General features: G+C 33.2%; 1 pseudogene; it reads right to left on the bottom strand.

The window, feature by feature from the left end:
• Positions 1-1,375: 1,375 nt before the first annotated feature.
• LOC113181721 (heterogeneous nuclear ribonucleoproteins A2/B1-like) lies at positions 1,376-2,402 on the bottom strand (annotated as a pseudogene).
• Positions 2,403-144,179: the final 141,777 nt, after the last annotated feature.

The following is a 144,179-nucleotide window of genomic DNA, read 5'->3' as shown; positions in this document are numbered from 1 at the left end:
GTAAATGGGGTAGTTATCTTCATTTCTCTTTCCAAGGATTTGTCACTGATTTTAAAATCAAGAACAATAAATAAGATGGACTCAAACTAAAATGCTTCTTGTCAACAAAACAAACAATCTGTGAGGTGAATACAGAGACTACATCTTGAGAGTAAATCTTTACCCCTTACACATCAGATAGAGCACTAATCACTATGGTATACAAAGAACTCAAAAAGCTAAACACCAAAAACAAACAAAACAAAACAAATAACCCAATCAATAAATGGGCCAAGGACCTGAAGAGACACTTCTCAGAAGATGATGTAGAATCAATCAATAAATACATGAAAAATGTTCATCATCACTAGCAATTAGAGAAATGCAAATTAAAACCACTCTAAGACTTCATCTCACTCCAGTCAGAATGGCAGCTATTATGCTCATAAGCAATGATAAGTGTTGGCAAGAATGTGGGGGAAAAGGTACACTCATACACTGCTGGTAGGTCTGCAAATTTGTTCAGGCAATATGAAAAGCAGTGTAGATATTTCTTGGAGAATTGGGAAAGGAACCACCATTTGACCCAGCTTTCCCTCTCCTCGGTCTATACCCAGAGGACTTAAAAACAGCACACTACAGGAACACAGCCACATCAATGTTCATAGCAACACAATTCACAATAGCTAAACTGTGGAACCAACCTAGATGCCCTTAAATAGATGAATGGAAAAAAAAATGTGGCATATATACACAATGAAATTTTACTCAGCAATAAAAGAGAATAAAATCATGGCATTTATAGGTAAATGGGTAAAGTTAGAGAAGATAATGCTAAGTGAAGTTAGCAAATCCCAAATGCTGAATGTTTTATTTGATATAAGGAGGCTGATTTACAGTGGGTTAGGGAGCAGGAGCATGGGAGAAATAGACAAACTTTAGATAGGGTAGAGAGGTTGGAGGGGAAGGGAGGGGGCATGGGGTAATTAATGATAATGGAATGTGATGATCATTACTATCCAAAGTACTATGTATACAACCAGAGATATGAAAAATTGTGCTGTATATATGTAATAAGAATTGTAATGCATTCTCCTGTCATATATAAATTTAAAAAATGCTTAAAAAAAGCTAAGAAACTCTTTCAAAGGCATTTTTTTTTAAACAATCCTTCTTCCTCAGTGAGGTAATGTTATTATCCAATCCATTCACAAAATGGCTCTCTGCATCTGCTCTGGTGTCTTCCGCCATATCACTGCATATTTATGCATGACTGAGATAAGAGTTTCCTTAACATTTTTATTTCCATAACCTCATAACCTGAAGCTGTTCTGTTACCTCTGAGAGTTCTTCTCTCCTATTTATACTGCAAAGCACAAGGCAAATAGGGTGAAGCTCAGTATAGGCTCCTCCCACCATAACCCAGACTTCCTTTAGTGACTTCTGAACCATAACTCCCTCCACTATATGGTCCCCCCATGTTCCTGCTACCACCAAAGTTTCCACTCTTCATAGTTAGAAGGTTGCTGATTATAATTTCCAAAATCATTATAATTTCCACTTCCATAATTTCCTCCTTTATAGTTGTCAAAAACACCTTTCTAGCCCCCACCCTAGTTGCCATATCTGAATCCTCAACCACCATATCTTTATTTTCCTCCATAACCAGAGCTACCTTTAAAATTGCCACTTCTAGGTCCTCTTCCATGCCCATTATAGCCACCCCCAAATCCAATTCCACTTTGATATTCATCAGATCCTCCTCTAAAGTTATTTTGTGGTCTTGGTCCAAAATTTCCACCACCACGTGCCACATGGTAATCTCCCAAACTAAAGTTGCCTCCTCTTCCACTCCTGGAAATTTGGACTTCTTGCATTTCTTGTCTAGACAAATCCTTTCTTACTTTTGCTTTATGACTATTAATGGTGTGGTATTTTTGCAATACAATTTTGTCCCCAGGATTAAGGTCATTAAAAGTAACAAAGTCAAAGCTTCTTTTCTTACCAGACTGTCTATCAAGAATTATCTCAATGATATCGATTTTTCTATATTCTTCAATGTAATGTCTAAGGTGATGTTCCTCCATGTCTTCTTTAATTCTGCTAACAGCTTCTTCACTGTCAAAGGAGTCCCTGATTTTCAGACTCCTCTCTTTCTACAGCTCCTCTGGTTGAACCACTCTTCCATCAATTGAGTGAGGTCTTCCAGCAATGGCAGCATCAACCTCAGCCACAGATGAGAAAGTCACAATACTAAATCCTCTTGATCTTTAGCTTGCAGGATCCCTCACAACCACATAGTCTGGTTGTGTTTTAAGTTTTCCCCATTGCTGGTAGTAGTTTCTTAAACTTTCTTCTGTGGTTTCAAAATGTAATAAGTCTCCAATAAAGAATTTACAGAACTGTTTCTGTTCTCTCTCCATTGCTGTCTCAGTTGTTTCATCTTGATTTCCAGCAGCCAAGCAAGATGAGAGAGATCTCTGTGGAAGAACACAAACTGGACTCATCCTGGAGCTGTAGTGAGAACTGCCTCTGCTCCAGAAACAATACCACTGACAGCACAGACTCAGTGCTCCTGCTACTGCCCTCCCTTTTCTTTTTGCAGGACACTATTCTAATCTGCTATTCCCCCATTTCTACTCCCTGAAGTTTCCATTACAAAGGAAACTCCCACAAACTTGGTGGTTTGAATTAACAAAAATGTATTAGCTAACCTTCAAGAGATCAAATGTAAAATTAATTCCATGGTGTTAAAAGTCAAGATTCAGCAATACAGGCTCCAGGCAGGAATTCATTTCCTAGCCTTTCCAGTTTCTTGGGGTTACCCACATTCATTGGCTCCTGGCTTACCGTTATTGTTATCAAATGCATTGCTCCATCCCCAACAGCCAGTTATCAGGTGTCATTCTCCGACTATAATTCTTCTGACTCCCTCTTATTAGAATCCCATGATTCTATTGGTCCTATCTTGGAAATATAGAATACTTAATCACCTCTGCAATGTCTCTTTTGCTATGTTCATAGATTCTGGAAGGAGGACATCTTGGTGGGCCATTATTCTCCCTGCCATATCCAGCAAAGTGACTTAGTCAATATCCTTAAAAAAAAATCAGATGTGTATTTATCTGTGTTTCTATATCTATGTCTTTGGCTACATCTGTTCACATATTCACATAGTGTGAGATTTATTTTAAGGAATTGAGTCATGTGACTGTGGAAGCTGGATAAACTGAAAATCTGCAGAAGAGTTATAAACACATTAAAGCCACTAGAATTTGTAAGATAAAAGCAGAGGGAAGACACAGTGAAGAGTCGCAGTGGAAATATTTGAATTCAGTCTTCTGGCAGAATTCATTCTTACTCAGGGAATTCAGGCTTTGTTTTATTCAATTTTCAACTAATTGAATGAAATCTATTCACATTATGGAGGATAATCTACTTTGTTCAAAGTCTACTGTCTTAAATGCTAATGTGTTGCAAAAATAGCCAGAGTAATGTCTGACTAATATCTGGGCACTAGCAGTCAGTAAGTTGACACATAAAAGTAGCCTTCATAAAGCATTTCCTTAATGAGAAAATGTGCTACCTTCCTATTCAAAGCAAGTCCCGTTGGCTGTTGCATGCAGGCGCACCGCCATTACTCTCCTGTTTTTTAGTAACAATTTGTAGGTTGCTTGTGGTTCACATGGGTAAACCACTGATTCTAGATAATACTGTGTCCCTTTGGATATGACTGCCAGAGTCTCTGAGGTGGTCTGAAGTAATGGTGTTCTGAGCATTTTCAGCATCATATCTACATTGCATTATTGACACAAGGAGGGACAAACTTTTATTCTGCCATTTAGAGACATGTATCAAAGGAGCCGATGTCACAGTGTCATACAAAGTGTTAATTGAAAAATAGCCCATTCCATTTTTTCCCTTGTGCCTCTCTTTCTCTAATAGGACTCAGACAGAAGTTCATGGGTGGTTAGGCTCAAAGACAAATATGAGTGATGAACATCATGCTGTACTCAGAATTGCTTCTGTTAGCTGATAATGAAAGCTTTTTTACTAAGCCAAGCTTGACTGCCCAACTCTTCCTTTATGATGAGCTCTCTCCCAGATGCTCCTCAGGGGTTTATTACAAGAGCCTTCTGAAGCACGCTACAAGACATACAGAGGTGTCTGAATCCGACATATGGACAAAGTAGGCTGCAGATTTGACACTTGTCCTTTCCTCGGGCCTCCCCCAAGCTTCTCAAAACTGATTTTGATCCCTGAAAACACTTGGTAAAATGTAAAAAAAAAAAGAACCCTGTTATGTTTCAATAATAGCTTCCCCGAAAAATTAAAAAGTGATTCTTGCCCTATCACTTGATAATACAGAAGAGTAAACAGATGCATGTTCTTAAAAATGAGAAAAGAAAGACAGTAGGTGCTGAAGTTCCTCTTTATTTAAAGCAAGGTAGCAATAAGAATGAGAGTCTGCAAATTTGACAATATTATGGCAGTTTAAAAATCTTTTATAATTTCAGTATTTATTTTGTACCCATCATTTAAAATTTTTCTATCATTTAATATTCAGTTCCTGGAAAATGGAAGTAGGGATGAAGACAGTGGTTTATCTTTATCCAATTTTAGGAAATGAGATCACTCAAAGAAGTTACTGACGACAAACATGAGACATAGTTTGAATTGCATGATCTTAAGGAATAAGTTTTATAAATATCTACTGTGAAGAAATGATACCTTTATCATCAAAAGACCTTAAGGGAGTTTCCTAATATTTGTTTCAGTGAAGGCACAAGTGTAGAATGTAATATATATCATCAATAATTGAAAATTTGTCAGTTGAATGTATTTGAATATATCTACAGGCATTTGGTAGAAAAACAATGGAGTGTTTATTACATATTCCTAGGCATATCTGAATTTACTTTTTTTGCGTTTTTATTAAACATGATCACTGCAAATAAGAAACATTTGAAAACTACTTAATGATTTTGCATTATTGGTAAATGGCCTCATTGATAAACTACTCTATTTCATTAATGTTGAATTGAGCAAATAAATTGTAGTTACTGTAAGACACTTTCATTTGCTAAAGTTTTCTCGAAGGCTGATATTTCCACATCTTGCGAAATATGTATCTTCTGAAATATATAACTCTTTCTTAACATGAGCAAATGAAGAATGTCAGTGGAATAAATTAATACCCACTGAAGCTCAAATAATTTTAATGAAAAATATTTGATAATATATTAAGAGCTTTTTGACCGGCTAATTGTAAATTGCATTACCAACATTAACTAGCTGGTTCATGATAAGTCTCACTGGTGTGTTTTTACAGAATTTAACAGATGACTAATGCTTACTATATTTAAAGAAAACCAAGTTACTTTCTGATTTATCTGATTTTTATATAATGACCAAAAATTATGTGAGAAAATTAAACTTTTATATATTAAAGTTGGCAAAGAAATTAAAAATATGCCACTGTACATATCTATCTGTATTAGGTTACAAAGCAAATAAAATCATAGTCCTGAGAATGAAGGGAATTGGCTTCAAGGCATGCCTTGCCATCTCTTGAATAGCCCATAGCAAAATTACTTCACTTCTCACAGGTTTACTTTCCTGGAGAGTAAAATGTGGGTAATAATAGCATCTGTTCCTGGTATTTGCATGAGTCAACTCATTAGGCCAAAATAGAGTACCAGGGACTGGGTGGCTTACACAATAGAAATCCATTTTTGCACTGCTGGAACTAGATGGCCAAAATCAAGGTGTTAGCAGGATTATATCAGCTGAGGCCTCTCTTCTGAATTGTAAAAGAAAAGGCTACCTTATCACTATACCCTCACATCGCTTTTCCATGCATGAATCCTGATGAGCTTTCTCTTTGTATGTGAACATCAGACCTATCAGATTAGAGCCCAAACTTCAGGCCTCATTTGACTTTAATTACCTTTAAGTCCTATCTTCTAATATAATCACACTAGGAATTAAGGCTTTAATAAGTAAATTTTGGAGGACAAATTAAGGTTATAATAATTTGTTGTGGTGATTAAGAGATTAACAGATACTCTGTTTTTATTATTTATTTAGTTTCCAGTACTGAGAATTGAACCCAGGGATGTTCTGCTACTGAGTTATATCCCCAGTCTTCTTCACTTTCTCTTTTGAGCCATGGTGTCCCTAAGTTGCTGAGGGTAGCTGGAATTTGTGATCCTCTTACCTCAGTCTCCCAGGTTACTGGGATTACAGGAAATCACCAATCCACGCAGCTACCAGCTTTTAATACATAGTAAAAACTCAAAGTTGTTAACTGTTGTGTTTTAATGTCATCACCTATGAATAAAATTTGGTCCAGCTGTTCTGGAAGCATAAGCAGGTAGATTATTCACTTAAATGAAGCAGCCACTGTGCATTTCACATCCTCATCTGATCTGGATCTCAAATACTACAGTTTATTACCAAGGAGGTGAACTGAAAATCACTATGTTCTCAAAGCTATATTCTAGTTTCTTCTCTTTGGTCATTTTTTTTTTCAGAATTTCCAAATTAGTTCACCAACATTTCACAAATCTCAAGATTTGGCAGAAATCAAGAGTAAAATTTCAAAAATAGAGCAAAATAGGAAAAAAAAAAGGAAAGTAAAGAAAATGATTTGCCATGGTGACTATGACACATACACACCACACATATATATATAAAGACAAACTCACTCATTTTTGGCCACTCTCTACAGATTTGATATATATTTTAAATAAAATTCAACTTGATATTATTGAATGATATTAATGCTTTATATCTGTTTCGGTTTATCTTTTATAGCCTCTCAACCCCATACATATATGCCTTTTTTGACTATTGAACTTTTTTATTATTCAGTAAGAATATCAATTAAAGATAGTTCTTGATTTTAAATTATGTTATGCAAATGTTGCCTACACATGTAGGTTTATTAATAAACAATATGTGTTTCATTTTCAGTTGCATTAATATTTTACACCTAAAATTGCTGTTATAGCAAGTTTAAGAAAAAGATTTTATGGCTAGAATTTAAATGAAAGAACAAAAAATACATTTAGCATATTGACTTTGGGAGGTTGCAAAATGGATGATATTTTTAGACTAGATATTGAAAATAAGAAAAATAAGTTTTGTATCTAAAACAATATGTCATAATAATATGTTTAAAACTTTAAAACTTTAAAACTCATGAAATGATGACTTTTGTATATTCATAAAAAGAAAGAAATTTTTGTCATGGGTCACAGGAATAAAATAATTTTACACAAAAATGATTTTATATAAAAATAAAATACTTTCCACAAAATTAGCATGATTCATTTAAGAAAATTCTGAATCAATATTTTAGATAAGATAAATAATATTTTATTCAATTTGAAAAACAGTGCACTTAAATTTTAAACATTCATGCTGATATAAATTTTCCAAATAACTATTTTTGAGAGTTGTCATCTATTTGGAAATATACTATGTCGATAATTTCCCATTGTACTTGTATAGTTTTTAAAAGTCTATTGTGTTTATACCTGATCTTTAATTATGTTCATTTAAAAAAAACATGGTTGAGCATCTATACACATGTGACAAGTTAATAAAAACGTTTCTGTCTTCTAGAAGTTTATCGCCAGTATTTCAGCTCATATATATCATTTGTTGATCCAATTCAGATCTCACTACTTCATCCCAGTTCCTGCCTCAGATCATGTTAACATTGTATTTGGCATCGGTGTGTTTCAGAATATAAAGTGTGTGGGAGGCAGAAATAAGTAATTATAAAAACAATTAGATAAGCTTTTGAAAATTCCAAGTAGTTTTATGATAATATTTCTTCATTGACACATGATATTTGATATTCAACTTCCATGAAAATGTCAATAAGCAGCAACACATAGATGAGAGATAATCTTTTATTGCATTAAGAAAAGTTCAGCTAACTCAAGACTTCAGAGCTGAGTGGAAATTAGATAGCATTTGTTAGACTGGTAAAATACAATGCATTATTGTGCTCTTCCTATGTGGTAGGCAGCAATTTATGTGCTTTAGATGTCCCCTTAACATTCCAGGAGTAGGAACTCTTCTTTTATCAAGGATACACAGCTATAGGACTAGATCTTGGGTTCACAATTTGATTTAGTCAGCTTTTTTGTGGCTGTGACCAACAGATTTGACAAGAACAATTTTAGTGGAGGAAAAGTTTATTTGGGGTTCATGGCTTCAGAGGTGTCAGTCCATGGATGGCTGACTCTATTGCTCCGAATCTGAGATAAGGCAGAACATCAGGGCTGAAGGGTGTCATGGAGGAAAGCTGCTCAGGAAATGAAAACCAGAAAACAAAGAGAGATAGCTGTGCTCACAAGGGACCAAATATAAACCTGAAAGGCACACTCCCACTGATACATCTCCTCTAGCCACACCCTACCTGCCCTGGGTTACCACTCAGTTAACCCATTCAAGTGGATTGATACACTGATTAAGTTAAACAATCATTTTTCCCTTTGGACTCTCCTGCATTGTCTCAGACAAGAGCTTTTGGGAAAAACCTCATATCCAAACCATAATACAGTGAGAGTGGGTTTCCATTACTAGAGCTGCTGATCATGGTATTATTGTTGTTGGTTGAATGGATGCCATGCATTGAAAAGGCTATTTTTATCTTCCACTGAAATTTAGAGGCTGTTGAATAATTTTCAAAAGAGGAATTTCATAATATATATTAGATTTAGTGTGTTTCCTTCTTTTTCTTTTTGGTGTTGTTGAGGGGAGGGGGGAGTTGGATGTCACTTAGCTTGACTTCCTTTTCAGGTAGAAGGACCTCTAATAGAATAACACTCCTGGACTCACTCCCTCCTCTACAGGAAGAACGGATTGTAGTCCTAATAATTTGGATGGATATAAGCAATGAGGCTCTTATTTGGCTCCTCCTTTCAAATCTGTTACAGCAGACTTTTTTTGCTAACATGTTTTATCTTCATTCTCTAGAATATAGGCAAAAGTGAGAAATAAGCCAGACAATCAGAATTCTTTTGGTAATCTTATTAAATCTACTTTGAGTAAAACGCTTAATGTTTGGGACCCTTTTGACATATTTCTTGTGGTTCTATGTTGCTACCAACAGTTTTGCTACTATACTGGGAAGGTCTACCTATGAAGTAAATCAAAAAAGAACAAAGTATAAAAGGGAAAAAGCTAATTTCATGTGTCTAGATTTATAACTGCAGGAAGCAAAACCCAGTGCTCAAAAGTTCATGTTAATTTATAAATTTTTTCTAAAAATATTTTTTTCCTATTTTTACTTGGGTTTTCAGCTGATTTGGTTTTTATTCCTTATAACTTACACTTGAAAGCATTAACATTGGTAAGTAAGATGAAGTAAATTGCTCAAATAGAAGGAAAGTGAGTGAATAAAGTAACAGTAAGGAACTAGAAGAGTCAATGGTAATTTATGGCGTATGGGAGAAAGAGAAGCATGAGAAAGTTAATGGTGATTTTGAAGTTTCTATTTTGTGGAGGATGGTGCCAGCATCAAGCTAAAATAGGAAATAAAAGAATGGGAGCAAGCTTTGTGGAGTTTTATGTTATCTGTCATAGATTTAAGGAATGAGCTAGACAGTTATGAGGTGATGACTAAAGGCCATTAAATTTTATGATTCTAGTTCAAATGAGAGGTTTACCACAGCAATACTTATTTACAAGTGATCAGCAGAGTCATGACACCTGATCACTGAAGACCTTATCCCCACAGAGGAGTATATAACTAAACTAGGGAAATGTAAGTAGGGATGAATTTGTAATTAGGGATGAATATAAGAAATATAAGAAATATACTGATGAAAACAGAGTGATGAATTTATAGAAATAAAAAAATAAATAAATAGAACCAAAGTAAAAAAAAATAGCAATCATTGAGGACTGAATATAATGTTTTGAGGCATTTTCCATGTCAACTCATTTATCCTCAGAACTCTATGAGAAAGACATTACTATCATCATTTTACCATTGAGTGAACTGGCATTGTTAAGAAAATTGGCCAAGATCCCCTTGGCCAGGAAGGGCAAAGCTGAAATTCAAACACAAGTCTGTCTGACTCCAAAACCCAGCAGCAACCACCTCCTGCTGCTGCCCTCAATAAAGGAGTGCACTGTTATCAGAGCCAACAAAAAATTAATTGCCAGAAAGTGTGCAAGAAGGCCAAGTGTTGGGGAAAGATTTAATAGGATGCAGACTTGTTTGAGATAAACTATGCAGTTAGGGAAATGGAAGTTAAATTAATTTCTGAATAATACTATGGTTGACCAACACTAGAGCCAAAATGAGTGCTCAGCTGTCCTGACAGCCACTACAGTGCCACTTTCATCACTCCATCACTCCATTCTGACTCCAACATATTTTCTTTTTTTTTTGTACTAGGTATGAACCCAGGCATGATTTACCACATAGCTACATTCCCAGGCCTTTTAATTTTTATTTTGAGACATGGTCTTGCCAAATTTCTTAGAGCCTTGCTAAGATGCCCAGGCTGACCTTTAACTTGTAATCCTCCAGCCTCCTCCAGCCTCCGCCTCCTAATTTCCTGTGGTTATGGGAATGCACCACTCTGCCCAGCTATAGTTTAAATATTTCAATAAGAGTATTTTAATAACAACTAGAGCCTTCAAGAAGAATATCTGGAGCATTTGGGCATATCTACATCATTTTGACTCCTAATCCACCTTGCCTGATACCTTAAACACTTTACCCCCCATCAGACTAAGAATATTGCACAGGAAGAATTAAGAATATGCAAGTGCAGGGGAAACATAAGTTCCACTGATGAGTTTTGTAAAATCTACTTCACTTCAATACTTCAGCTTCTGGTAATCTAACTGATAATTAAGACTTGCACACATGAGACTTGTTAATTAGTAATAATGAAGCAGGCTTTTCTAGCATTTCAATATCTATATATATTTGACCATATGTGGTATATCACAAGTATAATCACCCCATCAATGCTAATAACTGTGAATGAAATAAAATACAAAGTGGCAGTTGACTGTTTTGGTAGGGTGAGGTCAGAATTTCTTCTTTTAAATTGATTTATTTATTTTAATTAGGCACATATGACAGCAGAATGCATTTTGATTCATTGTACACAATTGCTTTATAGAAAGATCAAGGAAGGCAACTAGGAGTACAAGATAATGAAGAGTCAGCCATATGATTATCTCCAAGGAAATGAAACAACAGGGAGAGAAAAACAACAAATGAAACAACAACAAAAACTGATATGGAATTCCATTATTACAATGGAGAAATAGGAACATTGGTGATAAAGATGATAGCACTCTGGCTTGGGCAGAGATTACTAGGGATTTTGTTCACTAGCTTGTTTCTGCAGAAAAAGAGTTTCTGAGAGTCTTGAAGACCATATTGACATTAAATGAGTCTATATCTCCTTTTTTACCTTTATCAAGAAGATGGAAATAACTATTTCATGTGTTGCCAGGTGGCATTGTTCCAAAAATGTATTTTAAGTCTATTACAGTCCTCTGATATTTTAGGCTATGGCCCACATAACTAGAATCCACAGATTAGGACAATAAATTATGGCCCTTAGGATAATTAAGTCATAATATAAAGCTTAATTGTTTCTCTTTATTGGAAGATGAAGAAAGTGAAAGAAATGTTTAATCATTCTTGAAATATTCTTTTCCAGAATATGTTTAAATCCAAAGTCTTAATCTTTTGTGAGAACAGTAACCCTTATCCATATCACATTCCCTCCAGCACCTTTGTTAATAGGTCCGACAGGGATCTCACCACTTTCTAAAAAACATTTTCCAGGTTATTCGGATACTTATCAGTGGGTGGTAATTCCTAATTTATGGTAGGAAACATCATCAACTCTCTCTTTCATAAGTATGCTAAATAACAAAGCACCCAAGTCTTAGTGACATAAAGCAATAAGTTTTATTTCAATGCATAAATCTAAAGAAGGGTGATTTAGGCTGGGCTTAACTGGCTGGTTCTGATCTCCAGGCTCACTCATGAGTCTGGCTCTCATGTGAACTGTCTGGTAATGTGGTTGACTAGATCATGTGTCTTTCATTGGCCAATATCCTGGACAAGGAGTGAAGCCAGAGAAGCCAGAGGATAAGCAGAAACATAAAGGTCCTTTTTCAAGCCTCTGTTTGCATTGTTTGTCAATAGACCATTTGCTAAAGTAAGTGGTGAAGACAATATATGAGGTTCCAAGGTGTTGGAAGGATAAGAGACTTATTGGGACATTAATACAATTAAGCTCTAACATCATGCAAATTGACAGCTCTACCAAATGCAGAACATACTCACTTTAGGGTTTCCTCTGCCCCTGCCTTGCCCCAGCTTCTATCCTTTAGCTTTGCAGGCACAATGGGCTAGTGAGGGATTGAGGAGCAAAGGTAGATCTCCCATAGGCAGACAGGATAAGGGTCTTAGAGAAGGACAGGAGGGGAGGAGATCATCATGCTAACCCAAAAGGAGACAACAGGTCTGGAGAACAACCTATTGGATGCTTCTCCTGAGGACTTCAACCACAAGGGCTTCTAAACACCTGTTACTATTTCTACAGCTTCAACCACAACAGATCTCCCTGAGTAACCATTATCCTTACCCCTAGCAATGGCCCACCACTGAATCTACCCTTACCTCAAGTGCTTCTTCTCTCCTGTAGACATGCAAATCCACAAGGTTGAACTCATTCTCTTAATTATGTAAATTGAAATCATGTGCTTCTAATTGGCTTATTGAACTCAGATCTTGATTGAACTCAGAGCTTGATTGGTCCATGTTAGTTAGTATCCCTCATTACCATAGTCCCACTGATCACCTATGCTGGGACACTAGATAAGCCTTTTAGAACATCCAGGTAAAGAGCAGCCAGGGGGTTCCCCTCCCTTGGGACCCCACCTGTGCTATAAGAGTCTTTTTTGCTTTAAATAAATCTTATCACTCTACCCTCCACTTGACCATGGATCTCAATCTTTGAATTCTGGAGGATAGAACCTACCTGAGAGTGACACTCCATGTTACACTAGGCAGTTAACTGAGCTATCCCTCCATTTTCTAGTGAAGTAGATTCCACTTGGAGGATTTTTCTGTTTAAAGAGAAACAAGTGGTAAAATCATTGTGAACAAGGGGAAATATTTTCAATTTTTTTTAACCACTTTCCTTTTTGGGTTTTCAGGAATGAGCACTTTTGACCCCACATGCCTTCCTTGAACTCCCCTGAGTTTTTGATATCTGACCTGACAGACTCCTCTCCTGTTTATTATAATCTGATATTCTAGTCCTATTAAAATTATTCAAAATCTAAGTTCTAATTCTAAGTTTGGTGACACTTAATTCACTATGTCTCATTGTCCTATATATAGGATACCATCAAAAACTATAAAATCTTATAGAATAACTATGAAATTCCTCATCTTAAGTTGTTATGGGTGTCCTGTAGAGGTATAATAGGTTATCATAATTTAAATATACAATTATCTATGGATTCCAAAATTGTCTGTGTCTACATACCCTTATATGTTTGGAGAGGTTTTGACAAAGGCTCAGCACACCTTTTCACTTCATCTCAGACATTATTGAAATAAGACTACTGATGCCCAGCCATATATATATATTTCTTTCCAAAGTGGTACTTGCATGTTAAAGGTACAGGACTATATGCTGGGCTGTTATAAATAATTGTGTTCTGACAAGAATGATCAGATGTGTTTCTGCAAAGGGATGGTGGTGCAGTAAGAACAAAAGAGAAGTCGGGTGGCTGTACATGATGTTTTGTTTCTCAAGTTTCCTCTGTGGAACAAAGTTGATATGTTGATGCATAGAATTCATCATGTGTTTTAATAGAAAATTTATTTCACAGTCTCATAATGTTATGCAAGTCATTATTCTTAACGATTTAACCAGCTGCTGTGCTTAACTATATTTCTCGGTATGAAAACTTGATGATTAATGTGACTAATGTAATGATACAAGTACCACTTACCTACTTTTAAGTTAAGGAATTAAATTCTCTATTCAAACAGATTGAGATTACAATATTTTCACATCAGCTTGCAGTTCAGTGTTTCTATCCAGCAGATTTCTCTAGAGATCTCTGATTAACTGCATCACCCTCACAAAGCTTAAGCATTTTTTTATTAGCTATATTTTTTAACAGCACCCAGGAGTGTTGGAAATTATTTTTAAGGTTAAAAAAAATGAGTGTGTTTACACACCTGTTCATTAGAGACCTAATTAGCTAAGTAATTTAAATAGCAGAAGTTGAGAGTTTTATAAAATACACGAAGAGTGGCTACTTTGTAATCGTTTCCACAACAAAAACACTCTTGAAATGGTGCTTGATTTTATGAGTAAACCATTTCAGAATTGAGTTTAAAATGGAACTCCCAGACACTTTTTCTAGAATTGTGTAAAACTGACTTTGGAGGGGAGTGACAAATAACAGTCTATGACCTCTTAGAACATTGCTTATTTTATAATTCCATTTTCCATCTATGAGAAGATTTCTTTCATTTTGATCCTCTTACCTGTAACATGCTTGATGTTAGTCAAGCTAATTTCTTCTAGAAGGTATGCAAAGGAAAACAACATAATCTTTTAGAGCGAGAAACATCCAACCCAGGGCATCCTGTATACAATATTTTTAGCATCACCAATAGAGAAATGTAACTCTTGGTGTGATTACTCCTATCCTGGAGGAATAGTAAGTGCCCTGATTTGGACAATTTTGGGATGTCTTGTAATATGTTAGTGATTTCAAGCTGAGAATGGAGGCTCACGCTTTGGGCCCTTCAATGTCTCTCATTGCATAAATAAGGCTAAACCTTCAAAACTGGAAACTGACTCTTCTCCTCATGTAAAGATAAAAATAATTAGGTCCCCAAATCATAAAATTCCAGCATCATCTGCATTGAGGGCCACCCCATAAATATCCCTTGTCCACTTAAACAAGTAGAAACATTAAGATATACATGTGTCAGATAGACAGATCAAAATATCTTTTCTATCGACAAAGGTGTACGAAGGATATGGTGTAGAGGAAGTGAAATGGGCTTATGTATTTGTGCTAATTCAATTTCTCCCCCAAAACCTTCCCAACAAAGGCAGAGGATGTTATGCCACACTTACAACAATTTGCAGAGACAGAACAAAACCATATCTTCTCTGCTGGCTACAAGGGCTTGAGCACAGGCATAGAAGTTGCTGAACCATACCCTTCAATTGAATTCCCTGGGAGAAATGCAGTGGTCCTAAACCTTGGATGTCACCCCAGAGGTAGTTCCTTCACATGGAGACATGAAGAGGGAGAGTTGACTGACAGTTAATGCTTCTGAAAGCTGCTGATTATTTCTATGTAATTATAATGTGGAATCATACTTTTGGTTTTCAATATCATTATTTTTAATAAATATAACATGTTTAAGGAAAAGAAAAAAAATCAACTTCTGCCTGAAAAAAAAAAAGGTAGAATAAAGTAACTGATTATTTAACTGCTAGGTTTCTATTCTAGCACCATTTTGCTACCTTACATAATATGTCAGGTAGAGAAGGCGAAATTTAAGGGCAGGAGAGTTTCATTACCCTGATGCCCATTTCATCTTTGGCCTCTAAGGAGAAAGGCTGGAAAGTTATTCTTGTAAATTAAATAAGAGACATGACTTTTTATGGTGTCAATTGAGGCCATCATCTCATTCTACATAAAACACCAAACAGCCATTGAAATTTAATGAACTTTCTTTATTAGCATATTAGGAGCATTTAAACCAGTGATCTAGAGAAAAAGAGCTTTCAACCTGATCATAAATTTTGGTCCTCCCAATCACCTCGATTAATATTGTCTTCAAGATTTGGAAGAATGGTATTCAAATGTATGTGTACATTAGTGGGTTCAATTTTTGTGGCATGTTTCATTATTATTTTTGGAAATAAGCCAAATAATTTTATTAATTATTCTTATTAACATAAATTCCTTTTGGTTCTGTATACTACGTAATACTTTCTAAAATTTTGTGTACTGTACATTGCTTAAAATACAAATTAGAATGAATATGAATATGACTATATAATCTTCACACTTCATAAATATGGGTAAATATTTATTAAATAAACAAATATTTTAAAAATAAACATAAATTTGATTACATGATTACATCTCATATTGAAATATAATACATCCAGAAGATTCTTCAACTTCATTCTAATTAAACCACCACAAAATTAATATTATTTTGACTTCCATCTCTGTAGTCTACTTTTCTTCTTTTGAATGCTGTATAAATGAAATAATAGGGCAAATCTTATTCTATATATTGTTTCTTTTGCTCAATAACTTATCCATAAAACTTACTCATGCTGTTGTTTGTAATATTATTTTTCTTTTCTGTATGTTGCTTCATTGTGCTAACATTTAATTCTTCTATACTTGATGGAAGAATTAAATGTTAGCACAATGTTCTCCTTTCTTTATGCATTTTTAAATGCCTCAGTCAAATATACTGGTTTGCTTTTTTATTTATTTTATGAAAAGTCATCCATGTGAATAATTTGTCAGATAAATGTATTAAAACTATCATTTACACTGTAGCTTACATTTATTCTCCTGGGGATATCTATGATAAAGTATAAGGAACCAGGCTTTCCTTTATGATTAATGCTTTATATATCAATTTAAATAGTTTTTGTCTATTCAAAGTCATAAAAATATTTTTCTATAATACCTTCTAGAAGGTTGATTGTTAGTATCCGTACAAAATATGATTCTGTATGTGTATGGTGTGACATAGGGTGAAGTTTTAGTTTTTTACAAAAATCTACAAATACAAAGCAATCACTAAAATGCAATGTGTCTCAAAGGTTCAGTGAACCCCTTTTACTATAAATCATAAACCTTATATCTGAGGGTTTTCTTGATTATCTAATCTGTCCCACTCACTCATCAGTTTCCCCTCTGATTTAATTACTATAGCATTATAATAATTCTTGAAATGTGGTCATGAAGCCCTCAAGCTTTGTTCTTATTTAAAATCATCTCTGTGGTTATTGATTTTCAAATATATTTTAAATTAGCTTCACAATTTATGGACACATAAATACACATATATACACATATACACCCTGGTCAAGTTTTGAATGAAATTTCATTGTATCTATATATTAATGTGCAGTGAAAGACTCTCTCTATAATATTGCATAGATTTGGATTAGTCCTTTTGTTAAGATATATTTCTCTATATTTTAGTCACAGATTGCCCTAAAAACCACTTTGTTTTATATTCATGTAGTTATGCCATCTATTTTTTATTACTCTTCACATGCTTCTTTTTTTAATTGAAATTTTTCTAAGTTCTTATATTATAGTCACTAATTATTTAGTTTTAAAAATTCAGTCTAACAAATTTATAGAATAAATTTAGAAAATGTATGTAGCAGACATGTTCACTTCTAACAATAGCTATAGTAGATGTTGTTATAATAACAGATTAAAAATGTTTATACTTGAAAACAATTAAATTTATAGTTTTAGGAAGGGACTGGGAAGCACTTAATGTGTTTATTATATTTTCTAGGATATGAAACAAGTTGTTATTTTGAGCATATTTAATAAAAGAAGAAAACAATCATAATGTTATTCCAATTCTTTATACTGGTTTCTCCATATGTTCATTTTGAGTTGTCCACTCTTCATTCTTTTAAAATATTTTTTATCTCTACTTTTTCTTAAAATGTTTTTCCTTACATCTAATCTTGCCCCTTCCTTTAATAATTCCTGTCTTATGTAGGCCCACTTCATGAATAATAGCAGAAAAGTTGAAATAATGTGGCTTTTTTCCTCTCCCACAGTACCTTTAGGAAATAAATCAGCAAGAACATCATTTTTATTTATTCATTTATTCCAAAACTTTCATCTTTTTATATCCTTAAAGCCACTTATATTAAACAGAATCTAATCAATTCTTAGAAAGTTTCAATAGGCTACTTCCTTATTATTTTTATAGGCATTTAGGAATAAGTAGGAAATTTCCAGTCCTGAAGGAATAAAAATAAAACTCCTTATTTGACGTCAAGTATAAAATTGGATGATATATACAGAACATCTTTTTTGTGGCACTGGGCAGTAGAAGGCTAAATATTGTCAATCATAGGACATTAAGTAAACATGAACAAAGAAAATAAGTTGCATATTCACTTGATGAACTCTCTAAATCAGTATTGCATAACCCAAACAGAGTTCAAAGCATTCATAGGCAGAGGAAACTGAAACTGAAATTCAGTATCAATATTGTGCCGCAGTCTGGCCTGGGCACAAAATCACGAGCCACTCAAGCAGGAACAAACTTTATTTTTGAAACTGCCGCCAATGCCCCATATGCTCCCGGGAAATATGCCAACCGACACACGCTGTGTTCTCCCCGACACACCAACAGGAAATCCCTCCTCTGGAATTCCCTCCTACCGCACTTCCCTAACCAATGGGAACTCTCCAGGAGTGCCATAGCAGGCCGAGGTGGACAGCAGGGGTCTAATATCCATATGAATGCAGATCTTAACATAATCATATCATCTCAATGGCTTGTTGGCATCACCTTTCAACTGAAAATGCCATGCATCATACTACTTGGCTATGCCTCTTAGCAATATTGTGGAGCTTTAATTTATGAGGTAAAATGTCAAATAGCAGGGATTACACACAAAGGAATTTGTTATAGAATATTTGAGCAAATACTGTGTATATCGGAGTGAGATTTTGTCAAGGCCTAAAAGACAGCAGCTCTCAGAAAACCCAGTCTCAGTCCCCTTGGCTGCTATTAAAAAAATATCATAAGCCAAGTAGCCAATACACAAGATAAATTTGTTTCTCAAAGTTCAGAGATGGCGAAACTCAAAATCAAGACACAAACACATTTGATGTTTAGTGAGCACCTGCTTCTTTATAGGTAGATAGTGCTTTGTAGCTGTGTCCCATCTTAGTATAAGGCAATTGTATAGGGCCTTATTGAAAATAGCACTCATGAAGGTTTCACTTTCAAGATCTAATTAATTCCCAAGGGCTCCACCTCGTACTAGACATTTGTGACCAGATTTCAATATATAAATTTAAAGGGTGCACAAAATTTTAGACCAAGGATTCTGGAGGTTGTACAATATAGAGAAATGTTGACTGTGGTAAGCAAGAGTGAAGATACATTAAATAACGTGCCAGAAACACATCTTATCCAGTAATATCATCCAGTAATACTCTACACTCACCCCAATGAAGTCTAAAAGCAATACTGGATAAAACCAAGCTCATAAACCACCAACTGGTTGCCAAAAAACATTAATGATATTTCAAGGAAAAATCCATAAATTCAGAATTTATAACTTTTTAACTCATAATTGTCAACATAAAGTAAAAACTAATGAACATCTAAATAAAAGGGAAATATGGCATATAATTATTTTAAAATAGTTAATAAAAATATAATCAGTATTCACACAAATGATAGAATTGTCAGCCCAGAACTTTAGTGTAAATTTGATAGAATTTCTAGATGGCTCTTCTCCCTAATACAAATACTGATTTGTGTATCTAATATAATCATTTTCCTTAAGTATAGATAAGTCATATAAACATGATGAAAGTCACTATATAGGCTAGATTATGTTATATGGCAAAGATGAAGAAATTATGCAGATGCAATTAAATTTCTTAAATAATGTGACTTTGAGTTGATCAAATAATTTTATGTGTAGGTCTGACTTAATAAAATGTGTTATATAAATGTGTTCTAAAAGAACATATTATTCCACTTTATTAAGTCATTTAGAAGAACATATTAATATTTCTAGAATAATAAAATGTCAATATTTTAAACTGCTTATTGAGAAAAACATGTCATAGAACCATAGGCAATTTCACATAACTGAATATGACCTTCAATTGAAGACCAGTAAAAATTCAGGACCTTTATTCATATATGTCAGAGAAATTATTTTTTCCAACAACCTGAAGGATCTTGAAAGATAATACTTTCCCTGGTACACCCTCCAGATGTGAATATACTCTAGCAACTCCTTGATTGTAACTTTGTGGGCAGAAGACCCACTCTTGATAGATGACAATTGAAAGAACTTCTTTGTGGTTTTTTATTCTTTATAAATTTACAAAGAATTGTTTTCACTATGTGACACATAGTAAATCACTGAATTTTTTAATGCAAATGGGGACAAATATCTGCATAGATAGAAACAGAAAATATCAGGAAAGAATCAAATACATGATATATGAAATTTCAAAATTCATGGGATTGATATGTGAGCAAACATAAGAATAGAGAACTTGAAAAGAGAACAATAAATGTTTCAGAATGAAATATACAGAGAAATAAAAGCCTAAAAATAGTGATGAGACTCACTATCCTGGTGGGATATTAAGCAATGAAATTCAAGTGGAATTTAATCCAGAACAAGATAAGAACAAGACTGGAGAAAAGAAAAAATGTTACTACTATCTATGGTTCACACCCTCCAAAATTTGATTCCAAGCTAATGGTGTTGAGTGGTGATAGGGCCATTAAAAAGTGTTTGCATCAAGGGATTGATTCCTCCTCTTGCCCCTCTCTGAGAAATGGGATGAATTCTAATGGGAGCAAGTGATTTCTTGCTTTCTTGGAATTGAAGGAGTTACTGCAAGAGCAGATTATTGTTAAATAAAACAAGTGCATTGTATTTTCTCTCTTCCATACGCATTTACTTGCTTTTCCATTTCTTCACCATCTTAAGAAGCAATCCAAAGCCTTCATCAGATGTGGCTATGCAATCTTGGGCTTTGGGCTTCCAAAAGTGTAGAGGCTAAACTTTGTTGTCTTTATAAATTATCCAATGTCAGACATTTGTTATTGTAACATAAAATGGATTATATAAGGCCCAAAAGTCATTCTAAAATTTACTATAAAAAATTTCAAATGATAGAACACAGAAAATATACAAATTCTAAGCAGACTAAACAAATACAAAAGAATCATAGCTACATAGTCTTTAGTAAAATTATTGAAAACTAACAGAAAATGGAATTAAAGCTAAACACTAATGTAGGGAAAAGAAAAACCCTGAAACAAAGCTGTCTATAAAAGACATGAAAAAAGAGAAAATATTAAGAAAATAAGTGAATTAAGAGTCACTACTGACTTTTATTTAGAAATAATGCACGCCAGAAAACATGAGATGTTATAATCATATGACTGAAAAAATGACATCTCGTATTCTATGTTATAAAACAATTCAAAATTAAATTTGAATAAGGAAATAATTAGGTGAAGATATCTAGGAGGATTTATCTACCAAAAAATATCCAGAAAAATTTTAAACTTGTAGAATAAAGATAAAGAAGAAAACTCAAAACTACACAGAATACTATAGAACACTATTAATAAGAAGTGAGTGGATATAAAGATGATTTTTTATAAATTTTTGAGTTATTTAAATACAATTAATTACTCAAAATTTAAATAATTATAATTTATTTTGAAATTTATAAAATGTAGGAAAATATATAAACTAACTAGCACAAAGAACATAAGTAATAAATGAAATTGTATTGTTCAAGCAATTTTAAGTGGTTTAAGTGAATAGATTATAATTGAAATATTAATCAAAGAAAGTTGTGCTAAGGATACATATTTCCTAGAGCTTGCAACAGAAAAAGGCTTTGCTTTACAATAGAAAATGGCATTTTTTACTCATTTACAGTGAGTAAAAAGAAGAAGTTAGGAATCTGAAATAAAACTTAACTGATCAAAAGAAGGAAATAAAGAGAAAAAAAATTATGGGAAAAATCAAAACAGGTCTGAAGATGTAGGTCAATGTTAAAGTGCTCAGCTAGCATGTGTAAGAGTTCAGTACTAAGCACCACAAATAATAAATAAATGAAAGAACAAAGAAAGAAACAATTGGTGTAAAGTCAGTGATGGCATTTAAAATATTTAATGCTGTATTCTGCTACTTTTACAACAATTACTAATAGGGCATTATGTAAAATTGTGGATGTGTAACAGACGTGATTCTGCAATCTGCATTTGGGGTAAAATTGGGAGTTCATAACCCACTTCAATCTAATGTATGAAATATGATATGTCATGAGCTTTGAAATGTTGTGAACAACCAATAAAAAAAATTAAAAAAAAATAAAATAAAATATTTAATGCATTTTTAAAATAAAATTATTTAGGTTAAATATAAAAGGATAGAAAAATGACTAAAAACAAAAGCTAGAGTGAATGTATGACCTTAGTCATATGTGATGTCCTAAACATCTAGAAAGGAATATAGCTAAAGAAGACACAGCAGATTCAATGATGGAAAGATCAAGGCAGAGGAAGAGAAAAGCATCCACTGTGTTCGTAGTCAACCATATTAATTTGTTCTTTTAGTTTCTGAAGAACTAGTAGAAGAAAAAAACTATTAAGCATTAGGAAGAGTTCAACAACATTATCTATATTTTAATACTGTTTACAAAACCTGCATTGCAAAAATGTAGCAGAACTCATATTATTTTCAAGGACACATGACAATTTTCATAGACCTTATGCTCTACATTAAACAAGCTTCAAGCAATGTATAAATTAAAATAATAATACTAGGTTAATGTTCTTAGATTACAATAGAGACAAAATATAAATTTATTATTATATAAACATTCTCTAATATTTAAAAATTAAGCAATAAATTTTAAAGTACCTATGGGTAAAAAAAGTAAAAATTTTAAATTTGATAATAGAAGCACAACAAATTTTTCTAGGTGAAGATAAAGGAAATTTGTAACTTTAAGTATTTGTATCCGAAAACAACAATATTTGAAAATCAGTAATAAATAGTCCATCATAAGAACATTGAAAATAAAGAAAAATTAAAATGAAGTAATTGTAAGGAAAAATAATAATCAGGAGTAAAAACCTTGTCCTAGATGTTAGATAAATACTATAATGAAACAAATACTTGGTCTTTCAAAAAGCCTAAAAAATAGATAAATCTGTTTCTAGATTAATTAAGAATAAAAAGAGGAGACAGCACAAATTACCAGGTAGTACTGCCAAGATTTTAACCTGAATCACTTATCCAAATACAGATTTGTTGTGCTTTGTTTATTTGTATTATCCTGTTTTTCTCTATTGTTGCATTCCCAATACTATATTAAATCATTAATGCAATGTATGTTCTCTGAAAGCAAATTCAATGTCTTCAATATGTATTTGCCTTTTAGTAAGTTAACCAGCTACTTGTAAACAACATTTCAAGCTTATATTTCACATTATTCATGAAGTCATTCTTTACTATGACATCATAATCGGACCTTTCTCTCTTAAAGTTAACTAATACAATCTTTAATATATAATTTACCACTCATGATACACTGACATATATTTTTCTCAATCTGTTTTATTCACTATTTAAAATTAAATTCAATTAAATATTCAATTATTGTTGCAATTAAACACTTAGAAACACAAGAAATCAGTTTAAAACACAAAGTGACTTTAGGAAAATATAAGCAATTTCATGAAGTTTATGTGTTTCAGTAGACAATGATGGCCATGATATAAACATGGAGTTATAGAGAGTATTAAAAAAAAAAAAAAGAAAACTAACAAAAAAAAACCCACTTCATTATTTTAATACACCAATCAGGTACCGAATGTGAGAGCAACCAGAAATGTGATAAATAATTTAATCAATTCAAGAAACCCTAACTGGGGTTTATCTTCTATATTAATCACAATCAGAGTTAAAGATAGAGGCTTTTATAATATGTATTAGCTTGAAAGGCTATTCTAACAGTGTATCTCACACTTTCTCACAGTTCTGGTGACTCAAAGTCACAGCCAACAGGATTGATTTCTTCAGAGAACTCTTTGTGGCTTACAGAGGGCCTCCTGGTTTCTTCACATGGTCTTTCCCCTGTGTATCCACCCTGGGTGTCTCAATCTCTGCCTCATTGTAAGAACACCCATCCTTTACAATTAGGGTAAGCTCTACAAACCTTATTTGACATAAATTGCTCTTTAAAAATTTAATCTCCAAATACAATTACATTTTGAATGATGAAGTGTTAAGACATCAACCTGGGGAACTCATATCAACCCGTAATATACAATAATGTATGATTAAGCCAATGCAGTTTACTTAGGTAACTGTTTGGATGTGAGGTGTCCCCCAAAGTCTCATGTATGAGATAATGCAAGAAGGTTAAGAGGAGAAATAATTGGATTTTAATAGTCTTAACACAATCAGTAAACTCATCCCCTGACAGGGATTGACTGAGTGGTAACTGAAGTGGTAGGGTGTGGCAGGAGGGAGTGAAAATTAGTGCATGGATTTGGGGTATATATTTTTATATGGCAAGTGCAGTTCGCTCTGCTTTCTGATCATTGTGCATACTACTTCCCTCTGCCACACTCTTCTGCCATGTTGTTCTGACTCACCTCGAACTCTGAGAAATGGAGCCAACCTTCTATGAATTAAGACCTCTGAAACCGTGGGCCCTCAAATAAACTTTACCTTCAACCTTTCAATTCTTTTTTTTAATTTTATTTTTTTTATTGGTTGCTCACAACATTACAAAGCTCTTGACATATCATATTTCATACATTAGATTGAAGTGGGTTATGAACTCCCAATTTTTACCCCAAATGCAGATTGCAGAATCACGTCTGTTACACATCCACAATTTTACATAATGCCCTATTAGTAACTGTTGTATTCTGCTACCTTTCCTATCCCCTACTATCCCCCCTCCCCTTCCCTCACATCTTCTCTCTCTACCCCATCTACTGTAATTCATTTCTCTCCTTGTTTATTTTCCCATTCCCCTCACAACCTTTTATATGTAATTTTGTACAGCAATGAGGGTCTCCCTTCATTTCCATGCAATTTCCCTTTTCTCTCCCTTTCCCTCCCATCTCATGTCTCTGTTTAATGTTAATCTTTTCTTCCTGCTCTTCCTCCCTGCTCTGTTCATAGTTGCTCTCATTATATCAAAGAAGACATTTGGTATTTGTTTTTTAGGGATTGGCTAGCTTCACTAAGCATAATCTGCTCTAGTGCCATCCTTTTCCCTGCAAATTCTATGATTTTGTCATTTTTTATTGCTGCATAGTACTCCATTGTGTATAGATGCCACATTTTTTTTTATCCATTCATCTATTGAAGGGCATCTGGGTTGGTTCCACAATCTAGCTATTCTGAATTGTGCTGCTATGAACATCAATGTGGCAGTATCCCTGTAGTATGCTCTTTTAAGGTCTTCAGGGAATAGTCCGAGAAGGGCAATAGCTGGGCCAAATGGTGGTTCCATTCCCAGCTTTCCCAGGAATCTCCATACTGCTTTCCAAATTGGCTGCACCAATTTGCAGTCCCACCAGCAATGTACAAGTGTACCCTTTTCTCCACATCCTCTCCAGCACTTGTTGTTGTTTGACTTCATAGTGGCTGCCAATCTTACTGGAGTGAGATGGTATCTTAGGGTGGTTTTGATTTGCATTTCTCTGATTGCTAGAGATGGTGAGCATTTTTTCATGTACTTGTTGATTGATTGTATATCCTCCTCTGAGAAGTGTCTGTTCAGGTCCTTGGCCCATTTGTTGATTGGGTTATTTGTTATTTTATTGTCTAATTTTTTGAGTTCTTTGTATACTCTGGATATTAAGACTCTATCTGAAATGTTTTATTTGAATTTATTTATTTGAATTATTTCCTTTTTTAGGTCAAAGTTGGAATATATTTTTAAGATGTTGTTTTCTTTTCATCATAATTAAATATTTCATCTCAAGAATCCAAATTAACTTGGTCACTAAAATTTAAAATCTGCTGTGAAAAAATGTGTTTGAATCTAAATTTCAAGATTACATTTTTAATATTTTTATAGTTATAGAATCACCAGTGATATAATTTGCTTATGAAATGTATTTTTAAATTTTAATGATCTTAATTACCTAAAAATTATAAAGTCTCCCATTTCTTTCTTCATATTTTTAGAATAAAGGCTGAACCAAAAAGTTTTGTTTATATACATGGCTTAGGTATGTTATTTTTGCCCATTCTGTAGGACTTTGCATTTGGTCTTAAACTCTTCTTATAATGAAGTATGCTAGTACTATTTCTAATTGTAATTTATCCAATTGTCAATTAGAAACTGTGAATTTTAGAAGCTTTTATTTCTCTTTCATCAAATGTGTGGATTAATATGAAGAAATGGGAATATTAGAAGAGAAAAAAAGATTGTTTTCACATCAATGTCCTAAAACCAAATGAACTTGTATGAAGGAAATCGAACAGGTAATTATTAGAGTAAAGAAAGTCAAAACACTAGGACAATTTCTTTGTGAAAGAATTTGTCAGATGAATCAGAATGCATGTCATATTAAAAGTTATTTTTAAAGATTTGAAATACCACTGATTATTTTTATGTCATTGGTTCTATTCAAATGTTTTTATCCTTTGATTTTCATCTTAAAATGATTTGATGGGCGTCTTCATAAAGTTAGCAATTTTATCTCTTTTGTCTCCAGGAAGGCACGAGCCTTAGATCTCCCAGGATGCTATACAAAATCCCATAGACTGGGTGGGTTATAAATGGAAGAAATTTATTTCACACATTTCTGGAGGCTGGAAAGTCCAAGATCAAGGCAGATCTAGTGTTTGAAATGGATCCATTTCTTGGTTCATGGATGGAACCTTGTAACTGTATTATATTAATCCAATGAGTAAGTAAAAGCTGACCATAAAGTTGTCTTTTAACCACAATTTTCTCTAAAACAAATAAGCAAAAATAAAATTTAGGTTCAAGATATATTTTCTTATTTTGCACAAAGAGATGCTTAGAAGTGGAAGAATCATGGGGAGGTGGTGGAGTGAACGATGGTAATAACGATTTTATTTTATTATGGGCCAAACTATATGTTTCTTGACCAATCAAACTTCATTTTACCCTGAGACTCCATTTCATATAAGAAATACTTTTCCCATGTGAAATCCGACCTCTGTAACACACCTCCAGCTTAGCACACCCTGTTTGGCCATGCATGACAGCTAAAAAAATGTTTCTTCTATTCTTATACAGTGTATTATTAAGAACTTTTTTTAAGATGTTCTCTTTTTAGTTCTCATTTTTCCTGGGCAATATACCCTGACTGTGTGCTGAACTCGGTCGTTCTGACTCACTTTCTACATTGCTATGGCTTTAACATATTTCTCTTATGGTATTGGGGCTATAAAAAAATTGCGCTCTGACTCATGGTGGGGCTCAAGTGGTACAGAGGCAACTTTCTGGCTGCCTTTTCAACACGCAGGCGAATAAAGTTCCATGCCTTGCTTCAAGACTGACCAAGTGATTTATTTCAAATGCACCCCAATAATTTACAGAAAACTTTAATTTTCAGTATAATTTCCGGCAAAAAATCTTGTTTGGATTCTCAACAGCAGTTAAAGATGACATGTTGATTTTTGTGTACGATAATAGTCAAGGACCAGAGTTATTAAGTACTTTTGTGTAACAATGAGCACAAAGTTAGTGCGATTTGAACACACCACTCCTTTTACTCAGGTCTGGTTCTATTTCTTTTAGCATGCTATAGAATATAAGACAGAAAAATATTTAAAAATTACCTAAATAAACTACATTGGCTTACGCATACTTTGTGTTCTGGGTTGAACTGTATTATTCCTCTCAGAATCCTAATGTTGAAGTCTCAACTCCTCATACTTCTGAATGTAACTGTATTTAGAGATAAGATCTTCAAACAGCAGTTGAGTTCAAATAAGGTTTGTAGAGTGCACCCTAATTGTAAAGGGTGGGTGCTCTTCTTATGAGGAAGAGAGAGAGAGAGAGAGAGAGAGAGAGAGAGAGAGAGAGAGAGAGAGAGAGAGACAGACCAAGGGTGGGTACACAGTGAAGACCATGTGAAGAAACCAGAGTGGGAGGCCCTCTGTAAGCCACAGAGAGGTCTCAGAAGTAATCAACCCTGTTGGCTGTGACTTCCAGTCACCAGAATTGTGAGACAGTACATTTCTGTTGCTTGATTCCTCCAGTGTATGGTATATTGCTATGATAGCCTTTCAAACCAATACATATTATTAAAAACCTCTACCTTCATCTCTGATCATGATTAATATAGAAGATAACCCCAGTTAGGGTTTCCTGAATTGATTAAATTATTTCTCAAATTTCCAATTGCTCTTACTTTGGGCACTGGATCAATATATTAAAATTATAAAGTGTTTTTTTTTTCTTTTTTGCTTTTCTTATTTTTTAAAACTAACTCCCTATTAACTCCCTGTTTATATCATGGCCATCACAGTCTACTGAAACACATAAACTGCATGACATTGCTTATGATTTCCTAAAGTCACTGTGTGTTTTAAACTCTAATTTCTTGTGTTTCCTTTTAAATGTTTAGTGGTAAAAACACTTTTAATGCTGCTAGCCTATTTTGAAGGATCACTATAAGGATTGATAAAAGGATTGAATACATAGGAAAATAAAATCTCATTGCCATTGAATGCTCAAAACTTGACCTAAGAGATTTCTATCTTTTCTATTATTTGAAGAGTAAAACAGATCTGATTTACCCTAAGGAGACTCAGTGGCATAATATGGTAGAAACTAAGACCTTGTGTGTAGCTTCTATTTTACCAACTTTCTTACAGACATACTGTGTTAAACAGAATTTTTTTCTTCTGTGATTATAAGTTACACTGAAGTTGTTGGATCAAAATAATTAATTGGCTAATTTATATGTAAAGGTTGAAACTAGATTCTAATCACTCTCACAGCACAAAAATTAACCCAAAATGGGCATAACCCAAAATGGATAAAGACCTAGGAATAAGACTAGATTCATTGCAACTGCTGGAATACAACATAGGGGAAACAAACACTCCAACATACAGGCCTAGGCAGAAACTTCCTCACTAGGACATCTGTAACTCAAGAAATAATATCAATAATCACTTGTGTTAAACTACATTGCTTTTGCACAAGAAGGGAAATGACAGCACAAAGAGAAAAACTATAGAGTGTGAAAAATTCTTGTGCGCTACTCTTCCAAAAGAAAACTGACATTTAGTGTATTAAAAAAAAATTTACACTCCTTCCCAAATAATAATAACCATTAAAATAAATGGGAAAAATTTTAAGCAGACTTTAAATAATTCAAATGGCCAGCAATTATATGACAGAATCTTCAACATGTTAAACCATCAGGGAAATACCAATCAAAACTACATAGAAATTTCATCTCACTCCAACTAGAATTATAATCATCAAGAATACAGATAAAAATAAATGCTGGAGAGAATGTGGGAAAGGGAACTCTTGTACTTTTTGTGAGTATGTAAATTAGTACCAACACTAGGGAGATAACAGAACATTTTTAAAAATACTGGGAACACCAAATGGTGCAGTAATACCACTCCTTAGTATTTACCCCGAAGAATTCAGGTCATCATACTGTAGCAATACATGCACCCCTATGTATATAGCAACAACACTTAGGAACCAATTGTAGATTTAAAAAAAAAAAGAAAAAACAACAACAAACAAAAATAAAAAAACGCTTTTCTCATTAAACTAAGTAGATTGCCAAACTATGACTATTCTATTACCTGAAATAAATGAGTTTATATAAATAAGTCCTTGTTCCAGCTAGTTGCATTAAGTATGTCATTATCATCCCAAAATTCAGAATCTGGCTCATTTTTGTGAACTGGCTCCATTAGATAAAATTATTTGCTGAAAATTTTTTCTAAACACTTAAAGATAATAACAATTCCATTATTTATCCATTTCTATATTGACATTCAGTAGGCCTTTTGGAAGGCTATCTATGGAATACATAGAGCAAAAAGTGTTATCTTAATAAAGCATATGACTAGGGATTCAATAAGTAGAAACATACTAGGTGAGCTTCTTAGCTTCCCCTAGTTGTCAGCTGCCACAGTCTGGCTGGGCAAAATAACCGGGGGAAGACAAGCAACTTGTGAAGGTTGATACAGCAGGAGCCACTTTATTATGGGATAGTAGAGGTATATATACCCTTAACTGATTATACACAGATTATTTCAATTAACATCATCCAGATACAGCAATCCTCATTATCTTAACAATTATACAAAGCTTAACTCAATTCTAACATCATCTAGATACAGCAATTAGCCAATAAGGAATCTCTATCATCTTAATGGCTCACTGGTGTTACTTCATCTTAATAATTATACAGTTTAACTTAATTGACATCATCTTTTTTTTATTGGTTGTACAAAACATTACAAAGCTCATGACATTTCATCTTTCATACATTTAATTCAAGTGGGTTATGAACTCCCATTTTTACCCCAAATACAAATTGTAGAATCACATTGGTTACACATCCACATTTTTACATAATGCCATATTAGTGACTGTTGTATTCTGCTACCTTTCCTCTCCCCTACTATCCCCCCTCCCCTCCCCTCCCATCTTCCCTCTCTACCCCATCTGCTGTTGTTCAATTCTCTCCCTTGTTTTTTTCCCCCTTTCCCCTCACAACCTCTTATATGTAATTTTGTGTAACAATGAGGGTCTCCTTCCATTTCCATGCAATTTCCCTTTTCTCTCCCTTTCCCTCCCACCACTCCTCTCTGTTTAATGTTAATCTTTTCCTCATGCTCTTCCTCCCTGCTCTGTTCTTAGTTGCTCTCCTTATATCAAAGAAGATATTTGGCATTTGTTTTTTAAGGATTGGCTAGCTTCACTTAGCATAATCTGATCTAATTCTATCCATTTCCCTGCAAATTCCATGATTTTGTCATTTTTTAGTGCTGCATTATACTCCATTGTGTATAAATGCCACATTTTTTTTTTTTTATCCATTCGTCTATTGAAGGGCATCTAGGTTGGTTCCACAGTCTAGCTATGGTGAATTGTGCTGCTATGATCATTGATGTGGCAGTATCCCTATAGTACACTCTTTTAAGGTCCTCAGAGAATAGTCCGAGAAAGGCGATAGCTGGGTCAAATGGTGGTTCCATTCCCAGCTTTCCCAGGAATCTCCACACTGCTTTCCAAATTGGCCGCACCAATTTGCAGTCCCACCAGCAATGTACAAGTGTACCCTTTTCCCCACATCCTCACCAACACTTATTGTTCTTTGACTTCATAATGGCTCGATGGTGTTACTTCTCAAACCACTCCTTCTGGCAAACTGCCAGGCGCCATCTTGACTTGGTTATGGCTCTCAACAGTCAGCATTGTTTCTGTAGATTAATTCAGTCACCTCTTGCTGACTGGTTTGCAAGAGAAAGGCTTGTTCTATGAAAGGGAAATGTGAAGGGTTGTTCAAAGAGAAACTGTATTGTTGGCAGAGAAAAGGCTGTCCCCACCAAGTGGAGGTGATTCGTTCATCTACAAGAGGAACTAGTAAAGATCGAAAACAGTTTGAGGATTGAGACCCAGTATTAGAAGGAACCAGGAAACAGAAAACGCTAACCTGAAGGAAAGTAAAATAAAACAAATATATATATATATATATATATATATATATATATATATATATATATAGATAGAGAGAGAGAATGAATTTGCCATTTTTATAAAATTATTCAGAGATGCTTGAAGGTGTCTAGATATAGAAAATTTAAGCTTCACAAAATTTTCAATTTAGAATGTACTGTTTAAAATCTTGTAGCTCTATTCCTCCTGTTATATATGCGGACACTAAGGATCAAAGCAACAGAGGCTGGCTTAGAACCCAAACTCTGATATTCTTCCTCTCTTTTTTTCTGAGTTTCATTGACAATGATTACCTCATATGAAAGTTTAAAAGTGAAATTTAAACATGAGGTGATAAAAATAACTGGTTTTAGGTATTTGACATTCCTTTGGTCATAAGCTTTTATTAATAATATCACCCTTACATAACTCATGTGTCAGTTACATAAAATGTGATGACATTGTGTGCCTTTCCTGGCAAAATATCTTAGCATTCTGTGAAGTATTAATCACAGTAGACATTCATGGAATCAAAATAATACAAAATAAAAGTGGGACCTAGATAAACTTTAAAGTCATACTAGATAAAACTAAAAATAGCCTGGAGCAGCTCAGAGGTAGAGTCCATGCTTAGCATAAACAAAACTGTAGGTTCAATTCAATTCAGTTTATGAAAAAAACAAAAAACACATAATTTGTGCTCCTATCTAAAGATATATATATATATATATATATATATATAATATTTCTATTTCTATGACACAACAAAATTCATATTGTATTTGAACTTTGAAAAAGGAAAATACTTATATATTGCTTGTCTCTTGTGGAGAATCAATTTTGAAGCGGATGAATATTTGGTTATGTTTTTCCATCAATTTTCAAAAAAGGTTCTGAGCAGGATCTACAGACAGAGCAAGCCATGGAAATGTAACAGGCATGTTAGACTGCCTCAGTCTATATTATGAATTTGGTCATGAGTTATCAAAGACTAGTTCTTAAGTATAATGTTAAACAATAAAAATACAAAAAAAGAAGTACTTTGGAGGCAGGGGATCACAGACAAAATAACAAGTACAATAAGTATAATAACAATTCACTTTGAGGAGCCTTAAAATTCAAATATTGCTAATGCTAGTAATATGAGCTCTCATAGTTGGGAGAGCTTCAAAAAATTTGACAGTTGAGCTGGAGGGATTAGTTGTTGCTATTGTTATTCAATTGTTTTTCATAATGAATGTATACCAGAGAAAAAGGTTTTAGAGGTGGCATGAGAATTTGAGAAAAAAAAATAGATTTTTTTTAGGTAACCCAGAAGAGGGTTTTGATTTACCAGAGCTAAACATTTCTTGAAGGAACCAATTCCCTTCCTCTTCATTCTCTTTCTCCCCCGAATCCTTCTACTCCTCCTTCTTTATCAATTTTATAACATACCTTCAAAATTACTGGTGAATTAGGTCTTGATAGAAGATAATTAAAAGCAAAAGTCTTCATACTGAGTATGTACATTTCACAGCTTTTGAGGAAATTTTCAATTATTGCTCTGTCCACTCTATTAGTAATGTGTAAACATTCAGCAGATAATCTTGAGAATGATTTTGATTGAGATATAAAAACTATGATGTTTTCTAAAAACCTTTAACCACTTCAATTGAAATATAATTATTTTTTGGAGTGCAATAGCTAAGTAAAAATATCTATTTTATTATGTGCATAATATGAATTAAACAATATTAATTTTTTATTGCAATATAACAACTTACTATGAATTAAGCAGTTCAAAAATAATACATGTGTATTAAAGCCAGTTATGTGGGTTAAAAGTTATCCACTTATGACTGGCTTCTGGGCTCATAATATTAAAATGGCAGTGTGCCTTTCTGGAGCAGAGAGGTCCTCATAGAAGCTGACATGGGTATTAGTAGAATTCAAATCCTTGCTTCTGCAGAACTAAGACCAATGTTTACTTGCTGGATTTAGAATTGGGCCTATTGTCAGCTCCTAGAAGCAACTAGAAATTTCTTACACCATGGTCCATTTTCAGATACCTTCTCAAATGTGAATATCTCTGAATCTTTAAGAATCCTTCTGATTTTCAGACCTCAACTGATTTGCCTACCCAGATATATTCTGTAAGGGTTTGGAACTTAAAAATTTTCCCCAAAGCTTATATAGTGAAGCCTTGGGTTTTGTGAGGTGATTGAATTGTGAAGGCTCTAAACACTTTGGATTGATAGCTTAATGGGTTTTGAAACAGGGACTTTGTTTTTAAAATGAGCTCTCTCTGTGCTTGCTGGCCACTAGCTGAGTAGTTTTGCTCCACTATGTGCTCTCTGCCATAATGTTTTCCTTTGCCAAAAGTCTAAAAGCAAGGGAGCCAACAAACCATGGACTAAAACCTCTGAAACTAGGAGCCAAAATACATCTTTTGTCCTTAGAAGCTTATCACTAGACTTGTCCCCAACCTTGGACCAGAACTATGAGACAAACAAAATAAAACTCTTGGCTTTTCAACTTATTATGATAGTCAAAATACCTGAGAAAAACAACTTACTGGAGGAAAGATTTATTTTGGATCACTGTTCCAGAGGTTTTAATACTTAGTCACCTGGTCCTGTTGCTTTAGGCCTAGGGTAAGGCAGAACATGATAGCAGCCAGGAAACAGAGAGAGAGACACTGAGAGAAAGAATGGGGGACAAGTTATACCCTTTTAAGGCATGCTTCCTGAGATGTGCTTTCTCTGATTGGGGCCCAAATATAAATAGCCCATTTTTCTATGAACTAACTCATCAATGATTTAATCCATAAGTAGGTTTAATCATTCCTCAAAAGCCTCAACCCAGAACATAGGGACCAAGTGTTGCACATGAACTTATGGGGAATATTCTATATTTAAATAATAACACTTTACTTTATCAGTGGTATTGTATTAACAACATGAAAGTTACTAAGTGCTGAGAGCCACAGCCGAGTCGGAATGGCCCCTGGCATTTTGCCAATAGTATTGGTTGACAGGTGAGGCATTACCATCTGCTTCCACCACTACTTTGGAGTTCTCAGGCTACTTTGGAGCTCTCGTGGGGATTCCATGGGATTCCCAGAGAGTTCCCATTGGTTGGGGAAGTGCAGGAGGAGGATGTCCGGAGGAGATATTTCCAGTGGCGGGTTGCTGGATGAGCGGCATGGCATTAGGGTGAATTCCCCAGGAGCCTGTGTGAAGTGTTTTGGTGGAGTTCAAAAATAAAGTTTGTTCCTGCTTCAGTGGCTCCTGATTTGTGCCCAGCCAGACTGTGACAACTAAGACACTCAGCAATGAAAAACTACACAGTATACGAAAAGAAGTTCTAGGCATTATGGATTTTTTAAACATTTGGGTCCTTTTCAAAACCTTCATTGGGCTCTCGAAGAACAGCATATGGGTGTGCTCAGACACTATTTTTTTTTAACAACAAAACTATATTGTCTTGTTAAAATGCTTCAAGGAGCTGCACACTTAAACCCATCTGTTCAATAGCTGCAAGGTGAGACTTCCAACTGACACATTTGATTGGTCTCACGTACATTTTCCAAGATTTAAATAGGAGACTTCCTACACTTGGCTGGTTACCTGGAATTGAAGACCAGATTTGGTTTATTGGAGCTCCTGAATCATAATTGAGACTGGTTATCTTCAACTCTTAAGATAATATGAACAAAAATGATATTAACAATAATATTAAAATGGGGGAAAAGGATAGAACAGTAGTAGAACATTACATTCTGACACCATGAGTGGGAGGATTATTGATTTTAGGGGGTAAACAACTGAGTACAGAGGAAACATATAATCTGGAAATAATCTGGAAACAATGTTTATTTGCCACATAAATGGAATTGTTTTCACTTATTAAGCTTTTAGCCATTCCCACTAATACATATTTTAATATAATAATAATAATAATAATAATAATAAATTACTGAAACTGCATAATATATGGCTTTTGCAAATAATTGTTTTTTTGAAACTGTTTTTTTTTTCTTTTGAGAAAAGCCTATAACAAACAGATATTTTACTTCTCTTAAACAAAAGTATCTTAAAACAATAAAATTGGCCCTGATATCTGCATGCTGCCATTTTCTCCCTCAAATAAGATAGCAATTATAAAATATTTCCTTTTGTCGTTATATGCACATGCTGGTGAAAACAGGTATGTAGAAGTCATATGATCATGATTTCTAATTCACTTTTCCATTAAGGGAACATTACATTTTTTTATAGAACCTCAATAATGTTACTATTTCATGATTACATTATTCTGTTTCATCAATATTTCAAAAACAATGCCAAGACTATTTTCTACTCCTTATTAAACAGGTAATGAAATTTAAATCAATAAGCACTTTAGTCCTAACATGTGTCGCTTGGGATTAGGGAGAAATGTGGTATGAATTAGTATCCTCTCTTTTGATGAAAGTCTCATTCATTAAAGAAGAAATTCATATGCTAAGACACCGTAATCTATTGGAAACACTGTAATAAAAAGACAAGCACATACACTTTCATAGCAATGTCATGCTTGGGGAGCAAGGGTACAGAGTTTGAAAACCAGTTTTATCAAAATCATTAATAGTGAAAAATACTGATTTGATCATTTTCTATTTCAAATATGGGCACCTTGAACATGTTAATAAAAATTCCAAGGGCCAAAGAAACACTAAGATTGTAACATAATATTCTCTGTCATAAGAACATTCATAGCTATTATGGTTTTTGTTGTCTTTCTAATCCTTTCTGATTATCAACATGCAGCTATATCAATTTAAAATAAAATAAATATCCCTTATGTCTCATCAATTCCTCCAAACTTTATTGTAAATATGCAGCTCACAGTGGATGGACAGAACCACATATGAATTAGAACTCTTCATTTCTAGCTTCCAGTCATATCATGAAATGCCTAAGAAGACAATAGATGACATTTTTCTTGATTACCTGACAATCTGCTTCCCACATCTCAAGGTCTTCTCAGAGGAGATCTAAGATTCCACTGCATATTAAATGTGCAAGAACTTTAGGGACAGACACAAAAAAACAAATGGAACCTAGAAATAGAAATTGAGATACATAAATCCACATACATAATGAATACACTCTAGACCTTTAAAAATAGCAAGTAAAGTGTTTGAACACATGGGACAAAGACTTCAAAACTACACTTTGCATATTACTACTCTCGACACTACTGGAAATTTATGCTCATTTTCTAAATAGAATAGTGTATATTCAATTTTTGTACTGACTATGGTGTGTTTATATATTTATGAGAAGACTTAGGTAATTCTTGACTTCAGGTTTGTCAACATGAACTAAAATAACTTTGTTTAAGGCCCCCTGGGGTGGAACAGAACTTGGAAAAATAAGATCCATTATTACCCATTGTGTTTGCAATCTCCCTAGTGTTGTATTTGTGATAAAGTAAACAAAAGTGAATTTCTTCTCAATATCTGCTTTGAAATTTCCTTGATTCTGATATTTGGAACTCTCAATAAGTGGGTTATGTAGAGAATGAACTAATGAACTGTAAGTTTGAAACAAAGAGTTTTGGTTATTGAGTGGCACCACTGTATGTCCTAGGACATTTTTTTCACTTAAGCATTCAAGAAATAGAGGTAGACATTTAAACTGCTTCAATCATGACTAATGCTAAATTATCTATTCTGCATGATGTGACAGATCTCAGTACACATACTGTAAAAGAGGCATGGGGTACACACCTGTAATTCCAGAGACCCAGAAGCCCGAGGCAGGAGGATGATAAGTTCAAGGTCAGCCTGGGCAACTGGGAGAGGTCTTGCCTCAAAATCACCACCAACAACAACACCAACAACAACAACAAAAGGAATAAATTTATGCCATTTGCAGGTAAATGGATGGCGTTGGAGAATATCATGTTAAGCGAAGTAAGTCAATCCCAAAAAAACAAAAGCCAAATTTTTTTCTCTGGTAAGTGGATGCCCATCCATAATGGCAGCAGGTGGGGCATAGGAAGAATGAAGAAACTTTGAATTACACAGAGGAAAGTGAGGGAAGGGGAGGGGATATGAGGGTAGGAAAGATGGTGGAATAAGATGGGCATCGTTACCCTAGGTACATGTATGATTGCAAGAATAGTGTGACCCTACATAGTGTACAACCAGAGAAATGAAAAGTTGTACTCTGTGTAAAATGAATTGAAATGCGTTTTGCTGTCATGTATAACTAATTAGAACAAATTTTAAAAAATCAGATACTGTCTAACTTTAGCTTGGAAGTAGTGTCTTGTCTATATGCAGCTGGTTTTTCTGTACTCGCTTGTAGCTCCTGCTATGTATAACAGTTATGGCGAAGCTGTTCCTGTTTTGTGCAGATACAAGTTTTGCTAGGGATGTGCAGATGATGGAAGTGTTTCCTTGCTGCCTGTCCAAAAGCTTGAAGGATATGTTTAGTTTCATGGGGAGTTATGCTCCATTTCCTTAATGAGGAACTACCTACATAAATTTTGAGGAATTCTTTGGCATTGAAGATTTATTTTTTCTAAAAATTATTTGTGCATTTAATAATTTATACCAGTGTAAACACAGGAATATTTATTATATTTTAATCTAACTAAACATTTCTTAATATCATTGCACTATTTTTTTTTTTAAGATTTGGCCTTTAGGAGTTCTTTCAGTTACTTCCAATGGCATACTTATATTCAGGAATGATATGTTGTACAGCCCCTCATACAGTTAATATTACAATAAACAATACAAAATTTGGAAAAGAGCAGAAATATCTTATTTACTACCAGAATAGGCTTTTTTTTCATTTGCATTAAAAGATCTGCACAATTAGATCTAATAAAAATTATTTCAAACATTACACACACACACACCCCAAAAAGTCTTTCTAAAACTTATATTTGCTTCCATTATAATTAATGTTTAGTTTAATACTAATGAGTACATCAATTATCATAACTCACAGATAAATAAAAAGCAAGTATAAACAAGCCATAGGATCTGCTGTACAACATTGCCCCTATAGTAAAAAATACTGAAAAAACTGAATTCTGCACACAAAATTTATTAAGAAATCATACCACAGGCTGGGGTTGTAGTTCAGTATTAGAGCGCTTGCCTTGCATGGGTGAGGCCCTGGGTTCGGTCCCCAGCACCACATAAAAATAAACAAATAAAAATAAAGATATTGTGTCCATCTACAACTAAAAAATATTTAAAAAGAAGTCATATCTCATGTTCAGTGTTCATATTGCAAGAAAATAAAATCACTCACTTTTGTTTCAGTGCTGAGTTCAGAATGAGTTTTGACCTCTCTCCCATATTGCAATTGTCTTGAATAATGTCATTTATTTTGCTTTGATTTTACGAATTTTGCTTTGATAGTGTGATATCTCAGTAGTTTTACAATGTAATAATTTGTGACTCAACAATATAATGTGATCCTAGAATTGCACAGTAGATTTGAGAATATTTGGAACCAGAGGGTGGATTGAGTCAGAAAAAGGGGATAATCAACAATAAGAAGCTTAAAATCTAGTAGAAGGTAGATAATTTAAGACTTTTTATATTGTGATATGATTCAAAATAACAGCAACATGAGTCTTAGTGAAATTGCTTTGCCCAAATTTTATAATAGAACAAGTAGTGGTCAATGTGAAAACAAACTCTTTCAAGTAGGAATCTGCAGCATCATTGTTATTTAGGCTCTTTTAGAGAATGGACAGATCAGTGTTTTGTATTAACCACAAAAAAGAATCCTCTTACTTGTCCAAGCACCAAGTTTATTATAACCTCATTGAAAGTTAAAGCCCTAATTGACATTTGTATTTGTTTGATTTTTTTTTCAATAATAATCTCCATTCCAATTTGGCCCATTATCTAATTCTCTCTCTCTAGGTTCCTTATCCAAAATTTGGAGATAACATTACATGGGATTATTGCCAGAATTAAGTAAATTAGTGGGTATAAAGTGCTTACTTAGTACAGTGCTTAACATAGTTAAATCTTGTGTTAGACAGATTTTATCACTGAGATCAAATGCCTGACATTAACAACTTCGAAAAGGAAAATGTATTTGGGCTCATGGTTTCAGAGGTCAATTCATGGTCAACTGATTCCATTGCTCTGGGTCTGAGATAAGTCAGAACACCTTGATTAAAGAGAGCTTCAGAGGAAAGCTGCTCAGCTCACAACCAGGAAGCAGAGAGAGAACATGAGAAGCCAGGAACAAGATACATAATCCCCTATGGCACTTCCCTAGTGATCTACTTCCTTTGGCCACACTTACCTGCCTACAGTCATGACTCAGTAGAGAGTCTTTTCAAAGTAATAATCTGTCAAATGAATTAATCCACTGATTAGGTCACAGCTCTCGTAATCTAATCATTACAGCTCTGAGCATTCCTATATTTGCATGAGAATTTTTTGGGGGGGGACATCTCGTATCAAAACCATAACAATGCACTGTAATTATAAATCACAGGTATATCTTAGGGATGGGAAAGGAGAATTTCTTTACAGTTTTTTTTTTCTTGGCAACATAATAAACAGTAGGGTATGGAATTTTACACTTGCCCACATCTCATTTCTTCCATTTAAATTTTGTATAATATTTCTAAATCATCAGTCTTCTATAAAATTTTAATCACCTATTTAATGCTTAATCAAAAACAGCCTATCTCATTTGCAAACTGAAGAAAATTACTTATTCCATGTGCATAATATAGACATATATTTATGCTCTTTTTTTTCTTTTTTCAGTAAGAAACATTGAATGCAACTATAGAGCTTATAATTCTGAGAGCATGAAACTCTCAGGATGGCTGTTTGTATTCAAATAACAAAAAAAGCTAAATAAATCTTGGTGAATAATGATACTGAAAGATAGACTCTATTTACAAAAATGGGGCATCATTTTGTTTTGTTCTTAAATAAATTACAATAAGTTATGTTTGCTATAAGTTAATGTAGTCATTGTACTCCATCTCTGATTCATACAGCATTTTATATTAAATCAGAAAAACAGACAGATTTTTCTTTGATGTGTTGTTATTCTGTGTAATAAAAAAATCTAACAAAAATAATCCAACTAAAATATAGCTTTAATTTTGATTCACCTTACACTCATATTATTTCTAGAAATCTCTATGATCAAGAAAAACTATGCTACTTGAATTATTAAAGTTAAGTTGCTCTGGGCCTATGATCCATTTCTGTATGTCAAAAAATAATCAATTGTTTAAACATGAACAACCCAGTATCCCCAGTAGTGTCAGTAAATATATTTATTATTGAGATCATAAGAAAACTGTTTTTATAAATTCAGCATCATTGTATAAACAATATAAACTTACTAGTCTCTGAGGTAAGGTTGCAAAAACAAACAAAAAAATAATAAAATGATATTTCTAAAAATCTTCTGGGCTATTTCTTTCACGCATCATTTAAAGAGGCAGCATTTGCATGCTCTGAGTACGTTCCACTAACACTACAATTCTCTCAGCTACAATTAAGTTCTTACTTTGAGTTCTGACATCTTTCTTTTATGCCTTTTGTATTTATTAACTTTAAAAAAAATCCTTACAGGAAGAATCAGCACAAAGTATAAATTGCATTGTTCTTGGTTCTTGACTCAACTAAAGCAATCAGCAGGCACTGGGCATTTCAATTCAACAAAAAATGTGTGGATTACATGTGCATGTGTTAGGATACCATTGTAGCCTTATTTTTGGCATGCAATATGGATCACTTCATTTGAAATAGTCTGTAAAGCTATATTAAACAATAATTAAAACAAAGCTTTAGAAATGTGCTTGAGTAAACATATTGCCCAATTATTGATGAAGCACCAAATTATTAAAGTTGCAAATTAGTATATTTATTCTCAGATTTAAGGCCAAAAAGTGTTCCTCAACATGGGATTGCAGAAGTATTTTCCACTTTTGAATGTTTATGCTTTTCTTGATTTTTAATATTGTTATTTGTTTAGAATTTATTTTTTATTTTCTTACTGAAGAAAAAAATTAGGGAAAGGAGGGTAAACATAGTAGGTTGCTGAAATATGAGCATAACTCTTACTCTCATAGCCAGAAAAAAGATCTATCTATGCAATACTTGGGATCTGTTCAAGTCTTCCTATCACAGTACAGCATATGTACTGTGTTAGCATGTTCATCAAAAGAGATTTTACCTTCTTGAGTAAATGTGATTTATTTAAGATGTCTCTTCTATAATCACGTGATCCCTAAGAATCCAGCTGCTTTAGACTAACTTCCCTTGGGTAGTGACACAAACCCTTTGGGCTGACCATGTTCAGGAAGGGAACTTCTGCCAAAATCTTCGATAAAATCCTCTGCCTTATCCCTAGGCTTTTAGATTCTACTTTCAACTACTCTCCCAAATTGAAGAGGCCAAAACATCCTGGACATTATCAATCTATTGGGAAGACCTCAGCCTTTTGCCTTTTGGAAACATCTTCCTTCTGAGAAAGTTTTAATCACAGTCTCCCTCTTCCCATTCCTTTTTTTGTTTGTTTGTTTGATTTCTGTCGGGAGTTAGAGACATATAAGTTCACTCAATTGATTCTAATTTATTTCCTGAATTTTTCAGTTGCTTCCTTCATCTCAGCTTGGGCTGGTCCTATCCAGCTGAAAACAAGAGTCCAAAGCCCGAGTTTTCTCACTGTGGTGTATTAATATATGTACACAAGAAAATTATGTCAGATTCCCTCCACTGTCTTTCCTTTTCTAATCCCACCCCTTCCCTTCATTTCCTTTTGTCTAATCCACTGATTCCTTATCTATATTTTGTTCTACAGAGAACATAGTGCTCCAACAGAAACATAAGAAGAGCCATGTAAGTGCCAACTTCCTAGGTAGATCTGAACCCCAATATAGAATACTATGAGAGCATCTTTCTCTCTCTTTCTCTTTCTCTCTTTTTCCTATTGTGGTTGTTGACTTCTAGTTTTTCTTTCCAAGCACCAATACCTATTAAAATAGGCATGATAACATGCATGTATAAAACTAGATGATTTATTAGCACTGACCCAGAATGAAGAGGTGAGTCATACCTAATAGACTAGAAAAGTGAGGTCTCTTTCTTGAATAATCAAGCTCAAGTTCATTCTTAAAATACTAATAACTTTCCTCCTGTATGATGTTTGGCAGAAAAACCTCCCCAATTTTCCCATGACCATGCTCTAAGTAAGGAGCCTCCCATCTAGCTCTTACTGGCCATTTACCTAAATTACTTTTTTTTTTTAAATCAGGATGATATCACTAGCAAGTTGGTGGTTCTGTTGCCAAGGTAACCAAGATAACCAAGATGCTTAGCTGTTATTGGTGTAATCCCTGCATTCTTCTTGGTCTTATTTTTGTTTTTTGTTTTTCTTTTTCTTAAACAAATAATTAAACATGTTCCTTATTCATAGTACTTTCTTTGCTGAGTCTATCTTTGATAAGGTGTACTTCTCACTCCCATTTGAGTCTTAATACACTCTTTTTCATGCATGTACTATTTACTTACTTCTATTTATACTAGCTTATTTCGTGACTCTTATCTTCTTCCATGTCATAAATATATCCTTCAAATATTATTTATTACTCATAAAGATTCAGATATTATTTATATTTAAGAAATGGATAAAATAAAAGGAACAATAAATGTGGCCTGGGAAGGAGTTTCCAGAGTTTGGAAATGTAAATCAAGAAGACAATAGATCCCAAAAGCAAGGAACAGAATCAGGACAGAGGAATGATGAATTTTCTCAAATAACAGAAGCCTTTAAGAAGTGTGCTTGGGGGCTGGGGATGTGGCTCAAGCAGTAGCGCGCTCGCCTGGCATGCGTGCGACCCGGGTTCGATCCTTAGCACCACATACCAACAAAGATGTTGTGTCTGCCGAGAACTAAAAAATAAATATTTAAAAAAAAAAAAAAAAGAAGTGTGCTTGAGGACTGGGGATATAGCTCAGTTGGTAGAGTGCTTGCCTTGCATGCACAAGGCCCTGGGTTCAGTCCCCAGCAACACACACACACACACACACACACACACACACATACACACACACACAAAGTATGCTTGAAGAAGGAGGGCATTGTCATAGAACAATTTAAAATTTTAAGACCAAAATGCTATAATTTTCATATATCTGCTTCATAGTGATTATTCTCCCACGTTCAGTCAAGGCATAGCTGTTTTATTCTGACAGAAATTGAAGTGGTAACTGTATAATCTAAAAACTAATCCAAATCAAAGTGAACCAAACCAAACCAAAACCATCACTCCAGAATCAGTTTAGGTGTCTTATATTCCTTCACAACATTTACTAAAATATCAATTAATTTAAGATGAAGAAATAGTAAGGAAGGAGAAATTAACAGGAAGCAATGCCACTAAGAAATAGAGCTGAGGCTGAAAACATTTTGAGGCAGATATTGGCAAATTCGGGCAGATTAATTATTCAGGTAAATGTAATATTTCTTTTAAAGTAGTCAATAAACATTTTAAATGGTTTATAAATTTTCAAAATATGGAAGTTACTCTTTGAATATTCCAACTTGAGTCTTTTCTCACTTTAAAACTGGGCTAGACGGAGCAAACAAGACAATGCCATGCAGATAGATATTCAGTGCTTCTTAAATTGTGTCATGGAACCCTTGTGGCTTTGCCTGGATTACTTAGAATCTCAGTCCTGAGGCACAGTCTGCTGGAAGCTACCCACCATGTTCTGGGAAGCTCAGGCCACATAGAGATATGAGCAGACTTTCCAATTGGCAAATCCAGCTGAGCAGCATTTTCAAAGCCAGCATCAACTCTAAGCCACATGAGTGAACTTCTATGCTTGCAGCATGCCCAAGACATCACAACAAAGCTATCCTATCTATATGTTGTCAACTGCTTGAGAGACTCCAAGCAAATTCCATTCACATAATCACTAGAGGTAATAATGGTTTACTGGTGTAAGCTGCCAAATTTTGAGTATTCAGATTATGCAAAAAAACATAAACATAAAACATGCCCATTTATGCAATGATAACCAAAACAGAGTTCTTAATCAGAAGATGCACCTTGCACACTGCAGTTTCTCTCTGACATTCAATTCCACACCTCATTCCAAGAGAAAACAAAAGTACCAAAAGATCCATTTGGACTTGCATGAGACCTTTCAGGATTAAACTACATCAATGCATATATAAGTTGTCATTTTCTTGGAACTCAGTCAAATTCTTTTGACTTATGTGAGAGAGCATCTGGATGGATTGGAAGTCAAATGAACTAGGGTGAAGTTGCATACAGCTATGTTTAGTATTCTATTATAGTATAAGTTCCCAGTGTTTTTCCCAGAATAATAAAACAAACATTCTTTTATCTTGCTGTTGGATGTTGGATAAACTATGTCTGAGTAAATTTCCTTCAGGAATATTATGGGCACAAAGCTTTGAGTAGTTCTTTGTTTCTTTTTCTTTTTATATCTTTCTTTATTCTTTTTCATTTTTGGTGTATGTCTTTAAAAATCTAGTGTGTTGGGATTTTATTTTCTTTGTTGCTTTCATTCATATCATCACATGTGATATATCTTCATGGAAGAATGTACAGATACTCAATATTAGATAACAAAAATTCTAGAATGTGATTTTCTAGCATAAAATATTTAATTTCTGAGGGCATATACATTAGGTATCATACATTATTTAAACAAATTTTGGTTCTGCATTTCTGATTTTGATGCAAAGGAACTTTTTATATATATTAAAAACCATGAAGTTTTCTCTACATTAACTATGCTGTCATATCATAATTTTAGTGACTGCCCAATATTTCATTTTATGAACATAGGAAAATATATATCAGAGTTCCAACAGGATAATTTCACTATAATGAAATAGGTTAGAAGTGATCAAAATTTGCATTTCAAAAGAATTTCAAGCTGGGTGTGGTGACATGTGCCTGTATGTAATCCCAGTGGCTTGGAAGGCTGAGACAGGAGAATTCTGAGTGGTTCAAAGCCAACCTCAATAATGGCAAGGAACTAAGCAACTCAGTGAGTACCTGTCTCTAGATGAATTACAGAACAGAAAGGGCTGGGGATATGGCTCAATGATGAAGTACTCTTGAGCTCAATCCCTGGTACCCCCCCCCAAAAAAAAAGAATTTCAAGTACAAAATTAAATGATTAGCTGGAATATTATACTTCAGGAGTAATTATTTTATGACTAATCAGCTTTCTCTTTTCCTTTAAAAAAACAGAATATATACCTGTTAATTTAAAAATAAATGTGTTCATTCTCTTTTGTCTATTCTAAGAACACTCACTGCATAGATGAGTTCAGGAATTATAAAGGCATATTCTTTCTCACTTATTCAGTCAAAACACAAAAGAAATGTACTGCATTTATTCAATTGAAATAAAGAGCACAGAAGAGAAAACTAAGTGAGTTGGTCTGTTGCAGTCTTTTAAAACAAGAAATTAACATTGAACTGCATTCACATTTTACTTTTAGTGTGTGGAAGAAATACTGAATCAAAATTTATATCTCAGAAGGGCTATAGGAAGAAAAATCAAGTCATTTATTAAATTATTAAATTGTACTCTAAGTGTCATTAGCTTAAAAGTTTATTATTACATTAATCTGTGCTATCACAGGAGTCTTTACATATTTAATATTCTTTTCAGACTCTTTCCACACACAGCCTCTGACGTTTATAAAGAGCTTAAGAATGATCTCATGACAGGATATTTTCTTTCTTTCTTTCTTTCTTTCTTTCTTTCTTTCTTTCTTTCTTTCTTTCTTTCTTTCTTTCTTTCTTTCTTTCTTTCCCATTTATACTGACTGACCTTATTAGTACTTGGTATTCCTGATTTGCAATATCTTCTTCTGTAGGCATTTTAATTTTTTTTATTTTTACAAAAATAACTAGAGTTATAAATTACCAGTGTGAAAAGATGTAATATAGAATCCACAAGTAACCTTTAGACAATTTGATTGTTGGACAAGTCAAAAGAAATAATATGAAAAATGCCTTATTTAACATAAGAAAAGTAACTCTAAATATGAGAAATAACTAATATACATTTACTATAATAATAATTTCAATAACTGTGATTTAGTAAAAAGTAAATGGTAATAGGCCACCTTGAAAGTTAATTTACAACTGATTTTTGATGGAATAAAGTGGTATAATCAATGACTAAAATATTGTCATGAGATGGTCCCATGACTTTGGAGACCAAGGCATATTTATAAAACATTGTAAGCTTTCTCTTTATATATTCTAGACCAGAAGGACATGCAAATAATTGTCATTCTGATTAATTGCAAGCCCTTTAAACATGCAGGGTGAGGTGTGGACAGTGGTTTACACTGTCTCTGTTGATTATATAGGATCTACCACTTTATAAGTGTAGGATTCGAAGCATGTTTTTCAGTTCTCAGTATGTTAACCAGAATGACTCTAACTAGTTTGTACTAGTTATTATAGTTATTATATAAGTTATTATATAGTTATTATACCAGTTATTATATTACTATGTATATGTATATATATATGTATATACATATATAAGTATATATATATATATATATATATACTTCCAAGATTTTTTGCCATTTAGATATCCTTTATAAAAATAGTTGTCTATGCTATATATTCCTCTTTCTCCTGTACTACCCCTAACCCCAAATAATCATTCATTGTCATAGAATTTTGAGCAAATCCACTATGTGCAAATTTTTAATCAAAATTTACTCCAAATTTATATAATGATGTTAGGAATAATTTTCATGAAAATTTGACACAAATATTTCTAATTTGACATCTATTTCTACTAGCTATTATACAGAATACAATTACTGTGTAGAAAAATATCATACAATAACTCCAAGTTTTTAACCAGGACAAAACAAGTTAACCTCTGAAATTCAAAGGAATTTGCTTTCAATGAGATATAGCATTTGTCAAACAGCATATTATGCTTTTTCTGTACTGTCCATAGTTTGGGAATATTTCCTTTATCAAATTATCCTCATATTAACTTGGTTGTATTGTTTATTATCTGCTACAACTCTGATTGATAAAGAAATTGCTACCTGGAGAGGTTCCATGGTGCTCTTTTTTTTCTGAAAAAGTGAGTCTAGTTTGGTCTTCTCATATATTCAAGCAGCACAGGGATAATCCCATTGCTGGGGGAAATGTGACACATGTAATTCCTGGCATACAGTTGCATCATGATTATTCTAATCAATGCTGGCATAATATAGAATGGATTGCAGAAGGAGGGCAAGGTCATAAAATTTTAAATTGCTGTGACAATTAGGTGTCATGGTAACAAGGATAAATACAAAGGCAGCATCTTCTGACATTCCCAGAGTGCATACATAGGAAAAAAAAGAAAACATAGAAGTCATTAGGATGCAAGTTAACAACATGTGTGGGAATCAAACGACCCGAAGGCAGCTTTGAAGGGGTTTCTACTCACCTACTACTACCAGCAGAGTAGCTGAAGACAGGCAAATTTATTACCATTTCAGTTAAAGGATAAATCCTGCTAAATCTCAAATGCTAAAGCAGGGGTGGGCGAATTATGGCTCTTAGGCTACCAACTTATTCTTATAAATAAAATGTTATTGGGCCAGGCTCCCTGGCACGTACTTGTAATCCCAGTGGCTAGGTAGCCTGGGGCAGGAGGATCACAGTTCAAAGCCAGCCTTGGGAATTTAGTGAGGTCCTAAGCAACTCAGTGAGACAGAGTCTCTAAATAAAATATAAAAAGGTCTCGGAATGTGGTTCAGTGGTTGAGTGCCCCTGGGTTCAATCCCTGGTACAAAAAAAAAAAAAAAAAGTGTTACTGGAACGTAGGCAAGATTAGCTACAGGTTTGTTGAAACAAGATTAGCTTACATATTTGTGCCTCCTGCACTACCATGGCAGTGTTGACAGAGTTGAGTTGTAACAGGGTCCGTTGTTGAGAGCCACAGCCGAAGGGGCCCCAGCAAACTTCCAGCTGCCAGCAAACTTTCAGACTGCCAGCTGATGATTGGCTCACAGCGGCCCCAGCAACATCTAGCTGATTGGCTCCTCTGCGGTGATGCTCATTGGGGGACTTCTTTGGCTCCGCCCACGCGACCCAGCCAATTGGCCTCAAGAGCAGGAGGATTGTGGGAGGTGGTGAGGCTTGTGTTTGTGTGAGAGGCTTGTGGGAAGCTGGTGTGGCAGTTGGGCTCTGAGGGTTTTTCCTGAGGAGCTGTTTTGTTTGGCCTGTGTGGTTCTAAAAATAAAGTTTGTTTCTTTTGACAAGTGGCTCCTGAATTGTGTCCAGCCAGACTGTAGCATTCCATACTACTCACAATGCCAAAAATATTTTACTATCTTGCCTTTAAAGAAAATGTATGTTAATCTTGTGCAATGGAAAGGACACTTGAATAGAAAAAAATGTAATCCTGAGAGAGAGGATGTAAATATAAATATAAATTTCAGTAAATGTAAATTTGTCTGAGTAAAGCTAACTTCATGAACTATCATTGTCTTTGAAGGCAACAACACATGGGCTTTTTAGAAAACCATCCCATTTCTATATAAGAAGCTTGGGATAGGAAAGCAGTTGCCTTATTAAGAACTTCTGTTATCTGCCATGTAACAGGAGTTACATAACTGTGAAGGAATAGCACAAGGACACAATAATTTAAGTACTAAGAAAAAAAAGTTAAGAATATACCTATCACTATTCAGATCCTGTTGCTCACACACTGACAGAAGTTTGATAAAATTAAGATAAAGAGTTAAACTGGGAAAAATCAACTGTCATAGGTATACTTGCATATGTTTTGAGATTTCATTTATTGGTTAGGTCTATCAAGAGTCATATTAATAGTCTATTAGGCTAACTATGGAAGTCAGTGGTTACCAATAATCACTAAAGTGGTGGCCTATAAAGAATAAAGTAAAACATTTGGAATTTCTATTGCATACTATAGAAAGGAATTTCAAGATTTATGGAATGACAATGTGGGCATTCCTCTGTTTTAAGGCATTCCAAGGCATTAAGAAATGTATTGACTAAGGAAGTTTCAGGGAATTGATTTTTTTTTTTTTGATGAACTCTGTGGTATCTTTCCTGTAGAGTGGCATGGGAACTGCAAGGATTAATGCCATGAGAAAGAAAGAGTGAGTCCTATTCCATTCCTGTTTTTCTTTCTGGCTAATTAAACTGTGAAACTGAGGCACAGAAAATGAAGTAACTTTCCCAAATTTGTCCAGATGATTTAGAAGTAGACAAAGAGTATAATCCAGCTGGTCTGAAACCAGAATCCTGTTCACAGCAAATTCACAGTACTACCTTCAAACAGCTCTACAGATAGTCAATGGAAATGGAGTCTGTTGCCTCATAGGAAAGAACATTTTAGCCTATAAAAGGGTCAATTGGGCTAGTGGAAAAGGATGATGTGGTTTAATTGTAAAACAAGAATGAAATAAGAATGATAATTAGGAATTCAGACAGTTAACATGGTATTAGTTCAAAACATAAAAGTTGGTAAACTTGTAAGTCAATTTTCTTTTTCTGAGAGAGAGCAGAACAATTTTCTGAGTTTCACTTTTATATCAAGCTCCCAACTTTATTACTTGAGTGCTTTTAGCAAAATATCCTGAAATGTGTTGTTCCTTTGAATCATCAGTTCTTATGAAATGTCAGGTAAACTCTGCATATGTAATATTGTGAATACTGGTGATTATTCAAAATATAAGAAGTGAGATATTTTAGCATGAGAAAACTTCAGATACACTCTCTCATGAAATCTCAACAGGAAGTTTCTGAGTCATCATGTTTTATGCTTACAGTATTCATCTGTAGAAACTAAGGCTGACCAAAGTTTATTTATTCTGAAGGACAGAGCTGATCAGATACAAAAGATGACTTTCATGGCAATTTTCCCTGACTCAGAATGTGATTTCTCTGTATCTTACTACTACTTCATTTACATAATGTTCAAAACCAATTCTTGAATCCACTTCAGCATTTGGAAGGAGAGCACAAAACTTTGTTCCCAGATTCCTTTTAACCTTTAAACCAGATAGTGTTTCAGCATCTGGTTTGTATCTGACCACATTACCTAGAATGAATTTGATTCTTAATATTTTAAATCATGTGTTATTTGTAAGCACATTTTTAGGTAAAACCAATTGTGTCAGATGTGTAAGCCTCGAGAAAAAAAAAAACATATTGCTATTCAAAGAAAAAAAGTACATTTAGTTTAAAGAGATGATATTGAATTACCATGCCTATACAAACACCATACAGATGACTTGTATACAACTATTGCTGTCATATTTTTAGCATGTGAATCACAAAATAACCACTTTAAAAATGTGGGAATGAAGATATTCATTGTGGAGTCTGAAGCAATTTTTGCCACTTTAGTCATATATGCTGCATTGTATATTAAGCAATAATTTTACTGTCTTCTTAGCTACTTTACTGAAAATTTTCATAAACTTATTCTACAAAAATGCCCACATTTCCTTGCCATTATAACTGGATATATCATGCTAAATCATTATTCAGAATAATGTATTATTCATGGCATTTGGTTGCCTCTGTCGAAGAGCTTATACATCTCGCTGTGCATCTTCTTTGGCAGCAGAGGTTATTTAAAGGGGAACCTTTTTTATTTGCCATAAATAGGTTGATGAAAGGAGATACAGTATAATTGTGTTTTGATTTTTTTATGTAAAAATGATGAGAAACCATGATCAGGAAACTGATTCTCTATAAAATATGAAATGAGAAAAAATGAACCAAATATCAAGGTTGTTACTGATTTATTTTCATCTGCATTGAGAAGTCCAAGTCTAATTCTGGGCATTTTGACTATGGAAAAGGTGGCTGAGATTGAGAGGGAATTGGAGAAGATAAAAAATTAATGAAAACTTTAAATACCTGGAGGGGTTTTTCTCTTAAGAACTTCAATGTCAGAAGGAAAGAGGAAAAAAAAGAGTTAATTTTGTTATTAACAGTCTTACAGAGAATATTGAAGATTGAGCCTTGTTCATCTTCTGATATATCCTGTCATTACTATGTTGTGGTAAACTCAGAAATTCAGGAGTCACAAATTTGAAACTAAGCAAATATGCCATTATTTTTTGTTTATTTGTCCTATTGTTCTGAAAACAAATCCTCCATAAAACCCTGGGACACACATTAGCAGAACACAATGATTTCCCCCACCCCTTGTGAGGATTTGAAGTGGGAAGAATGATAATTTCAGATTATTTGAATGAAAACAGGGATTAAAAATTTCTTTGGGAAAAAATGTATTTACAAAGAAGAGGAGAATAAGGTAGAAGCAGACATGCACTCATTAAATAATTGAGTTTTCCCTTGAAAACAAATTTCCTGTGTCTTCAGGATCTTAGGGTTAATTTCACCCTACCTAACACTTGTATAAATTAGGAAAATGTATCTCTCCTGGATTAAAGCACCTCCACATGAACCCCATGAGAAGAGCAGGGAGAAGATACACACAGGTGGCCACTAGCTTTTCATGGACAACAACCTGCAACACTGTGGAAATGGCACATTGATACAAATTCTAAGATGCCAGATCAGCCTTCACCCAAGCACATTGTTCAATTGTTAGTAAGTTCATATTTGGTTTTGTTTTCTTTCATGAAGAAAGGAAGGAGGACTAACCGGCTGAAGTAAAAAGATGAAAGATGACCATCTTCCATAACATAGTAATTTGTTATTGTCAATTTAAAATATTTTCCAACAATACAAACAGAAAAACCTGATATAAATGATTTCAGATAATCAAATTAAATGCATCCCACAGACATCAAATCCCAGCTATACTACATAACGTAATTGTTTCTGCACATTTGATAACTAATACCATTGTCCAATGGGAGGCACTCACTTTACAATTTTCATCAGTGTGCTTGATGAAGATAATATATTCATTTAATATAGTAAGAAAATGAAAAGATTCTTTAATTGGATTTTGAATGTTGGCATTTGCCAGTTTCACTCTCAAGTCATTTATAAAATCTATATTTGTATCTGTGCTTATTTTAATGCAATATTGAACAACTTTTTTTTAGTCAATCTGATATGGTTTAAGAAGGCAGTGATATGTAGCTGGCTGAAAACAAACAAGCAGTTCAATGACACAATAAAATATTTAACCAATCTCAATGTGCCAATTTTCTAACTTTCTTAACAAACTAATTTAATTCAATATTGAGTTCCTACCATGTATCAAGAATCAGGTTTGACTTTTGATGTTCAGGGACTTTAAAAGTGAATAAAAGTTAACCTCTGACATTGAAGAATATACAATTGGCTCTTGACAATCTAACTTTTATCAAAATAAGTTCCTGAGAGGAGTAAGAATGATCTTTGCCCTAATGTTATCCTATAGAAAATTGGTTACACAGACTATGGCCCTATTCCAACAGCCCTTTTCAACAGTACCAAGAGCTAATTAAAGGACTATTTATATTGCTTTCTTGGCTTTCTTACAACTATAATATACACACTCTATTTTTTCCTTTATTTATCATGTATATAAATATACATGTATAATATATATATAATATATATGGATATTTATTTATAAATAACCAAAGAAACAAAATAATCAAACATAAAAACTTTTCTAACACCATTATTAAGAATGAAAGTGAAATGTATCAAGAGGAAATCATTACTGCCATTAACTATAAAAAAATGCATACTAACTTTAAAGAGCTTTTATTCAACACTAAGCTATCAAACCAAATAAGTATTATTCATGGAATTTTATTGCTCTAAATGTATAGTGTCATATACTATGTGATTTTTTGGGGAATACTTTACAATGATGAAAATACAATGATGAAAAGTTTATAAAAATAAATTAATAAATTTTAAAAGTCTACCTCATTTTTAACAATGAAAAGACATGTAGGGCAAGAAAATATGAATGTTGAGAGAATGATGAGGAATGAGAAAAAGCTGTTGACCTCTGCCTGTGGTTGCATGCCATGTTCTCAGTAGTAGCAGCTTTTACAGGCCTTGAGGGTGTTTCAGTGGATAAACTCCCAGGAACTCTTAAACCTAATGCTTTACACAAAGCCCCAAATAGTGATGGCAGTGATCCAGACCTTCCTTCAAAAACCTTAAATCTCAATGTAATTTTCAGGCTTCTGTCCCCAGAGACTGGGTAATTTTTGCTTAATCTCACCCTGAGGCTGTAATCTGGTTCGGGGGCCCCATAAAGTGATGACTCCAGAGTGATATTTTATTCTGATGTTGAATTGTCCTGAATGGATGTTCATAGTGTGAATTTTTTATATGATCCTACTCCTCTTTTCATAGTTTTATTCTGTAATCCAGGAGAAACCCTTATTGATATTTGCTATTTTTCTTTATTTTGGCAGTTTCAGCTAATAAAATATCATACTCTATTGAAGTTTTAATGTTGTTAGGATTTATGAACTTGAATTAATACCTTATGTGGAATTCAGGTATTGGCCAATAGTCTTTGCCATTCCACCTAGAAAATGCCTCCTACTTTTAAAACTGACCTCAATTCTTGGAAGGTTCTAGACACATGCAATATAAAAAGTGTGTCATTGTGTAGAAGATTAAAGTATATGATGAAACAAAAGAAGAATAAATTTCCTATCCAACCTCCTAAAAATACAGGGAAAAGCATATCTTTAAAAATACTCCTGTGGCTGATTTTAATATAATTAAAAATTATATTCTCATTTGAAAGACTCAAAAATGAGAACTCCATAAAATCACATTTAGTAAGGACTTAAAGAGAAATATAGATTTTTCTACTATGCAAATGTGAAATATCAAAAGCACCTTCTCCAAAATTATACTGAAGCTTTCCATCTTTGGGCAAATTATAATTGCCTGTTTTATTTTCTCTTACAGATCCAAGATTTTTTTCATTTATTTCCATGAATTGTCTGATACTTAATTTCTCTGACATTTGTTACAGATATCTAAAGTTGATTATTGTCTATCCCTATGAAATATGACCATTTTTATATTGCTTTTCTAAGTTTTTTATCATAAAGGATAACTTCTATGAAATTATGAAAAACTACCAGAACTATTTTTATTTTTATAAGTTTTAAGTGAAAGAATTGTGAATATTCCAGAGAGATTTTTTTTTTTGCTTTTTTCCTTCTAGTTTTGAATAAAGGAAGAATTATTACATCCCTGCTCCTAAATATGATTTCTATTTCTAATCACAAAACAGCTTATTCATTTCTGTTGCAACATTTGAGTTGCAGACCCATATGTAATTTGCCTTCTATAATCACCCTGGGTCTCTTTTGACATGGAACACAAGTTTTACCTGCCCCTAGAGGGTGCCAGATTTTTTCCCCTAGATCTTTTATGTGGCTTGAACTTTTACAAACTGACTCTGAGAATGTGCAAACTGTGCTGCAGCTGTATTATTTCTGCTTCCTTCACTCTGTTAACCTATATCAACTTAGAATAAACTAAAGTATACTCCTAGAATCCTAACAATAGTTTCTATCTTTTTTTTTCACATGCATAATGCAGAATAAAATTTTAAGTGCCTAGAAAAATAATCAAATTACAAGCATAATCTTTTAAAATGAGAACTGGATTTTAAAGTTATAGCCATATAATTATTTTGAATGTACTTTTTAAAACATTTTGTAATGTCTTCAAACATTGCATATTATGTAGTGAAACAATAAGCTGTAAATTGTAGTTCATAATGCTTTCTAACTAAATGAGGTCATTCTTTTTCTTGAATGTAGAAAAATATCATTGCCAGGTTAGAAAAATAAATGCTCTGCTAATTGTAATAGTTATACTAGCAGATTCTTTTTTAAAATTGTTTGTTCAGGACAATATTTAGGCAATATTTAGGCAATTTAAATCTATGACAATATCTTTTCATTTTGAAGCAGTTTTAAAGTTCTCTTCCCTTTTTACACCCAGATTCCTTAGGGGTTTCATTAGCCTCCTCTACATTATGAAATATTATTTCCATTGATACTTTGTAGCCATCTTTCTGCATTGCTTTGGTTTGTTGGTGAATGAAGGGATTTACTTGAAGAAAGACTTGTTGCAGTTATTTTTGACTCTATACCCAGTCCCCCTTCTCCATTTCTCTCTATTCTAGCTCATATTCCACATCTCCTGTGTAGTCTTAATTATCTTTTATTATCTCCTTGGCCTTAGAAATTGCAAGAGTTTGCGAGGGCTGCCATACATTAAGTAGCTTAAACAACATAAATTAATTTTCTTGTAATTCTGGAGGCTGGAAGTCCAATAACAAAAATATTTAAATCCTCTCTTCTTCCCTTGTGGATGACTGACTTCCCATTGTGTCTTCATATGATCATCCTTGGATTTCTGTGTTATTTGTGTCCTAACCTCTTTTCTTAAAATGTCACAAGTCATACTGGAATAGGGGCTATCTAAACGGTTTCATTTTACTTTAATTTTCTATGTTATGATTTTCCTCGACTTTGGTCATGGATTCTTAAAAAACATGAAGTCTATAAAAACAAAGAAACACAAACAAACAAACAACACAAAACAAAAGCTTGAGAATGCGCAACTTAAAAAGGAAAGAGATTTGTTTAGTTCAGGTAGCTGCAAACTCCAAAATAAGGCAACCACCCACATCTGAGGACCTCATGATGCTTTATAACATGGTGAGAGAAATAAGGGCCAAGCCACACCTGCAGAAGAGACAACACAAGAGACAATATTGCTTTATGACTCCTATCATAGCAATTAATCCATTCCCACAAGAAAGAGAATTAACCAAGTCCTTTAGGAAAGACATTAATCCCAACTAATGACCTCCTTGCCTCTTAAAGGTGATACCTCCTAACATGTTAAAAGTAGTCAAATCAGAATGAGTTTCAGAGGGGAAAAAATAAATTGCCAGTCCTAGCAGGGTCTCTCTGACAAACTGATGGGAAGTTTGAGTCATCACACAGCTCAATTAGAGTGTGGGGAGAAAGCTAGAGCTAGATACAGCTAGAGCCAGATCCAGAGAGAGAGAGAGAGAGAGAGAGAGAGAGAGAGAGAGAGAGGCCTTAGTTTTTTCTGTAAGGATTGTGGATTAGCTAGTTTAAAGAAAATATTTGCAAGGGAAGAAAGCATTTCTATGACTTGTGTTCATAATTAGATTATGGTGGTCAGTAAGTTTTGGCTGTGTTGAACTTGGGGGTGTGTAGAATGATAGAAAGTGGGATATATTGCAAATAACCAATATATCCCACTTTGGGTAAGTCTTACCTAGACAATGGTAATAAGGTAGGACTGGATTCTAAATAACTTATATCAGGCTTAAAATTAAATTCTGCAGCAGCAACTTATTAAGCAAATTTATGACAACTTTTATCTCACATATAACTATATTCAGATGTACTGGGCCTTAACACATCAACATGAATTTTGTGGAAACAAAGTTCAACCCATCAAAATGTCCAGTTATTTCCCAAAGCAGGTGACCTTTCCAATGTGACCATATGTGTCTTTGTATCCTCATCCTTGGACTGTTTACCCCAACCCATTCACTTATACCTGACCACAGTTCAGTGAAACTCTTTCTGCCTGAAATTGCTTTTGCCACTTTACCTAGAAAACATCTACTGTTCTGTAAATGCTTTCTCAAATGTTACCTCCAATACCACTGATGGTCTATACTAATGATGAATTTGTTACTCAGAGTGAAGTGAAGAGTCAAACATCATTAAAATCTTAAAAACTGGTCTCATTACCAACTTCACTTTATGTCTATATATTTTTTCTATTGTCCCCCTTTAGTTTGGTGCTATTTTTATATGTATCATTCAAAACTTAATTAAGTACTTATTCAAACATATACATTTGTACAAACATTTGTACATTCAAATATACAAATATTGCTGATATAAAGCACCTCTGCAGATATTGGGCTTTATACTGAGAAAGCAAAGAGTCTCAAGAAATTTATGCTTGAAATGAAAAAAAATGCATAATTATATTATAAAATTTTCCATGATATATAATTTACACTTATGTTAAGTATATTTATGTTTCTGGAGCTTGACAGTAATCCCAAACATGAAAAACATTGATTATCCATCTGCTCATCTGTTGGAATCAAGTGCAATGGCTATAATAATAAATATTTATTTTAACAAAAGGAAGTTATGATAAAAATGAGATACTTCCTTCCTCATTGGAAAGAACAGGGAAATAATTTAATCATTTACATAACTGCTCTCTGGCAGATCAGAATAAGAATATTTAATTAATTTAGAGTAAAACTTTTAAAATTATCAAATTTGAGCTCCTAGGGTCAGCATGCTCTACTTCTTAAAGGTATTGACATCTTTCCTTCATCTCTTTCAAGTTTTAGGAAAAGAAAGCTTTCTTATGTAGGCCATTCTACTGTAGACTCCTTCAAAGGTCACTCTACCCCTGTGTACAGTAAGTAATTGGATCAAGCATTTCAGTGTATGGTTGGTACTTAATCACTGTCATTTGGTCTCACAATATGTCAATTTATCTTGCTCATTCAATTTCACTGTGACAAGAGATAGTATGATTATCCAAGAGCCTGTTTTCTGCCATATTTTAGCAGTGTTAAAGCCAACAGGTATGATAAATGAGTTTCCTGGTACTGCTTCTTGCATTGGTGTCAGTCCTCTGGGTTCCAATTTAGTCTCTCTTTTCTACTTACTCTATGTATCTCTCTGAGCACCCACCTGCTCTCCTGAATTCCATTATATTCTGTAAACAGATTATCTGCAAATTGAAATCTGTAAGAAAGACCATTCATTTCAGATTCTAATCTGTTGATTCGATTTCTGATTTCATGTCACCCCACCCCCGCAATGTTCAATAGGGAAAATCTATGTCTCTAACATCAAGATCATCTTCTTTGGTGCTAGCAATATGCTTGTCTTCCTCATCCCTTGTTTCAAATAAATTTTACCACTATTCGTACTGTAATGACTGATTGATTATTCCCTCTTTTTACTCCCAGCTAACCTGCAGTTTTTTTTAATTTCTGGAACTGAGGAGATCTTCCTAAAGTACAAGGCCAAATGGTTAGTTTCTCTCTTTTAAACCCTTTGTAAGGCCTCATTGCTTTCAGAATAAAATCTCAAGTACTTTGCATAATATACTGTGCCTGTGAGTTTAGCCACTCTTGCGTAATTTCTGATCAGCATGCATATCACACACACACATGCATATGCATACAATCACACACACATACTATCTTCTTACTCTTGTGCCCACTGCAAACCTTGAAATTGTAAGGACCACTGTCAGTCAGTGAAAGAGTCATGCTGTCTTTTTCTCTGTATCTTCAGAAGTGCTAAGAATTTTGCACAAAACGTCAAACTTTCTATCCTCTACTTATTTTTGGATTTACCATTAAACATCACTTGTGGGAAGGGATTATTAAACTGCCTCTTCTAAATGAAATGACTCTTAATCATTTTACTATGTCTGACCTTCTATCAATGTCCACAAGCTTGTCTTTGTGCTGCCTTTCAATTTCTACTTGTCCTTGTTGCTGGAGTTATTTCTACTTGAGTCAGTATTGTATTTTAAACACTTAGCCTGGCATTGTTCATGTGATGAAGTAGATACTTACCATTCATCGGATGGATGTTAGTTGAATAAAGAAAACATCTCTAATACTTCTTGTTTAGGATGGACCTAGCTAAAAATGGCAGAACTTATTATGTTGAAATTAACAGTCACTCAAACTCATTGCTCTTAGGAAGAACAGCTAAATTTGTTTAAAATCACTAATCTCAATGCAAAACTCTAGCCATGCATCAAAATCTTCTTCATCTTTCCACATTTACTGATAGGTAGATTTGGCTACATGACTCAGTTGTATCTATTGAGACCCAGCAAATAGAATTTTTCTTTGAGAGACAATAATTGTCAACTTTTTTTCCTCAAATACAAGAGAATAATAGAAAAGAGCTCATTATTCTTTCCGCATTGTTTCTGATCTGAAAGCAAGCATTATTCTTGAAGATGTGGCATCCATAGTAGAAACCCAAGGTGATATTCACACAGGAGGAAAACTGAAGCTAAGCTGAGAAAAGGGAGAAGATTATTTGCAGTTTTTAAAGAAATCATTGAACTACCAGAACAAAACTATTAATTAGCCTTATGATTTCTACCACATGAACTCTAAATAACCTCAGTCATATAAATCACTGTCTATAGAATATTGTGTAATTTTATTTCATAATAGATAAACTAGTTATGTTAATCAGCTTGCCAGTACTATAACAACATAACTGAGTAAATCAAATTATAAAGAGAAAAGGTTTATTTTGATTCACAGGTTTACAGGTTTTAGTCCACAATCAATTGACCCCACAATTTTGGGGCCTGAAATAACTTTATAATGAGATTGTGTTGGAAGAAAACCTTTCTGCTTATAGCCTGGGAGAAAAAAGAGAGAGAGAAAGAGAAGAAGAGAACAGGGTCCCACAATTATTTTTGAGGGCACATCCCCAGTGACTTCAAGATTGTCAACTAAACTCCACTTCTTAAATGTTTCACTATCTTCTCATAGCACCAGACCTTTAACACATGAACCTTTAAGGGGACATTCAAAGTCAAAACTATAACATTAATCCTCTGTCTTATTTGATATAGGATATAGTTGAGTTCCTAGTCCGTGGTTAATATTAAATACAATGTCCTGAATAAAAAATATTTAGAAAGACATTTTTCATAGTTTTATACAATCTTTGAATAATCACATTCTTCCCCCAAAATTCAAAATGATGCAATTTAAATCATGACTATGTTTTTAAAAAATCTATAATGCATGATACAGACACATGATTCTAATCCAGTTATTTTATTGACAGTTCAATGATTTAGATACTTGCAAATAAGTAAATCAAATAAGCAGCTAGCTGATTCTGAATTACTGGGACAATTGAGTTCAGAGAAGGACAAAACCAATCCAACAGTGCTTTAAATAATTATATATTCACATTTATGATAATGATTGTACTTACATATAATTGCCTATTTTAGGTGCTATAATTTACATATAACAGTAATTATTTTTAAGCATAAAATACTGTATTTCTTCCCAGAAATTTGTTATGAAATCTAATGATAATGTAAATAGCACTTAATCTAAAGTTTGCAATAATAGCATTATGCATCTGCATGGTTCATAAAGGTGATTTGGTTTGCTTATAATTTATAATTTGGTAATTATAATTTGGTAATGATTTTAAATGATATCTTAGTTTTATAAACACTTATCTTCAAAATAAGATGAAGTCATTAGGAGCAAAAGCTATGATTTGCACTAAGAGCAGGAACTCTATGTGGCTGGATCTCTATTGCACAAATTGTTGCAAGTTTCTGAACACACAAAAAAGTTCTTTTACATACACTTACATATTTACATGCGATATTAGACCATATATAAAATAACTATCATAAATGCAAGCAAAATTCCTTAAAGTTGGAATTGGTTTTGGAAGAAATCATTTTGAAAAATCTGGTATCAATTGTTTTATGTTCTGTAGACTGTGAAGACTATAAAATTTTCTATCCTTGGTGGAAAAGACATACTCTCAATGTAGAACACATCCTTTCTGTTTCTAGAAACAAATATTTTCTCCTTTATTATTATTTTTTATCATCTCTAATTGAATTTAAAAGTGAGATGGAGTACATTTATTGCCATAGCTGAGAGTGATGAGTGAAATGAAAATGTGGAGACGAAAATGGAACAGCTGAATTGCTGATTTGGGTCAGCAGTCTTTTGTGACAGCATTTCATCTGTGCACACAACTAAGATTAGGAGGTGCTAGGTTAAATAGGCTTGTGTTCAAGAAGACTGTTAGACATTTATCAACATTCAAGAAGATTCTAGATGGTATCAACATTGATGCCTTTAAGAATGCAAAGGTGGGCATAATGTATGCACATATATATATATATATATATATATTAAAGAACACATGTCAAAAACAAGGTACTGCTATTTCTCTTTACATAATGATATCAAACTAGGGTACAATGTAACTGTTCTATGGAATAAAACCTACTTTCTGATATGGGCTTCCCTTCACTCTTTCCCCTCTTTCCAGGAACAACAAAGGAGAGAATAAGTTGTGCTCACATGCACACACACACACACACACACACACATTTTTTAAAAGGTCATAAATGTAAATTTAACCTATTTGTGTCCTTGAAGGTGAAACCTCAAAAGAGTGAACACCTAAGATCTACATATCACCTTGTGAAAGACACAGCACATTAGAAAACTAATGTATTGTTATAGGCACAAAGTTGCATCTTTTTTCACAACATTTTACTTTTAAGAAACTACAGCTACTCAGGCAATGGAAGTGTATTAATATGTATTTTCAACATATTAATGGGAAGAAGTAATCTTTCTTTCTCAAATTCGTTTATATTCCTTTGACTTTCAAATTTATTTCCCCTCATAATAGATGCTGATAATTCTACAGATTCTTTTTCCTGTCTTTATTCATTTTAATATTATTGCTCAGTGCCCATATTTGGTGATGATGAGGACAATGATAATGAGTAAGTTACAAATTTTAGCACTGTTCTTTGAAACACTGTATGAAGTGCTGCTGCTCTTCAGTGATGAATAAAGGGAGACACAGTTAACTATCTTAAGTTCACACAGCAAGAACATCAAAGTCCTTGATTCAAATCTGGGATTTCTGAATATGTTCCTGTCTACAACACAATTATGCCTCTTACTAGTATGTTATCCTACATTTAAAATTAGTTATAGTAAAATGAGAATAGACTTTGAAATCCAAAAATTTAGAAATGAATTGTATAGCAAATATCATAAATCTATAATTATTCAGAATTTCCATTACCTACTAGCTCCACTACATGGGCAATTTATTTTTTATTATCTCTAATCGAATTAGGAAATCCTGGAGTCTCAGTTATCTCAAGTTACTCAGGAATAATTTTTTTTCAGGATTCTCATGAGAATTATTAATAATGCATCTATTCTGCCTGTCAAATTATTTTTTATATATTTTTCTACATTTTCTAATTTTTCTGAAGTGACCATAATTGCAAATATACATAAATATTGTTAAACTAAACATAGCATTTGACATGTAGGAAAAGTAAAAAAAAAAAATTAATTACTGTTTAAAATAAAAATAAATATTCTAGGGCTTTCCTTTTCTGAATTAAGCCTTACATTATTAGCTAATTAATAACAATGACAAACCAGAGCCTTGTAAATGGCACAGGCAGACTATCATTAACTTGAAATTCGAAGTAAAAATTGGAGGTGTCTTGTCTTACTTCACAAGGCTATGCCCTCTAAACCATTACTGCACTTTAGACAGAAGGGTTATCTTCAAATTATTAGCTGTTTATCTTCTTCCAGATTTCTTTTCCCTTCATTAATAATGATTTTATACAGTTACTTCCTCATTTATTTTTCAATTTATGCTAAAAAACAACCTCTAGATGTTTGCAATAAGTTGTATTGCACACTGGGTTAATAATTAAAGTAATTGGAAGTTCCTGAGTCAAGAATCTGCTATCAAATTATGCATCAAAAAAATGCATACAAAGCCAGCTTCCGTAGCTAATGTCTGTAATCTCAGCACTCAGTAGGCTGAGGCAGGAGAATCCTGAGTTCAAAGCCAGCATCAGCAAATTAGCAAGGCCCAAAGCAACTCTGTAAGACCCTGTCTCTAAATTAAATACAAAAAAAGGGTTGTGATCTTGCTTAGTGGTTAAGTGCTCCTGTTCCAATCCCTGGTACAAAAAAAAAAAAATGCTATGGCAATTTTAAATTTTACCTCACTGAAAATAAATTAATATGTTAAATACCCATCAAACAGGTAAGTATTGTAAGAATATAATTTATTTGATATATAGTAACTAAATACATACACATTTAACTTAATTTTTATTAATTTTAATTTTTTAGTTGTTGATAGACCTTTATTTTTTATTTATATGTTGTTCTGAGAATCAAACCCAGTGCCTCACACATGGTAGATGAGTATGCTATTGCTGAGCCACTACCCTAACCCCCACATTTAACTTTTTATGCCCATACATTTAAACATATTTAGTAATCTTATGTATAAAACGTTTTCATACATGGTAGTCCACACATTAATTTTTGATGAAGTAAGGATATATTTAAAACTTTATCAGCTGAAACACCTTGAGTTGTCAACAATCCAAAAACCAAACTTCAAAGTTAGAGATTTGGAAAAAAATTCATAAACTTTTTAAAAATTTATGCCTTAAGCAGGAATTTACAATAGTAATTTCAACTTTCTTAAAAATTTAGAAACCAAAATAATGCATCATAAGTTGCTAAGAGTTTTTCAAGAGGACCCAAAACATGAAGAGCCTTTCTGAACTGCTTTTGACTCACGTTAACAAATGCCTTTGCCTACACTTAAAATTCATCAGCACATCTTTCTCAGTGATATGACTTTTTCTTCACTGAACATTATACATTACTTAATCTAAAAGATAAAGGGAAAGCATTGTTCTGTAAAAGACAAAATGAAGGAATTTCAATGCAAATGTCAAGTTCCCTGTGTTAGGATATAAGGATCTTATTATACCTACTTTTTTTTTTCTTTTCTTTCATGGATTCATTAATTTAAAAATAACATTTAATCTGTTATCAAAGTCACATCTGACTTTTTGAATGGTTCCATCAGAGACACCTAAAAGCCATACTTAACATTAAGTAGAAAGATAGAATCATTGATTATAAGGTCTTGAGATAGAGGGAATCTGTAAACTCAAAGGTGATTGTACAAACACAACTGTTACAACTTGGACAAATGCCAGAGTTAGAGTAGAATAGTTACAGGCATGCATGAATGGAAGTAGATGGACTAATCAGGAAACACTTGTATTTATTCTATTGTTTTAGAAAACATTGATGACATCCAATAACAGACAAATTTTTTGTCCATTTTTTTAAGATGGCTTTGAAGAGACAGATGCTTCCAATATTGAAATTTTAGTTGCAAGTACAGAAAACTTAGTATATTTAGTCAACATTTCACTTTCAGAAATTTTGAAGTGAAAAAGTTGTACGTATTCATAACAGAGAGCTGCTGTTTTCTTTATATTTACTGCTGAATTTAATGTCACATATTTTTCACCAATATTGAAATCTATTGTGCACTTATGATAGATAGGATAAATTAATATTGAAAATGAGCAAATCCTACAATGCAAAATATTATTGCTCTAATATATTAAAGTGCTGTTTATATTACTCATATTAATATCACACACAATTATATGTCTCTATTTTCCCTTTAAGAATAGCAGAGATGTTGTGCCACAGTACCATCTTGGGTGACCTAGCTACACTTTTTTGAGAGACTCAATACCCTAGACATGTTATTGACATTTTACTCTTCAAGACTCACTTGATATTCCTTCTCTCTCTCTTTCTCCCCCCCCCTTCCTCTCCCTCTCTGTTTTCCTCTCCCTCTCTCTCTGCCCTCCCTATTTCTCTCTCCCACTCAGTGATGAAAATCAGTCGGTGGAATATGGAATGGATTTGAAGGTAAGTCTTGGTGGTACAGGTATTTGTCTAAGACTTCACACATACTAGGCATGTGTTGTACCCTTGCATTACATTCCTGACCCATGGTATCAGTTTAATAGAATCTTTCAACTCAATTACCCTCTTTGATTGGAATTAAAAGCAAATCCTCATGTACTCTGTACAATATCTTTGAAAGGCACACATAATGTCATTAAAATGGAGAATGATGTCAATGTTCTTAGCAGATTGATATTTATCTCTTGACTCTGTGTTTACCAGTGCTTAATTTACAGATAGTCTCCATAACTTTATCTCAGAGCAGGAACAAAATCTTCTGTGTCAAACAGAATCAGGTGTATCCTCATTGTGCCTATTAAATTTGACAGATAATGAGATGATGTTTTCAGAATGAGGGGAGAGAAAAGTTCAGGGACACTGACTCCCAAAATGACCTGTGGAACCCATGTAAACAATATCATGTAATTTTATTTTTGTGCCTATTAAAATATATGGATCTTCTATGGTGTAATTGTTAATTTATTGCTTCTCTCATGAAAGAAATTAATCATTAGCATCTTTGGCTTAGATGACAAAAGGATTTTCTTTTTACCCACTGACTTCTAACACCTTGGTTTCTTGTTTCCATTGTATATCCACTTGGACTTTTAATAGTCATCACTACTTTAGTCTTAATAGTAACTCCCACTTTTATCTTTAAAAAAATTCCTGAGTCTGTAGGCTATCATCATAGATATGTTAATTATAATATTCTTTACTATGATTACTTTTTAATTACTAATACTTTTAGAAAAAAAATTTGACACTTGAAAATAGACAAAAGACTTCAGGGGTTACTTTGAGAGTCCAATCTTTAACTTGATTTTCTTGGAAAGGATATTTGACAATTTCATAGGGCATATAATTTACAGATTTTTGCACTGGCGTAAATACAAATAATGTTGGTTTAAAAAAGTAACCCATACATTAATGGTTTTGTAATTTATTAGAGGGTAATCAATGTTGTCCCTTACACAAAGGTTTGATCCTCCTTGTTTCTTGAAGAGTTTGTCAGTTAATTTTAATCTTTCTATATTCCTTTCATCAATTTAAAAATTGAATAAAACTGTGTAACCTGTGTTCATGCTATATTTGCATGACTGAATATCCTATAACTATACTGCTAAAATATATTTTACCAATTTATTAATTAAATTTTATGCTCTATAAAAATAAAAATTATGCTTTCCTCAATATTCAGCATTTAACATAGATACACATATTATTCAAGTGATAAGTATGTCATTATTAAGTATATATAAGTTACAGTAGGTATAATGTCAAATATAATAGGTATAATGTTAAATAGTTCCTTATAATGGATTGTCTATACTATACAAAAATACTATGATCAATTCTAGGTACTATAGCACTCATTTCATGATAAAAAGAAAGATAATCTATGAGAATATAAAAAACTTAATATGTTTAATTATGGCAATAAATACACAGAGCAAGAACATAAATGTTGATTTATTGATGCACATTTGAATGAAAATGTACAATCACAGGACACAGAATTTCTACTATTTCATATTCACACTGTGCAGTGTTAAACAATAGACAAATCCCATCTGAAAATTCACAAATTCTTTTTTATAAGTGTTTCAATAATTCAAACTTATTTACATTTTTTAAACATTAGTGCATAAAAAATTTTTGGAAATTTTATTGTATATCTTTCTATACAACACTCATTTATGACAAGAGGGAAAATAATCTATGATAAACTCAAAATTTAATATAGAGTGTAATAAAAAAGTTGTTACTTAATATTATCAAAGAGAAGATTACACATATTTTTCTGAAGTATAATTTTTAATTATATATATTAATGAAGAATAATGACTCATACCATCATGAAGTTTAGAAGTACAAAGCACTCTAGCTGTATTGTTAAAACACTGAGAATATCTATAGAAACCAAATATTAAGTCTTTCAATATATAAAACATTCTATACTACTGAAATTATTATTCTGGTGTTACAAATATTATAAAAGTATATGGCTTCAGATCACATTGTAACCTAGGCTGAAAAAATATTTGATAATATTGACTGGTAAATTCACGGCTGAATTAGTGATTAACTTAGACAGAAAACATAGATTCAGAGGTAGACATCTACATTGGAAATTGTGGTCAGTCTTGCACAAAAGAGGAAGGATGATATACAGCCAACACACATGCATTAGATCTACAAATTTGTTAGTCATTCAGAAAATATTGTTTAACACCAATTTCTTGATTCAGTTTTATACACATTCAAGTGGCAAAAACAAATAAATAGGTAGGTAAATAAATAAATATAAAATTTAATGATATTAAGCATTGGAAAGGATGAGAATTCATACACTGTCTTGAAGCACTAATTAGTATAGGTACATAGAAAACTAAAAAAAATAATTAAAATTTAATTAAAAATGAAAATTATAATATTCAAATGAGGAAACAAGTGTATAGCACTTCTTACACAAAAGGAAAACTAACCAACAAATGAAATAATTATTTTATTTCTGACTGAGCATGGTTTTTTTTTAATTGATATGTATTTTTTTTACATGTCTACACAATTTAAAGATTTTTTAATGATTATCAATAAAGGACTGTAAGGTATCTGATATCTGATAATCTTGGCTGTAATCATTGGACTGAGTTAATTTTTAATTGACATATCAAAATCATGTCAAAATCAATTGATTGATTTACTTCATTTATTTACTTGTCAAATGGTTCTTTTCAGGAGAAAGGCAGACAGATTCACATTTTCTTTCAATTTTTAGCCCTTTATTTTGAAATGAGAGAATCATGATACATATTGTTTCAAGTGTAAATCATTACAGAAAAGTGAAAGTTGTGCTCCATTTGTGAACCATGAGTTGAAATGCATTCTGCTGTCATGTATAACTAATTAGAACAACAACGACAAAGAAATTTTAATCCATCAAAAATATCTTGGAGATACATTATAAATAGTTTTTTGGGGGAGTGGGGACCTCCACAAATGTTATCTTTGCAATACAATATTTTACCATACCTTTAAGAATCTACCCCCATCTATATCTAATATTAAAATTGTTATGCAGTGTTTCTTATGAGTGAAGATTTATATATATCTCAAGGAGAAGTGATAGCAATGACACCATCCAAAGCAGCAAAACAAGGAAGCACCATGCAAATATGTATTTGTTTCACTATTTTTTATGTCCCCTTTTCCTAGGATATTTCTTTTTGAAGTTTTAATAAAATAATGTATTCTACATAAAAAGTCTGGACGCTGTTGACATCCAGTTCTTTCATGAAAGCAGAATTTTACTCTTAGCACACTGTAATGTCCTTCCCCTTGTATCTTTGTCTGTGCCCTTTGATCTGGGGACATCATTCCAGAGAAAATGTGGAGTATATAAAGAAATAGTTGACACCTTATTATACTAACATACATATATCTTGTCTTTGGGTCAAGGACACCAGAATAAATTTGAATCAGTTAAGCTGCCTATTAAAAAAAGTGATGTTTCTTGTTAACTAATAGCAGATTAAGAATCCCCAGAGTTTTCCTGTCATGACATGTTTTCAAGATATGAAGTTTGGAGTCAATTACCATACACATATTGTGATTAAAAAAAAAAAATATATATATATATATATATAAAATTTTATTACCCTTAATATGTGTATGTATAAATATATATATACTGGGCCCCTCCCCCAGTACCTGCAAGCTAGGCGAAACTGCAAGCCACGGGCGGGCGGGTCAGGCCCAGCAACCAGCCAAGTGACAGCAGCTACACGCGCCGGCGGGGAACGTGGACCGGACCCACTAGGACAGGTCCGGCTGACGGCTGAGGGCTAGGCCCGTCCACTCCCCCAGTGTCTGCAGATAGGCGGGACTGTGAACACCAGCAGAGCGTGCCCAAAGCCTGCTGAGGGGCGGAACCGGCCCCTCCCCCAGTGCCTGCAAGCTAGGCGAACCTGCAACCCATCAGGAGGTTAGGCCCAGCAACCTATGGAGTGACACAGGTGCCCCTGGTGCCTGCTGGGTAGGTGGACCTTTGACCGACCAGCAAAGCAGACCTAGGGCCTGCCAGCATGGTAGACGGATCACACTAATTGGAGGAGGATCACAGCCACTACCTGCCCTGCAAGGGTGATTTTTCAACTATACAAGAGCAATATAAATAAATAGAGGGGGAAAATATCAAAGACACAACAATTTCACCAAGCAGAAAGAAACGCCAGTAGTATGAAACGACAAGGAAAGAAAGGACCACAGGCAATGCAGGTCAACTCAACTTTAGAAGAGGTAATAGCTGCAACAGATGGAATGTCAGATAGAGAGCTCAGGACATACATGCTTCAGATGATCTGGAGTCTCAAGGAAGACATGAGACAGCAAAATCAGACAATGAAAAATCACATTGACAAACAAATCCAGGAAGTAAAAGATCAATTTCACAGGGAGATAGAGGTAATAAAAAACAAACAAATAGAAATACTAGAAATGCAGGAAACAATAAACCAACTTAAAAACTCAATTGAGAATACTACCAGCAGAGTGGATCACTTAGAAGATAGAACATCAGACAATGAAGACAGAGTATTTCAACTTGAAAAGAACATAGATAGCTCAGCAAGTCTACTAAGAAACCATGAGCAGAACATTCAAGAGCTATGGGATAATATCAAAAGACCAAACTTAAGAGTCATTGGGATACAGGAAGGCACAGAGCTCCAAACCAAAGGATTAAGCAGTCTATTCAGTGAAATAATACAAGAAAACTTCCCAGACTTGAAGAATGAGACAGAATCCCAAATCCTAGAAGCCTACAGGACGCCGAATGTGCAAAATCATAAGAGATCCACACCTAGACACATTATAATGAAGATGTCCAACATACAGAATAAGGAGAGAATTTTAAAAGCTACAAGGGAAAGGAAGCAGATTACATTTAGGGGTAAACCAATCAGAATAACAGCTGATCTCTCAACACAGACTTTAAAAGCTAGAAGATCCTGGAATAACATATTTCAAACGCTTAAAGAAAATGGATTCCAACCAAGAATCCTGTATCCGGCGAAATTAAGCTTCAGATTAGAAGATGAAATTAAAACCTTCCACGATAAACAAAAGTTAAAAGAATTCGCAGCTAGAAAACCATCTCTTCAAAAAATCCTTGGCAAAACATTACAGAAAGAGGAAATGGAAAATAACATTGATAACCAACAATGGGAGGTAGGACAGTAAAGGGGGGAAAGTAGTCAAAGAGGATAACAAATCAGGTTTAGTAACATCAATAAACAAATATGGATAGAAGAACAAACCATATCTCAATAATAACCCTAAATGTTAATGGCTTAAACTCACCAATTAAGAGACACAGGCTAGTAGAATGGATCACAAAACAAGACCCAACAATATGCTGTCTACAGGAGACGCATTTGATAGGAAAAGATGTACATAGACTGAAGGTGAAAGGTTGGGAAAAATCATATCACTCATATGGACCACGGAAACAAGCAGGAGTGTCCATACTCATATCTAATAAAATAGATTTCAAGCCAAAGCTAATCAAAAGGGATAAAGAAGGACACTTCATACTGCTCAAGGGAACCATACACCAACAAGACATAACAATCATAAATATATATGCCCCAAATAATGGTGCAGCCGTGTTTATCAAGCAAACTCTTCTCAAGTTCAAGAGTCTAATAGACCACCATACAGTAATCATGGGAGACTTCAACACACCTCTCTCACCACTGGACAGATCTTCCAAACAAAAGTTAAATAAGGAAACTATAGAACTCAATAACACAATTAACAACCTAGACTTAATTGACATATATAGACTATACCACCCAACATCAAGTAGCTACACTTTTTTCTCAGCAGCACATGGAACCTTCTCAAAAATAGACCATATACTATGTCACAGGGCAACTCTTAGACAATACAAAGAGGTAGAGATAATACCATGCATCTTGTCTGATCATAATGGAATGAAACTGAAAATCAATGATAAAAGAAGAAAGGAAAAATCAAACATCACCTGGAGAATGAACAATAGGTTGCTGAGTGATCAATGGGTTTTAGAAGACATCAAGGAGGAAATTTAAAAATTCCTAGAGTTAAATGAAAACACAGACACAACATATCGGAATCTATGGGACACATTGAAAGCAGTTCTAAGAGGAAAATTCATTGCTTGGAGTTCATTCCTCAAAAAAAGAAAAAAACAACAAATAAATGATCTCATACTTCATCTCAAAATCCTAGAAAAAGAAGAGCAAAACAACAGCAAAAGAAGTAGAAGGCAAGAAATAATTAAAATCAGAGCTGAAATTAATGAAATTGAAACAAAAGAAACAATTGAAAAAATTGACAAAACTAAAAGCTGGTTCTTTGAAAAAATAAATAAAATTGACAGACCCTTAGCCATGCTAACGAAGAGAAGAAGAGAGAGAACCCAAATTACTAGCATACGGGATGAAAAAGGCAATATCACAACAGACACTTCAGAAATACAGAAGATAATAAGAAAGTACTTTGAATCCTTATACTCCAATAAAATAGAAGATAGTGAAGGCATAGATAAATTCCTTGAGTCTTATGATCTGCCCAGATTGAGCCAGGAGGATATAGACAACCTAAACAGACCAATAACAATAGAGGAAATAGAAGAAACCATCAAAAGACTACCAACTAAGAAAAGCCCAGGACCGGATGGGTATACAGCAGAGTTTTACAAAACCTTTAAAGAGGAACTAACACCAATACTTTTCAAGCTATTTCAGGAAATAGAAAAAGAGGGAGAACTTCCAAATTCGTTCTACGAGGCCAACATCACCCTGATTCCAAAACCAGACAAAGACACTTCAAAGAAAGAAAACTACAGACCAATATCTCTAATGAACCTCGATGCAAAAATCCTCAATAAAATTCTGGCGAATCGGATTCAAATACATATCAAAAAAATTATACACCATGATCAAGTAGGATTCATCCCTGGTATGCAAGGTTGGTTCAATATACGGAAATCAATAAATGTTATCCACCACATCAATAGACTTAAAAATAAGAACCATATGATCATCTCGATAGATGCAGAAAAAGCTTTCGACAAAGTACAGCATCCCTTTATGTTCAAAACTCTAGAAAAATTAGGGATAACTGGATCATACCTCAACATTGTAAAAGCAATATATGATAAGCCACAGGCCAGCATCATTCTGAATGGAGAAAAATTGAAGGCATTCCCTCTAAGATCTGGTACAAGACAGGGATGCCCTCTCTCACCACTTCTGTTCAACATAGTCCTCGAAACACTGGCCAGAGCAATTAGGCAGAGGAAAGAAATTAAAGGCATAAAAATAGGAAAAGAAGAACTTAAATTATCACTATTTGCAGATGATATGATTCTATACCTAGCAGACCCAAAAGGGTCTACAAAGAAGCTATTAGAGCTAATAAATGAATTCAGCAAAGTGGCAGGATATAAGATCAACACGCATAAATCAAAGGCATTCCTGTATATCAGCGACAAATCCTCTGAAACGGAAATGAGGACAACTACTCCATTCACAATATCCCCCCAAAAAATAAAATACTTGGGAATCAACCTAACAAAAGAGGTGAAAGATTTATACAATGAAAATTACAAAACCCTAAAGAAAGACATAGAAGAAGACCTTAGAAGATGGAAAAATATACCCTGCTCATGGATAGGCAGAACTAACATCATCAAAATGGCGATATTACCAAAAGTCCTATATAAGTTCAATGCAATGCCAATCAAAATCCCAACAGCATATCTTGTAGAAATCGATAAAAGAATCATGAAATTCATATGGAATAATAAAAGACCCAGAATAGCAAAAACAATACTAAGCAGGAAGTGTGAATCAGGTGGTATAGCGATACCAGACTTCAAACTATACTACAGAGCAATAGTAACAAAAACAGCATGGTACTGGTACCAAAACAGGCGGGTGGACCAATGGTACAGAATAGAGGACACAGTAACCAATCCACAAAACTACAACTATCTTATATTTGATAAAGGGGCTAAAAGCATGCAATGGAGGAAGGATAGCATCTTCAACAAATGGTGCTGGGAAAACTGGAAATCCATTTGCACCAAAATGAATCTGAATCCCTATCTCTCGCCGTGCACAAAAGTTAACTCAAAATGGATCAAGGAGCTTGATATTAAATCAGAGACATGGCATCTGATAGAAGAAAAAGTTGGTTATGATCTACACGCTGTGGGATCGGGCTCCAAATTCCTCAATAGGACACCCATAGCACTAGAGTTAACAAATAGAATCAACAAATGGGACTTACTCAAACTAAAAAGTTTTTTCTCAGCAAAAGAAACAATAAGAGAGATAAACAGGGAGCCTACATCCTGGGAACAAATTTTTACTCCACACACTTCAGATAGAGCCCTAATAACCAGAATATACAAAGAACTCAAAAAATTAGACAATAAGATAACAAATAACCCAATCAATAAATGGGCCAAGGACCTGAACAGACACTTCTCAGAGGAGGACATACAATCAATCAACAAGTACATGAAAAAATGCTCACCATCGCTAGCAGTCAGAGAAATGCAAATCAAAACTACCCTAAGATACCATCTCTCTCCAGTAAGACTGGCAGCCATTAGGAAGTCAAACAACAATAAGTGCTGGAGAGGATGCGGGGAAAAGGGCACTCTTGTTCATTGCTGGTGGGACTGCAAATTGGTGCAGCCAATTTGGAAAGCAGTATGGAGATTTCTCGGAAAGCTGGGAATGGAACCACCATTTGACCCAGCTATTCCCCTTCTCGGTCTATTCCCTAAAGCCCTAACAAGAGCATGCTACAGGGACACTGCTACATCGATGTTCATAGCAGCTCAATTCATGATAGCAAGACTGTGGAACCAGCCTAGATGCCCTTCAATAGATGAATGGATAAAAAAAAATGTGGCATTTATACACTATGGAGTATTACTCTGCATTAAAAAATGACAAAATCATAGAATTTGGAGGGAAATGGATGGCATTAGAGCAGATTATGCTAAGTGAAGCTAGTCAATCTTTAAAAAACAAATACCAAATGACTCCTTTGATATAAGGGGAGTAAACAAGGACAGGGTAGGGACGAAGAGCTTGAGAAGAAGATTTACATTAAACAGGGATGAGAGGTGGGAGGGAAAGGGAGTGAGAAGGGAAATTGCATGGAAATGGAAGGCGATCCTCAGGGTTATACAAAATGTCATATAAGAGGAAAGGAGGGGCAAGACAAGATAATACAAATGGAAGAAATGATTTACAGTAGAAGGGGTAGAGAGAGAAAAGGGGAGGGGAGGGGAGGGGAGGGGATGGGAGGGGAGGGGGGATAGTAGAGAATAGGACAGACAGCAGAATACATCAGACACCAGAAAGACAATATGTCAATCAATGGAAGGGAAACTGATGTGATACAGCAATTTGTATTCGGGGTAAAAGCGGGAGTTCATAATCCACGTGAATCAACCGTGTAATATGATGTATTAAGAACTATGTAATGTTATGAACGACCAATAAAAAAAAAATAAAAAAAATATATATATATATACTAAAATTATATACATATATATGTATATAATTATACCTTTGCTCCTTTCTATTTGAAAGAACATAGATGAAAACGGAAACCTGGATAATTAGCAAGTTGATCACCAATCTTCCTTGCAATTTTCTGTAGTCAAATTTGGGAAGAACACTGTGGCGCTTTCCCCAGAGTCATGCCCTGCCTGAGTTTTGTGACTGAGTTCCATCTGGGTGAGCAGCCAGCTTATAACAATCTTGGAAAAGCTTTCAGCTTTCTCGAAAAACCCTCAGGTACTTTTTTTGCAAACCCCAGGGCTTTTCTGAGATTTGTTTTCTCAGGTTGGTTTGTCTCAAAACTCATTTTTTTTTTTTTGGAGCCTATTACAAGACTTATGGTGTGTCAGAGAATCAGAATTAAGTTTTTTTTTTTTTTTTTTTTTGGTCAGGTAACTTAACAAACATGATATCAATGAAAAAGTATTTATTTCTGGATAGCAATATACATTTTCAAAAAATTATGAGTATATTTGATTTTTTCACACTGAATGATTGTATTTGTATTTTCCTTTCTTTTTGTGAACTGATGATATTCAATAAAGAATAGACTGGACATAAGTCACTGAGTGTCATTTTACAATTAATATTGATGAATTTGGTATGTATTTTTGAAAACATGTAATAAGAAAATCATTAGTTTTGACTCAATTTCTAATTGCCAATAAATAAATTATTTTTTAAAAGTAAAGTGAGTAATGCTCCCATTAATGCAAAATATATTAAAGTAAACTAAATTGCAGTATTTCCTTGGTAATATTGGGGCAAAAGCTACATATATTTTTGTTAACTTCAAATAGTATTGTGTACTTCAAAGATGCAGTTTTTACTTTTGAAACACATATAGATCACTTGTTAAAGTCATGCTAACATTCCTAAATTTATGTATATAATCATGTCTATTCTTATGTTTCCTCTAACACTACAACCCAACACACACACACACACACACACACAAAGAGAAACGAAATAATGTCTTGAATGTTCTGCTCTTTGGTACATTGCTTACATCTAGCTTCCGTGGTCTTTGAGCACAAATAAAAAACCACAATCCCTGGGTTTAAATACTGGTTCTATATATTACTTGCTTTGCTTCTTTAACTTGCTTTTAAACTTTTTTTTTTTTTATCAGCTATTTTTTATAAGGTTTCTTTAACTGGCTTTGAATCATTTGGCATTCCTAGACTCATGTATGTAACATACAAAGTAGGTTATAATAAAACAAATTTTTATAAATACATAGACAAATGATATTATGAATTCATGTTAATGTACTTTGTTGACTGTATAACATGTCATGTATTTTTTAAATTGTGAAATATTTATCTAATGTGCTTAATATCCTGTTAAACTGAGTAACAGGAAAAGAAATTAAGAGTAATGCAAAATATAATAAATACTAAATTATTATAATTTAGTTGAAAGGGGAGAATTAACCACGTAAACTAGTCAAGTACTGACACGAATTAAGACAAACAACATATGATAATGCTTTCCATTATTAATGAATGTGGTAAAGTGTTACCAAAGTTCAAAGACCTGGTGTTCAATGTGTCATAAAACTCTATGGGAATATATTACAAAGGTGATAAACTGAAGTTGAACCTATAAAAATACCAGTACAGTTGGGGCAGAAGCATTTTAATAGCTGACAGTAGCACATGTTTTAGGTGAGTTGACAATATAAAGTCTTAGAAGATTAATAAACTGGACTTCTTTTCAGAAGGGAATGGAGTTGCAACATAGGCTTCTGAGAAGGAGGAAAAAGTCAAAATGCAACTAGGTCCGTATAAACAAATAAATTTATCATGAAAATGCAAGGTGACTTTATTAGGAAACGCAGGGAGAAATAGTGATAAGTCTATAATTCAATTACATTAGCTTTAAATCTTTAGCACAGATTTCATTACTCAAAATTAACATTTTTTTTCTTTTGTTGGTCTGTTTACATCAAATACATTAGATAAAATTTACCAAATCTGAAAATCATACACATCCTGAAAAAGTAACATTTGACTAGGGAGTAAGCAACAAAGAATTTTGTGCATATATATTTCAATGATTTATGACTAATACATTCATACTAATTAACATGGCATTTTATTACTCTAATTTCATGTAATTCTTCCAGAATAAATTATTCTATTCAAATGCAAACACTCTAGAAACTATTATGATTTTTATATTGGAACAGAGACTATGTAGTCATTATTCTGGTGAATGAAAGATTGTTCTAGATTAAGGAGGCAGGCTCATGCTTTTCTCAATGATTCACTATGAGAAAAGGAATTATATAACTGAGTAAATAAATTTTGAGTGGAATTCGAATAAAGTCCTCTTTTTAAACATAGGAGTGGTGGGAAAGGAAACAATGGTGTTATGGTTTGGATCTGAAGTATCCCCCAAAAAGCTCACTTGCGGGACAATGCTGGAATATTCAGTGGTAAAATGATTAGCTTCTGTGAGCTATAACTTCACCAATGGAATAATCAATGGATAATTTGAAAGAATTACTGTATTGTGTGGTAACTATAGACAGATGGATCATAGCTAGAGGATGTGGGTTACTGGGGGCATGCCTTTAGGAATTATAACTTGAACCCTATCCCCTCCCCTGGCCTCTCACTTCCTCTTTCTGCTTTCTGGCTGCCAGGAGCTAAGCATCTTTCTTTTGTTTTGCCCTTTCTTTTGTTCTGCCTCACTTCCAGCCCAGAGCAATGCAGTTAGCTGACCATGAACTGAGCCCACTAAAACCATTAGCTAAAATAAACTTTTTCTCTTATAAGTTGTTATTATCAGGTATTTTATTTACATGAATGAAAATATGCCCAACACAGAAGTTAAATCCACCAGTGTGGGTTATTGACTAACGTGAGAATGTGCACGGTGGTTCAGGAGCATTTGGAGCTGATTTGCAGGAGAAATTTGGAAATGTTTAGACATGCAGGACATGTCAGAACATTATAAACAGAGCATAATGTACGATTCTTGTGGGAATTCATAGCACTAGAATATCAATAAGAACAGAGACAGTAAATACTGCACTCCTGATGTTTCAGAGGATAATGATAATTCCATTGGAAATTGGACTAGAAGCTTCTAGGATACAGTTTGGTAAAGAACTTTTCTACATTTTGTCCTTGTCCTAAGTCTTTGTGTGAGGCTAAATTTAAAGTTGATGGACTAACTAAACTGGTGGAGGAAATTTCAAGGCAACACAGTATTCAGGTGGAGGGTCTGATATTGCTGACACTGATATTGTACCTAGGTTTGCTACCATAATCAGGAGCAGAAAGCAGAGAAGAAAGATATCAAAACTTGCAGTTGGACCACAAAAAGTACATGGAAAACAGGGGACAAGGAAGAAGTGATTGCTGAAGAGATTATTGCCATGAAAGAGAACTAAGTGCTTTGCACATAAAAAAAAAAAAATAGGAAATGTGCCTTGAGGCTACCTCAAGTATAAGCCACATACAAGGCTCAAGGGGTTAAAAATAAAACCATTTTTGAAAGATGTTGTTTTGAGAAGGCAGCACACAAACTGCCTTGAAAGAGGTTTCCCCAGGATCCATTTCATTTGCTCAGGTGCCCATGTTCTCAAAGTTCATTGCAGTTGTGTTCCAAGTGTGTTCTGCTGAGAGTAGAAATGGTATCCCTTACAGGTGCTGGTCCTACAGAAATGTAGAATTCTGCAGTTAAGGGATCATGGAGTTTTCCACCAATATATTAAAAAATGGTCTGGGTTGCTAGGCTAAGTGCAGCAGGTTATACTTTGCAAGCCCTGAGACAGATGTTGAAGGAAGCCAAAGCTATGGTTGAGACACCCAGAATTAAGAGATGACAGAAACAGTAAAAGGAAAATTGTGGGTTAGGGGCACACATTCTAAGAAAGAGGTCAGGTGAACTTCAACCAGCAATGTCATGAGTATTGGACTGCCCAAGTCCTTTGGGGATCAGATCTCCTTACTATGTCCCCTGAATGCTGGATCTGGAACTACAGGACCTAATATTTACCTGGTTGTGCTTCTGTCTTGCTTTGGTACCATCCATTCTTTCCATGCCCATGTACCTCCATCTTGGAATGGAAATGTTTATATGGTGCCACTGTGTACTGAATACATGTAAGTGTCTTTTGTTCTTCACAAGGACTCACACCTAAGACTTTGGCTTGAGTTTCAGATGAGATTTTGGTTTTGTCTTTTAGTCAATTTTGGAACTGTTAAGAGTCTAGTGATGTTTGGAGATGGACTAAATGCAGTTTACATTGTGAGATTGACATGAGCTTCTGGGGGTCGGGGGTGGGGGGGGCGGGGATTTTATGTTTTGCATATGAGATAACCCTGAAAGTCCATGTAAGAGACAACAAAAGAATGTTCAGAAGTGAAATGATTAGACAATGAGAGCTGTATCCTAATAATTTGAAAGGACTACTGCACTGAGTGTAACTATAGGCAGGTAAGGTATGGCTAAAGAAATTGGTCACTGGGAACATGCCCATGGGAATTATGTTTTGTGGCCCTTGTTCCTTGTGTGCCTCTCTCTTTTGCGCTCTCTGCCATGAGATGAGAAACCTTTTTCTGCCATACCTTCCACCATGATATTCTGCTTCACCTTTGTCTCAGAGCATTGGAGTTGGTTAACCATGAACTGAGCCTCTGAATTATGAACCCCAAATAAACTTCTCCTCCTTTAATTTATTCTTGTCAGATATTGAGGTTGAGACAGAAAGCTGACATACACAGATGAGATAAAGAAAACAATTTGTGAAAGAAATATTAGCCATAGTGATCTAATCATTTTATACTTCATTTATTGAGCCATTTCATTAGAGAGGTCAAAATACAGTACACTGAAATCTGTATTATCGAGTAGCTTGTCAAATGCATCAGATTTGTTTAAAAACTTCTTATATAAAGCATTCTAATGATATTTCATTTAACAGAATATTCACAGACAGAATATAACAAAGAGTTTAGAATCTTCTGGACAATCCCATTTTAGTTACAAACATAGATAAATAGATAGAATTCAAGTTTTATTTATTATAGTTTTATGCTATTTCATTGAGAAAAAAATCAGTGCTTTTCCCTTTCTTGCCTTAATTAGATTTGGGAAAGAAGGAATTATGGTCAAAGAAAATTCTGACTAAATATTTTTTTAATTTCATCTTTAGTTAGAAAATTATAGAGTGACTAATCATAACTATATGACATAATATAGTATAATTCAAGGTCTATTTCATCTGTTTTCAAACTGCAATAAAGAAAGGAATCGATTGAACAAAATTTTAGAACGCAGATTCTGATTTAATTAGCCTGTTATGGAGATCTCTGACATTCTTCATTTCTATCAAGCTTCAAGATGACCAACTTTGTTCTGGAAGGCTATTATTGTAACTTTGAATATATTCTCACTTGTTGGAAGAAATAATTTTCTTAGTGGCAATTTTCAAAACAAAATAAAAACTTTTTGAAAGCCAGAATTTGATATATTTATATGTCTCTAATCTTAACTTGGAGGTGTTCAATATATATCTATCCTAAATAGTGGTGATAATAAATTGTGTACATAGATTGCTTTGGCTTTTAAGCTCAAAAATTCTTGTACTAATTGCTAGATTTCAATCTTTAAAACATTTTTAAATTATATCTATGTGTTATACTTTGATTCTGAGAGTTGGAATCTGAATCCTGGCTTGGTCACATTTGGGTTGTGTCACCTTGGGTAGGTGGTCCAAATTCTTTGCATTTTTTTAATGTTGAGTTTAATTTTTTAATGTTTATTTAATTAAGTCATGTTTTTATGTGGTGCTGAGGATTGAACCCAGTACCTCACATGTGCTAGGTAAGTACTGTACTATTGAGGTCTACCTCAGGCCCTGCATTTGATTTTATTTTGTTTTCAGATAAACTGAAGATAAAATTGGCCTTTTTTTGAGGATTACATGAAATAATATTTATTACATGCCACAAAATATATGCTTGGAGTATTAGGACCTCAGTGAATGCTAGCTATATTGATTCCTCTTATCATTTTGTATGTGATCTGCACATATACATGATATATACATAAAGCTATCACTAATTTTAAAAGTATATAACAGATTGCTCTCTATTAGGTTTAAAATCTGGTAATATAAATCTATACTAATTTCTGTGACTTAACAGGATCAAATAATGTTTCAACATTAGACTCTTGTTTAAGAATATATAACACTTACAAAAATACAATGTGTTATAATACTTAAGCAATAATTCAGCACTTGACATGCTATTCATGAGCAGCACTACTGACATTTCATTGTTCATAATATCAGTCGAACATTTCCAAGAGTTACACCCTTCACTTAGCAGAACAGCATGTGCCACTATAAGCAATAGAATATAGCTTACTCAAGATTAACTTTATATATAGTATAGCACTCATGTCCTCACAATCATGATTCTTTATATAATTATAACTATTAAGTTGTATATAAATAAGATTACTGTTATATTAGTCCTATGAAGAAAAATATCAGTTTAAAGCCCTTTAGAATTTAAAACAGAAAGAACAGGAAGAAATTTCTTTCCAGGTTTCCTTTATTCTTTTCTTTTACAATATGCACTTAAAGTAACAATGAAGCACATCAATAAATAGTAAAGCTGAAAAAATCTTCCTTAAAAAATCTAGAATTGAAAAGTTTATGAAATTTAACTTTTGAATTTTCCATAACCTGTTAACCCAAGGCATCTATTCTTCTAAAATATATCTAGTCATTCACTCAACAAATAATTATTTAGTACCTATTATATTCTAGGAGTTGAATGTGAAGCAAACCACAGGCATGAAAAGAATAAAAATCTGCAAAGTATGCTCTGAAAGCACATATCTATGTCTCTTAATCTAGGCTGAAAATTTGTGAAGAGCTCATAAAATCAGCAAGTTCAGACAGCATTCATACAAGATGATAAAACCCCCAAATACCCTCTTCCACACTATGTTTTTCTAGCATTTAAATGCATAGCAAATTGAGTGTTTTGCTTATTCTTTTTTTTTTTTTTTTAAAGGATTAAAACAAAGGCTATTATCTTTTAATATTTCCTTTTTTTTTTTTTGTTGGTCGTTCATAACATTACATAGTTCTTAATACATCATATTACACGGTTTGATTCACGTGGATTATGAACTCCCCCTTTTACCCCGTATACAAATTGCTGTATCACATCAGTTTCCCTTCCATTGATTGACATATTGCCTTTCTAGTGTCTGATGTATTCTGATGTCTGTCCTATTCTCTACTATCCCCCCTCCCCTCCCCTCCCCTCCCCTCCCCTCCCCTTTTCTCTCTCTACCCCTTCTACTGTAAATCATTTCTTCCATTTGTATTATCTTGTCTTACCCCTCCTTTCCTCTTGTATGACATTTTGTATATCCCTGAGGATCGCCTTCCATTTCCATGCAATTTCCCTTCTCACTCCCTTTGCTTATTCTTTTAAATACATTAAATTTAATCTTCACTCAGTACTTATATCATTCTTCCTCTGTATGTTGTTAATGAAATACATAACAAAGATATATTTACCCATTATAATCAACTAAAATGAAAAAAATTGCACCAAACACTCCTATATATCGGTTAATAAACAAGTATGGTAAATATTTTAGTATAAGAAGATCAAAATTTTGGTTGTTAGTATCATGTGGTTATATATATACATATTTTATTTTTCATGGCTGAGATGTTTTAGTTTTTCATTTTTTATTTACTCATTGGTGCTTGAATAAATTGTTTCAAACTGTTCTTTCTTTTTATAATTTATTGACATTTTTCCATGAAAAAGCCAAATAAAGTCCTGCAACTTCATATTTTTATTGATAAAATATTAATTATGCTTCAAATGTTAAGAGTGCATACACAACTCCATTCATCTGCCTTTCCCCTACTATGAATGATAATAATAAGGCTAAACTTAGTATATTTCTTCCTTCTACTCAGAAGTTTATACTGAGGAAACTGTGTTTCCTTGGGGTCAGTCTCAAATGCTGCCTTATAAAAGCTAACTGCCATTTCACAATGCACTTCTCTCTGAGGAGTTATGGAAGAAGACCTCAGGATTCAATCTGTCCTTTCTTCATGCCCCACCCTGTGAAAGTTATGGTGCCAACCTGATAAAGACTGTGTACCTCTGTGTGGGTAGCTTTCTTTGTAGAGGTCCTGTCATGGTTCCATGGCCAATTGATGCTGTGGTGAAATGTGAGTAAAGACTGATCAGGTGGGTCTTTGTTTCTGTAACTCATAGTTTGAGCAGCCTTCTACATGTTGAACATGGTGACATACTCTTATTTTTTCCATCACTTGTGAGACCCTGTGTAGAGCTTCTAGTCAGTAATAGAATGAGATTCAGGATCCTGAAGCCCTGAATGGTGGGTTTGGAGAAGAATATTCTAAGTTGGGCATGGGTTGTCCTCTCGAGGTAGGTACTGGCATGTTTTTCCAGAGAAATCTACTTGGCTCTAATTGACGATAAGATTTTTGGTAGATTACAAAACACATGCTAGCAGTGTCTAGATCAAAGTGCTACCTCATCTTGATCACACGTATGGGTTCGCACAGGAGCAGTGGTGTTTCTTGATCTACCAGCTATAGTCTTGCTTGTGAAATTTACTTATTTGGAATGTAGGGAACCTTCCCATGTTTAAGACTAAAAATAGGGAATGTAGGGAACCTTCCCATATTTAAGACTAAACTTGTCTTTTAAATACCTCTTCATTTTAGGATTATAAGAACTTTGAGAAATAGCAAAGTTTCCTTTTCAAATTTTGTTCAGATTTTTACCCCTTCTGATGAATTAGGATGATCATCTACAAATTTTCTGTATATTCAGGTAAATCAACTTTTCCAAAAACCTCAACTATGTATAAAATATTCAGTTAATTATGTAGGTATTATTTTATTGTTCATAAACAACCACTAAGTAACTTAGTGTTTGCACATGCTGACTATGGAGTCAGGTAACTGAAATTCAAATCACACCTAGTTAGCCAACTTCCATACTCTTTTAAAATTCAAATAAGTATCTAATATTTCTTTTTTTTTCTTTCACTTGAGTGTTCTTAACTCTTTGTGTAATACTTTTGTATGCAAACATTTAAGAATCTTTCAAAAAATATATTTTCAAAATTATTTCCCTAGTAAATTTTGCTGCATTTTATATTTATGACAAGTTGCTGCATAATTTTGAGCAATGTGTTACTATCTTCAATGACACTATTTTCTTTACCTTTTTTTGTAAACTTTTAAATAGAGTTTTAATTGAAGTATAGCAAACACAGTAAAGTGTATTGATCTTCAGTGTATAGCTGTTGAGTTGTTTTATACACCCATGTAATCATGTTTATCTTGTTAAATTAATATACATTTAAACTTCAGGGGGCTGGTAACATGTCAATGCATGAAGGACACAGGAAAATTTCATTCATTCTAAATTTCACGTGAATACTCAACTGTATTTGAAAATGAATTGTGAGATATTAACAAAATGAACATAAATCTTCTGTTTATTGTGGACATTATTTTACTGATAGCATATGATGTCAACCTACATAATTATGGGATCAAGTATACTACAAAGTCTGTTTAAATATTTTTCTTTACTTTTATCTGAATTATCCTACACAAATATATTGATATATTTTAAAATATAGCTATAAATTTTATTGCCCTATCAAATCACCCAATAGCTTATCTCTCAAAAAGAAAACATACAAAGGGTTGACTTTATTCAACCTTTTCCACAAGAAACCAGGACAAGGGCAAAGATCTCAATTTCACAAATTAATAACATCAGTCCTTGGACAAAACAGGATACTGGTAAATACAAATCAGCTAGGATATTAACATCCATTTTGCTTTTCATTTGGTTATCATAAAAGAAACAGCTAAAGCTCATTTCAGAGTTAATAGGCAACAATATTTCTCAGGAGCATGTGTTACAAATATAAAGTGTCGAAAACATTACCTTCTTTCAGGACTTGTTTTCTTTCTTACTGAGAAAACTTCCTGTTTGAAATTATTTATGCATTCTCTGATGCTCTTCCTTTATTTATATAGACCCCAGTTTCTTACCTCTATCATCTTCTCTCCCTCTCAACTTCTTTTAACATTTCTTAGAAAGTAGTTGTACTGCCAACAGAGTCCCTCAATTTTTGATTATCTGAGAAAGTCTTTATTTCTCTTCCAAGTTCAAGTGATACCTATACAGCATACAACATTATAATTTGTGGTGATTTTATTGTGCTTGCTGTTTTTCTTTCAATATTAAATATTTCACTTTACTCTCTTCTTGCTCAAGTGGTTTTTGAAGAGAAGTTAGATACAATTCCCATTTTTTATCCTCTGTACATAAGGTGTTCTCTACCCTAGCTTCTTTCAAGTTTTTTCTTTATTTTTTTTTTAAAGTTTTGGACACGATAAGATTAGGCATATGAAATTAGGGTGTTTGGATGTTTGTTTTATTTTATTTTGTTTTGTTTAATTTATCCTGCTTGGTGTTCTCCAGTGTTCAGGGAACTCTGGTTTGCCATCTGACATTAATTGGGAAATGTTCAGTCATTATTGCCTCTAATTTTGCCTTTATTTCTTTCCATTTTTCTTTTCTTTCTGGTATTCCCCATATGCATATGCAAACATTTTGTTGTACCATGGCTCTTGGATATTCTATTCTGATTACTTTTTATTCTTTTTTTTTTTTCTCTTCGCACTTCAGTTCTGGAATTTTATATTGTCATATCTTCAAGCTCAGAGATTCTTTCCAGACCATGTGCAGTCTATCACCAAACCCGTCAATGACATTCTTTAATTCTATTAAAGCACATTTTTTTTAATCTCTAGCATTTCTTGTTGACACTTTTTTTGTGATTTCCATCTGTCTGCTTACATTATCCATCTGTTTCTGCATGCTGCTTACTTTTTTCAATCAAAGACATTAGTATATTAATCATAGTATTTTTTAAAAAGACCTCATTTTATAATTCCAGTGTCTTGCCTTATCTAAGTCTGGTTTTAATGCTGGCTCTTCCTCTTTAACCTGTTCTTTGTTTTTTAGTATGCCTTTTATTTTTTGCTGAAAAATGAACATGATGAACTCAAAAAATGTAATGGAAAAAAAATAAATCTTTTGCAATGTAATTGAAAGTATGGGGAAGTAAAATCTTCTATGGACCTGTAATTACATTTCAGTCTTTCATGTTCCAGGATTGTAAATGTCATAGATGCTTCTCAGAACTCCTAGCTCCTACTTTATGTGGGTCAGGATGAGAATATTAGGGACATGACCAAAGAGCACTGGAGTTTGGGTATTTCTCTTCTCTAGTTAGTTTAGACTTTGATAAAGCACCATCACATCATGTCTTAGTAAAATATTTTCTCATGAGATCAGACCTCGTTAAGAAGAGTGTGCTCTGTAATCCTAGTGGCTCAGGAGGCTGAGGCAGGAGGATCAGGAGTTCAAAATCAGCCTCAGTAACAGTGAGGCCCCAAGCAACTCAGTGAGACCCTGTCTCTAAATAAAATATAAAATAGGGCTGGGCATGTGGCTCAGTGTATGATTGCCCCTGAGTTTCTTTGCCAGTACCAAAAAAAAAAAAAAAAGAAAGAAAAAAAGAAAAGAAAAAGAATAAAAAGAACATGCTCTGATATATTTAAAAATTACTCATTCCTCCGTGCCCCCAGACACCCTGTTGGAAGTAGGAGGGGATTTGTCCCTGATATTACCATGTAAATGTTTCAGAGATCCCAGAAGTAAACCTCACAAAGTTTGGGGAATTATTTGACTGGATCCTCTGGAGTTTTAAACTTTCAGATTTGTTCATTCTGAGCTTACAGTAATTCCTCAAACACAATTTAGATTACACTACCTTGAGCTTGATTCCCAAGGAGATCTGTGTTCATGAGTTCCTGCTACAGTAAGATGTGATGTTCTGTATCCGCCTGCCTATTTGTCTTTCCACTTTGGGGGCTCACAGTCTTCCCTGTGACCTCATTTTCCTGGTGGATCTAAGAGATATTGATTTTTCAGTTTATTCAGTTTTTATTTTTTTTTTGTTGGGCTGGAGTGGTGACTTCCAAGTTTCTTATATGCTTGGAGAATTGACTTTTGTCAAAAAAAAAATCACGCTGTACAAGTTAAACAGACAAGAAAGACAATGGAGCTGAATAAACACCATTGCAAAAGGAGAGAGAGTTTAAATTCAACTATGCTAGAAAAAGGCACTGGAAGCACTGAACAAGGTACTGGAAAAATAATGGAGGACACCGTGTGGAGGGTGATCAATGCTATCAGCCCATGCATGTTTGCTCTTGTAGCTTATTAAACTTTGATTGCTGTCAACCTACAGGGACCAGGAGATAGGGACCACTATTTGCTTATATGATTACATTTAGAAGGGATGAATTCTAGATCCTAGAGAAAGGCATTTCTGGGTCATAGTAGATGATACATATTTGAAAAAGACAAACAGAATTTACAATTCTAAATTTTCTCAAGTAAGGGATTTGATAAAAGGGAGGTGAGATAAAAGGGTGCTCAGAGGCAGGAAGAAGTCAGTCTAAAGTTTAGTCAAATTTAAGAAAACTAAAAAGTGACCTTGATCACTTTTCAGATTAATTATATACAGTTAAGTAATACAGTTAGTATTAGCAGATCAGATGGGGAGTCAGTACTTCATATTGGTTAAAATTGAACATTAGAGAGTGGCACCCTTGGTTTTGATTCCAGAAACTTCTTTTGTCCCATTGGCTATTAAGACTAAAAGAGTTAAAGAAATTGCTCTATTTTTTTTTTTATAAATTTCCTTCTTTTTTTTTTTTTTGTTAGGGCTTTGACAAAATTTAAGGAACACTGAATCCTGTTGGGGATACAAAACAAGTCAAGATGGTGGCTGGCAGCTTGCCAGGAGGAGTGGTTTTTGAAGCAACCCCAGGGAGCCATTAAGATGATGAGGATTCCTTATTGGCTGACTGCTGTATCTAGATGGTGTTAATTGAGTTAAGCTGTGTGTAATTAGTTAAGTATATATACCTCTGCTGTCCAGCAGAGAAGCGGCTCCTGCTATCTTGGGTGCCCTCTACTTTGAGTTCTCACTCAATTCCTGCTGAGTTCACTTGCAAGAAAGTAGTTCCCAATTCAACCTTCAAGTGCTTGTCACCTCTTGGTTATTTAACCCATCCAGACTATGGCAGGCAGAATCCTTTAAAAAAAGATATATCAAGCTGCAAAAGTTTTATCTACATAGTTGCTTGTGAATGTTGAAAGATTATTATCCACATTTTATACTCATTCATATACCTTTCTAATCTAATAATACATATTTTTACATGAAAGTTGCAAAGAATTTTAAAATGTATTTATATTAATTCAATAAATGGCAAAATATGACTGGAGATAGTAACATGGAAGATAAGCACAAAATAAAAGCTACATAGTGAACAAGTACCATTTGGTAATCACATCTACAAACTTCGTTCCAAAAGAAAATAATAAAACCAACATAAGCTGAAAAAGAGCCACGTGATCATAATTGTTTTACCATTTTAATTTAAAATACCAAATACAAGATTATTTAAAGTATATGTGTGCAATTTATAATATTGATATGACCAAAATCAAATATTTGTCTACTACTTACATCCTAAGATGTTCATCCCAAATACACCTTCATCATTTCTTGTCAAATACATCTTCATCACTTCTTGTCTAATATTTTTACTGACATTTGTATACATACAAATTTTGCAACACATATACATTTAGAATTTATTTCTCTTTCTCAATATATTTTTCTGTCATTGCATACATGTTGACATATGAAAATTAATTCTTTCATTCTTAGTATGTCTAATATAGTGTTAAGTCTATTATACATGTTATAAATATATTCAAACATATTTTTGAGTTCTATTGGTTTGTTTTAACATTCAAAAAATATTCATTTAATGTTAATTTTGATAAATAGTTCTTGATCTTAATTCAGTTAAAACAAATTGGCTTTTCTTTTGTTTAAATGTTTGTAATTCATATTTGTAAGTCATTTATAAGAAATCTATCAATATTCTAAGGACAAAAGATAATTTTCTTTATTATTTTCTGAAACTTTAATTTTTTTCTTTTACCAAGTATCTTTTAACACAAATGGAATCAATGTTGGGCATACTGTGTAAAGTATTTTAGTTGTAGTAATCTATAATGACACACAGTCATTTCCAGACTATTTGTTTTAAAGACCATCTTTCTTCTCTAAATTGCCCTGATTGTTCAGTCAATTTAGAAATCCAATATGCATGGCTTTGTTTCTTGGTTTTCTGTTATACAAGGTTTATCAATATTCAAATTCCATGTTGATATCTTAATGTCTTAACAAATATATTAGGTAAGTTTAGTTTCTTTTGCCTTGTTGTCAAGATTTAGGAATGTCTTAGTCATATTTTACCATTTGTTCTGTTATGTAAATTTTACAATAAATAGAAACAAAAAATCCTAATAATTTCTATTATTTAGGAGAAAATAAAAGGCAGTTTTACATATGATCTTTCAGAATATGAAAGGAATATGTTGCAAACCATTTTTATAGGTTAAAGTTATCTAGTAATAATTTGTTATGGAATGTGCAAGAAGACACAAGAAGAAAAGTAGTGACTAATATTCTTCCCTGGAATCAAAAAAATCTTTACAAAATATTAGGAAAGAAGTGAGGTTTATTCTGAACTTCAAAAATATTCTCAAATAATCTACTATAAGTTACCATGTTAAAACCCTATGATTATCAATATGAACCCTGATGAGTAGCTTTATATAAAGCACTTGACAAGATTTAATATCAAATTCTTGATTTCAAAAATATTAAAAGCTTCAGAAAACTGAAAATAAAAGAGATCTTGTTTCACCAAATAAAGGGTGTCTATGGAACACCTACTCATTACATTATAATTAATAGTAAAAGACTGAATACTTTTGCTTGAGAATAAAAAATACAAAGATGTTCATGTTTATCTTTATTATTCAACATAATATTAGGATTACTAGCCAAGTGACAGTAAAAATATAAAAAGCATACAAATTGGAGAAAATGAAACTATCTTTCTTATTAGACAACATGTAATACAGAAGGAAAATATCTGCAATGTATATACTTGATTTAAAGTGAAATGACATGATCATGAGAACAGCATCATCCCATAGAAAATAACTGCATTTGTGTATATTAGTAACTAACATAAATAGAAATAGAAATAAAATTATCAAGCTTTCACATCAAACCATGATGAAGGAGCAATGATTAAATAACTCTGTTGACTTAAAAACTAAATATAGATAAAAACAACATATTGTAAGCAAGATAGAGTACAATAGGCGGCCATAAGTCAGTTATACCTGAGAAAGTGAATTAAATGAGTAAAACCCTATGACTGTCTCAGTTTGCTTTCTAGAAACATTTCCTAGATCATTGTTTGAGGGGAAAGGGAAGAAGATCAAAAAGGACCCAGCAGTCATCATGTGTTAATGGAACCAAATTTATATACACCATAATATTTAGTATTTTCCAGGCAGATCCACAGAAAGGAGAGATATAGAATGAAAAACCTCTGTTATTCCAGAATTTTCCCCTTGGGCCTTTCCCTGATTAGTGCTAGTACAGGAGGAAAGTACCTGAGACCAGGAAGAGAGCCACTGAATGCAGATAAAGCATTCTCTGGAGCCTATCCAAGCTGAGATACTTTGTATTCCATCATAGAGCATGAAAAAAAAAAAAAACCCTTTTAATATTTTGGGCATTGAATGGAGTACTCAGAAAATATTTGCCTCACTGGGGTACAAAATTAGCTCTAATCTAACAACTGCTGTTGTGCAAACTAATAAAGTTTAAATGCATGTGTGGAGAAACCAAACTGTCTATAAGACATCAAACTATAAACCCAAAGTATACTAAGAAAAGTACAAAAATGTTCAATATAAAACAATTATTAAAAATAATAAAAATAAATTATTATTATTTTATTTTTGCACAGTGACCCACATCTGCAATCTCAGCTATGTGGGTGGTGGAGGTATGAAGATCACAAGATCCAGTCCAGCTTGGGCAACTTATTGAGATCCCATGGCACAATAAATAAATAAAGAGCTAGAGATACAGCTCAAAAGTAGTATGCTCCTGAGTTTAATCCCTAGTTCAGCAAATAATACTAATCATAAAATAATAGTAATAATTGAATAATAATAGCTGAATTTGTATCAATATAAAACATTATAACATTAACAATCCCAGCATCAAATTGAAATTATCAGCAATGCCAAAATATCAGGCAAATATTATGCATAACGAACAGTAAAATAAATCCACAAAACTGACACAGAAAAGAAATAGATGATAGAACTAATAGATAAGGATATTAAGCAATTACTAAAATATAAATTTCATATAGTCAAGAAACTAGAAGATGTAGTGGCCTTGTTATGGAGAAAAATCAAACAAAAAATTAACTTCAGAAAACAAAAAAATACACTGTGTGTACAATGTGTCATTAAAGCTAATTAGACATCAGAGAAAGAAAATTTAGCTTGAAATGGAGGGGAAAATGATGTGAGTAGACAAAACATTTTTATATACAATGAAAGAAAGATAAATTATAAAATGACTACTTTTAAAATAAAAGTTTCTGAGATTTAAAGACATTCTAAAAGGAATGAAAACACAGCTACTCAGAAAGAATATATTTACAAACAATATATTTACTAATGATAGATGAGGAACCTTCAAAGCTCAATAAGGAATCAACAACGTATAGTTTTTAATGGGCAAAATATTGGCACAGGCAAATCAGAGATAAAAAATAGAAAATAAAAATTTAAAAAGATATTCAATGTTTTTAGACACTAGAGAACTGCAAATTAGAAATAAAATGCTATACCACTACAAAACTATTATAATTAGTGCAAAATTTTTAGAAAAATTAATGGAAAAATGTAGAATAATCTAAATACACAGTCTTTGTAGAACTGCAAAATGAAACTTTTAACCTAAAAGTATTATTGGATAAAGCCTAAAATTTATCCTATTTCCCATGCAATATAGATATCACCATTGTTGATTTGTGCACTATATGTTTAAAAATGCCTGAAACAAACCAGGATAATATAATAACAGAACCCATAGATAGCAAAATGGATGAAATGTCAGAGAAAGAGTTCAGAAAGTTCATAATTAAAATGATCTGTGAATTAAAGAATGACCTAAATGAGCAAATACAAGCAAAAATTGATCACTACAACAAAAAAATAAGAGAGCAAATTCAGGTAGTAAAAGATTACTTCAAGAAAGAGACTCTGGAAAAAAAAACAGTCAGAAGTGCCTGAAATAAAGGGAACAATAAACCAATAAAAAGCTTAATAGGAAGCAAAACCAACAGACAAGATCACTTGGAAGAATGAACGTCAAATAATGAAGACAAAGTATACAATATGGAAAATAAATTTGACCACACAGTAAAGATAGTAAGAAACTTTGAACAGAACATCCAACAATTATGGGAAAGCATCAAAAGACTAAATCTAAGAGTTATTGGGATAGAGGAAGGTACAGAGTTTCAAACCAAAGGAATGCACAATCTCTTCAATGAGATAATATCAGAAAACTTCCCAAGCATGAAGAATGAATTGGAAAACCATATACAAGAAGTTTACAGGACACCAAACGTCCAAAATTACAACAGATCTACACCAAAGCACATTATAATGAAAATGATTAGAATACAGAATTAGGATAGAATCTTAAAAGCAGCAAGAGAGAGGAATCATCCAATATAGGAGGAGACCAATATGTATCTCAGGAGATTATTCAACCCAGACCCTCAAAGCCAGGAGATCATGGAAAAACATATACCAAGCTCTGAAAGAAAATGGATGCCAACCAAGAATCTTATATCCAACAAAACTAAGCTTTAGATTTGATGATGAAATAAAAACCTTCCATGATAAACAAAAGTTAAAAGAATTTACAACTAGAAAGCCTGCACTACCAAACATCCTCAGCAAAATATTCCATGAAGAGGAAATGAAAAACAATGATGAAAATCAGCAGAGGAAGGTATTACACTGGGGAAAAAAATCAGAGGAGAAACCAAGACAAGTTAAATAGCAAAAAATAAACTATAATGGCTGGGAATACAAATCATGTCTCAGTAATAACCCTCAACATTATTGGCCTAAACTCAACAATCAAAAGACATAGACTAGCAGATTGGATCCTCCCGCCTCCCCCACCCCCCAAAAAAGACCCAACAATATGCTGTCTCCAAAAGACTCATTTAATAGGAAAATTCATCCACAGACTAAAGGTAAAAGGTAGGAAAAAATCATATCTCTCCCATGGACTGTGGAAGCATGCAGGGGTTTCCATCCTCATATCAAATAAAGTAGACTTCAAGCTAAAGACAATCAAAAAGGATAAAGAACGACACTACACACTGCTCAAGGGAACCGTACACCAACAAGACTTAAAAATCATAAATATATAAGCTCCAAACTATGGAGCATCTACATTCAACCATCAAACTTTTCTCAAGTTGGGGGGGGGTCGGGTGGAGCATGGGAGGAATAGATGAATTCTAGATAGGGAAGAGGAGTGGAAGGGAAAGTGAGAGGGCACGGGGTGAGCAAGGATGGTGGAATGTGGTAGACATCATTATCCAAAACACATGTATGAAGACACGAATTGGGTGTCAAAATACTTTATATAGAGAGATATGAAAAATTGTGGTATATATGTGTAGTAAGAATTGTAATGCATTCCACTGCCATTTGTTTATTTATTTATTTTGTAAAAGAAAATCAATAAAAAAGGGTCAAATCCACCACAAAACAGTAATTTTGTGTGACTTTAACACATCTCTTTCATCACTAGATAGAACCTCCAAACAAAACACGAACAAAGAAACTAGGAACTCAATAATAAAAACAATAACATAGACTTCAATTATCTATATCTATCTATCTATCTATCTATATATAATATTTCATCCTTCAACAAGCATATATACTTTCTTCTCAGCAGCAAGTGGGTTCTTCTGTAAAATAGACCATATATATGTCACAGAGCAACTCTTAGCAAATATAAAAAAGCAGAGATACTACCCTGAATTTTATCAGATCATAATGGAATGAAATTGGAAATTAATGATAAAATAAGAAAAGATACTCCAACACCTGGAGACTCAATAATATACTACTGAATGAACAAGGGGTTGCACAAGACATCAAGGAGGAGATTAAAAATTTTTAAAGGTGAGTTAGAAAACAGATACAACATATGGGAAACTCTGGGACACTATGAAAGCAGTTCTAAGAGGAAAGTTCATTGCATGGAGTTTGTTCCTTAAAAGAAGAAAAAGTCAACAAATAAATAACATTACATCTCAAAGCCCTAGAAAAAGAAGAACAAATCTACACCAAAAGCAGTAGAAGAGAGTAAAAAATTAAAATCAGAGCTGAAATCAATTAAGTTGAAAAATTGACAAATCATCTGCCATGTTAATGAAGAGAAGGAGAGAAAAACTCAAATTATGAACATACCTGATGAGAATGAAAAATCACAACAGACAGTACAGAAATATAGAAGATAATTAGAAATTATTTTGAAAATTTCACTCCAATAAAGTAGAAAATATCGAAGGCATTGACAAATTTCTAGAGTCATATGATTTTTCCCATATTGAATCAGGATGATATACACAATTTAAACAAATCAATTTCAACTATGAAATAGAAGACGTCATCAGAAGCCTAAACACCAAGAGGAGCTCAGGATCTGATAGATACACAGCCAAGTTTATAAGATCTTTAAAGAAGAACTAATACCAATACTCTTCAATTTATTTCTGGAAATAGAAAAAATAAAGAGTACTTCCAAACTTGTTATATGAGGCCAATACCACCCTGATTCCAAAACCATGCAAAGACACATCAAAAAAAGAAAACTTCAGACCAATATATCTAATGAACATAGATGAAAAATTCTGAATAAAATTCTGGCAAATTTGAAAACAAAAACATATCAAAAAGATGGTGCACCATGATCAAGTGGGATTCATCCCAGGGATGCCAGGTTGGTTCAACATACAGAAATCAATAAATGTAATTCATTACATCAATAGACTTCAAGATAAGAACCAAATGATCATCTCAATAGATGCAGAAAAAGTATTCAACAAAATACAGCACATTTACATGTTAAAAACACTAGAAAAACTAGGAATAACAGTAACATATCTCAACATTATTGAAGCTATCTATGCTAAGCCCCAGGTCAGCATCTTTCCAAATGGAGAATAATTGAGAACATTCCCTCTAAAAACTGGAACAAGACAGGGATGCCCTCTTTCACCACTTCTATTTAACATTGTTCTTGAAACTCTGGCCAGAGAAATTAGACAGATGAAAGAAATTAAAGAGATACACATAAGAAAAGAAGAACTCAAACTGGCACTATTTGCTGATAATATGACAGACAAAAGAAATTAAAGGGATATAGAGAAGTAAAGAAGAACTTGAAAGCACTATTTGCTGACAATATGATTCTGTACCTAGAAGACCCAAAAAACTCCACCAGAAAACTTCTAGAACTAGTGAATCAATTCAGTATAGTAACAATACAAAATCAATGCCCACAAATCAAAGGCATTTCTGCATATCAGTGAGAAATCCTCTGAAAGGGAAATAGGAAAAACTACCCCATTTACAAAAGCATAAAAAATACTTGGGAATCAACTTAATAAAAGAAGTGAAAACCTCTACAACAAAAACTACAGAATGCTAAATAAAGAAATTAAAAAGGACCTTAAGATGGAAAGATCTACCTTGTTCTTGGATAGGCAGAATTAATATAGTAAAATTGACCATACTACCAAAAGCACTATACAGATTTAATGCAATTCCAATCAAGATCCCTATTACATTCCTCATAGAAATATAAAAAGCAGTCATGAAATTTATCTGGGAAAATAAAAGATCCAGAATAGCTTAAGTAATCCTTAGCAAGAAGAGTAAAGCAGGTGGTATCCCTATTCAGAACTTAAACTAAACTATAATACAGAGCAATAGTAAAAAAAAAAAAAAAAAAAAAAAAAAAAAAAAACAGCATGGTATTTATACCAAAATAGACTTGTAGACCAATGGTAGAGAATAGAGGACCCAGAGAATAACTCACATAATTACAGTTATCTTTACTTGACAAAGGTGCCAAAAATGTACATTGGAGAAAAGATAGCCTCTTCAACAAATGGTGCTAAGAAAATTTGAAATCCATATACAACAAAACGAAATTAAACCCCTATCTCTCACTATGCACAAAACTCAGTGGATCAAGAACCTTGGAGTTAAATTAGAGACCCTGTTTCTATTAGGAGAAAAATTAGGTCCCAATCTTCATCATGTTGGATTAGGCCCCAAATTTCCTTAATAAGATGCCTATAGCATAAGAATTAATATCAAGAATCAATAAATGGGATGGATTCAAACTAAAAAGCTTCATCTCAGCAAAAGAAACTATCAGTGAGGTGAATAGAGAGCCTAATAATTGGGAACAAATTCTTACCACACACATGTCAGAGCACTACTCTCTAGAATATAAAAAGAATTCAAAAATCTTAACACCAAAATAAACAAGTAACCTAACCAATAAATGGGCCAAGTACCTAAGAAACCACTTCTCAGAAGATAGACAATCAAAGGCATTTGCTTACATTTGGTTTTGTGTCCTAGAATAAATTTAATGCTATTGAATGATTCTAATTTATTGCATTTGGGATTTTCCAACAACATTTATATTAAGATAAAATTTGTATATTTCCTGTCTAAAACCAGATGTCTATAATTATTCATAATTAAGATCAGAAAATGTCATAAATATGGCCATAGAAGAATATCAATTTCAAAATACTTTTGAAAGTAGTATTATAAGGATTTTTATGTGAGAAGCTAAAGAAAATGTTATATCTGAACTAACCAATTCTCTTAAATCAACCTTAAAAGGAACCTTGGGTACAGTTATAGAATTCAACTGCTCTCAGAAAAGGGGTGTATTGTGAGGCAGCTCTTTTCAGCTCAGGACACTTTTGAAGCAGGATGGTCAAAGAACATTTGGGAGCATTTGGAAGAATCAGGCATTCCATTCTGAAGGGGTTTGGGGGTCCTTAGAGAGTCTTTCACACAATCTGACACCTAGTTTGTGCTCTGCTCTCTCACTGCACTATGTTTAACATATATATTTCATTTTTATCCTCGAGTCATCTCTGAGTCCACATCTGAGGTTCATAAAATTCCAGCAAAAGTGTTAGTATACTTAGCTTTTGCAATTTCTGATAAGAGTGGACACTTAACTACTTTGCAACTGTGCTCCTATCAATAAGTTCAGAAAAGATTTTTTTTTCATGAGTTTTTAATTTATATTGTTTTTATCTTCAGGAGTATGGATAAGAACTATTTCATGGATTATAAAGCAGAAAGCAGAATTTTTTTTTTGCAAAGTTGAAAGAATTCCATTATACTTACATTATAAATATTTATAATATATACATAAACTTCAATGTATTATTCATATAATACATAAAATGTATCATAATTCCTCTAAGATTATAAGTTACTCAGGAAAAATAAATTAATACAATACAATAAAATAAACTGAGACTTCCTCTCTCTTTTCTCCATTTCATTCTTTTCACATCAGCTTGCAGTTTCATTGCAGCAAGTGGGTTCATATTTTATGGCTGATTCTGACAACATTAAGATATTCCATACAATTTGAAGATGGTCTTTAATGTGTTATGCATATTTTTGCTTTTTTTTATTCTCACTGTGGGTGTTTCTGCTTAAAACACTTTTTGCACAATTGCATATTCTTTGATATCTTCTGATAACACATTTGCTCCACATATTAAATATTTCTATACCAATGTGCTACACAGCCTGTTAATAAAAGTATATCTCTTTATTGGCATTATATTATCAATGAGGGCTAAAGTTTAAGTAGTGATGGAAGATTTTCAGTTTTGTGGTGTTTTTTTTTTGTTTGTTTTTATGTTACCAAATCAGTAGATATTTGTAAAATCCTGAATCTAAATAAAAGGGTGTTTTTATATAATAAAATGTGTGTGACTAAGGTAATCTAACACCCTTTATTTGAATCCCATGTCTGAATTTTACCAAGTCACTTTGGTTTATAAAATTTACTTTACTGTATACCAGGAAACATTATTTTATTTCAGCCCTCATATGTTTCCTTCAAAATAAAAATAATAATAATATAAGTAATAGTATAAAGAAACTGTAAAAGATTAAAAATAATAAAATAAAATAAACAAATTATTATTAAAATTATTTTAGTTCAAGTTTATTTTCTTTTTTTAAATAATTCCTTAATCTTTTCTCAACACTGACGAGGTCACAGAAACTCAAGTTACTGCTCCCCTCTGCATGAGCTTTTCCTTACCAGGTCAGCTTGGTCTCTGTCACTCACCTGACCATCTCTCACACTGCTACCTGTCTGTTCTCTATGGGAATTTGTGTTTAAAATTTCTGCTTTAGCTTTAATAACTCTACCAAATTATATTACAGATTTCAAAAAAATAAATATTTACTCAAGATTATGCAAAATTCATAAAAAATCAAATTCACAAACAATAATTTAAAATGTTGCTTCTAATTTTTATACTAAATTTATATGATCCATGTCTTCAGCATTTATTAAAAATTCAAATGTTGGCAATTGATGTTTTTCAATCTTTCTTTCATTATTCTTAAACTTTATATGAAGAACTAGTTTAGTTGTTGAAAAGAAAAATAGCAATTGGCACATGATTATTTGAAATTCTTTCTTTTAGTAATGGAAGTTGTATAATTTACAAAACCACTACTCTTGCTTTTGGTACTCTCTTTAGGAGAGGTTTTGAACAAAATGTTCTGTAAGATTTTCCCTGGCACATGATTCCCTACTCAATTATCTGTAGTTAAGTTTGTTCTCATATATGTTTTAAAATTCTTATTACTTTAAATTATTCAATTTAGATGAAGAGAATGAGGATGGAGAAAGAAAGAGAGGGGCAAAAGAGAAGAAGGAGGAAGGAAAAGGAGAAAGGAAGAGAGGAAAGGAAGAAGAGAAGAAGGATGGGAGATTCACATCCTTCGCTCTAATGTGAGGAATATGGCTGTTTGGGGTACTATAATTAACCATCTTTAAAAAAAAACTCACGGTGTGTGCTTAATTCAGACTTCAAAATCTCATAAGAATAAAATAATTATTAGTTTAGTAAGGAAAATGAAAGATTTTGTTTATCAACCCCTAAATTTTACCAGAGAAGCTTTAATAATTTGTCAGCTGTTGGCATAGCTGACTACTGTATTCAAGTAATGTTCTGCTAAATCTTTTGTCCTTAAATTCCTAGGTTACTTTTCTTTCTGCTTTTCAATTTCATGGTCTAAAAATGAACACAATTTCGATCATGAAACTTTGAGGTTTAATGCTTAAACTCACTGTCATATTTACCTTTATCGAGTGAAAAGGTAAAATCAAATTGCTAAGTTTTTACTTGGCCACTTACACAAGGAGGTGACAAAGCACTTTGCTATCATCTTTGTAATATTCTCATTTGCTTGCGAGTCATGTTTCTGTGTGTAAAGGCATAAAATTTATCCCGAAGTTGCATCTTTTCCAGTAAATGCACAGATGTTAATTATCTGTGACATATAAATTAGTGATTAGTGATCATTAGCAATAACCTTAAATATCTAATATGTAATGATGTCGTTCAAGTCATTTTGATGACTATGTTGGTAAAACAGAATTCATCCGTAACATTTAACTGGCTCTAAAACATATATTATATGTAAAGTGTTTTTTTTTTTGTATAGAGGCTTCCAGAATTTATTATTGAGTTAGACATATGTATAAAAATACCATTCATTTCAGGGTGTAAGACATACCTATATTATAGCAAAAATGGCAAAAAAAAATACAAAATATTTCTTTCTCTTCAACACTTTCTCATCATTTTTTATCTTACCACTGTTTGAGCTCATAGACTCTTCTAAATATTTGCTAAAGGAGACAGCAACAGACTTGCTCCCAGCTAAAATATAATCTTTCAGTATATCATAAGTTAAATATATTTTTATTTTTATTTATCTTACATCATTTTTTAACTTACAAATGTTTGAGCTCATAGACTCTTCTAAATATTTGTTAAAGGAGAAAGCTACAGATTTGCTCCCAGCTAAAATATAATCTTTCAGTATATCATATGTTAAATATATTTGTGAATATTATGCAGTCTTATGTGCACAGGACATAGATGTCTTATATCTAGTTAATTAATAACATTTATTGAGGGCTGGGGATGTGGCTCAAGCGGTAGCGCGCTCGTCTGGCATGCGTGCGGCCCGGGTTCGATCCTCAGCACCACATACCAACAAAGATGTTGTGTCCGCCGAGAACTAAAAAATAAATATTAAAAAAAAAATTCTCTCTCTCTCTCTCCTCTCTCACTCTCTCTTAAAAAAAATAACATTTATTGAAAAAAAGATGAGATACATGTAACTACAGAAAAATATGTTGACTTAATCACATATTCAATGAATGAATACAAGAAAATTTATATTACAATGTGAATCAAATAATGCAATAAAGAACTAGCAAACTATTATAGAATCACAGAAAACAAAGTCACTAATTTTGCCAAAATTAATGGGATGAACCTTGCTGACCACATATTTATTTGAATGTCACCTGAATGGGTGAGTAAGGTAGGTACTGGAAAGGCATAAATCTATGCAAAGAAAAAAAGAAATAAACAAAAAATAAAAACAAAATCATTAAACTAAGCTGAAATTCCTAATATAAAAAAATCCTTTTCTAAACTTAAAAGTTGTTTGTATGTGATACATAGAATAATAACTCCCAAAGATGTTTATAACATAACCCAATAACTCATGAATATGCAGATGTGATTAAAAGGAGTATACTCTGAGTTGTAGAAATTAACCTATCTTATCTAGATGGGATCAATTTAATTATATGCATCTTTGGATGGCTTCTTGCTGGCAGTCTCAAAGTGGCACAGGGCATCCCATGACAAGAAACTGGGAGCCAGTATATGTACCCCATAAGGTTTCAATCATGGGGGACCCATTATAACAGCCTTGTCTGAACCTAATCACTTCTCAAAAATCCCTTTTCTAACATCCATAATCAGATTAAGTTTCCACACTCTCACCATCTTAAAGATGGGGGTAATTTTAACATATGGAGCCTCAAGCAAAACACTCAAACTTTACCCAAACCACAGCAGTGGCTTATACTTTGTAATAATGATGCCAGCTGCTACTTACTGAGTTCCTGCTACATTTCAGATAATTTGCTATCAATGCTGAGCATTATCATGAGCTACTGATTCCCAGTTTAACATACAGGATACCCTGGAAAGGTCTTTATCTATCATAGAGTAAGCACTAACTCATTTTTTTCAGGAATTCAGTAGCATTTATTGAGATAATGAATACTGTTAATAGGAAAACATGAATAGACAGTGTAGCCTAGTTTAAAGGGAGTATTCTGAACAGTAAATACATAAATCAGTATGTTAATTTACATATTATGGATGATTTATATCAGTGATTACTTGGTATATTATACTTTCTTCTTTGGCCCTATTCTAAAGCTAGCCATGCTCAGAACTAACTTCTCTCAGGAAAAGTAACAGAAGCATGATACGGAATAGAAACAAAAGGCTGATAATGTGACCTTCTCGAATTTGGCCTGACAAAGTTGATTTTTATTTCATGAGCACTCAGCATGTGTTGATCTGCATCAATGATGAATACCAATTTTGCTTTTCAAATGTATCATGAATTAGGTTTAAGGGCATTATTCATAATTACTGGATAGCATTAGCTTCCAAAATAAATACCAGAATTGTACAACTTCTATATAACAATTCATGGGAAGACAGAAACAGCAGGAACTTGCAAGATCAACCCCTTCTTTCTACAAAGTTCCTCCAGTACTCATTGTATTGCTCTCGCTTTAAAGAATGTATTGAAGGGTGACTTTGAAGCTGAGATGCAATATATAGATAATGGAACAACAATGATGGTGAAAAATAAATCAATCCACATCTAATTCCAAGAATACCATGTTTAGGTGATCAGTCTGGACTATCTGTTCCAGTTCCAAATAACACAAACATATTTGTGTAATCTCTGTTAATTAATGTAACAAGCCTATATAATGAGCTTTTTCACTGCTGTGACTAAAAGACACAACCAGCACAATTGTAGAGGAGGAAAAGTTTATTTGGGGGTTCTGTGCTTTCAGAGTCCACAGACAGCTAGCTCCATTTCTAAGGGCTATAGATGAGGCAGAACATCATGGAGGAAGAGTATGGGGGAGGGAATCAGCTCATATGATGATCAGGAAGCAGGGAGAGAGGAACTCCACTTGCTAGATACAAATATATACCCCAAAGCCACACCCCCAATGCCCCAACTTCTCCACCCACCTCTTAAAGGCCTTCAATCACCACCCAATTATTCCCATCATGTGATAATTCACTGATTGGGTTAAGGTTGTCACAACCCCTCTTAACCCTCACCTTGTCTCACACATGAGCTTTTGAGAGACACCTCACATCCAAACTATAACAATTTTACTTTTGAGAATCAAATGGTATTTAAAGACATCAAAAACTTTTCTATGTACTCACAAATATTAAGATGATGAAGGAAAAATTTGGAACTTTCTCTGTGTGACTCAAGTGTTTGACCTTAAGCACAATGATACCACACCTTTTTAGGATAATGTATTCTGGATTTACTTTAGTGTCTTTAATACACTACTTTCTCTTATTATTGAGAGAATCCTTTGGTTTAAATATTCAACTTCATTTTCTTAAAACAAATTAAAAATATGGCAAACAATAACCCTTCTGACTCAAGTATTGCTGAAGTATGAACATTTCAGTGCAGTAAATTTACCACTGGACATTAGCCATGGTGCATATGTATAAATATTTCTCTATGTATACAAATATATCTTATATGAGTGTGTGTATACATAAAAATGTATTTTAAAGTATATATATATAATTTTGATGTAATTTTTGTTATTGTAATATGTAACTTCTGTGATTAGAAAAGGAACAATATTGTTTACTTGGGAGCTGTCCATAAAATAAAAGACTGAATGATTAAGAAATATTGAAAACTAAATTAATGCACACCAGTGAATATGTTTTGTTGCTATTAAAGAACAGAATGTAGTTTTGAATATCAGAGACAAATTGGTTATAGAAATTTGAAAAAAGTGGTAACATAATCCAACCTATCTTTGGCAGAATGAGCATACGAAATCAATGTTTAACATAATAATGCTGGTCGGGCTGGGGATGTGGCTCAAGTGGTAGCTTGCTCGCCTGGCATGCATGCCACCCGGGTTCGATCCTCAGCATACAAAGATGTTGTGCCTGCCGAAAACTGAAAAATAAATATTGAAATTCTCTCTCTCTCTCTAAAACAAACAAACAAAAAACACAATAATGAAGGCAATGTAACTGATCAAATTATGTTAAATGCAGGAATGTATATTGCACAATGAATCAAATTATTCTGTATGGTTATTTTGCACCAACAAAATAGTAAGGTATTCAAACTTCTTATATCAAGAAAAATGAAAATATTACTATTTTACAAGAAATATTATATTGGTTTCAATTATACTATGTACCAGATACCTAAGAAATTCTCTTATCTCCTGTGAAATTTAATATTTTCCTCTGTAAAATACTGCTCCTAAATTTGTTCTTACATAGTTTGTAGAAATTATATGAGATTAGTATATGAAAAAATTTAGAACTCTGTAGTATAGATAATATTTGGTATTTTAAATCTTAAACTTGGAGAAGTTAACAAATAAAACCTTAAAGTTATATTTTCTTTTTAGAGATTTCAGAAATTATGATTTACTGATTCTTGAAATAAATACTTATCAAGTACACACTATGCACTATATCTTGTTCAATGCATTTGGAACATAGAAGAAACACAACAAATCCTGCCTTTATTGAGCTCATTTGTTTTGAATTTGAGGCCTAACATTTTGATCATTCCTGCTCTAAGACAGAGGAGAAATTTAATAAGATCACAATATCAAAAATTTAGCTTTAATATGTTTATGAGATAAAATGTGTATATTTTAGTTTATTATGAGTTATTTAATTTTAAAACTTGGACAAATATTATGCCTTAAGTAGTATCTATCTATGTGACGTTGAAAACTAGTTAGCATATAAGAAACTGAGCTCTTAAAATGTCAATTACTACTAAAATTCTGACTTATAGCATTTTATTGTGGATTAAAACAATATGTGTGACATTACCTGGAATATTATCTTGCAAATATGCTAGACACAGATGGCTTTTTTCATGTGAATTTTTATGGCCACCAAAGGTCAGAAGTGACATTTTATATATAAGTCATTTTGTGATAACACTTGAATCTTCAATCAAAAAACAGACTCATTCATGGGATTTTGTCCTCTCTCCCTCCCTCCTTCCCTCCCTCCCTCCCTTCCTTCCTTCCTTCCTTCCTTTCTTCCCTCCCTAACTCCCTCCCTTCCTCCTTCCTTCCTTTCTTGTTTTCCTCCTAGTGCTAAAGATTGAACCCACAGGTGCTTTACCTCTGAGCCACATTTCCAGCCCCCCCCCACTTTTTTAAAGACCCTGGATTGCTTATGGCTTGATTTAGTTGCTAAAGCTGGCCTCAAAACTTCTGTCCACCTGCCTCAGCCTTTTGAATTGTTGGGATTATAAGCATGTGTCACCACACCAGACAGTTCTCTGATTTTCTTTATTATTATAGGATTAAAAGAAAGATGACTGAAAAGATGATCCTTCAGATTCAGGATTGATATTTTTGAAGTTAAATATCCATAAATTCTTAAATGTCATAAAAGTTTATACCTTTCCATTATCCACATAATCAATTAAATTTAATCATCCTATCAAACTAAAAAAATGTGTATGTATTCATATCTGCGTTTGAATAGCTAAAAACTGCAAGATAGTAATAAGACTCAATTTCATAAAATTAAAAATAAACAATGCTAATGAATATTAAACGAAAATGAATAACATTTTGGTGTTTTTCGTGTGTTTGTCATCTCTAGTTTGCAATCCCAGAATTTCTTTGATCTTCCCAAAATTGTACCACCAGTTTTTCTGAGTCTTTAATATAAAAAAAGTACCCCATGACAGGTACATCAGGACAAGTACATCATTAATGTGGGTATTATGGGAAAATCTATAATAAAACATGTATATGGAAAAAGATGTTGGGTAAACTAATATCAATAAGAACAGTGTATCTCAGTGGGTTATAATCTGTTCACTGAAGGATGTTGTTTCAAGAGGAACACTAACCCTGCGCAGTCATAGAATTTACAAACTAATTGGGAAATATTTCTCCTCTTTCCAGATGTAGTGCACTTAGGGTATGTGTGTGGGCGTCAAGTAATAGAGTTAGAAACTATTAAAAGTAATGTCAGAAAGAGAATATTTTAAACTCAAATTGCATCTCACTATAGATCATGAGAGTGGATGAATTTTAGCTGTATAGCACCTTCGATATTCCACCTCTGGGGAACTTCATGCACCCTCATGAGGGCTTCTTACCAATGCCAATATATTAAGACTTTCTGGGTTGAATATCCAAAAAACTCAGTAGAAGGGGTATGCGTAGTACAGTCAGCACAAGCACTAATCATATCAAGTGTTTTCTAGTTTGCATACAGTTAATCACAGAAAAGGTATGAATAGCCACACCCCTAGGAAACTAATCATAGAGAGTGCCCCATTGAAATCAGTAAGCATCCTGAGCTTTCATACTCCTTGGCATTTGCTTCCACTTCAGGGTGCATATTGTCTGCTTTCCTTGAGTTTCATGGCTTAAGAAACCCTCCCCATCAAACCAGGTGATCAAAGTGCTCTAGTGGGTGATAAGACACTGAGGTCTTGAAACTCTACCACAAAGAAACCTGTGTGTGTGTGTATGTGTGTGTGTGTGTGTGTGTGTGTGTGTGTGTGAGAGAGAGAGAGAGAGAGAGAGAGAGAGAGAGAGAGAGAGAGAGAGAGAAGGGCTGTGTACATATTAAGAGTAAAGGACAGTCTAGATTGCAACATGGTTAACAACATGGCTTAAAAATTACTGTCCCTGAAAATAGCTTTAAGACACATTTCATGCAAAGTATCTGACAGGATCACATCTTCTTTACATGTGCTACACATATTTCCCACATAAACACAAGAAGCCGGAACGTAAATTGAATAATTTCTATATTTGTTCACATTGCTGAAAAACTTAAGTAGTTGATACTAGGGTTTACATTAATATGCCTGAAAAGTGTGCAACTGTATATATGCAGAAATATTTTAAAGTACAGGTGTATAATTATAAATATCAAATAAAAATTAATATATATAATGTTTATATTAAAGAATATTTATAAATTACATTAATTAATTCAACAATTTTAAGATTTATGATATTTTATTACATGAAGAAATGTAATAGCAATAATATATCAAGCATAAGATATCCTATTCTCCCTATAAATCTCTATAGAAACAAAATAATAGGCAGAAAATTTCAGCAGAGCTTGAAAAATTCAAGTAGAAATGATCATTGTAGTGAAATTAAACCACTGAAATGTCTCCTTGAATAGTATAAAATATGTATGAAGAGGGGTTGGTGCTCTTATTTTTTAAAAAATGAATTTACATTCATCTCTGATAGATATATGATAATAATTCACAATAATTAATAATACTATTCGATACATTCCTCTTTAAAAATTTAGTTAAAATTTCAAAGTCTACCAATGTTGCTGAGTGCATTAGCTTTTACTGCCAGACAATACATCACAAGAAAAATAAAAAGAATTCAACCAAATGACTTTTCATTGCAGAAAACAAAAAGCTTTTATAAACACATTAATGACGGAAATAGTGTTTTTCACTCAGTATGTACTGAAGCATAATGAAGTTAGGTCTCTAAACCAAAATATATTTTCCCTCAGGGAAAAGCAATCTTTTAAACAGCCATTGATTTGTTACCTAGTGCCCTGACACTTCATGATGAGTGCCTTCAAAGCATGAAGATCTTTCTTATGCAACTATAAATAATGCATATAAAAATGGGGAATGAAATGTCCCTTGGAAAATATTTGCCTAATCAAGTATTGCATTTTTTAAGACGGGGGGGGGGGGTATTCAATCTGTGCTTACTGATCAAAACTTTGCATTAGAAATGTTGAAACATTTTAAAATTTTGTTTTAATTATGTTTACTTAAAAATAAGCAGAGTTCATGGAACACATTATAGACTACTTTATTCCTTCCAGTTCTAAAATGTAGCATTTACTATTCTTTTGCTATAAAATATTTGGAAATTTCATAGTAATTTTGGCACTCGGAATAATCAACATATATATATATTCAAGATAGCTATTGTAATATTTTCTTAGTTCTTGCTATGAAATATAAAAGTGAAACAAAAAACCCCACAGATTCAAAATGAACTTTGTTTTATTGAAATAGAAACTAATTTTCCTTGCATTTAATAGGCAAAATTATCATATTTTCTAGGGAACCTAGTGAGTAACAAATTTGTAAACTTATACAAATACATAATTTGTTAATATAAAAATCAGTGGTTATAAATCAAAACGTAGTGTCATATATTCCTGGTGGGATTGCAAATTGGTGCAACCACTGTAGAAAGCAGTATAGAGATTCCTCAGAAAACTTGGAATGAAAACAAAATTTGACTCAGTTATCCCACTCCTAGGTTTATACTAAAGGATTTAATATCAGCATAGTATAATGACACACCCACATCAATGTTTATAGCCACTCAAATTCACAATAGCTAATCCATATGGAACAAAATAGTTGAACTTCAACAGATGAATGCATAAAGAAAATGTGGTACATATGCACAATGGAATATTACTCAGTCTCAAAGAAGAATGATATTATAGCATTTGCCAATAAATAGGTGTATCTAAAGAATATTATGCTAAGCAAAATAAGTCATTCCCAAAAAACAAAGGATAAATATTTTCTTTGATATGTCGATGCTAATTCACAATAAGGGGCAGAGAGAATAGAGGTACTTTGGATTGGACAGAGGGAAAAGAAATGAGGGGAGAGGGTATGGGGTTGGAAATGATAGTAGAATTTTTTGGACATTATTACGCTATGTGAACATATGATTACATATTCCCTGTAACTCTACATCATGTACAACCAGAAGAATAAGAAGTTATACTCCATTTATGCATGATGTGTCAGAATGCATTCTACTGTCATGTATAGCTAATTAGAACAAATACAAAATTTTAAAAAAGTGTAAATTTGATGTTTAACAAGATAAAGAAATCAATGTTTAAAATTTAAGTCCTAATTAATTATGATATTCTGACACATATTATTCTTACAAATGGTTAATGTTTTGCCAAATACTTAGAAACACTTTTAAAGATTTATTAACAGTCTTAAAGAATCATCTTACTGCTGCAACTGGTACAGGTATGGTTTCTTTGTAATTTCTGTTTGACTTCATTAATTTATTTCATAGAAATTTGGAATTGTCCTACAAATTAACCAATTTTAGCATTAAACATTTAAATTTAAGTTCTGAACTTATAATCAGGATCTGAGAAACGAGATTTAATCAGTACGTTGGAAAAAAAATGTCCATATAGAGTGTTCTGATACTTAGTCCTGTTTCTTTCTCTAGGGAAAACTACATTCTTGAAGATAATCAAATCAATAAATTTAAAAATTATACTAAATACATTTCTAAATTTAATTTATGCCTCAGTGTCTGCTAAAGTAATTCTCTGGCACTTGGGACATTCATTAATTTTTGTTTTCTCGATTCTTTGGGGCTTTCCTTTTGACTAACTGAGTCACTTTAATTTAATTCTGAGTAAATTGGCTCCATTTTACACTCTAAATAAGTTAGCATTTGAAGCATCCTAATCAGGGCTATCCATTGCCAGAATATTCTGGTAGCTTTTTACATATTGAATCCAGCATCTCAGTCCAGGGTAGACAGGCAAAATTTTAAATATCATGATCTGAACTTGTGTCTTGGGAGCTATTAAATGCAATGAGGGGTAATAGGAAGGACTGTCCACTGTTGAAATAAGTTGCATTTAAGCTATTACATTTATTAAATAGATGATTCAGATACCAGTTTACAAATAAGGTAAAAGAATTCAGCAAATTGGTCAGCACCTTATGAAGTGTTGCCCTAGGTTCCTGAATTTCATTGGATAGCATGTCCTAAAACTTCACCCTCAGGTGGTAAAGTTGTTAGAGTGCCTGAGGGCAGTGAGAAGGGACTTCCTTAAGCTTACATTGAAAGGTGAAACAGCTATTTGGGTTCTTCTTGCTAATTAATGTTTGTCATCTTGATAGAATTTCATCTTATTTAATCTCCATTGCATCATATCACCTTTCAGCAAGGTACAAAAAGGGAGAAATATAGTCTCATTTCTAATTTGGGGGACACTGATTTTCCTCAGAATAACCTGACAATTCCAATTTAAAGCAGTTTTCAACAAGCCCTTGAAGCTGTAGCAGTGCAAGTGTTTTTTTTTTTTTGTATAATATACAAATTTATGATTTGCAAGCTAATGCATCAACAGAATATGTATGTGAATGGAGATCTTTACACCATGTTCGATATTCAGTATTATATTATTGAATAAGAGGCTGGGATGGCTTAGTGGGCTTAAATTACTGCTTAATAGAATTTAACAACTAGGAGTTAAAGGGAACCAGTAAGATTTATTAGGTGGAACTATGGACCTAGCAACTCATATTTTCAACAAAAAAGTTCCAGTAAAGGGGGAATCGCATAAAGCATGCATTTAACTTATGATAGTTAAATTTAAAATAGTTACTGAGCACATATTCAGAATGAGATAGGAGATATTAATAGGCTGTCAGTTATTCAATTTCCATGTATTTTTTATTCTGTGTATCTTACAGTGTGAGCATGTGTGTGCATACACACATTTATAATAGACTGTATATATATATATATATATATATATATATATATATATATATATAATTTAATTTTAGGGGAAAATGACTTTCCTAAACAAAAATAAATCCTATATATTTGTGCACTATATATATATATATATACATATATATATATATATAGCTTATATATTGATGTCCTATGTTCACTTTTGTGCAAAAGATTTTGCAGTTGTAACACTTGCAAAAGCCACTCGATTTGAGGCAGCGCAGATGAGGAACTCCTGTCCAAGGCTCCTCTCTACCTTAATCAGCAGAGCTGATGTGAGGCTGAGGACCTCCCTTACTCTCATCTCATGCATATTATTCTCATCTCATACATATTACTCTCATCTCATGCATCTGATTTAAAACCTGGGGGCAGGGAGGTATTTGGCACATGTGCAGTAATGTTGTGGGCAAGGCAGAGGAATCCATCAGGCACTCCTTACTTAGAGTAAACCACTCCTAAAAAAAACTTGCCAAAGGCCCAACACAAAACTCAGAGCATATATAAGTCCACATCCCCTCTGAGTCTTCAGGCATCTTTGTTGTGTCCCTGTTGTACCACTGCAGCATATCTCCCTCTTATAAACTCTCTTGACTGCTTCTCTTTGTCTTGATAAATTATTCTCACAGCCCACATGCTGGCCATCAACCAAACATTTAAGTCTCACAACAGACTTCTCCAAATTTGAAGCCATATTCAATTCTAAAATGAGTTTACATTTCTTTTCCTTTGTCAAATACAAAACAAAATTTGGATTTCTGTAAGAAGAAATATCTTGTCACAATTGCTCAGTGGAGATGTTATTTTTTTTTTTTTGAGCACAAGAATGGAAATTTGTTGGTTTATGTCTTGCCTTACATAGGTAAAGAGGAGATACATCTGTAAGTCTTTCTTATCTGAATCTTAAGAAGAAAGATGCCTATTTGAGACAAAAGACTGGAATATTTTATTAATCTTTATTGTTTTTAAGGATCATAAGTCTTGCATAATCTAGAAAATTTTCAGTCCCCCCATGCAAGCTTCCTTTTTTTCTTTCCCAAGACTAATGACAGGCATCCTTTGCTGAATAACTCAGGGGAAATAATGGATCTCTCAGTGGGGTTAAATTAGTCTCAGAAATAGTTTCCTGAAGATTGCAGGTGACAGTGTTTCTGCAAAATCAGTTGAATCATCTACTAAGCAGTGATGGCAAGTGTCAGTTTCTTTAAGCATCTTAAAAGAGGGAAGGTTCAAATGCAAAATAGAAATAGTAATTTAAAAAGCTTGTAGTAAAGCTTTAGAGGTTCATGGATTAAAACCTTTCTTTAATTTAGTAATATCCATTGAGTTTTTAAAGCTAAGATGTCCATGAACTTGGTGATATTTCCACAGCCATAGTTATGTCCTGTTAGGACACACATGACCTGAGCACTTAATAAAACTCTCTTAATGAACCAAGCTGCTGCTAGTCCAGGGAAAATCCAGCCCACATGTGGTCTGCTATCATTGCAAATTTTTGGAGGTGTACATAAAGTTGCTGGACTTTACCTTATTGCACTTCTCCATGTGGAGTATAAGTTCAGCCACATGGCAATTGTGAGTTCTTAGTGTTAGCAAGTCTAGAGGGGGAGGGAGCTTTAGATATGTTTGGTTGGATGATTATAACCAGATATTAAAACACTCTAGAAAAAATGAAATTTTGGTAAGGATTTCCAGTGACAGCATTCAGTATAATTTTTTGGTAGTCAATAAAATTGTTCATGTTTATTTGTTACGTGTTTTGTTTTGGTTTTGGTTTCTTTATTTTATATCCATCAGCTAACTGGAAAATTACAAGAGAGGAACAAAATAGCCCAAAGACAATGAGCAGGGTCTTGATTTGGTAATACACTAGGGTGGGCTATTATATTCCACTGAAACACAATAAAATTGTCTCTATAGTTATCACCTTTGGTCAAAAACAGAATCAAAGTATTATTCTTAATCACAAAATAAAGTCATAATATTGGAGTTAATTATTTACATGAAGTGTAGCAAGAATGTAATATCAACATGTACAAATTTAAAATTCATTTTGTTGGAAGTTTTCATAAATTATCTCAGATTAGAGTTTTAAAAACTTTTGAGGCCAAGAAATTACCAGGAAATTTTACTGTCAATACCTGTATTTTGGAGCAATTTTTTTGTTTACTTTTTTCTTAATGACCTAAAAGTATCTTAAGGTCCCTGAGCCAGGAAATTATCTTCCTTACTCATTCATCTGTAAGGCTAGGACCCCTATAAATCAGGTTCCATACCCGTTTTCCAATGAAGGTTTTATAAGCAGAAGCCATATGTCAATCTTAGCTTCATAAAAATTATCATTGTATCTGAGTGGAGTGTAACTTGCAAAAGATGACATTCCATCAAAACCTTCATTTCAAAGCCAATGCTTCCAGTTATATTCTCATAATAAATACAAATTCTTATTGATCAAATGTGAGCTAATTATATTGTCATATAAATAGGGACACTTTATGTAAGCGATCTCAAATTCTGGCGGAACCAGACAGGGAGGAAATAACAAAAATGTTTCATTTCTATTCACGAAAGCATAGTACAATAAATCATTATGAGTTACAGATAATTTACTAAAAAAAGAAGGAAGCTTTTATGTCCAGAAAATTGAATATTAAAACACCATCAATATTCCAAACAAAATCTATGATCATCCTTCATCAGTTTATTCTGTCTCATGCAACTGTTTCTTTCTTGTTTCCTTCCATCTTTGCCTAGCAGTCTAATGATCCAACAGCCTTTCAGCTAGAGCTGTGAAAGTCGTGACTCCATCTAATGGTAGGGTCTCAGAGGTATTTAATTGTCTCAGAATCATGTGTCTAAGAATATCATGTTCTTTTTTGCTGAAAATGAAACTCTCTGTCCTGTGGCTGATTACAAGAAAATTCACATAAATGTCAAATAAAAAAAATTTCTGTAGATTAGTAAAAATTTTCTGATATAAGTTTCTTACGTAAAAAAGCAGTTGTCAAGGAAATTTATGTGATATGTAACATTTTAAAAAATAATTGAAGTTGCTAGGCATGGTGTTGTATGCCTCTAACCCCAGAGACTCAGGGGGCAGGGGGATCAGAAGTTGAGGAGAGTCTCAGCAAGTTATTGAGGCCTGCAGTAAGTTAACTGGACCCTGTCTCAAAATAAAAAAATAAAAGGGCTAGGAATTTAGTTCAGTGTTAAAGTGAACACTGGATTCAATCTCAAGTAACAAAACAAAAGAAAAGAAACAAAACAAAAAACAAATAGAAGTTAACTGTATAACACTATACAATAGAGGTCTATTATCAGGCAAAGCAGCATCATTATTTATTCTAATGAGTAAAAATCATCATGGTCATCAAGGACATTGTCAAATCTCTAAAATCTTCACATAATTTCTGAACTACTTATATAAACAATATTTTACCCACACACATTTAACTTAGGCATGGATGGAGATGTAACTCAGTGGTTTAGCACTGGCTTAGCTTGCATAAGGCCCTAGATTTGATTTGATGCCCAGTACCACAAAAATAAACAAACCAACCTAGGAAAGATTAAATATCTCTTCTTATGTGAAAATGCTTTCCAAGTATTTAATAAAATGTCAAATAAACTTAATTATTTTAGTACTTCTCTTTTATAAATTGAAAGAACAAATCTTTTTGTGACTTTAATGCACATTTTAGGTTTTGTTCTATACTTTTCTTTTTGTCATTCAGGAATTAAAAATTATTTAATTTTAGGGGAAAATGACTTTCCGTAACAAAAACAAATCCTGTGTACTTGTGCACTTTACTTGGCATAATTCTAAGGTCCTAAGTTACTAAAAAAAATTGGAAGTGATCTTTAAGCTGACATATTGTATACAAAACATAATTGCTTTTGAAATAAAATTTTGTCAAACAAATGTATTATTTTACTCTCTGGGAATTTTTGGAATATTAAATTCATATAAGTACTTAATTATCTCTCAACCAGTCATAGTAGAGCTCTTTCAAGGGATATATAATCTCATTTGCTAATATGTTCTGAAAGCAGATAAATATTTCATATGCAAATATGCACACATGCATAAACAGAGACAGAGAGAAGAGCTTCAATGCTGAAATTTTCCCTGTTTTAACTAAAACACAGAAATAAATTTATTATTTTACATAAAAGAGTTGACTCTTGTTCTTTTTCAACCTTTATGTTTTTACTGGTAATGTCTGGAGCATGTGGCAAGTTAGTTTTACCTATTCTCACAAATTATTGTGGACTTGACATAAAAGGGTTCATCTGCCATGATGTGTAATCATACGTAAATATGCACTGAATTTAGGGCAAGATTGAGGGAAACAATTGGCCACCAGGAAGCCTCTAAAGCCCACCTGTGTGAATAGAATATGTAGCTTGTTGCCCACTTCTTTTTACAGCCTCTGGTTATTGCTTTTGGAATCACCCCAACAAGAAGCCCAGATAGGGTGAAAAGGCTTAAATAACTATAGGATCTTCAGGGGAATCTACTGGGGAGAGATGGAGGAATTACAGTTCTGAAAGAATTTATATCGAAATATTCAAAAGCGGAATGAATGATAGAAGCTGCTAAAAAGGAGAGAGAAGCAGGTAGATATGGGATGAGCCAGTTTGGTGATATCCCGACTGTCTAAAGAGGCTGTTTTCTGAATTGTGTTTAGTAAGGAATTTACCATTTCTGAAGATATTAGACCAAATCAGTTCCATAATAGCAAGTTATATCATGAGTGAGAGAAGAGGACCTGTGGGGGTGCCCAACAGAGTGATTAGCCCATGAAGTTATCAGTAGTCAAACCAGGGAAGTTGGGGGATTTTACAGCTGAGGAAGAATCTCACTTGATTAATTCTTCACACAATCCACAAGTCAGAGGGCTGAGGGGACCCCTAATAGAATCACCAGGGTTAAAATAAAGAAGATCATGTAACTATATGGTCCCCAGTTTGGGGGAGCCTGAGAGACACAAAATAGTTCCACAAGAAGATCCAAAAAGAATAATCTCTCTGGAAAACAAAAACAAAACCAAAAACATTGTAACTTCTTCTTAACAGACAATTATAGACAAAACAACTAAGCACTGGCTTGAGAGTTGACCTCAGAAGAATCCTGGAATTGCCGAGGAGAGGACTTCAAAAGACTTCTGAAGCATCATAATGTATGTGAGGTAGTGGGGCTACAGAAGTGACACTCAATCTCTACGTGAGTCCAAGCACCAGAAACCTCAAGGAAAGCATAAATTCTGTGCTTGATAAAATAAGATGGTAATCAAAGCTCAGTCCAAAACATGGGAAAAGGGGACTTGCTGTGGAGGAAGAAAATGACAGGGAGAACATTTTGACCAAGGGATTTTCCAGTATCGGAAAGGTTAGATGGGAAGAGGCTTTTACTTTGGTAAGAACAGTGTTGAAGGCATGGGAATTTAATTGGAGAAGAGCTATGAGCAAGAATGGTGGGTAGCTAGTGAAGGTTATTACCCTAGAGCCATTCAATTTGGGGAAGGGCCTGCTATGACAAGTTCTGTGCTGATATAGGCTAAGTTTGGATTCAAGTTCAAAGGCATGAGGGAACAGACTCTTAGCCAAAGTTCAGCTGACAAGTGGGGCCAAATATTTTCAGTTCAGCTATTCCTCCATTATTCAAAGAATGGGAATTTGAAGGGTATGTGTCTGGCCCTGTCAGAGATAAACAAATGTTACATCTATGACTTTTAGCTAATTCATATGTGGAAAGAGTTCTTTATATATAGTAAACCAATTTTGAAAACTCACACAAAAAAGTGGGTGAGTTTCATTTTCCAGTGTTACATGCTCAATAGAGGTAATATTATCACCTTAATTCTGTTGCCACAGATGCCATTGCTTCTGAGTCATCTGTTTTGTTTTTCTTCTATTAAGCTGTGAACTTTACATGTCAATTAGGATAAGAGGAATAAATTGGCTACTAAGCCATTAAAGAACATCTTGGTTTTACTAAGATTCAGTATTATCTCAAGGAAATCTTCTGCCTTTAAATTGTATTGTCTGATTTGCCAAGGTTAAGTTCAAACCAAATCATGTCCTTTAATTTGTCCTCTTTTGTGCCATGAGAATAAGGGACATGAAAGGCCTTATGAGAGAGATGGAATATGTAAGGTCAAGAGGAATGAATCTTGTGGACACAGAACAAAAACACAGATGTTTGGTACATTTAAATTTGATATGAAAGTCCTGATAAAAAAAGTTGGATCACATTTCAGAATACCAATTTCACTCAAGAGAAAAGACAAACTTTGAGAAAGGAAAAATATTCACGTCCCATTTTCTTATAAAGCATGAAATAAGATCAACACAGTTTTTTATAACAGGACATTATTAAGTGCATACTATTTTCAAGAAAATTTTTGGGCCACTGAAAACCAAAATGTTAAAGTCTGGATGTTTAAACTGGGGATAAAAGCATATGTGGAAGTAGGGTTTGAGGCTATGAAAAACACGGAATTAAGGTTAATTTCTATAAAAAAGTAGATAGTAATCAAATAACTGACATAAAGAGTGTGATAGGATTTGGAAATTTTAAATATATTGTCACACATATATAGAGATATCAAAGAAGGACTATAGCCAAGTCAATTGCTTGGGTTCTTCTTTAGATTTTTAATAAATTTATCCTTCTCTTCAGAGAAACCCAGTATTTTCAATCAAACACCGTTTCTAAAAAATCAACACAATATGAGGGAATACTCGAAATTATCAAATTTATTTTACTATCCATTATTTAAATCTTGGATTTTTATTTTTCAGACATTTATTCCTTATATTCTAAAGTAATTGAAAATTGCATGGTTATTCATTATAAAATATAGAACAGGATTTTACCATGTAATAGTTTTAACCAAAAACAAACAAAAAAAGAAACCCCACAAATAACACTGGTTTAATTTTTTTTCTCTTAATAAGAACAGTAAGACTCATTATTTTGTCAGGAGAAAAAGTCTGACACCTAGACAATTTTTATGTCACATATTAATACAAGAAAGACTGAAGTTTAAGGACAATCCAGTCCAAAGATGCCATGTATTATTGGTCTTTCTCTAATGCTAGCAAGAAAATTCAGAAGATAAGAATAGCATAAATTGACTAAGCATCCTTTACCTGCTATGCATTGTCAAACATACAAGAATAAAGAAATGTGAAAGAAGACGTGATCTTATATCATTTTTGCTCCATGTTCTTGAAATGCATACCTTTCTTACAGCACCCTCCAAAAAGTCTATATGGCATAAAACTATTTAGTTTCATTCCTTATTATGCTAAAGTATATTTTAGAGAATAATATTATATGACCAATCTTTGAAATGTTTCTCAAAAACATGGCTTGATATATTACTTTTAAAGAGGAATTGAGGGCCAGAATAAGAGTCAGGGAGAGAAGAGCAACTGCCCAATGTGTTCTGATCTGTTCCACATCTTGGAAGAAGCATACTCAGGTTCTCATTCCTGTGTTTTCTGGCAGCTGAAGTGGTCATGTGGTCATTGAACTGCTTGTCCACCACTTGCTAGGGAGTAGGAGGAATCAAAGGAAGGGGCAGAAGCTGCTGGGAAACTATGGGACTAGACAATGGGACTAGAGGCTCTACTCTATGGAGACAGAAGGTTACTTAGATAGAAGTTTACTTAAATCCCAAAGCCTAAAAAAAATTTTTAGAAATGGAAAAGTCCAATGAGCCGCAGGATGAATTGACCTGCCTACTGTTGTAGAGAATGTGGCCACTCATGGCAGAAGTGTCATTTCTGGACTTTATTTCACTGTGATAAATTTTACTTCCCTTTTAATATCTCTATCAAATCCTTGCCCCAGGAAAAAAAAATTGTAAATCAATTGACCAAGGTAATTTACTTATTCTGAGTCGGATGTCTGTGTAGGGTAATTTTGCTTCCAGAAAAGGAAATGGCCTGCTTGTGGCTTCCTAACCATTTGGCAGGCAGGAGAAAAACATCAGGTCAGTGGCCAATAATGCAGTTGCAACAGTAAATGTGGGGCAGCGATTTAGAGAAGGTAGAAAAAAAAGGATGATGAGCTTTACCCTCCCTGTGGGAAAGAAATGTGGCTGGATTGGCAGGACTTTCTCTGAGGATTAATAGAGTTTGCTCTGATGACAAGCAGGTCACAATAATTATTCCCACCTCTTTGTAGCTTTTCAATTGCCATTACCCTCCTGTGGCAGTTTATGGAGAAAAGTTGGCATAAAGATTAAGGGTGCTGATTATTATAACTAGATAAATACAGGGATAACAATTTTATTCAATTAAAAGCCTTGGCAAAGTGACATAAAATAAACCACAAAGAGAACAAACACATAAATCCCTATTATATGAATGTGTGAATTTGCATTCAGAAAGTTGGCTTGTGGTCATTCTGGCCAAAGACAAAGTAAGAATCAGTGTCCATGAAAATAAGTAAAATAAAAGTAATAGTTATTCTAAATGACCAGCAAAGATATCTGAAATATTACATCCCCAATTTCCATCTCCTATTAAATCTGCTTTCATCTTATTTAGACAAAGGTAGTTTAGTTATAAGTCAAAGTCTTGGAAAATTATATTCACTTATATATTCCTAGCATTTGGCATTATTCCTGGATTCAACAGGGCTCATAAACTATTTTTGAGTGAGTGAATAAATTATATCATAGGTGAATAGCGAATAGGTGAATGAATATAAACAATAAGTAATACATCTTCTAAGAGTCCTTTGAAAATCCTGTGATATCAGTAACAGATAACATGAAATTAGTCCTAGATATCATGCCACAAATGTTGCTGTTGAAATGACTTAATTTTTATGAAAAAAAAGACATTAAGATATAGTCATTACCTGAAATGTATGACTGTGTTGTTTTGTTCTCTAAATTACAGAACAGGCCCCAATGAGATGATAATTGGTTTTTACATCTGTATTCCTGACCAACTACTATTCCCATTTATCTTAGTTCTTTTATTCCTATTTACCTATGTCCTAGCTTAGTCTATTTACTTTGCTTTCTCTCCTTGTCTTTTTCCTCATTTTCTCCTTTTTTTCTATTCTTATTTCATTTCTTTCTATTTCATGCCAAACTTCATCAAAAGTTCTTTGTAGGCAAGAAAACACACATTTTATTCATTCTACCTCCCAAAACTGTGAGGTGTAAACTGCTTGTAGTGCAGTTGTTTTGGCCAGACACCCCTTCCTGCCATCCTGTTTTATCTTCCTGGTGATTCTACTCATGCTAGAGCATATGACCAAACTTTCTTTTTCTAAACAAGTTTATATAGTCCCAAGAGAATGAATTGAGCCTCTTATTCATTTGAATCTTTGCCATATAATAAACATTTCTAGCATCTATCACCTGTAATTAACATTTAATCTGTGCCTCTTTCAGCTTGTGACTTCATGAGAGTAATGAAGTTTTTTTACTTCATATTTTACTGGCATATAATAGGTACTTATAATTTGATCAGATGACTGGAATATTAGGAAACTGAGAGTTGATAATTAGTAGGTTTTATGATTTAGATACAAGATGTCTCCCCAATGTTTCTGCGCTAATGGAGGAATGTTCAGATGTAAAGTGATTGGATTGTGAGAGCTGCAACCCAGTTCATCCATCCTACTGGGGATGACTTTGGTAACTGTGGATTGGTGGGCATGAATGAAGGAGGCAGATCATTAGAAATGTGCCCTGGAGTTTGCATCTTCCCTGTGGTCCCTTCCTCTCTCTGCTTCCAGAATCCTGCCATGAGCTGAAGAACTTTTCTGAGCCCTTTCACCATGATGTGCTGCCTCACTTTGAACCCAGACCACTAGAGGCAGTCATTTATGTGCTCTAGGATTGTGAGCATCCCCTTTTCCTTCTCTAAGTTGTTCTTGTGGGGTATTTTGGATACAGGAATGCAAAAACTACCTGAAACATAGTAATATTTACTTACTCAAAAAGAATCACTCTGTTTATAATCACATTAAACAAATTTCAAGTTGAATACCTTATTTAAACTATAAATAAAGAAATACAAGAAAAAAAATGCTAAAATTTAAATGAGAAATAAAACTAAAATTCAAAGAGGGCATCTCTTCATCTTTTTTATTTCTAATTTGCATAACTTATTTCTCTGTGTATATACCTATATCTATATCTATGTATATGAAATCTAAATATGAATGGTTTCACAGAAACCAAAATAAAGCTTTCTCTCTATTAACTATGAATATGTCTGTAATGTGATCAGTTAAGTTGAATTACAACTAAAATTTACTTTAAAGCTTAGCATTATCTGTTTTCTTCTATTCATTTCATCCTCTCTTTTATTTTCTGGACCCATTCTGTTCAGTGCCGGTGCATCTGATTGGACTGTAAAACATGAAATGTGTGGCTTCAAAACACAGCTGGAGCCAATGTCATTCTTAAGCCAGCTGGCATTAACCACCCTTGTGGAAAGCAGCTGACTTCTGTTTTGATAGAATAAGCATTCCAATGTGTGCTGCTTGTAATTCACTCACCATCCAACAAACAAATTAGTCTAGAAAAGAAATATATCAGCTATTAAGTGGAATGAGATTGATTGATAGAAGGGGCTATCACTCCCTCCTGTTGATGGTACATGGTGTACTTCTCATGCTTTTAACAAAGTAGTTAACACTGCTCATGGTGTTTTTATTCAAAAACAAGGGATAGTATGAAAATACATTATACATTTTTCAGGGATCAAGGAAGAAGACAGTAGAGAACAAGTTGCATAATATTCTTCATCTATGCATCTCTGTATACTTATCTGTCCTTCTGGTTCTTTATTCTATCTATGCATAGCTCTATCTGTCCATTTATCTATTCAACTTTCTTCCATCTCTCCATATATCAGACTATCTTATTTCCATTTATTAGTCTATTCTCTTTTCTCCTAACTAGCGCCTCATTCATTCGTCCAGTAAATCTATCCATTTACTCTTTCACTCTGTTGTCTATCTTTATCTATCTATCTATCTATCTATCTAATATCTATAATTAATCTGTTTCCCCTGTAATATCAGACAGAGATAAATGTACAAGCATTGCTTGCATCTCTACGGGAACTAAAACCTCACTTTTATACTCTGTGACCTATTCTCTAATTGTCCATCTCTAGTACTTAGAAAATGAACTGCCTTTTTCTTGTCTTCATTCATTAGTCATGCTTTGCTCTCTAGAGCAGTGCAAAATGAGACCACTACCCTTTCCACTTAAAATATTTTCAGACTTTTGAAGAAACCTATATTTTCTTTCTTTCCACAGCTTTTGTTTACTGGCCTAAATAAACCCCTTATTTATTATGTGTTTTTCTAATGCTAAACTACAGTGTCTCTTTCTTGCATACACATCAGATTCACAACTTGTCTCTATTATTTCAATTATTGTGTCATATTTTGTAACAAAGAGATCTTGGTGCTGTTTTGTATTGAACTCATTTTCTACAAAATGACACTGATATAATGTGATTAACACAGTTGAAAATACCTCTTTTCATGTTATTTGTTGTTGCTTAATAAATAACTACAGAGGTAAGAGCTTAGAGAATAATTCATTTATCACATCCTAGTTTCTGAAGCAGGAGTGTAGGATCAGTTTAGCTGAGTCCTTGCTAAGAATCTCTCAAGGTTATAGTGAAGGCATCACCTGGAGTACGTTCTCATCTGGAGCCAGGACTGCAGACATTGCACTTTCAGTGTCTCACAGATTGTTGCAGGATTCATTTCCCCAGCTGTAGGATTGCCCTTGCTTCTTGCCGGGTGACTACTAGGTTCTTCCTCAGGGCCCTAGAGGCTATACTCAGCAAAATATCTTGTGAATTTCCAAACAAGCACACTTACTTCTAAAAATCAAGCAAGGGAGAAATCTCTAGATGGAGTCTTGTAGTACACATATTGTTCTGCATTAGAAAGTAGGGATTTATTCAGACACTGCTGGACTCCTAGAATGTTTAATATTAATACTTCCACCCAAAATTTTATGGAATTTTTTTCAAATTCTCCAGCCTTCATGTGTATTATTAAGATATGTATGGCACTTGCTAACTGGTATGTAATAATTTCTGTAGGTACTGAGTTTTCCCTAGGTTGCAGTATGAATAGAGCAGAATTGACCCAGATTTGAAGAAAGGTAAACGGACATCCTTGCCCAGTAAAAAACAACTTTCCAGTGTTTCCTATTAATTTAGTAGGAAAACAAAAATAAAAATAAAAGCATTTCCCAGATAAGGAGTTTTCTGCTAGCTATGAGGGAATTTGCTGTTGATTTCAGTAAAGATATGGCATTTGGACCTTCAGTGAAAGAATAGTGTAGAGAACAAGTTTATGGTATTAGTTATTCTTCATGATCAACCAAACTTTTTTTTAACTTTTATTATTATTTTTTTTAACCAGAACAATAGGTAAAAAAATAAATACCTGCTAAGAACCCATCAATCTCTCAGGAGATTTTTCACCTGATGGTTCAACTGACAAAATTTCAAGGAAAGGATTTTCTTTTAATAGATGTTTGGAAATCTTTTTTTTTTTTTAATTCTTTTTTTTTATTGTTGGTAGTTCAAAACATTACATCTATTTTGATAAATTTCACAGTTTGATTCAAAAGGGTTATGAACTCCCATTTTTACCCCGTATACAGATTGCTGAGTCACATCTTTGGGAAAATAGCAAGGGAGATAGAGCTTTCTAGAGACTAGTAGCGATGAGATTTTTTTAATCAAGAAATTATAGTTGTAGAAGGACACAGTAACTGTCAGAACAACATTTGAAATACTCCTGGTTTGGAGAAGAAATGTAATTCATCTCATTGTAAAACCTAGCTGGAAGCTAGTCTACAAAAACTCCAGGTAATTCAGAAAACTGGGCAGAGGATTAAGAATGGGTCTGGTGGACAAAGGTAAAAGGAAAAAAAAATGTAAAGTAGAATATTGATGCTTTCGGAAATCACTCTCAGCTCCCAGAATTTGGATACTTATAATATGAAAGGACTTATTAGTAACAAAAAGATTTTAAAAAAATAGTAAGGAGAAATACTTTATTTCTCATCCAATTCTTAGCTTACTTATAATGAGAACATGAATTAATCTCATTTTTTTTGTTCTTAATGCCTCTATTTTAGCATGCATAATTAAAGGTCAGTTGTAATTAAATGAAGTAGTTAATAGAATTTAAATAAAGCAACTTTCGAATTTATTGGGTTGTCATGTTTTTTCTTTTGGTGAGCTCAAAAGATAAAGAGCTTATTTCACCTCATGTCTTAAAATGAATTTTATTTTTTCATTGTAGTTTAGTCAGTGATATTTAAAGTTGATTTTCTGTGTTTTTTTTTCTTAGTTTCTTTATATTCTTTACAAGCTTATCAGTTAATATAGTTGTTGAACTGTCTTAGAACTTAGGTTCCCTAAAGACTTTCATTGTGTATATTCTGCTAAAAGATTTATTGTAATGAAAAAGTACTGGTAATATCAATTCCAACCTTGACACACAATGTACAGGGATAAGTGATTGAGATACCATCCTTTTCTTTGGGCTTCAAGCAACAATATGTTCTTATTTCTTAATACGTGCTCCAAAAAGCAATTAAAGGATCACTAATTTTAAATGTATTTTTAAATGCAGTTGTACAAATTGCATTCATATAATTGATATTTTGATGGTTTGATCAAATGTTGATCCAGAGAAAGCAGCTGTTCCACTTAAGCAGATGGATGGGGGAGGGAACACAGTCCAGTTTTGAAAAGAGCTCATCTATATACTCCAACCCATAATACTGCTGTTTGGTGCATTGACTACATAGCCCAGCATAACATGATTTCAAATTGATGATATAATTTTCTACAATGTAAAGTGTCAGTTACAGTGAACAAATTGAGTAATAAAATTTATATCAAAAATATTACAAATGAATATATGAAATCCTTACTGTTAAATTCTTTATAGCTAAAAGAAAGAAATTTTAAAAATTTGGAAATTAGTATAGAATAAAACAAACCTAATTTTTAATTTATTTAAAAAACCAATTTTATAGGGGTAAAATTTATAAATGTTTATAATGGTTCCCTACTCAAAAGAGCATCCTAGAATGCACTGGGAACTTCCCTAACATAGTTGGGACCAGAACTGCTTCATATTTTGGATATTTTCAATGATAAAATACTTGGGCGTACATAATGAGATATCTTGGGAAGTAGATCTAAGATTAAACACAAAATTTGCTTATGTTTCTTATATCCCTTCTATACATAGAGTGAATGTAATATTATATAATATTTTAAAGATCATTGTGCATGAAACAAAGTTTCATAGTGTGTAATTTTTCACTTGTGGCATCAGGTTGGAGCTCAGAAAGATTCTGGATTTTGTAATATTTCAGATTGCAGATTTTCAGACTGGGGATGCCTGTCTAGTACCTACCTGATAACTCTATTTACCAACTAAAAATATACAATGGAAATAAAAATAAAGGTCAGCAAGAATCGATGACAACAAAAGAATGAATAGTAATGAAAAAATCTCTACTTCCAAATATTTTAGAGGGAGAACATTATTAATAGGAGACTACTGTAGAAGCAGTTAAGTAAACAAGAACTCACATTAGAAATAAAATTGCACACTGTTCTGAGGATAAGATTTGTGTCATGGTGCTCTCGATCTGATACTGTTGAACTAATAATAGAAGATTCTTTTTGCTATGTGCTAGCATTTGTCTACATAGCCTTAGTTGATAATTATATAAAATATCACATATGTGATGAGCAATTATTTTATTATATTTTTTATTAATTCATTTAATGACTAATAACTGAGGGTCTGCTCTATGCTAAGCATTACTCTAGAGGTTGGGATATACAAGGAAAAAATACCAGAAGTGTTGCCCTAGAGAGGGTATTTGAAGTAAAAGAAAGAAGACACTTTTGTTTAGCAAATATTATAAATTAAAATCTATATCTATATGATTGTAAATTATTTTAGATATCACAAGGAATATTTCTAATGCAATAATAACCTGCAGAAGTTGATTTAGGTTATTTTTCCTGCTTAAGAATAAAGGCAGTAGTAGCTCTGGTTTTTTCTTTTATTAATTGATTCAGTTTCCTCCTGAGCTGATTTATACCACTTTGCTTTTATTATTGACTCTACCAGTTTGTTACTTATTTCAACTATTTTTTTGTATAATTAATATTTTTTTAAATCACCTATGGGCTAGGCTTATACTTAATTTCAATGTTTGGACTTGTATTTTTAAATGAGTTACTCTGTCAAGCAGAAGATATCTTTTTTCTTCAGTTTTTTTTTTTTTTTAATTTCTGCAAGATCTCACATATTGACCTCCTTTTTGTCTAAGACATTGTAAGCTTTCAAAAAGTGAAGCTTAAGTACGCAATTAGGAGCAATGAAGCACAAAATTGCTCATGCAAGAAATATCATCATTTTCCCTGTGCATCTGAAATTAAGGGATCTGCGCTGTCCAATCATGAGCTAACCAATATGATGAGGGCACACAATCACGCACAACCTATCATTACATTGTAACAAAGCCAGTGGAGAATTTGGTACCCACAATTATAAACTCACAAACACCCACTTGCTGAAGTGCCTTTCTCCTTACTACACAAGCTCTTATTTTTATATATTCTCTGATTTAGACCTTTTGCCATCCGTACCTTATGTATTAAAAACCTGTTCCAAGAGAGATTTTTTTTGTTGTTTCATTTAGAGAGAGCAGACTTTTAGTTTTTCAAGGATCTAGTTAAAGACCAAGGGTTATGGAGGAAAGAAATGGTCAAAGAGTCAGTGAATGTTTCATAATTCCTGATCTTCTGCAGTCTGTTTAAGGTCCACCAGAATCAATAGATGAACAGGGAGTGGAGCCCAGACTAGATTCTAGTCAGCAGACTACAGTATTTTTCAAAGTACACATCTGTATCCTCAATTGTTCTTAATTTAAACAGAAGAATATATTCTGATTCCCTTTATGAGAAAAATCCAACTGGAAATTAAACACTGTAAACATTTTCTGGACTTTCTGTTGTTGTTAAAAGTTTAATATCACAGTACAGCAAAAAACCTACCTCCAAACATTGCTGCATTGGGGACCAAAACTTCAACAAATAAATATTAGGGATCATTTAAAATACTAGCTATAACAGAGGGATTCTAGATTTTTCTTTTTACATGTCATAATACTCAGGGACAATATTTCATCATTTGTCTTAGCTGTTAGAGAAAATTAATATTATTTTATTAATTTTTCTTACTAAGGAGAAATGTGATGTTGGAGAGTACAAAGAGGAATAGATTTGGAGACTTTCCCCCCTATATGCCACTGAAATTCTGTCGTTTTTTATTTATGCCTAACTTTTTATGACTCCACTTCTCTAAGTATAATAAAGAAATATCAAGATTATTCAGTGAAAAATAAGTATGTACTTAACTGTTAAGTACATAAAATCTTATGTATATTGGAAGTCAATAAAAACTAGACTTTTTTATGAAAGTGGTGCAATGTTATTAGTCACAGTTTGAAATGTTTGATTGACTACTACTAATAATATTTTTCCTTTCTTTTCATTGCTTTCATTCCAGTATCATTGATCTATCCATTAGCATTTCATCCCCCTGAATATTGCTAGGTTTATTACAAATTCTACCTCTTCCAGAAAGCTTTCCACAAATTTCAGTCATTGTTGGCCTTCCAAAAGATGAACATGCTCTAAGGCCTAGAGGTAAAGCTTTTACCCAGATGGGCTAGAAGACCTCTGGACTTTGTTATTACAGTTATTTCAGTGAAGTAACTGTAATTCTTTGTTCATGGCCAGAATCATCCTAATTTGGCTAGAAAAATATATGTTCACTCTAACAGTGGGCAAATTTCACAAAGTAGTTACAGTAGCAATGAGGCTCATCCATCTCTCATCACTGAGTGTTTTCCTTAGAACTAAACTGGACCCTAGAGTCATGGTGCAAGTCTGAGTTGGTCAAACAGCAGAAACATCAGTGTTGATAAAGCAGCTTGGCACATAATGGCCAAATATAAGAACTAGGAAGAGGAAATGACTGTTATATCCTTGGATTTCAAATATTCCTATATATGAAATTGCCTTTGTTAGGGTGAGGGCAGGAATGGCTGATTAGTTGGAGTAACAAATTTATGCTTGCTCAGTGAGAATAGATGTACATGTTTCCTTCATTCCATATAATCCTTTGTATTCTCCTCATGGCTGGGAAAATGTAGAAAACAAAGTCATGTCATATGAGAATTTTCAGATACATTTTAATTAGTAGCTATAATTTTGGGGTTTTTTTTATGATCCTGTTTCCAATCTTCATGAGATATTCTATCATTTTTGTTATCTCTCTTGTTAAATGTAATGTCTCCCAAAGTTAAAATGACTTCTAAGTTAATAGGGATGGCTTTTTATTTATTTATTTATTTATTTATTTATTTATTTATTTTTGGTACTGGGAATTGAACTCAGGGGTACTCAATCACTGAGCTACATCCTCAGCCTTATTTTGTATTTCATTTAGAGACAGAGTCTCACTGAGTTGCTTAGCACCTCACTGTTGCTGAGGCTGGAGATATATATATATATATATATATATATATATATATATATATATATATACTATTTTAGTTGTAGATGGCCATAATATCTTTATTTATTTATTTTTATGTGGTGCTCTGCCACTGAGCTACAACCCCAGCCCCTGCTGAGACTGTCTTTGAATTTGCTATTCTCCTGCCTCAGCCTCTGGAGATGTTGGGATTATAGATGTACACCACTGTGCCTGGCTGGGATGGCTTTTTAATAGTCTTTCCGTTTGGGGTTCCAAATGCCTTACTATGTACAGTATATGATTTTGAAAGTAGTAAATGAATTATCATATTGCTCTCTGTCATCTTCCTAATTCAGTTTCAATTACTGAATCTCTCCTGAAGCTGTGGATATAGAGGAAAAGCAACTACAAAGGTATCCACAAATAGTTGGAAGGTACAGGCAGAAAATATTTACTTCAGAAAGCCTTACCTGATCTCTCCAAGCTTTGATTAGGTATCTTTAACTGTCAGCTAAGATGTTTTCAGCTGGAAGAAACAAAAGATACAATTATAATCAGCTTTAAAATAAAAGTCGGTAAAAGAAATCTTGTGTATGGCAGTAACAGCTCATCAAGAGCCAGGATTTTTTGTCTTTCTGCTCCATTATCCTCAGCATTTTGGCCTTGAAGCTCAGACTGATGTCCTAATGATTGCAAATGCTGCAGCAGTCCCAGTTTTAATGCCTTCACATAACCCACTTGGCAGAGGGAAATGAGGCGATCTCCCTCAGTCCCTCCCTTTTAGCAGGAAGAAGATCCTCTCCCAGACCCCTAAAAGCAAATTTCATATTTTGTCTCATTAGCTGTACTTTTTTTCACATGACCGTATCTGAGCCAATCACTGAACAAAGGAAAGGATAGTATGGGCTTTGTCCCATCAACATTCCTTTTTGGAGGTGGGGAGGGAATCACTTTCCCTGAGCACATGACTGAACAGAAGCCAGCTGTTAATAGCAAGAAATAAGGAGAAAATAGCTATCCAGCAGAGTATCTACAGCATCTGCCACATCTTACTATGTGCATCTGCAGCATTTACCATAAAGCATGATTGCTGCCTGAGAATTTATCTGTTTCCCATATGTAAACGTACATTCCACAGGAGTAGAGATTGACTTGAGCTTATGGTCCATCTTCAAAATCCCATAGAAAGTAAATGACCGTGTTAAATGAACAAATTAATATTGGATGTTACTTTGTATGATACATGGTCAATGTGTCTTCAAGATACAGCAAGCTGGAGTGTGTCTAGTACTCTGTAGGTCACAGGAAATCTGCAAAGTTCTTTCATGAATATGCTTCATAAATTATACAAGGATAAAGCAAAAAGTGATTTTTTTTGTCTTTGACTTTACTTTTCATTAAATTTCACTGTAGTATTTTTTATATTGAGTATGTCACTTCTATTAATATATACAGAAAGTACTGAGGAAAAAACTATATGCAGGTGAAGATACTGAGGAAGAGTGTTCTATATTTTCTTTCTATCCTTCCTATTCTAAACAAAGGACTATATTTTATTTTTTCTAATCATATTTTTAATAGAAGAAATGTGTACTAAACATGTCCTGTTAATTCATTCTGCAGTCTTCTTTGGTCCTCTTCATTAAAGAGTTTGTCTAAATAGCAATCATTTCTTCCTTGTGGTATGTTTCATTACTTGGCAAATCTATTATCACCATTTTTTTTAAGATGGAGTTTATAAATGCAATGGATGACTGAAAAAGTGATGTTCAATTTAGTAAAGTAGAAGAAATTAATTGGCATGTGCCTTGTTTGGCTTCCATGTTAGAATTTCTGCACTTGCAGCATTTTTGTCATTAGAGAAAGGAATTAAACCTATCAGCATTTGTGTGTAGATGTATGTGTATATACGTGTGTGTGCAATTTTTCTGGAGCCTATTTGAACTAAAGGAAGTTGTGAGTTCATGAATGAAATAAACAAAATAGCACCTATTATCACTCTTCATGTATTTTCCAGGACTGGGAATATTTGTCAAGGTTGAAGAAATCTTGGTAATTTATGGGTAGTTACAAATTTAATGAAAAAAAAAAATTCTCCTCCTCTTGAATCTCTGAGTGCAAGGAGGTGCAAAGCTGTGCAGTATGCTATTCAAGCACTTTTCAGGACTGCACTAGTCTTTCCTGTGAACCATGTAAGTTTGCAGTAGATGGACAAATGTCCAGTTTCCTTAGTGTCTGTTTGAAATGTACTTCCAGAGACACTGCAAATTTTTTCATCCATAGTTTTTTTTTTTTCTTACAGTGCACTTGCCACTGCCCCAGCTTTCAAAGCAGAGCTAGAAGTGGGACCTATCTTATTAATATGGGCTACCCTAATTTCAAATATGTTTTGGCTTATTTCAAATGTCATTTAACCTTAAATTGCAAAATCCTCCTACATAGGTTTTAACCTATACATATTTTGAATCATCTTGATTTTAGCTGGTAAACTGAAAATCTTCACAACTTTTCTTAAGTTGTTATTATTTAAAGTAGGCACCTGGCATTAGGTAGAATATTTTGAAGGATAAAATAAATTGAAGATTAATCCATCAATAAGTGAAGAAATTGAAATTGAATGTATGGGCCTTAAAACAAGTAAGCAACATTTCATTGCAGATGAGTGTAGGCTAAAACAATAACAACAAACCTAGGAACCAGAGATTTATTTCCAGAATAAAACATAAGAACAAATATCTGCCAAGTTTAAAAACCACATCAAAATCGTGATTGGTAATAACAACAAAAGCTTAATATAAGATTCTAAATCCAGCTTAAGTGCATGTGCATGGATCTATACTTATGTTTCTGCCTCTATGTGTGTGCATACACAAATACAAACAAACAACTTTAACAACATTATAGACAAGTTGATAAAATCCAAACCAAAAGAGATTCCATATTTAATGGAGTCCTAATAACACACTGTACTGAATGTAGATTTTCAAGTTTGGAGGAAATGGAAGTCCACCTTGTTGTCTCACTGAATATGCTTTATTTAGTGTTTGGACATATATTTACTCAATAGATACTATTGAGTGCTGGTCAGATGCAAGGACTACTTATAATAATGAGGAATGAAAGATGATAAAGAGATTATTTAAGAAGAAAATAGACATGCTAACAACCAATTAAACTGTCAGGGAACTTTTATAACAATAATATGTACAAATTATACCAAAATTTTTAGAAAACTCATGAATTACTTTGAATAAATTATATACACATCATATACACATTTATATAAGTACTTAATTGCATATGTACTTACAGAATAGTCGATATGTATATATACATACACATAATCAGTTGCACTGTCTTGATTATTAAGAAAATACATTGTATTCAGTTGTTTGGCATAAATTATGGATGGAATTATCTATTAAGATGAGAAATGTGTATCATGTTTACATCATAAATTATCTCAGGTTTCAAAAAAGAAATTCTTTGACATTTACTCTGTACACTATAATGCAATATCAAAAATAACTTGACAGATAGGAAGACAATAATGTTGACATGCCTAAATATTACAGAGATTACTGTTGCTGGCATTTGTTTTATACCTTTGTGTTCATGTTAATGTAGATCAGATTATATAGTTGTTTCATTATTTAATTAGTACATTAGAGAGTATTTCTGTTATTATATTTTATTTAATAAGTGCATAAAATTTCCATCATTCTTATTAGACTAAATCATGGAGGATGAATGAGAAAGTTAGGTAGAAAATAGTCACCTTATTTGTTTATGTGGGAATGATATTGTTTTCTTCTACAGAGATGAAATCAGTACCCATCTGTCACACTTATTTTCAATCTCCTCAGTATTATATTCTCCTCAATATGTTGAGCCTTCAGACCCAGGAAAGATGGGTGTGGTTTTGTCATTCAAATTGTATAATTGTACTTCATTTTAGAGTATAAGAAAGTAATAAATGTTCTACCCACTATTCCTTGTTCCCCTTGTTTCTCTCTATCTGATTTTTATGAAATTACTCATAGTGAAAGGCGAGTTTCACACTCTCCACCTAGAGGATGGGAGTAAGAATATGATGTAGAGATCAGAGTTGACATTATCTCTATTGTTGAGACTTGCTTTGTGTCATAAGATGAGATCAATTTTAAAAATCCCATATATACATGAGAAGAAAATATGTCCACCAAAACTAGGGTATAATATTCTATTTACTTATGTGACTTAATTAAAACCTGATTATTTTTTACAATGCTCTATTCCTTATTGATTTTCTGTCTGCTAGTTACTGAGAGATATGATAAAATTTCTTAATTTAGTAAAAGTTTGTTTCTCATTATAGTTACAATAAGTTTTTTGTTGTTATCTATTTCAAAGTGATGTTATTAGGTGAATACATATTTAAAGTTTGCCTTCCTGGTAAGCTGAACTTTTTATACCTATGTAATAATGTTCAAATTTCCAATGGCATTTTTTTCTATTATGACTCTTCTATGACATCAATATAACCAAACTATCATTATGTTTCAAGTCATTCTCTAAATGTTTTATTATTATTTTAAAAGGTAAATATCATAATCCTCAAGTTTTTAATCAGTATTCTGAACATTTTCTGTTAAGTACAGAATTTATTCCATTTGCATATTTCAATTATCATATTATGTGTTTTCTGTTTGCCCACTATTCTTCATTTCTTAGCATCTTTTAAACTAATGGGACATTTTAATTTGTTTTCTTTCTCATATCATATATTTTTCTTTTTCTTATTTGAAAATTTCATGAACTATGTATATCTTAGTATTTGCTACCTTTGCTGTTGTAAGAAGTAAATCATCCTGATTTGGTCATTACACATTCTATACATGATTTCTCATTTTTTGCCCTATAAATATGTACAATTAAAATATTAATTTTAAAAGAAACATAGTTAAGTTATAAACATGCTTAGTGTCTATCCCTCTTTTTTTTAGTAATACAAGGGATGTGGAGGCCTAAATCCTAAAAGCCCTTCCCAACTTATATACTTTTGCTATCTGTTCTTTTTTTTTTTTTTTTGAGAGAGAGAATTTAATATTTATTTTTTAGTTTTCGGCAGACACAACATCTTTATTTGTATGTGGTGCTACTGCGGGCATGCCAGGCCAGCGCGTTACCACTTGAGCCACTTCCCCAGCGCCCTTGTTTGGTTTTTTTAGACTCTAGTTTGTACTTACCCATTCACTGGTTGACAAGGACCAGTGGCCTTTGACAAAGACCCCAGGCCTCGAATGACATGTTAGTGTGAACCCAAGCCTGGATTACTTGAGTACAGAAGGCTTAACCAATCCATATTCAAATTGTTTAACACATAGAAACTGCGGAATGATTTATTTTTATTTGTTGTAAGTTTGTGATAATAAGTATCCTGCAGTAAAATATCAGTGCATTCATTAACTAATAAGAAAACCAATAAGATGCTGCAACACATTCAAAAGAGCCAACAAAAATATATATGAACAATCAAAATTGTGTAAATAAATTTACAGAAAATGCAAAACTGGCAAATATCCAAGAAAAAGAGATCAACTTTATTAACTTGACAAAAGTCACTTTCTTTTTTTGTGGACAAATATCATTGACAATAGTCAGTTTTTTGTTTGTTTGTTTTTGTTTTGTTTTATTTTTACAAATTACAGAATTGTAAAAAGTTAAAGACAGTAAAAATGAAGTATTTTCTTGAATCATATACCAAAGAAAGTTTCACTACATGGAATATTCAGTATTCATTATTGCTCATTTAAATTATTTTTATATTTTTTCCAGGCCAAACAAAAGAGAAATTTGGTATTAAATTTATTTACTGCTAACACTGTAGAAAGTTATGAAAATGTCATGTATTTGAGAGTACTACTTACCTGGGAGATGTAATTATATTAAGAAGCATCCAAAACAATTCACTAATAATTGCTTGAAGCTGTGCTAGGAGCAGTTATAAACTAGAGCATTCATAAAGAGGTACAGTAATGTTCCTATCAAAGCAAGCTGGGTGTTGTTTTGCTATGCAGAAATTCTCCATCAGCCAGGGAAAATATCTCTCCAAATTTATTCAGCTGATTATCTATGGTCTCAAAGTTCTGTTTGAGCTCAACAAACATCTTCCAGTGAAAGAAAAAAGAAAAAAAAAAATGTCTCATGCATGAAAAGAGAAAGTGTACATGTACATATTCAGCTTAGAGAATATTTGCTAATAAATTTCAAATGCTGATAAGAGCCCCAATAATCATTGTACAAATAAATCTACTCAGGCATTCTTCTGAGTATCATTGAGAAGGCATGCTTCAATTTTTAAACTGAGTTTTAAAATTAAAAATTGTATACTCTCTCAAGAATCTTTTTTTTTCATTTGAGGATCTTTTGTTTAAAGAATCTATTTCTCTGCTACAGCATAGCTCCTTCTTATTTTTGTTGTTTTCTTTCTTTTTTTTTCTAATGAGGAATTCTATGCATGAAAATGTCCATGATTTAAGGAATTGTGTGGGAAGATAGTATTTTTGCATGCACTTCAGCTTAGCAAGAAATCATTTCAATGTGGGATATGTGCCATCACGTGCTGCTTCTTATGTTTTCTTACAATTTGAGCCAAAAGGAAGTTCAGAGCTGGCAGAATCATATTTTCTGTTTACAATGAGAAATACAAATTGCAGTTGTGAGAATTTGGCTGCAGGAGCTATTAACTAATATAGAGATAAAAATTATGTCTAGACTTTGGTAAATCCAAGTGGCTAGTAAAGCTGCTTGTATCCTAAACCAGGAGCAAACAGAATGAACTTTTAATATGAAACTCTTCTAATATTTGACTCTTGTATTAAAGACTCAAACAGTATTCTACTGGAATTCTGAAGATTCACTGATAGTACCACATGGAACAATGTGAGGGTCTGAGTTGTTGCATGGGGATTAATACCTTTTTAATCTGTAAAATCCCACTGATACAAGTTATACATACTGACTTTATACGTAAGTTTCACGTGAAAAATATGGTCTGCTTCAAAAATCTTGATAAAACTGATTAGACTGAATTAGTTTTCTAGTGCTAGAAAACAGAAATTACCAACACTAGCAATTTAAACTAACACCAATTTATTTTCTTACAGTTAGATAAAACAGACTTTTAGATAGGCTCCACTGAGTTCTCTCACTATGGTACTGCTAGGTCAAAATGAAGGTAACTTCCAGGTTAGGCTGCTTCTGAGCTTATAAAATTTGCTGGCTAAATTCAGTTCCTAGTGCAGGTAGGACTGAGAATTCTTTTTCTTTTCTTGTTCTCAGCTCATGGCTGCTCTTAGATTTCACATATTGCCAATAAACTTTGTTCCTTGTCACTCTTCAAAGCCTCCACGGTTGGGTAGACTCCCTCCCTCACATGATTGAAAGTTCTCTGACATCTTCTACAACTGGACAAATCTTTGCTCCTAAAGGATTGGTGTAACTCCATTAAGCTCACTTAGATTACTCTACTGTTTTCAGATCAACCATGCAAATATGTAATAATAGAAGTTATATGTGAACAAGTTGACTGTTTCCAGGATTTTAGTTGGATAGCTCAGAAACATTTTAACATTCTACATGGCACATTGAGAAAGATTTATAGATGGAGTTGTTTTGAAGGTAGATATGAATTAGTAATCTGACATTCACTTGGGGGATCAAATGATTCTTTCATGTGGTCTTTGGACTGGTGTCTTTGTAGGTAAAATTTGTGACTAAAAGCTGGATATGGTGGCACATACTGTAAATGTAGCAAGGAGGATTGCAAGTTCAATGTTAGTCACAGCAACTTAGTTGGACATCAACAATACAGTGAGATTCTGTCTCAAAACTGAAAAAAATGAAAAAGACAAGGAATATAGCTCAGTGCTAAAGCATCCCTAAGTTCAATTCCCAGTGCAAGAAAAAGAAGAACAAAATAAATGATTTAATGAGCTCTATATAAGTAATTGGCATGAAGAAAAAGAAAACTATTGGGTACCACTACATTAAGAAATAGAGTACACTGCCATCAGATTTAATACAGTAGTATGTGGCTGGTGTTAATGAAAATTAAATTTATTTCAATAAAAAAGCACCCATCATATCTCAACATTTATATTTCTATTAAAACTTATAATAGGTACTGTTATCATAAAATACAATTTATTAGATTATGAATTTATTTTGGTAAATGTTATTATAGTAACATATGAATATGGCACTTGACTATGTTTTTTGATTAAATTTTTATTATTTTGTGAATAGGTTTATTTTAGTATTAAATTTTAATGGTGCATTTTAACTATAAACAATGGTGGGATTCATTGTGAAGTATGTGTTCATGCTCATAATTTTTTCAGTTTTATTCTCTAGTAGCTTCCCTTTCCCTTCCCTCCTCTCCTCATCTGTTCCCGTTTTCCTAGACTATTGGTCCTCTTCTGTTCTCATGGGACCCCATATTTTTTTTCTTTTCTATCTGGCTTCTATATTTGAGAAGAAATATGAGTTTTATCCAAAAGAATGAAAGTCAGCCTATTACAGCCGTACATGCAAACACATGTTTATAACAGTGCAATTCCCATTAGTCAAACTATTTAACACACCTAAGTGCCACTGCAAATGAATGGATAAAGAAAATAAGGTATCAATTTAGCCCTAAAGAAGAGCAAAATTAGGTCATTTGCAGAAAAAGGAATGAAAATTGGTAACATGGTAAGCAAAATAAGACAGACCTTTTGTTATTTATTAAATAGCCAATCTCACTTTTTATCCCCAAACACCCAAACACAGAATTCACTATACAAAGCCCGTTGTCTCTCTTGCTCCATTGGTATAGAGGAACCGAGATCTCTTTAAAGGTTTGACCTTGTAATTCTATCCTATGACAGTCAGGGAAAATCTCAAAGAATTTAGAAAACAGAAATAAGCATATGAGGAAAAGACTCATGTTTGTTGTTTGTTTTTTAGCTACTCTAATCATATTTCTCACAACGAAATGGAATAATGTGTTTTAATCTGTATCTTGATCTGTAAGTACTTTTTATATTTATTGTTATAGAACACTTAAGGTGATCCTTAAGAAGAAATCCAATTTTGGTTTCGAGTATCTTGTGCTCACTTCTTTTCACCATTAAAGATCTTGCTTACTATGCTAAATAAAAGTCACTTGTGGTGCTACATTAAGAAAGATGAGACCATAAGAAAGGATGGCATAAGCAATCCGTGAAAGCTAGATCCTGTTGTTTGATGTATAAATTAATTCTTTTATTTAGAATAAGTAGCTTAAAAATAAATGTACCCTCAAAGATGAGGGTATATATGAAAGAAAATAAATACCTAGAAAGTAATTTCTTAAGTTGTGTTTCAAAAGTGCTAGTAAGAAGAAGATTAAGTTGGCTGTCAACTTTGAATTAATTCAATATGCCTGTCTGTTATAAATAAATTTAATATTCTTACTTGCACATTAGCAGACACATTTTTGTCTTTAAGATATTATCTGTTTTAATGCATATAATTCCTAGGCTTTGAAACTTTTTGTTGTCAATTTATTGACATAGTTGGGTTGCCTTCATGCTCACCTCCATTGATAGAGAAGTTAGTGTGGACCCTAAAGGGAGAAAGACCTTACACAGCTAAGTGTGAGTAAGTCTCAAACTTATAATTAAATACATAAAATTATATATTATATATATTTTATATATATATATATATATATATACATATATATATATATATATATATATATATATATGACAGAGTGTCATAGAAATGACCCCTTTCTAATGTGTGGTAGTAGTAAAAGATATTTAATAGAAATTATTGCAGTAAGATGTTTTATGATGCATCTGAGGATCCCAAAGAATGACTCCTGCAAATAGTTAAGAATAATGAGCTCTTTTTTTTTCTTTCAGAACTTTGATTCTGTAGTTTTGATTGAATAAGAAATTCAGTACCACCTTAAAAGCACATTTTTATTCTTTATTAGTCTTGCTTTCACTTCCCTTTAATTGTGAAGATGAAAATTTGTGCAATAAAATGCCTCTAATTTCTTAGAATTCCACAGCAAGAATTTGATTTTATTAGTATATATACCCTTACTTTAAGGATATATGCATTGTATTTATTATTCTATTACTTATAGTAACACAAAGTTAACAATATTTATTTAGTACCTTTTACATTCCAAGAACTGTGCTGTCCCTATAATCTGGGTTATTATCTTGCAATCCTTACGTGATTTTATTTTGCACTATTGTACCTCACTCTGATTAGTAGATATTAGATTACTGACTGTAGTCTTTACACAGATGAGAAAGTTGAGGTTCAGGGATTTCCCATGATTTTCTCAAAGTCACATATGTAGTCACTGCTGGTATCAATATTCTATAGAGCTATGTGCATGCATTTACAGGGCATGTAACAACTGTTTTATGTGAGGGATTGTTTTACTTGATATAAATAGCTCAGTCAGTCAAAGCTGTCAAGAAAATGGGAAATCAGTAATTGGAACACAAATCTAATGAGCTCTAGAATTTGTTTCCTACTAGCTATCTTAATATTTAAAAACTAAATAAAATTATCAAAATCTTTCCAATAGTCAGAGGTCCCAACTGAGGTAAAAAGGTGCTTTAGCACTGGACAGAGAGAGCCAGAGTCTGTATTCAATTCATGATATACTCATATGTGGTCAGATACTACAAAGTACACTATAGCCCTAGAATTTGTAAATGCCCTTATGAGTAATTATCATCTGAAATTCTCTACAATCCCACTGGCTCAGCCTTGACTGGACTATTTATCAGATGTCACTTTTACATACATAATGAACAAATATATGCACAAATGTTATACACATAGATATATTGATAGTTCCTTTATGCAAAAAATTACACCCAGTCCTATATGTGGTCATAGGAATATGGAGATAATGAATCATGGCAGAAACAGAGAAATATAAATGTGTTCACTTACAGAAATACTCCTATGGAGAGAAACACATTGGTAATTATTGCAAACATTCAAAGACATGCAAAGTGGAGAAGAAGGGATGCATGAGATAATTCTGGCAATGCCCAAAGGAAAAATATTACTAGAATATTTATGACTGAAGTTTTAATGATGATCTGTCTTCTAAGGCTACCAGTGAGGTTAGATTCACAGTGAAAAGAAGTTAGTGTCTCATTATAAGCTTTCTTTTGCAATTCTCCACTGTATAATTCTAATGAACTATTGATTGAGAAAAAAAATGTATCAGTTTGCTGGCTTTTGCATCTTTACAGAGAATAATTACAGTGCTTCTTATTGTTGAAAGCAGGCATTCATGTCACTGAGCCCAGTAGTGCTTACACTAATTCACTTCACCACAACTTCAGGGTTACTGGATAACGGACAATGTCTTTGGGCCACAGCTTTAGGTCAAATAGGCAAATGAAGAGCAGGAACAGCTACAACAAATGCAAAGTGCCAAACACAAATATATATGTTTTTTACTATCTTAACTAAAGTTGAGTTTATTTATCAACTTCTAAAATTAAGTCTCAGCATACCAGTGATTATTTCTATAGATTGTAATAACTGTGACCACAGCTTCAGTTATCTATACTAATTTAGTCTTTGGAATTAATTTCCTTTTGTTTTGTTCTTTTTTTTTCCACTGTGCAATTCATGATGTTGACTCCAGTCTATATTATATTAGTTTATTCGGGATAATACAGCAAAATATCACATATTGGGTAGTTTATAAACTCAGAAATTTATTTCTCACACTTCTGGAAGCTGATAAGTCCAAGATCAATGAACTTGTAGCTTCATTATCTGGCACAGTCTTTTTCTGGTTCATGGATGGCACCTTCTAGTTGTGTCCTCCCGTGGTAGAAACAGCCAGATGTTTTCTGGGGGCCATTTCATAAGGACACTAATTGTACTCCTGAGAATTCCATCCTAATAATTTAATTACCTCTTGGAAGTCCTGCCTTCTAATATCATTACCTTGGGGTTAATATTTTAAACTATATATTTGGGTGGTGGCAACATTCAGATCATAGCAAACAAAGTCAAACTTTTGGGTACTTTTATGTTTTGTTGCCTTGGAGATGCTTTCTCTCTGAATTAAGTGGAATGGCTAACTTCGGCTACCAGTAACCAGGCTTGTTTCCTCTTGGTTTAATTTTGGTTTGGAGTTGATTTACTCACAGTTAGAACAGTTTAATATATTTTATAAATGGTTTAACACATATTGTGAAAAAAAGACTGGATATACTATATCTGTTGTTATCTCTTTAGAACACTTAAGTAACTTATAGAATAAATAGTGAACAGGACATGTCAGGAAAACACAAATTTATTGGCAAGAAAAATAGTGCATGGTGGGGCACACCTTTAATTCCAACAGCTTTGGATGGTGAGACAGGAGGATTGCAGGTTCAAAGGCAGCCTCAGCAAAAGCGAGGTGCTACGCAACTCAGTGAGACCGTGTCTCTAAATAAAATACAAAATAGGGCGGGTCTAAGGCTCAGTGGTTGAGTGTCCCTGAGTTCAATCCTCAGTACCAAAAAAAGAAAAAAAAGAAGAAAAGAAAAAAAATAAGAAAATATTGATTAAAATAGTAAAATTAGCACAATACTTCATTGATATTAAGTTTTTTTAAAAAATTCATTAGAGCATGTGTATATTTGAGTGCATGTATCCTTCTCTATGGAAAGAGGAAATTTCCTAGATGTATTTGGCATACTAGTTTAGTTAAGCAGTAAAGTTCCTAATACAAAATATTCCTGTTCATTCTTAGCTTTCACTTGTCATTAGAAATTCCTCTAATGCTTTTCAAAAGAAGGATGCCAGGGCACACCCTCAGAGATCTTATAGTCTGGGATAGAACCCAGGGACAGGCATTTTCAAAATTCCCCATTTGATTCATTCAGGTTGAAAATTACTGAGCTATAAAAATCAAAGTTCCCTCTTGTCTCCTTTTGAACATATTATAATAGAAGCAGCAATCTTTCCTATGTGTGAGATAAAAAGACTGAAAGAAATCTTGCAAATCTCTGCTCACTATTTATAGTTCCCACTGAAGCCACAGAAGAAAACCTTGGACAACACTGAAACTCCCAGAATAGGTAGGGAAGAAGGCGAATAATTCATGAGGCCATAAAGCAATTCACTCCCTATTAAGTAGAAACAGACACTAATAGTTATGCACTCGTGCTTTATACACATTATCTCCTTTGATTTCACAGGTGGAATCTCTGTGCAATTTTGATTTGAGTTTTCCTGATGTCTAAAGATTTGAGAATTATTTTCATGTTTATTGGCCATTTATATTTCTTATTTTGAGAAATGTTTTGTTGTTGTTGCTTTTTTCCCAGATCATTATCCTATCTTTTGAATTGGATACTTCTTTTTGTTTATTATTATTATTATTATTAGTTTTCATACATTCTAGATGCTAACCCAATGTCAGATGAAGAACCTGCAAAGGTTGTCTCCCATTCTCACAGTGATCTCTTTACTCCCCAATTGCTTCCTTTGCTGTGGGTTCAATATTATGTATGTTGGTAACCAAATTTTCCAGCACCATTTGTGGAAGAGCCTGTCTTTCCTCTAATTTATGATTTTGGTACCTACATTGGAAATCAGTTGTAGGCGCATGGATTTATTTCTGGATCATCTATTCTGTTCCACTGGTCTTATTGCCTATATTTATGTCATTACCATGATAATTTGTTAAAATGGCTCTGCAGAATGTTTTTGAATCAGGTATAGAGATGCCTCCAGCATCGCCCATTCTTCTTGGTTAATTTGAGTATTTTATGATTTCATATGAATTTTAGGATTGGTTTTCTAATACCATGGAGAAATTCATTAACATTTTTTTGAAACATTCACTGAATCTGTAGATCACTCTGTGTAGTTGTACATTATAACAATATTCATTCCCCCCATTCATCCATGAAGATCTTCCAGTATATTCTTCAATTTCTTTCTTTAGTGTTTTGAAATTTCATTTTAGAGCTCTTTTACCATTTTAGAAAGATTTATTCTTAGGAACTCTATTTTTTTTTATTTTTGAGACTATTGTTAATGAGAGTGATTTGCTAATTTCCTTGTCATCAAGTTCATTATTGATTTATAGAAAAGCTACAGATTTTTGTATGTTGATTTTGCATCCTATTATTTTACTAAATTTATTAGTTACAAGAATCTTTTGGTGCAGTCTTTAGTGTTTTCCAAGTATAGAATCAAATCACAACCATGGTATAAATTAACTTTCTCCATTTCTATTTGTATCTCATTTTTGTCTTTCTGTTGACTAATTGTTCTGGCTAGATTTTTAAGAATTATATTAAAAGTGGGTGGTGAGAGTGCATACCCTTGAATTTTTCCTGATATTAAAGGATTTTTTTTTTTTTAGTTTTTCCAAATTCAGCATGATGCTGGCTAAGGGTTAGTTATAAGTAGCTTTTATTATGTTGAGACATGAATAATTTTATAACATTTATTCTATGCTTTTATTTCAAAGGGATGTAGAATTTTATCAAATGCTTTTTCTCTATCTATTGAAATGATCATATGATGTTTTATATTTGATTCCACTTATGAATTATAAAGCATTTATCAACTTGCTTATGTTGAACTATGCTTGCATTCCTGTAAATGAAACCCAGATGATCATGGTATTTTGCCGAATGCCAAGTGCCAATGTCTCGGCTTGGCACAGAATCACGAGCCACCACACAGCTTTGTAGGTTCAAACAGCAATTCTTTATTCCCGATCTCACACCAGCCTCCACACACGTTCAGGGGCAATTCCAATATGTCCGATCCCAAATCCTACTCCACGAGGCTTTTTTCAAATCCCATTTGAATCTCACGAGAACTCAACGGGAACAAGCAGCAGGAACACCCTAATCCCAGCATCAATAATCTTCAACCTCAACTTCCCTAAAACTCCTATTGTCACGCCCTAAACCCAAGGATGGAGATACTTCCTGCAGGAATACACCCTAATCCTGGATCCACCCTGGTGATTGAGCAGGGTCACCTTTCTCAAACACACAAGCAAGGTCGCAGCAAATTTCCAAGGCAAGTCCATTTAACATGGGGTACACTGGCAAGGATTACGATGCGTCCTCAGCAGTATTTTATCTTTTTAATGTGTTATTGAATTCAATTTGCAAGCATTTTATTGAGGACTTGCATCTATCTTTGTCAGGGATATTGTTCCATAGTTTTCCTTTCTTATATTATGTAAATATCTGGTTTTGTTAGTAGGGCAATACTGGCTTCATAAAATGATTTTGGAAGAGTTTCTTCCCTTTCTATTTTTTGGAATAGTTTGAGGAGCATTAGTTTCAATTCTTTAAAAGTCTAGTAAAACTTAGCAGTGAATTCATTTGGTACTGTGCTTTTATATGTTGGGACACTTTTTATTGCTTCAATCTCGTTACAGGTTATTGATCTATTTGCGTTTTGTATTTTTTCTTGTTTTACATTTTGTGGGTTATATGTGTCCAGAAATGTATCCATTTCATTTTCTAATTTACTGGCATACTGTTTTTCAGAATATTTTCTAGAAATCCTTGGAATTTCAGTGGTATCTCTTGTACCTTCCTTTTCATCTCTAATTTTAATTATTTGTGTATTCTCCCTTTTTCTTTTGGTTAGCTTAGTTAAAGGTTTTCAAATTTCATCTTTCCATAGATATAATTCTTTTTTAAATTGATTTTTCAAATTGTTATTTTAATCTCTATTTAATTTTTAATGGAATTATTATTATTATTATTATTATTATTATTATTATTATTATTATCTCTTTCCTTCTCCTGATATTAAGTATTATGGTTTAGATATGAGATGAACCTCCAAATGTGTGAAGCCAATGTTACCTTACTTATGGGTGAGTCAATGTAAGAAAGCTAATATGTGAAAGGATCAGGTTATGAAAGCCTTTACCTAATCAGTACATTTATCCTCTGAGAGGGATAAACTGAGTGGTAACTGTATCCAGGTAGGATGTGGCTGGAGGAGGTGGATCATTGGGGGCTCGCCTCTGGGATATATATTGTGTCTATGGTGAAGGGAAAATCTCAATCTCTCTCTCTCTCTCTCTCTCTCTCTCTCTCTCTCTCTCTCTCTCTCTCTCTCTCTCCTTCCTGGTGAAATGTTCTGAGCCACTTTCTTCCACCATATTCTTCTGCCATGAGGTCTTGCCTCACCATGAGCCCAGGGCACTTATGACTGAGACCTATGAAACCATGAGCCCCCTGAAACCATGAGCCACCAATAAACTTGTTCTCTTTTAATTGTTCTTGTCAGGTCTTTTGGTCACAGAGGCAAAAAGATGACTAAAATATTGGGTTTAATGGTTTAGTTTGTTCTTATTGTTCTAAGAGATTGAGATGACTTATTAGATTATTTATTTGATCTATCTCTCTCATCTATATTTCTCTTTAATGGTAGCACTCATTGCTATAAATTTCCCCTTTAGGGTTGCTTCTGCTGCATCCAATACCTTCTGGTATGTTGTGTTTCCATT

The sequence above is a fragment of the Urocitellus parryii genome, chromosome 10 (genome assembly GCF_045843805.1).
Source record: "Urocitellus parryii isolate mUroPar1 chromosome 10, mUroPar1.hap1, whole genome shotgun sequence".
NCBI lineage: Eukaryota > Metazoa > Chordata > Mammalia > Rodentia > Sciuridae > Urocitellus > Urocitellus parryii.
The sequence above is the reverse complement of the archived record's forward strand: the minus strand, read 5'-3'. Positions and strand labels throughout refer to the sequence as shown.